Raw genomic sequence first — 142,720 nt, 5'->3', positions numbered from 1 at the left:
AATCCGACCGATAGTCGAACCTCGGATTCAGGAGGAGCAATGCGGTTTTCGCCCTGGCCGTGGAACACTGGACCAGCTCTATACCCTCACTAGGGTGTTGGAGGGTTCGTGGGAGTTTGCCCAACCAGTCCATATGTGTTTTGTGGACCTGGAGAAGGCATTCGACCGTGTCCCTCGTGGCATCCTGTGGGGGGTGCTTCGGGATTATGGGGTTCGGGGCTCGTTGCTACGGGCTGTTCGTTCCCTGTATGACCGGAGCAGGAGCTTGGTTCGCATTGCCGGCAGTAAGTCAGACCTGTTCCCGGTGCATGTTGGACTCCGCCAGGGCTGCCCTTTGTCACCGATTCTGTTCATTATTTTTATGGACAGAATTTCTAGGCGCAGTCAGGGAACGGAGGGTGTCTGTTTTGGTGGCCGCGAGATCTCGTCTCTGCTTTTTGCGGACGATGTGGTCCTGTTGGCTTCATCAAGTCAAGACTTGCAGCGTGCACTGGGGAGGTTTGCAGCCGAGTGCGAAGCGGCGGGGATGAGAATCAGCACCTCCAAATCCGAGGCCATGGTTCTCAGTCGGAAAAAGGTGGATTGCTCCCTCCGGGTTAGGGGGGAGTTGCTCCCTCAAGTGGAGGAGTTTAAGTATCTTGGGGTCTTGTTCACGAGTGAGGGAAAAATGGAGCGGCAGGTCGACAGACGGATCGGTGCGGCGTCTGCAGTAATGCGGTCATTGTACCGGTCTGTTGTGGTGAAGAGGGAGCTGAGTCGTAAGGCGAAGCTCTCAATTTACCGGTCGATCTACGTTCCTACCCTCACCTATGGTCATGAACTCTGGATCATGACCGAAAGAATGAGATCGCGGATACAAGCGGCAGAAATGAGTTTCCTCTGCAGAGTGGCTGGGCGCACCCTTAGGGATAGGGTGAGGAGCTCAGTCACCCGGGAGGAGCTCGGAGTAGAGCCGCTGCTCCTCCGCATCGAGAGGAGCCAGTTGAGGTGGCTCGGGCATCTGTTCCGGATGCCTCCTGGATGCCTCCCTGGGGAGGTGCTCCGGGCTTGTCCCACTGGGAGGAGGCCTCGGGGCAGACCCAGGACACGTTGGAGAGACTATGTCTCCCGGCTGGCCTGGGAACGCCTTGGGGTTCCCCCAGAGGAACTGGAGGAGGTGTGCGGGGAGAGGGAGGTCTGGAGTACTCTGCTCGGACTGCTGCCCCCGCGACCCGGCCCCGGATAAAAGCGGAGGAAGATGGATGGATGGATGGACTCTAAATTAGTTCAGGTTTTAGTCGAATGATTCTTATCTGAACACGAATAACGTGTGAAATTAGCAGAAAACATATAATGAAGCCCTCAGCATTCATACATGTTAATGGTGTTTATATTCTTGTGGTTTATATACTATAATAGAGTATAAAGGGAGTACCGCCTTGTAACAAGGTTAGCTTAAGACAAGGCTGTCAGAACTGAACCCCATGATAAGTCGACAGCTACTCGTAATTGTAAGTAGCATGGTACAGTGTACATTGTAAGTTATCTTGGACAAAAGTGTCAGTTTAATAATAATAATAATCATCATCATCATCATCATTAAATAATGGCTGAGGGCAGCCCTGGGACTGTTCCTTTCCCTGTCACTCAAGGATTCCCTCTGCACCTCTTCCTGTGCAGGTCAAGCTGAGTGAGGTTGTGGGGACAGGGAATGATGGGCGTATCTTGAAGGAAGACATTCTCAACTTCCTCTCCAGCCAGACAGGCGCCATCCTGCCCCCTTGTTCTGACCACAAGGAGCAGACCCTGTCCTCTGAAGCGGCGGCGAGGGCGACGGCACCCGTTGCGCCTCTAGCTCGTCATCCATCGGTGCCCGTCGAAGGCAAAAATGGCACAGAGCGCCTCAAAGGTGAGCGAGCTCTTCCCACCATGCTCCAGTCCCTCAGCTGAACATCACTTCTTATTTTCTTTAGCATCCAAGCGTTGTGTAGTTAACAAGAACCAGCGCTTCGAATTGGTATACCAACTGCGATGTTTTATCCTACGCTATAGTGCAGATACGTTACTTTAATGCTCTGTCCCCTTCAAAGTAAACTGCCCCAGGTGATATATGAATGTCCCAGCGTTCCTGGAAGTTTTGGAAGCAACAGTTTCTGCCTTCACATGGTGCTGGTTGCTTGGGATATCATGAAATCTTCTTTTCAGCTTCACTTCGATTCTTGGAACAGGAATAAATCACTCGGGTCGAGGTTAGGTGAATATGAAGGATGTGGCACTGCAGAAGTAATTGTCCCTTAATTGTATGAAAATGTCTTTATAACAGGCCTGATTGACTGCTTGGCCTCTAGTCGCTGGCTCCTCATTGCCACCAGTAATAGTGGAGGTCTCAGAACCTTCTGATCACATCTCGTATGTAGAAATATGTCCGCTGTGGTGAGTGAGGTTGATGTGTTGGAGTCTGAGACCAATTGTTTATTTCAGTTTGCAGAAACTCACTGTTAAAATTCTTTATTGCTGCTGTTCTTTCCAAAAGTCGGCCCTGACGCTTTTTGTCCTGGAATCGATATTACTTCTCAACACACGTTTGGCACGTAGGTTTTCAAAAAGCCATGGCGAAGACGATGGCGGCCGCCTTGAAGATCCCTCACTTTGGTTATTGTGACGAGGTGGACCTGACGAAGCTGGTGCGCCTGCGCTCAGAGCTGAAGGATGCGGCGGAGATGCGTGGCGTGAAGCTCAGCTACATGCCTTTCTTCATCAAGGCGAGCTTTTTCAGCAGGCCTTCCCCCAAGACCTTGTAAAAAAAGGCTTTCTCTAGTTTGGTTCTTCTGTGGTGCTACACTAATGATCTGTGAATCTGTGTCTGGATAGGCAACTTCTTTGGGCCTGCTGCAGTTCCCGATTCTGAACGCATCCGTGGATGAGAGCTGCTCAAACATCACGTACAAGGTCTGGTCTCACTTTTGAGCTTATAAAATTGGTTTTTCTCCTTGTTCTGCCTTTATACGTAGTTTAAACTAAGTGGAGAACATCAGCTATGTCTTAGATTTTGGTATCCAGACATACACACACACACACACATTTTCAGAACCGCTTGTCCCATACGGGGTCACGGGGAACCGGAGCCTAACCCGGCAACTCAGGGCGTAAGGCTGGAGGGGGAGGGGACACACCCAGGACGGGACGCCAGTCCGTCGCAAGGCACCCCAAGCGGGACTCGAACCCCAGACCCACCGGAGAGCAGGACCGTGGTCCAACCCACTGCGCCACCGCACCCCTCCAGACATACAGTGCCATGAAAAAGTATTTGCCTGATTTCCTGTATTATTGCACATTTTCACACTGAATGTTTTCAGGTCTTCAGCCAAAATCTTATGTTAAATAAAGGGCACCTGAGTTGAACAAATAAGACATTTTTAACTCACACACACACATTTTCAGAACCGCTTGTCCCATATGGGGTCGCAGGGAACCGGAGCCTACCCGGCAACACAGGGCGTAAGGCCGGAGGGGCCACACCCAGGACGGGACGCGACGCCAGTCCATCGCAAGGCACCCCAAGCGGGACTTGAACCCCAGACCCACCGGAGAGCAGGACTGTGGTCCAACCCACTGTGCCACCGCACCTTAATTTATTTCATGAATTATCCAACACCAGATGGTACTGTGGGGAAGAAAGTGATTGCACCATCTTTAGCTGCAATGACTGCAACCACATGCTTCTTATAATTTTGTATCAGAACTTTACATCACTGTAGGGGAATTTTAGCCCACTCTTTTTAGCAGAAATGGTTTAATTTTGAAAAACTGGTAGGTTTTTTTAAACGGGAACTGTTGGTTTCAGGTCCTCCAACAATGTCAAAAATTTGCCCTCAGTCAAAGATTATTGCGACAGCATGTTCTTAGGCAGCCTTGCACCATCCAGTAAAAACACAGTTCTGCATTATGAAATGATGCTTTAAACTTGAAAAAATCAGCGTGAATATTTTTCAAATAGCTTCCATGTTTCGGCACAGCAGTCTGCTGTACAGGCAGTCCCGAGTTACGAACGTCCGACTTATGTACAACCCGTACTTACGAACCACCCCCTTACTGATCGGATGTTGATTTTTTTTTTCACCCCTACGTAACAATCAAATGAAAACTTCATAATTAAGCTATTATATTAAAAATTCAAGTTACTGTGTATGCAGTGGTTCGTAATAACAAACAGGTGCTACTTTGCGAAGCGCTTCAGAACATTGGACGTCTACAGTGGTTCGTCTGTTCGTTGGCGGGGCGCGTGAGTCCGAGGTAGGACAGACTTCCGTCTTTTCCCGTTAACAGTCAGTCTTGTGTTACTGTATTCGGCTTAAATTTTTTCGTTTTTACTCTCCTAACCATGGCACCAAAGCGTAAATCTGATGCAAGTGATGGTGATGCATCCAAGAAAAAGGAAACGATCACTATTGAAACTAAAGTGGAAATAATAAACCTAAAGGTGAAACGCCAACGAACAAACGCACACGCACACATGCACACACGCTGTCTCTCTCTCTCATGCGCTCGGCGACAAAAGACACTTCTTCTCAGTTGCGGAATCTCACTCCAGACAAGAACCGCCCCACCCCCCCTGCGTTTTCAAACCTCCTTGCTTTCCTCTGCACTTCCATTTCAAGTCTTGTCCCTCATCGTTCCTCAGTCCCGTTCCATGTCTCTTTGATAACGACCGCCCACCTTGTTCCTCGACCGTGATTTCAGATCCTCGCCTCTGTTCAATTCGCCAATCGACCGACCATTCGCCCATCCCCGACTACGCGAACACGTCTAGTCCTTTGCTCTGAATAAACAATCCTGCACTTGGGTCCAGCCTCCTCCGTGTCCTGTGTTTATCGTGACAGTAGTAACATTTATTATTATCTTTCTCTCTCTATTATAAATACCGTAGTTACATTTATTTATTACATTATACTATTATTACTGTATTGTTATATTAAACATGTTTTAGTGTGTCCGGAAGTGTTTCTTTAATGTTTTTTATGCATAGAAAGGTAGACGAGATACGATGTACTAAGACAAACAGTTGATAAACTGATGTTAAATACCCACCATACCTAACTGTTCCGACTTAACGTCAAAATCCGATTTAAAGACAGACTGAGGGCACGGAACTAGTTCGTAATTCGGGGACTGCCTGTAATGATGAATGTACATGATAATTTTGACAATGTGAAGAGGGACAGAAAACATTTGAAAGATTATTCATTTGGTCAAACAATGTTGTTACCTGCTAGGATTCAGTATTTTCTCAGAAATTTAAAACCCATGTTAGACCATCACTGCCTGGAGCTCCAGGATCTGGAAAGTGCTGCTGAGCCACATGGAGTGAAACCCTGAAACCTTTAGTGCAGGTGGGCCGAGCAGCTGGAGTTGTCATCCTTTTAGGTTCAGCTCTTACCCTGGTTCTTCCCCCCCTGCATGGACTGATTCAGGCTGCCCACAACATAGGCCTTGCCATGGACACTCCGCAGGGCCTTCTGGTGCCCAACGTGAAGAATGTGCAGGCGCTGAGCATCTTCGAGATCGCCGCAGAGCTTAACCGGTTGCAGGCGTTGGGTGCCATGGGGCAGCTAGGCACTGCTGACCTCACCGGGGGCACCTTCACTATCTCCAACATCGGCTCGGTGAGCGCAGGCCGCGTGCGACTCTGCTCTTCCTGCCGCCAGTGTTGTTTGTTCTCACGGAAAATGGAGTATGGTGCTTCTCTTCAATGTGCCCAGATCGGAGGGACGTACACCAAACCGGTGATTCTCCCCCCAGAAGTGGCCATTGGAGCACTGGGGAAAATCCAGGTTAGTAGTGCAGATCTTTATGTACATTTATACTTTTATCTGATGCTTTTTGCTCCAAAGTAACTTATACTTTTAAGCTACATAGTTATTTACCTATTTATACAGCTGGGTAATTTTACTGGAGCAATTTAGGATAAGTACCTTACTCAATGGTACTCTAGCTGGAGGTGGGATTGGAACCTACAATCTTTGGGTAGAAAGCCAGGAGCTCAAACCACAGTGCTATGCTGCCCCATAATTAAGAGTGAAGTGTAAGTGAAAAAAACTTACACGAGATTATGGTTACAAGGACACCTGTCTTCACCATTCCGTCTGTGCAGTGTTTTGTTCGTTGGGTAACTGCTGGCATATTTGGACATTCCTGTTGTTGTAAATCGACGATGTCAGTGCTGAGTGGTGTGATTGAATGGGTTGTAACTGTACCTATACAATGCAATGTCACTTGGTAAAAAAAGGTCCCTTCATCCTCCTCTCTCCCTCAGAGCTGCTGAATCATCACAGCACACACACACACACACACACACACACATCTTCTGAACCGCTTGTCCCACACGGGGTCGCGGGGAGCCGGAGCCAACCCGGCAACACAGGGCGCAGGGCCGGAGGGGGAGGGGCCACACCCAGGACGGGACGCCAAGGCACCCCAAGCGGGACTCAAACCCCAGACCCACCGGAGAGCAGGACCTGGTCCAACCCACTACGCCACCGCACCCCCATCATCACAGCATTCAAGATCTTTTCAGACCCACTTTTCCCCAGATCTCCATCAGTTTGTGCTGACATCAGCGGTGTATTTATCTCATTCTTATAGGCAGCAATCAACATGTGCTACAAAACAAGTGGTGTCAGAATAAACAAGATGTGCTTTGATAATTATGTTTGTATCGAAGGCCTTTGTTTGTTGTTGAATGGGCTTTTGATTACTCAGTTTAAGCATCTTTACAATATAAAGTACATCCAAACTTAATGCTAGCTTCAAGTAAATGTATTCATTCATGAACACACATGGACTTCCTCTGCAGGTTCTGCCCAGGCTCAACCCCTGGGATGAGGTAGTTAAGGCCCACATTATGAAGGTCAGCTGGTCAGCAGACCACAGGATCATTGATGGAGCCACCATGTGCCGATTTTCCAACCTCTGGAGGTCGTACCTGGAGAACCCAGCTAGCATGGTGCTGGACCTCAAATGACCCCCAGTTCCACATTGATGTGATGTTGAATTACTTTTCTGGTTTGTATGCATATGCAGTAGTTTTTGCAATACCTTGTTGCTTCTTTCTATTGTGCTTTTCCAGGCCATTCCTGTTTGGCCACTGTATTCCTTTTTCCATTCATGTCTTGCTAAAAAGGGTTTGGTATGGAGCCTGACCTCCTTAAAGTGAGCAGGGAAAATACACACGGGCATCATGAACTCAGTCATGCTTTTAAAGACAAGTTGGTTAATTCACAAACGAAACCAGACTTGTTTGGGTGAAATGTTTTGCGAGTGGGATCAAATCATCAGTATTGCAACATAGTGTTACATACAGAGCCGCAAAAGCAACTATTTCTCATGAGTACAGTATGTCAAAATTCTGTTTTCATTTACTCATTACAGATGACTTTACATAATGACAGCTGTAAAATTCTGTAACAAAAACAATATTTATTACAAACTATTCCTCTACAGACTTGTTACCTGACATTTGAGCCATACTTTTAATTAAGTTAAAATGGTTGAACTTCCCAACTCAACCAAAATTAATGCCATGTACATGAAAAATATTTACTTTATTGAACCACTGCTTTTGCACTTATTTTCAACAAATAGGCGTACATCAGCAACACACTCCGTTTTCAAACAAAAGGCAGCAATAACCACAGTAACATGATTAATGAATTCTTCTAAACAAAATTAATTTACATTTCCTTTTTTGGCATCTGGTAGCTTAGCATGTTTGCAAATGATATTTTAGTGCATCCTCTCAGAAGAAGGCCACTGAAAATAAAAATAAGGAAAACAAAAAAAAAAAAAAAAAAAAAAAAAAAAAACGCATCTTCCTTATCCAGAGCTACAGAACTTGGTCTTTAGGTTCTTGATGTGGTTATAACATGGTTCAAAAAGGCAAAAGCATACTGTTAAATGTCAGCTCTGTAAACATCTTACTTTAAAACGCATCAAACAGTACATTACTTAGTCTTGTGTAATACACATTTACACAGAGGGGAAGGACTCCACAGTTTGGAGCCTGACGCTTCATGTCACGATGGCCTGAAATGCACCTCCTCACTGCAGGAGTTCAATAAAACAAAACCCATTAATACAAGTCAGACAGAGTTGCACCTTTCCATAGACACCCCCATACACCAGTCTGAAAAACAGCTATGACTGCAGCAAATAATTCCAAAATGGGGTTAACCGTTCAAAGGCATTGATATGAGCCAAGAGGAAAAAAAAAAAAAAAGTATTAATTCATTCGTCTTTGTTAGTTTCATTCGGGTGTTGAAATGGTGTTTAAGGCTGCTTGTACAGTCTTCAATATTCTCATTTATAATGCTAAAAAAGAGCTGAAAGCTGACACAGTTTGCTAGACTATCTTTTTTTATACTTTGCAGAAACCTTTTTTTCAGTTTTATGATTCATGAACACACTGTGTTCAGAAACAATCCTATACAAGGTTTTGCCTTGTAGAATTTCAACACGAAACACGCACACATACACACACATGTGCAGACACACAAAATCTAGAATGTAACCTGAAATTAATAAATACAAGCTATTGGAATAGTGCCTTTGGACAGATTTTTCTTAAAATATATATTCATTTATGTATAAATAAATTGGTACGCTTACATCCACTTAATGTTGGTACCCGACATCTCTGTAAATAGGATTTTTGAACCTGTCAAGCACTCATTATCCTTGTGCCCATTGACCAGTCTTTCAGTGCAGAGCCTGGGAATGTCACACGTTGCTGTCCTGAAGTAGTGGTTCCTTGGCCTCTCCAGAGGGTGGGTGCCCATGGGGGTGCCCATGGGGAGCGGCGTGCTTCTTCCAGCTGCCCGCCCGAGCCACCTGGTTGGTGTGCTCAGGAATGAAGAGTGCCACCAGCAGGGCGAGCAGCACCGAGCAGGCCCCAAACAGGAAAGGGGGACCCGGGATGATTGAGCTCTGGAGGAGAGAAAAGAGAAGTGTTTAACCCAAGAGTGTCATATTCCCAAGTCACAAGTATTTATAATGTTCAGCTTTCTTAAGCTGCAAGTACAGTAATACACCTGAGCACCCTGGGCAACACTTCCATGGGATGAACTGGACAGGAGGGTGAAAAAGCAACACACAAGTGTCCTACATCTCTGGGCACTGCTGCAGAAGAGCTGGGAGGGCATAGCACCTCATTTCCTGCTCAGATTGTGTAATCAAATGTTTTCTAACAAAAGTACTTATCAGAAAGTGTATTCCCACATTTGATTTTTACAGTAACAACACCTTTTTGACACCAGAGTTAATATCACGTGTCACTTGGGGTGATGGGGGGGAAATTTAAAAAAAAAAAAAATAAAAAATTGGGGTACAGGAATTTGGAAGATAATGCATCTTAGATGTTAACTAACACTGACGCAATGGGGAGACAGGCTGTAATACACACCTGCTGGTTGAATCGAGTCCCGTGCAAAATTTCCAGGCTTGACCCTTGACCTGTATCGGGGGCTGACGGCTCGTTCAGTTCTACATGGAAGATGTAGAAGATGAAGCCGTAGAATGCTGGCCCGAGACCGTTACAAAGACCCCGGATACCTGTAATCATGCCCTGCCCAACTCCTGCCAGGAAACAAAAACAAAAAAAAAAAAAAAAAACCCAATTTAACACCAAATCAAGGTTAGTTTACAAAACTTTTCAAATATGTCATGAGAATTGTGAGAGAACTAAATGTCTGGATCCACACAACTGTCTGGCTGAACCAACATTTTTATCCATATTAAAATGTAAATATTTACACAGCGGGATGTATTTACAAAGGTAACTCAGGTTAACCAGAAGGATGGACTCAATCGGAACCACAATGAATGTACCCATTCCAAGTCTAAGGAAACATTTAGATGACAGAACATTCTGGAGACACTACTATGTGGTTGCTAAGATTTCCCTTGACTCAACAGCAAGTAACCACCCCAGTTGACCATCTTGGTCAAGGGAACTAGAACGAGGTCCTTTCCAGGACTTGAACCACTGAGCTGCAGATGACAATTGGTGTCTGTATATCTGTACCTAACAGTCTTCCTGCTGCCCCGTTTACCTTGCTGGTCTGGGTCGGCAGTGCGGGACACCAGCGCGCTCACGGCAGGGAAGGTAATGCTGGACATAGCCGCGACAGCTCCGGCCGCCCACATCATCCTGTGGACAGATCAACGTGAAATTTGGGACATGCATTTCTTCATGGCATCACCACCAAGCTCGCTGCTAACACAGAGACACCTACCATGGTTCCGACCCAAAACCGTACCAAGCCAGCTGCAGGATCTGAAACCCCAGGCCCAGAAGGATGGTATTCTTGTTTCCAATGGAACGCATGAGGAAACTCAGCACCACCGTCTGCACAGCAGAACAGTTTTTTGGTTTTTGAGGTGAAAAAAAAAATAAAACTTTGAGAAACTAAAAGAAAGCAAAACTGTGAGTATGGCCTGTTTTATAAAAATCTAGATCAGTTGGTCTAGTCACTTTTAGAGATGATCATCTTTTTAGCTCTTGACTATTCGGAACACAGCAGAAACTGTAGGTCTCATCCAGAGCATTTACAATTTTGCAGTTGCTATGTAGTAAGACAGCAAAGCAAACATCATATGTATGAAACGGAAGCAGACAGAACTAACCTGTGCAACAATAGACAGCAATCCTAAAACAGCAATAAAGGCAGCAACACTTTCGGGGGAAAACTTCATTATCTGCAGAGAACACATCGAGGTAGAGGAAGGGATTACAAAATTAATCATGGCAGGTATGTTACAGATTAGGGATCAAAAGCATTCAACATCTTGGGCTTTTTCGTGAACTTGTGCATTAGAAATTATCAGCTGAGCTCAGTTATTAAAGCCCCTCATTTAAAGGTAAAATTGTGAAAAGGTGGCATCCCATCACAAGCCAATACCAACTACAAGAACTGCCAACTCTTTCACTCATGGCAGCAGGGGACACAACAGACAGGATCTGTTGACAGGGACACACCTGCTTCAGGTAGAGGAAGAAGCTGGAGTACTGGCCCGCCTCCGGGAGATACGAGAGGAACACAGTTATGCAGATGAGCAGGACAGTCGAGTCTTGGCCCACTTTCTTCAGCGACTGCAGAGGGTGACACGGAGAATGCCTGTCAGTCCACTTAAACATTATCCTTACATTACTTATTTATTATCTAGCCCCTCCATTCCAAGGTCTCACATTTTAGACACAGAGCAAATAAAGCAAGACGTTCTAGCTAATGGATTCTGTCATATGGTGCTGACCGTTCAAACTTCCAGCATTCAGACAAAAAAACTTGTCTTTAACTGAAATATTGCTTTACAGTCCAGGGATGCTGACCATAAGTATACAAGTAATTAAATGTAATGTGGAAGGAAGGGTGGGTGGGTACTCTGCCCAGTACACACTGTGACAACATGAGAACTACCCTTCATCAATTCTGCAAATGCCATTACCTATGATCCAGTAGCAGATGAAAATGTATATTTTCAGTTACTACACCATGAAATAACCGTCACTCTCCACAATGACCAAAAAATGTCAGAGATCACCTCAAACGCATTTACATTTATTCATTTAGCAGACGCTTTTCTCCAACGCGACAAACATCTCAGAGGAAAACGCAACGAGTGCATTCCATCAGCAGAAGACATTTAAACACCGCTCAAAATATGAAAGTAAACCAAGGTTGTGACCAGTTACATGCCGAAATACACCCATTCAAGTTACGAGAATGTGACTTCGATAGCCCTACCGTGACTTTGAAGGTGTTTCTTTGCATTTAAGAAAGGATGGAACTTGGATTTCACCTCCAGACACCTGAGCCGCACGAGATGTTTATATTCATTACTTCAGCAAATGCTTTTCCCCAAATCCTCAAACTCAGTTGGGAGTTTTTTTGTTCCTTTCCTCCGTGGAGAGTTGGCTTACTTAAAGCTTTAATAATTACATAGGTACTGCAATAATTTAATGCATGGCCAACCTTTTATTTGTATTACGTTTTTGATCCTTTGTTTAGCGCTCTGTACCATTGTAGAAGAATGCTCTATAAAAATAAATTGAACTGAAATTCTCGACATTCTCAGTTATTCACCGTTAATATTTAAAGTAAGCGAATCGCTGTTGCTGTATGGTGTTTACAAACTACATGGGTACATTGATGGTTAAACTGAACCACACTTCAGAGCATTTACTGTACATGAAATGATGTGCTAAAGAGAACTAATATTAAGGTCAGGAGAGAGGGAACCAATTAGAAAGCAAAAGAGGGTTTATATTTTTAGGGTTCAACTATTTCATCATCTGGGTTAACTATTTTTAAAAAAGCCTTTCAAGAGCCATTAAAATGAGTCAAAGAAGGCATCCGAATGGCAGCTGCGACACAACCCACAAAAGTGACCTGAAAAGCCGTACGAACATCTGCGACGGCAGCTTCCTCTCAACAACGTGTTGCGGTAGCAACGCTTGTGTCACTTAAAAAAGAAGAAACAAAGAAGAAACTCGTTTTGAAAGGGGAAGAAGCACCTGACTGAAATCTGACCGCAGCCGAGTGGACGCGCATGTGTGTGGTGTGTGTCAGCACGAGAGCAGGTGTGATAATGCCTCCCTTGGGGAAATGGTGGCGAGCGGAGCGACCGCCACTGTGTCACATACCACCGCCGATGGATCCTATTGTATGCTAAGCCTTCATTGAAACATACGGTTCCCTCTTCATTGTACCGTAAACAATACATTTCCCCCAAAATTCGGAGCGCAGGCACCCGTTAGGGTCCCCTGGACTGACACTGGCCTCTGCATCCAAGCTCACATTTTCCTTCCTAGAGTGAATTCCCTCCATATCATCACCTCTTTAGGCAAATTAGTACTGCAATGAAGTCAAATTACCTTTATTTATCTTATGGGGGGGGAAAAAAAAAAAGCACCCAAACAAAAAAAAAAATGATTTATAATTTGTGGTAAACATTTTTTCTTTTCAATTTTTCTTTCTTCCCTTACACTCTTTCCTAAGGCCTTTTGCAGATTTCCATCAGCCTGCAATAATTAGCTCAAAGATGTTTATGATCACTGCTTATGTCTGAAGCTTCAAAAAACACCAATGTTATGCTGTTATATCCTCTTGTATAAATAGGTAAATCGCAGCTTAACACTAAGCTAAAAGCAAGTAGCGTAATGTTTTAAGTCCCTTTGTAGAGAAGCCCCAGCAAAATGAATTAATAATGTTGAATCTACTTCAGTTGTGATATTATAGTTACCTTACTCTGTGACAGAGGAAGTAGGAAGTATATACAGCAGCTTATTTGGATTTATTCATTTAGTTGACACCTTTCTCCAAAGTGACTTAATATTATTTACCCATTTAAACAGCTGGGCAATTTTACTGGAGCAATTTAGGGTAAGTACCTTGCTCAAGAGTTCTACAGCTGCAGGTGAGATTCAAACCTGCAACCTTCGAATACAAATGCAACAGCTCTAACCACTACACTACCAGCTGCCCCCAGTGGAAGAAGTGCCTTGAGTGCTTTGCAGTGTGACAGATACAGAAGGAAAATAAAATACCCATTGTGAAGTAAAATGAACGCATAACTAGGCAAGAACTGTACTGAAGTACTGAATAACACGCCCCTTTTGTGAAAAAAGAGGTATATATTTTCGTAAGCCACCATCTCAGTTTTTCCACTGCACAGAACACAGTTATAAATAAGGGATGGGTGTACATACAATTGTCTACATTTACATTTATTTAGCAGACACTTTTCTCCAAAGCAACTTCCAACAAACTATGTTAGGTTATCAGCCCACACACCTTTTTCCACCAAGGAGACTATCTATCCATTATCAGTAACACCTTGTCTATTGTGGAAACAGAGGGAATGAGGTACGAAGAGTGCAATCACACACTCATTCATTCACATATACACACTACAGATCATTTGAATGAATGAATGAATGAATGAATGAATGAATGAATGAGCGAGCTTTATTGCCAAGTATGTTTACACATACAAGGAATTCCTTTTGGTGACAGGAACTTCCACAGCACAGACAGAATGACAGTGACAAGACACATAATAAAAGTAGAGTGGGCTAATAAAAGATTTAAAAAAAAAAAAGAATCATCAATTACCCTGGAACACATGCCTTTGGACTGTAGGTAAAAGCTCATTTCGACACTAACTGAACACGCGAACACTGCACAGACCTTCCCGAATTCAAACCTGTATCTAAATCCACAGCTACGAACAAGCACTACCTGCTGCACCAGCATTCCTAACAGGGCCACTCAGCATAAACTACTGAGCTGATCACCATCAAGGTCAATTACTGTAGTTAAACTGTTCTCATGTAAGTGACTGACCATTGTCATACGAGTACTCAAAACTGGCCACGAAAGTCTGATCCACTCACAGCAAAGGGGTCTGCTTGTTCCCAGGAGATAGGTGCCCCCCAGGATGCCGGCCTCATCTTCTCAGGGAGCGACTCGGGCACAGCCACCAAGATGAAGCAGATGTCCAGCATGGCGATGGCCGAAGCCAGCACGACCACCAGGCCATCACCGTACTCGCGGGCCAGGTAGGCCCCAATGGCCGGGCTGGTCACCAGACTGCCTGCGAAGGTGGCTGACACCTGACAAGGAAACAAAAGGATTCCAGTCAGTGCCAGCACTAGATCAGATAGGACTATCGTTTCAACCATTATTGTAAGTAACTGTAGCAAGCAGCAGAGCTAGTTAAGTGGTCAAGTTGGATTCTTTTAAAAAGAATGACTTTTTTGGTCCCAAGGAATTCTTCATTGCTCCAGAACTCTGCAGTGAACAACAATACTGGTTTGTCTATTGTGTAATTAAATCCTCCTGGAAATAGACAAGAAAAACAGGATGAACACAGGCTGTGTTCAGCTCAGAAATGTGAGGAGGGTGATGCAGGTACCTACCAGTCCATAGGCTGTGCTGCGCTCATGCTCCTGAGTTATATCAGCTACGTAGGCAAACACCACCGAGAAGGTCACCGCAAACACTCCAGACACAGAGATAACTGCGAAGTACCACCTAGGACACAAAAAGAACAATGCCGGGTCTCCGTAGCTACAAGTGGCTGCAGGTCAGGTAAATTACACAGCAGTAACAACAAGCCTCCATTAAACATCTGTTGAGCAGCAATGACTGCATGCCACTTTCAAACGCTGATTCGGAGGCAACTAGTAATACAAGTACAAGTGATTTAACTCAACCAGGAGGACAAAAACGAGAAAGTTATCCAAGCTCTTTTGCTAGCACAAAAGAATGTCCAGTTTGGAAAATTAATTTCACTTCGTTTCATTTTATTTCGTCCAGAAAAATTGCATCGATTTAAAATCGATCTTAAATATTAGCACATCTGCCCATAAGACAGATCTCAGATAAACCGAATGTAGATTCAAAGAAACCCATTCATCCTGACACCTGTACACAAAAAGGGAAAAAAAAAAAAACAACAAGCAGAAAAGTTCTCTCAGGAATACGGATTCAAAGGCAGAAGAGCACATCAGACTTTTAGAACACCTGACAGTTGAGACACGAAGGTGTATAACATACCAGGGGCTGATTTTCATCAGCGGGATGGGGACGCAAGTGAAGAACACCGTGAGTAAGAGGAAGGACTTCCGACCCCACACGTCTGACAGGGCACCGATCAAAGGGGCACTAAGGAAAGACAGCAGGCCCTGGCGATGGAAGGAAAAACAACTGCGTATCACAGAAGGAGGAACATCCAGTCCATTTAAGAGTAAGAGACGCTTAGTAAAAGTTACTTCGTGCTACCTTAACTCCCTGGATAAGTCCATTCATCAGAAACGTGTGCTTCGGAAACGTTGCGCGTAAAACCTTGAAAGAGGGAGGGTGCGGTGGGCGAAGAGGACAGTATCACTGACAAGCCTATAACCATCATTTTGGATTCCCCAACAACATTCAGCTGCAGACATGACAATTAGCATAACTTCAGCCTTGGACAGTATAGGTTGCACGATCACACGTCTACATAAATGAGCATCTTCAGCAAACAAGCTGAAACACGCCTGCCATTACACATACTACTCAATGACACAACAATGATATTCCTGATCTACTGTTCCAATGCGCTCCATCTGCGAAAACAGCACGAAGACACGAAACAACTCATGTTTCCGTTATACTACTTGAGATCAATCTGTATGTGAAAAGTCCCAAAGAAAGAGCTGCAGGTCTAGACCAGACCTGACAGCCAACCCAGCCAGCGTAAGCCTCACGGTAAGGGCTCACCACTAAAGTCGGCGCCGTTAGGAGACCCCAGGCGAAGAACTCCAAGAAGATGATGATGAGAGCGTGGTAGACGCTGGGACTGCCGATCCCCTGCGGCTGAGGAGGAAAAAACACAGGGAAACGGGTGAGGAACAGGCACAGGGTGAGAATCACATGAGGAAACCTAGTTACTGAGAAAGAACCATACCCACACATGTTGACAAGACGAGATATTTCAATTTCACGCGTTTCTAAAGTCCAGCTCAGAATACAAGTACAGAGTTAGAGTATAGGATTAGTGCTTTTTTTTTTTAAAAAAATCAGCACACCTGCTGAGACCACTGTGAAACGAGCAGAACGAACCTGCCTGGTTTAATGGACATGCGCGGTCGCTTGCAAATGAACACCTGCTCACCGCAGTACTAGTCTAAGGGTGCAGTTCACAAGGCTTATCACACAAAGTGATTCCTTTTCGCCAGTCTACACACACTTATACACACACACTTAGAGCAGAGCGCTACTCACGGCCCCTCCATCCTTAATGATCATTTTTTTCGCCAGCATCAGACTGCGATTCGGCCGTTTCTTCTTTTTCCCTTGTGTCATATTACCATTCTACTGTTTTGTGTATTTAGTAAACGAATGAAAGCGATTAAAATAATAACGAAAACCAGAAATGAAACGGAATGGAGGGAAAAAAAGGAGAGAGAAAAGCCACCACCGCCGACGGGCTGTTAAACGCTCATAATTGTCGCTCTACCACCGCCATCTTTGATTGTGACGTCACATCGCGCGATGCTCCTCCGTAGGAGAGACACGTCATAGTCCCCGCCTGCACGAGCCCCCGTGACGTAACACATCCCACAAACCTTCACCTCTAAAGGCAAAGGAGGAAACCGCCGGTCACAGCATTACTACGAGTTCATTCCTCATTTTCCAGTGTTCTCGGATCAGTTTATTTTTCATCTTGGAAAGAAAGTTTAATCAGGTGCCACTTAAAAATAAAAATACACACACACAGTCTGAAACCACCTGTCCCATGCTTGGTTGCGGGGAGCCGGAGCCTCACCTGGCAGCACAGGGCACAAGGCTGGAGGGAGAGAGAACAGACACAGGACAGTATGCCAGTCCATCACAAGACACCCCAAGTGGGACTCGAATGCCAGACCCACCAGGGAGCAGGGCCCAGTGAAACCCACTGTGCCACAATGCCACCCCACTTAAACACTCAAGTTGCATTACTCTGTCTTTCATGACCTCTCTGTTGTAAACTAAACTAAATTGTTGTTCGTTAACTTTAATTTGACTTTAAGGTGGGTTTGGCCGGTGCCCGCTGTGTGGCAGGTCTGGGGTTCGAGCCCTGCTTGGGGTGCCTTGGCAATGCACTGGTGTCCCGTTCAAGGTTTTTTCCCTCAGCCTTGCGCCCTGTGTTTCCAGGATAAGCCCTGGCTTGCCGCAACCCCACTTGGGTCAAGCGGTTGTTGACATTGATTGGTCAGTTGACTTTAATTGCTGCACCTACTCCTGCATGTTTGTAATCTGTTTTCGTTGCGATACAGTGTACTGTATCTGACAAAGAGTTTGTCTTAAGCAAACAGTCCTAAAGAAGAGGACACATAACCACTTAAACAAAAGCGACAGTGAAAGAGTTCAAGATAAAATAAACAAAAGGACAAACGAGATAGTTTGCTAGTAATCAAACACAGGCCAAAAAAAAACAAATGAAAACTTGAAAACAAAAAAACTTGCATGCCAAACAACTGGGAGAAAGACTAACTTCCATGGGGTCCTGAAATTACATAAATTACAGGATGTCATAAAACATCTCAATAAGAGATAATCAAACAATCACTAAAACTTCACTTTAAAACTAAAATTTGGTGAAAAATTTAATTTTACATCAAAGTCAGAAATAGATTCAGTTCTCTGTATAATCAACAGAAAAATTACAGATATTTGGTTAGTTTAAGCATTTGTCCAAGACTTACAATGTTAGATAATCAACTTCACAGTGATTTACCCATTAAATACAGCAGAGTATTCTTACAGTATCAGTTCAGGGTAAATACCTTGAGTAGGAATACTACAAGAGGAGCAGGATTTGAACAGGGAAACTTTAGACAGCGGGGATGCGGTGGCGCAGTGGGTTGGACCGCGGTTCTGCTCTCTGGTGCGTCTGGGGTTCGAGTCCCGCTGGGGGTGCCTTGTGACGGACTGGCGTCCCGTCCTGGGTGTGTCCCCTCCCCTTACGCCCTGTGTTGCCGGGTAGGCTCTGGTTCCCCGTGACCCTGTATGGGACAAGCGGTTCTGTAAATGGTGCACTTTAGACAGCCTTTCTTATAATTTCAGCTTTGTTCAGTTGTATTCACAAGTGTTATAGATAATTTCAACAAAACAAGAGCGTAAAGGCTGGTCAGCTGCTCCACTGTGATTTTAAATTTCTCCTGGTGTTTAGAAACCCCTTGGAGCGCCTGTGTGTCATGGAAGGAAGCACTAGAGGTTGGGGATGGGCTGAGGGGGCAAGGTTTCTTCTGCTTCTTTACAGTCCTGTGTCTGGGGCCACTAGAAACATGACAGCTACTAAGCAGGGGGCCACTAGAGACATGAAAGCTACTAAACAGTCTTTTACCCATGATAATTCACAAGCAGGAAAAATATTACAATTTTGCAGGACATGTCATGGATGATCCCAAGCAAAAACTCCATGTACAATTTCGAAGTATTTCACACCAAAGCCTGAAAGTCACAAACACACTCTCTGAAGCCGTTTGTCCCAAGCGGGGTGGTAGCAAGCCGGAGCCTAACCCGGCAACACAGGGTGCAAGGGACACATCCAGGACAGGACGCCAGTCCGTCACAAGACAGCCTAAGCAGGACTCGAACCCCAGACCCACCAGAGAGCGGGACCCAGCCAAACCCACTGCACCACCGTGGCCCCTCGTGCTATATAGTCTAATATAATTCTCATTTGAGGATTTATTTTGGTTTCACCACTTTCACTACAAGACTGTTCTAAGGTGGTTGTTCTGGTAAAACATCAGGGTGACACAGCTGAGTTCCATTTACTCACTGAGGTATAAGACTTTCAATATCTCCTTTAACTGGTGGGCCAACTACTGAGAATGTAACCTCAATCGTCTACTGAAGGTGACGATGGTTATAGTGGAATACTTGTCATTGGCTGGTACACATATTGTAGCTTGTTTCCAGTGCCCTGTATCTTGCTGGAAATGTACTCTTGCACCAGTTGGAAAAACTGACAATGGTCAAGCAGTCCAGTTCCACTTCTGCTGTTGCTAGCATTGCTCTTTCCTGACATAGCACTCTTACCAGACATGCTACCTTTGGTCGTCTTGTAGATGGAAGAATGGAGTGCACCCTGCAACTCATTCCATCCATCCATCCATCCATCCATCTTCCTCCGCTTTATCCGGGGCCGGGTCGCGGGGGCAGCAGTCCGAGCAGAGTCCTCCAGACTTCCCTCTCCCCGCACACCTCCTCCAGTTCCTCTGGGGGAACCCCAAGGCGTTCCCAGGCCAGCCGGGAGACATAGTCTCTCCAACGTGTCCTGGGTCTGCCCCGAGGCCTCCTCCCAGTGGGACAAGCCCGGAACACCTCCCCAGGGAGGCGTCCAGGAGGCATCCGGAACAGATGCCCGAGCCACCTCAACTGGCTCCTCTCGATGCGGAGGAGCAGCGGCTCTACTCCGAGCTCCTCCCGGGTGACTGAGCTCCTCACCCTATCCCTAAGGGTGCGCCCAGCCACTCTGCGGAGGAAACTCATTTCTGCCGCTTGTATCCGCGATCTCATTCTTTCGGTCATGATCCAGAGTTCATGACCATAGGTGAGGGTAGGAACGTAGATCGACCGGTAAATTGAGAGCTTCGCCTTACGACTCAGCTCCCTCTTCACCACAACAGACCGGTACAATGACCGCATTACTGCGGACGCCGCACCGATCTGCCTGTCAACCTGCCGCTCCATTTTTCCCTCACTCGTGAACAAGACCCCGAGATACTTAAACTCCTCCACTTGAGGGAGCAACTCCCCCCTAACCCGGAGGGAGCAATCCACCTTTTTCCGACTGAGAACCATGGCCTCGGATTTGGAGGTGCTGATTCTCATCCCCGCCGCTTCGCACTCGGCTGCAAACCTCCCCAGTGCACGCTGCAAGTCTTGATTCGATGAAGCCAACAGGACCACATCGTCCGCAAAAAGCAGAGACGAGATCTCGCGGCCACCAAAGCAGACACCCTCCGTTCCCTGACTGCGCCTAGAAATTCTGTCCATAAAGATAATGAACAGAATCGGTGACAAAGGGCAGCCCTGGCGGAGTCCAACATGCACCGGGAAAAGGTCTGACTTACTGCCGGCAATGCGAACCAAGCTCCTGCTCCGGTCATACAGGGAACGAACAGCCCGTAGCAACGAGCCCTGAACCCCATAATCCCGAAGTACCTCCCACAGGATGCCACGAGGGACACGGTCGAATGCCTTCTCCAGGTCCACAAAACACATATGGACTGGTTGGGCAAACTCCCATGAACCCTCCAGCACCCTAGTGAGGGTATAGAGCTGGTCCAGTGTTCCACGGCCAGGACGAAAACCGCATTGCTCCTCCTGGATCCGAGGTTCGACTATCAGTCGGATTCTCCTTTCCAGTACCCTGGCATAGACTTTCCCAGGGAGGCTAAGGAGTGTGATCCCCCTGTAGTTGGAACACAATCTCCGGTCCCCCTTCTTAAAAAGAGGGACCACCACCCCGGTCTGCCAGTCCAGAGGCACCGTTCCCGAACTCCACGCGATGCTGCAGAGGCGTGTCAGCCAAGACAGCCCCACAACATCCAGAGACTTGAGAAACTCGGGGCGGATCTCATCCACCCCCGGAGCCTTGCCACCGAGGAGTTTTTTGACTACCTCAGCAACTTCAGCCAGGGTAATGGACGAGTCCCCCTCCGAGTCCCCAGCCTCAGCTTCCTCTACGGAAGGCGTGTCGGAGGGATTGAGGAGATCCTCAAAGTACTCCTTCCACCGCCCGAGAACATCCTCAGCTGAGGTCAGCAGCGCACCACTTCCACTGTAAACAGTGTTCGTGGAACACCGCTTCCCCCCTCTGAGTCGCCGGACGGTTTGCCAGAATCTCTTTGAGGCCGACCGAAAGTCTTCCTCCATGGCCTCACCGAACTCCTCCCAAGCCCGAGTTTTTGCCGCGGCGACTGCCAGAGCCGCGCTCCGTTTGGCCCGTCGGTACCTGTCAGCTGCTTCAGGAGTCCCATGAGCCAGCCAGGCCCGATAGAACTCCTTCTTCAGCTTGACGGCATCCCTTACTTCCGGTGTCCACCACCGTGTTCGGGGATTGCCGCCGCGACAGGCACCAGAGACCTTATGGCCGCAGCTCCGAACCGCCGCACCGACAATGGAGGAGCGGAACATAGTCCATTCGGACTCAATGTCCCCCACCTCCCTCGGGACCTGGTTGAAGCTCTGTCGGAGGTGGGAGTTGAAGACCTCTCTGACAGGGGCCTCCGCCAAACGTTCCCAACAGACCCTCACTATGCGTTTGGGCCTGCCAGGTCTATCCAGCTTTTTCCCCCGCCATCGAATCCAACTCACCACCAGGTGGTGATCAGTTGACAGCTCAGCCCCTCTCTTCACCCGAGTGTCCAAGACATATGGCCGAAGGTCAGAAGAAACGACTACAAAGTCGATCATCGACCTCCGACCTAGGGTGTCCTGGTGCCAAGTGCACTGGTGGACACCCTTATGCATGAACATGGTGTTCGTTATGGATAAACCGCGACTAGCACAGAAATCCAATAACAACTCACCGCTCGGGTTCAGATCAGGGAGGCCGTTCCTCCCAATCACGCCCCTCCAGGTATCACTGTCGCTGCCCACGTGGGCGTTAAAGTCCCCCAGTAGAACGACAGAGTCCCCAGTGGGAGCGCTTTCCAGCACACCCCCCAGGGACTCTAAAAAGGCCGGGTACTCTACACTGCCGCTAGGCGCATAAGCACAAACGACAGTGAGAGACCGTTCCCTGACCCGAAGGCGTAGGGACATGACCCTCTCATTCACCGGGGTAGACTCCAACACATGGCGGCTGAACTGGGGGGCTATTAATAAGCCCACACCAGCCCGCCGCCTCTCACCTTGGGCAACGCCAGAATAGTGGAGAGTCCACCCTCGATCGAGTAGAGTGGTTCCAGAACCCAAGCTGTGAGTGGAAGTGAGCCCGACTATATCTAGACGGTATCTCTCAACTTCCCGCACCAGCTCAGGCTCCTTCCCCGCCAGTGAGGTGACATTCCAAGTCCCAAAAACCAGAGTTGGCGCCCGAGGTTTGGGTCGGCCGGGCACTCGGCCCCGACCACCGCCCAACTCACAATGCACCGGCCCCTTACGGTTTCTCCGGCAGGTGGTGAGCCCACCGAAGAGCGGCTCCACGTTATGGCTTCGGGCTGAGCCCGGCCAGGCCCCGTGGGCATAGACCTGGCCACCAGGCGCTCGCATGCGAGCCCCCCCCCCAGGCCTGGCTCCAGGGTGGGGCCCCGGTGACCCCATACCGGGCGGGGTAAACGGACGCCTTGCTTTTTCCTTCATAAGGGGTTTTTGAACCGCGCTTTGTCTCATCTGTCATCGTCTGTGACAGACGAGACAAAGCGCAACTCATTCCATTTATGCTTTTGGCAGATGCTTCTTTCTAAAGGGACACAGAACTCAAAATGAACAAAAGTGCATTTCAGAAGAGACAGGGCTCTTGAAACTCATCAGAAGCTTTCGACACATTAGTTCTGCTGGTGACCACATACCGTTGACTGGTGTATTCCGATACTCCAGCAAACTTAAGTATGGGTCCTTGCCTTTAGTTTTTGCCTTGCCTATAATGGATTTGACTGTTTGGACAGTTCTCTCTGTTGGACTATTACTCTACGGGCAATGAGGACTTAAGTTTCTGTATAATAGTTCAATTCTTTCAAACTTTAACAAAGACATTATGATTAAGAGTCTCAGTAAAGCCATGCTGTACAAACATGGCTTTTAGCTTCTGGATGACTATGGCTGTTTTAGTATGCAGTCTTTCAATCTGTAGATATCTCTTTGAGTAATCAAACAATTATTTCCCTGCAAGAAATGTGCTATCTGCTATCAGGAATAGGATGTCAAATCATTGACTCATCAGGATCTTAACTGTAGCAACATGGGCGATTCCTCTCTTAGGCCTACGGTCCTGTAATAAGACTTGCAAAAAATCATTAAACCTCTCAACTCCAGTCAGCTTTGTGTTAACATTGTCTAACAGGAGTAAGTAATGTGCAAGCTGGATTGCTTTGTTTAGACTGTAGGATTCTAGTCATGCTCTTGGCTTCCAAATATGAGCCTTTCCTACCACAACTATTGCATTTTCCATTCTGTAAACTCTGTTACTTTCTTAATGATCCCGGCCTTTTCCATGTGTCCATAAATGGTAATGTTCATTACTAGGGTCATGCTGGAGTGAATTCGTAAACTGCATTGTTGGGAATTACCCAGTGCCTCAAAAGACAGCAGCAGGCTCTTCTATAATATTACTGCTTTCTGCCTTTGATGTATCGACTGCCAGTACAAGTTTTTTTAAAACCAAGTCCAAACATGACTTTGCACCATGAACAGTGGAGCTTGGGAACTCCCAATGCGGAATGCTAAAGAGAACTGAGATGTTCTTGCGCTTTCATTGCAAACTGCATTGTTTTTTTATATCAACGTTTGCTGCCATAAGGTTCTTGTACTGAATTTTCAAACGATTGTTTCAAGCCATTTGTTGGTATTGCGTTGCTCTTGGCTCTGGTATCTAAATAAAATCTGACTTTATGCTTTTCTTGACCAATTGCAATTTGAATAAAAGTCTGCCCATACTTGGGAACTGCATTTGGCCTATTGAACGGTTCACTTATTTGCTTGGTGCTTGTCTTCTCCAAGTCGAACGGCCATCCGCTTTGACAACAGCAGTCCAGCTGTGGCTGGTGAACAGCGATCTATTGCAAAGCGATTAACGGATCGTGGATCATTACATCATCCTCCTTTTGCTGGACATTTTTAAAGATCTGCTGAGTACACAAGTTCCACATGTTGTTCTGTGTCTGGGAGGCTCACAGTTCTTGTAGGATCACCCTGCTTAGAAGACAGCGTGCGCTGCATGCATTTGTGGTCTTCGTCTGGGCCCGCACAACTTAAGCATGCACAGGTGCTATTTGTTCTTATTTGCACTGAGCCTTGACTGCACTTTTTCCACTCACTTACAACAAGCATTTGGCAAACCCAGTTTTGCCTCTATTTTGTCACCATTTGGATTATTCATTAAATTGATATCAAGCAAAATGGGGTTCATTTTCTGTTAGCAGTCTTATCATAAGTTTTTTGTTGTCTTGGTTGCCTCATCAGAGAATATAAATTGTAAACATTCCAAATTCTTCTTCCTGATCCAAGAAGGAAGTAGCTACAAATTTCGACTTTGCTCGTCTCCCTCAGGGACATGAGCAGAATCCTACGCTTTTGAAATCTGCACCATGCAGCTGGCAAACTTGACGAATAGTACTTCTTCCTTGGTGTCGTCACATTCATTACTGTGGCACGTAATCAAATTACCAGCCTGACACCACTTTTTTTACCAACATCGAATGGAGTTTAAACACATGCGCTTTTATAGATCATGTGACCGGAAATGGCCAACAAGCCCCACCCACCTAATTGCATCATGTGAATGCGTAATACTATTGGGTTATTTGAATATTACAGTAACGGCGCTACTGCACTGCAGTATCCACAACAAGACAAGCCGTAATTTTACTACAGGAAACTCGCATTTGTACCAGCCATCCAAGATGGGCTCTATTCTCACGGTGGGAAAGAAAAAGGTATTTTCTCGTTTAAATCTCCACGGAAAAAAAAAACGTGCATAATTGACTCTCGACTCTGTTTTATATTTTGGTTGTACTAGTAAGTTACCTAGCCTAGTAGGTAACTTATGTATATCCAGCAAAATATCTAATAAAAAACGGGGAAATGTGTGTGTTCTAGTTTTAGTAGTTCTGCAGTAGTAGAGATGGTTTGTCACTGAGTAAATTGATCCTCGAGTCTAGTAGTTCAAAAATACTAGTGAGTGAACCGATTCCGCCTTCACACTTCTCGTTTTTCTTCTTCTTCTTCTTCATGTGGCGGTTTGTTGGGCTGTTTTTATTCTTGTACGCTGTTCTCCCGCTATACACAGACTAAACTAGAACACAACAAATCCCGCACTGCTGAGTAAATGTAGCTCCGTCCGTCCCCCGTTATCCGGCGTTTCGGTCCCTCCTACCCGTTACCTCAGGTCACAGTGAGTAACTAGTCCTATTAGCGGATGAACACACACAGAAGAAGGGCGTTCTTCGCCCCACGATGGCGGAACGGACGCCATCATGAGCTGAGCTGGAGACCGTATTAACCGATGATTGTCGTGTTACTTCTTTGTGCATTTTTTCCAATTTTCAATTTTTCAGTTCAATTTCAGTCAGTGTTGAAAGACAAGGGTGAACACAGTTGTGACGATGGGTATACGACTAGTCTATAATAGTGTTGTAGAAGCCGTCTTCGTTCGTTTTCCCAACTTTGTTTTACGTCATACTCGGAGTGCTCCCTAACCAGCCCCCCAGTCAGTGAGTGCCCACCGATCGCTCGCATGATTTTTTTTTTGGATCGTCTGTGTGAATTATGTTTACTAAGCGCATAATTCACCAGATAGCAAGAAAATAAACATTTAAACAAGTTTTACGTTGGTGCTTTGCTGTAAATGTGAACATTGTCGTGAAAGTTTTACTGGTAGATCGACAACTCGCTGCATTCCCATCGTGTACCGGCGGTAGACGTGAGGAGTCAACACATTTATAATATAAGGAAGAGCTTCTTTATAGCAGAGTAATGTAAAAATAATAATCTCCAAAAATGCAGTGAAGCCTTTTTAATGTGTGTTTTGGATCATTATGGAGTGAACGTGTCGGTCTTCTAACGCATTCTATTTTTTTCCATGAGAAATAACGCAAACAGCTTCTTGAAACGTTCAAATTACACACAGATTTTCACCCTACTAATTAAGTTCGGATGAGATGGGAGGATATAGTAACTTTATTTTCGGAATACGTGCATGAAATGTTACGTTTAATTCATTGTGACGTATAATTCTCCTAGACGTGACGTCACAAGGAAAGAAGTCTAGAATTGTTGACGTAACAGCACCGCGGTGTCCATAACGAGACAAACGCGGAGTTCATTCATATCATTAGTCAGACGCATGATTCAACAGTTGTGTAATTCTGCCCTGTTTTGGAGTAAATGAAAATTTTACTTTCTTATTTTCTTTTGGAGAATACTATAGTTAGCGTTGTGTTTAACTGTACAGATGCCCCTTGACTTACGATGGTTCGACTTACAATTTTTTGACTTTACGTTGGTGAGCTGACGATCGACATCCAGTAGAAACCGTACTTTGAATTTTGATTTTTTTTTTTTATTTTTTTTTTATACCTGGGCAAGCAACATGAGGTGCGACACTCCCTCGCGATGCTGGGAAGCAGCAGGATTCCGCATCTCCCAGTCTCACATGGTTGTGTTTTGTGCATCCATGATGTCACAGAAACACCCGTCTGAGTCTACTGTTACTGGTGGGAAGAAGAAGAGGGGGGCCATTACTCTTGAGGAGAAACTCAAGATAATTGCCCAGCATGAAGGCGGCAAGTCCGTAATGACCATCGCACCTATGATAGGCTATGATGTTCGGTAGGTTAGGTGTATTAAATGCATTTTCAAGTTTATTGTCATAGATACAAGTACCATGTACATGTATCATGAAAATCTTCCTGAATGCTTCTCCACAGACTATGGGCAAGGACAATAGGAATACTGCACAACCAAAACAGTGTCAATGACAGTAAATAACAATAGTAGCAGCGACAGCAATAACAATAAATGATGGTAACAGTCAGAGAACTCAGAACGAGAGAATAAGAATGCTTGAAGTCACAGTGTAATTTACCAATACGCTTGGGTGGAGCAGTCCAACTCTATTTACTAAAGGTGGCACATTGGTTAGTGTTGTATAGTCTTACAGCAGTGGGGTAAAAGCTGTTCCTGTACCTAACTGTGCGGGTTCGAATAGACCTAAGCCGTTTTGCAGATGGCAGGGAAGAGAAAAGTGCCCGTGCGGGGTGAGTATGATCTTTCACGATGCGCATCGTCTTCCTATGTCAGCGTGTGGTATAGGTGTCCTCGACTGCTGGCAGCTGTGTGCCAATGATTTCCTGAGCTGTTTTGACCACCCTTTGTAGACCACCCTTTGTAGGCCACCCCAGGATATAATACACCCTGTGAGGACGGACTCCACAGCACCACCTGTAGAAAGTGGCGAGGACTGTAGTGGGCATCCTGGCTTTCTTCAGATGCCTGAGGAAGTGGAGACGTTGATGGGCCTTTTTGATGGTCGATGCTGTGCGCTCAGTCCATGTGAGTTTTGCAGTGAGGGTGACCCCGAGGAATTTGAAGCTGTTGACCCTCTCTACCATGTCCCCTCCTACGTAGATGGGTGCCTGAAACGCATCCTGTTTCCTGAAGTCAATCACCAGCTCCTTAGTTTTACTGACATTTAGAGACAGGTTGTTGTCCTGGCACCACTCTGCCAGGAGCCTCACCTCCTCTCTGTAGTTGTTGGTGATCAGACCCACAACGGTGGTATCGTCAGCAAACTTTATGATGGTGTTGGAGCTGTGACTGGCCACACAGTCATGTGTGAACAGGGAGTATAGCACTGGGCTCAGGATGCCTCCCTGTGGAGTGCCAGTGTTGAGGATCAGTGGGGAGAAGGCATCACTGCCAGTCCGCACACGCTGGGGTCTGTTGGTGAGGAAATCTAGGATCCAACTGCACAATGCAGCACTCAGTCGCAGCCCTAGTAGTTTCTGGATCAGCTTGGTTGGGATGACAGTGTTAAATGCTGAGCTATAGTCCACAAATAATAGCCTTGCATAGCAGTTTTTGTTATCCAGGTGAGACAGAATGTGTGATATCGCGTCTTCGGTGGATCTCTTGCGGCGGTAGGCAAACTTCAGTGAGTCCAGAGTGTCTGGGTGGGTGTCATTAATGTGTCCCAGCACCAGCCTCTCAAAGCATTTCATTGCAGTGGGGGTCAGTGCCACTGGGCGATAGTCATTAAGGCAGCTCACTTTGTTCTTCTTAGGAACGGGGATGATGGTGGTGTTTTTGAAACAAGTGGGTACAGCTGAGTTTTTTAAGGAGCTGTTAAATATGTCCGTGAAGACAGCAGCCAGTTGCTCGCTGCATGTTTTTAAAACTCGCCCTGAAATTCCGTCCGGTCCAGCAGCTTTGCGGATGTTGACTCGGCTAAAAGTTCTTCTCACCTGCGTCACCTGAGTTACGACGGATTTCGCGGAACGTAGCGCCATTGTAAGTCAGGGACCACCTGTAGTGGGAAAATGTGGTCATCGTTTTAATAGTTTTGCAGCTTATCTGTGAACGCTGTTTCACCAAGTCCTTCTGTTAAGGGTTTCAAATAAACTTAATTTAAAGTGAACTCTTTCTGCCTTCACAATTTTTTTTTTCTTCGAATTTCCATGTAGATCATTAAGATAATTTCATGCTGTCGTGCAACTCGAATCGTGAAAGTGAGGGTGCCGAGACAGTTGTTACATTTGTTCATTATGATTGCTATAGTGTTTCCTTAAAGGGTGCAGTTTTTACATCTGATTCACCTTTAATGATGAAATAAAGCTGAGAATTTTTATTTTTGAAATACAAATAAAGAATATAAACTAGGTGAAATTTAAATGAATGAATTTCCTCTAGGTCTTTTCAACCTAGGAATTTTAAATCAGCAGTTTTAACTTTATTAACATTATTCTAATGATATTTAAAATGTGTCTAGGATTAGTGTTCAAATATGCTCAAAAGGATCTTCGAACGCATTTTGGATGTGTAGACACTCCTCCACTTACGTAAATCTGAATTACGTAAATCCGGATTTCCGTAAAAATATTCTCGACATACACATTATTTACGTATAGCGCTTTTATTTTATGCAAAACATTTGAAATATGTTACGCACAAGTCGGCGTGGCCAGAGAAGGCAGGAAACTGCATCTTCCCAGTTCCTACTTGTTTTGAGTCATAAATGCATCCCCTCTTGTTAGTGCAGTGCTTTTTTGTCATATTTTTTTAACCTATTTCATAACTCACGATACCTTGTGGTAAACGTGCACTCGAAGGAATACGAGCACTGTCTCACAAGCGTACAGCAGTTGATTTGGAGATGAAATTGAAAATAATAAGGAAGTATAAAGGTGGACAAAGATTATCGTCTATAGCATGGGAACCGGGTTTAGCCATATCGACTGTGGATACGATGTGAAAGTGGCACAGCGAGTAGCACTGCTGTCTTACAGCACCTGGGTGGTGTGAGAGGACATGGGTTTGATCTCTGCTCAGTCTGTGTGGAGTTTGCATGTTCTCCCCCTGTCTACATGGATTTCTTCCAGGTGCTCTGGTTTCCTCCCACAGTCCAAAGACATGCTCTTCCTGTTCCCAAATAGTGACAGAGAGAGTGTGTTCCACTGATGTATGGATGAGTGACCCACTGTAAGTAGTGTATCTAGCAGTGTAAGTCACCGCGGTGAATAAGGTGTGTGGGCTCATAACGCTACATACAGTTCATTGTAAGTCGCTTTGGAGAAAAGTGTCTGCTAGATAAATAAATAAATGTATGAATGAGCATGCGATGATGTTGAATGATGGGGGAAGAGGGGGAATCTGACATGTGAACTGTTGACTTGCGTAAGGGGTTGAAGAACAGTCTTATTTGTGTAAGTCGAGGGATGTCCGTACACCAGTCTGTATGAAGAACTCGGTCTCTGCTGCTGGAATTGTATTTGGTGAAAGGAAAACTGACTTCTGTGTTTATGCCTGTGGTTTTTTTCCAGTTTGCTAACAATCAGCTTAATTTTCCATTTGAGTCTTTGTAGGGAGGCTGCGTAGTACCTCGGTTCAGCTGCGGTTTTACCATGCTGCACTTCTGGCCCTTTAACCTGTGGTTGGATAAGGTCAGCTTTTTCTGACCAGTGAATTTCCCCAGCAGGGTTTAGCTGGGATTTGGCCACTTTGCATTCTGTGATATGTCCCAAGAAGAGCTGTTTTTGGATGGTGCTCAGAGATAACATTTTCAAACATATTGGAGCTCACGTCCCAGGAGTGTTATGCCACACTTGCCAGAACCTGAGATGTCTCCATATCCCAATGAGCCTGAATCTTTTCTTCAGCTACCTCTTCCTTACCTCCTCATACTGCAGGAATCCGGTGTGAACTCGCTGTCTTGACCTTTCCCCTCACAGCGATTCTCCCCACAGCTTCCCCTGCTGCGTGTAATCGCAGTGGGAGCCTGTTCATGTTGAACGGTCCAGGGTAAAACACAGCGGAGACCCATCGTAAAGAAAAATGCTCTCGTTTCTGCTCTTCCAGAAGGACAGGAGCAAAAGAAGAGAGCAGGTGGCATCTTCTGGGAAGAGCTCCATGCAGGATGGAAGCAGTGAGTAGTTTCCTTTGCTGTTAGTGATAGTTTCACACTGAGGTTTCTGCATGCAATCTGATCCAGAATATGTTGGCAGTTTTTCTTCCACTAGTCTGTGCCACTCGAGCTATTTTATCATCCTCTTAAATGTATACTTTAGGTTTAATGTGTAAATCAGTGTGGCGTTAACTCAACTGGTCTAATTCCTTCAAGTTACAGGGAGGGAAAGTTTCTCACATGCAGAATTTTAATCTTTTTTTTTCATTTGAATTTGTGTTCTTATTTTGTATTTAGTGCATTTTGTGTTGTTACCTCAAAGAGGCCTGTCACTGCTGTAATGTCTGTGAGCCAGTGAGGTCCTGCAGTGGTATTCTTCTGTCTAACCCAGTTAGGATCTTGCTGGAAAACCTCCAGCAGCAACAGCAGGAGCACGTCAAGATCCTGTGGGAGACTCTGAAAGTGGTCAACAGCATACACCTGGAGCTCCAAGGTTCCCAGAATGAGCCCCTCAAGGTGCTCCAGGACCTGGTTGAGAAGGTATTCTTCACCTCCTCACGCACATCGCCTCTCTCCGGTCTGTCAGGTCTGGTGCCGGTCCACTGACCTGGTTCACCTCGGTGCTCCAGGACAAACGGAATTATTTCCACAACTGCACAACTCCCTGCAGCCACAGTTTGCGTTGGAGAACCTTTTACAAGAGCAGGCAACATCATTCATCTTCTACAAATCAGCACCTGTGTGTGAGCTGACATTGGCAGGGTGTGTGGTCACTAGGTGTGCTCTGTCTTCAGGAGAGAACACATACAGGAGGGGTGTATGACGAACAGGCCAGAGCCCCCATCCAAGAAAACTGGGCCAAAATGGAAGGCAAGAGGCATTTCACCATCTGTGCACAATCCTTCGGTGTAGTCTCTTCCAACAGTTCACAAGTGGCTTTTCAGTGCAAATGTGCGTTAAATTTGAGGAATATCATAAACCTCCTGACCTACAGAACTGCAGAGGAAGAATAAACCTGAGAATTTGTCTCTGATGGAGCCTGCCCAGGCTGCTGATGCTGTGCTCCAGGTAAGACAGGTGCTCCATGCTGACCTTTTGTTGCTGTTGGCTCAGTGTAACACATAACTGTAACTTTGCTGACCTGTACTGTAGCTGTGACCATGAACTTTGGCTTCTGTATGGTTGGGTTTGAGAAGCTGTCAGGTCAGCGCCGACTGTTCAGAGACCTGCATAGGACAGTGGAGGAGTCCATGATGAAGAGAATTCTGAATGCGAATATCCAGGTAGGGGACAAAACTGGTGGCTGTTACCATGCAGTGAGAATATGAGAGAAGTGAAATGGGAAGAATTTAATGTTTGCATTTTTACACCCCACCCGAATGACTGGAATGTGAAAACCACCCACAATAAAACATAACCATCAGCTACTTGAAGCTGCCGTAGCTGTTGAGGTCACTGCCTCCTTGCTTTGTGCTTCCTCCTTGCAGGCACATGGCAGCCCTGGCGAATTCTGGGAGCAGGAGCTGGAAAGTATGCTCTTTGTTATAGAAATGAAAAACAAACATTTGCAAGAGCAAGAGAGGAAGCTTGTGCAGATGGAGAACCTGGTAGCTATCACACTGTACCCTACTGTCCTCTCCATCCATCTCACTGGCTCTAAAAATCAATTTACCGCATTAACTGATAAAGAACAACTAACAGTTGACAGTGTTCAGCACCCAAAATACACATCTACAGAGTTGCTGTCACTTGATCTGATGATCAAATCAACAGAACTCTGATTGTGGGGAGACAACTCAGTGATCTTTAAGTGCTGTTGCTGCCTGTGTTCATGTCTTGATATTCTACCATTAATTTCAGATGGAGAGGAACAAATTACTAGAGGACCAGCTGGCGCATGCTGTCTTTCAGAATGAGCAGTTAGAGGCCCGCCTGGAGAAATCCCAGCGATGTGATTTAAAGTACAGTCTTCCCTCACATAACCATTGTTTGAGTCACACCTGCAAGAAATTACAGCAACTGAAATTTGAGTTCAAAATTGAAGCCTTTTGGTCATGTGACTGCTCACAAGCCTATGTAAGAAATATTATATGTATTTATCAAGGTGTAAAATCATCATATATCATAATATTTAGTTTTAAGTTTCACAGAAAGTGCTAAAAGTTGAAAGGACAATGGTAAGCCTTACAATTCAATTTAAAAACTGAAATATGAAAAATGCATAGCATTCGCTTGTAATGCAGCATCTTTAATTTTTGCAAATTATACTTAACAATAGGGGGGGTGCGGTGGCGCAGTGGGTTGGACCGCAGTCCTCCTCTCCAGTGGGTCTGGGGTTCGAATCCTGCTTGGGGTGCCTTGCGACGGACTGGCGTCCCGTCCTGGGTGTGTCCCCTCCCCCTCCGGCCTTACGCCCTGTGTTACCGGGTAGGCTCCGGTTCCCCGTGACCCCGTGTGGGACAAGCGGTTCTGAAAATGTGTGTGTGTGTGTGTGTGTGTGTGTGTGTGTGTGTACTTTACAACAGAGGTTATGAGTAATTATAGTAATTACGAGAATTATCTTGTTATGTAGTGTTTTGATACCCTGGACTTAGTTTTGAATTAGATCTTTTTCCTGTGAATAACATAAGGCAGGAAATGTCTTTTTAGTGGAAAAAAAACAGGTGAATGTTTAGTAGCTCAGGAAAACATAATCCTGTAATCTCATAATTTTTATAATAATAAAGTTACCATTAAAAGGTAAATAAGAATTACTATTTTTTTTTTTATTACAAGTCAGTTTACAAGCAGCTTGCCAGGAACACACTACTTGTTATGCGAAGGAAGCCTGTAATATAAAGCATACCTCTAATTGTACCACTTAAGGAAATGAGTGTAATGAATCCTCCTTGTTTCTGTTGCTGTTCCTTTTTTCATTAGTGTAGTTAGTGGATCCTTTGTGGAAAACCTTTAAACAGACAGTTTTATTATCGGACAGGATGGTAGAATTATGTAGACAGCCATGAAAGACAAATGACAGTAACTGTAAGAGCAGAGATGAAGTTCCTTTTTGATTAACAAGCGTCAACTGGCTGTCCGGCAGACGAGTGAAGAAAGTGGACCTGGAGAAGATGCCGGAGGAGGAGATCCCGGTGAGCTGTAAGACACAGCAGTTTCAGTTTAAAGTGCTTCGTAGGAAAGTTGGACCCCCCTCACCTGCAGACTGACACCATTGAAGTGTCTTCCAGCTCAGGACACCCTCAGGATACCTTCACTCTATTTCTTATAAATTGTTATATGTTTTACATTAAAACATTTTGACGTCTGCTTTGTACGAGTTTATGATGAGTATAAGTTTACCTTGTTTTATGTTGAGGGCAGTTCCACCCCAAAGTGTGACTGCAGTGTTACTTTTCTCACCTCTAGCCTTGGGGGCTGTTCTGTACACTGAACTTAATGCCTGGATCTCTCTTTTCACACTTTCTCATGTCTTAATTGTTAGTAATACTGAGTGTCTCAAGCCTCAGACACCCTTCTCCATACCTGCCCGCTTTGTTTTTGATCTAAGAGAAGGTGGTGAGTGGCGGGGGGGGGGGTTGGGAGGACATGGTCCTCTATGTAACATTTTTAATAACAATGTGACAACTTAGCTGATAATTAATGCCGCTTTCATGCTGACTCAGGCATATTCTAATACTCAGCACAAAATTGTGGTTATTACTTGGATCTGCTGAAAAAAGGTGTCAGCCCCTGAAAATCTGACCAAAGATGAACCTCACACCTGACGAGCGTGTGCACACACTACAACAATCCCTCTCACAGCTCTGCCACCAGACAGATAAATTAATACTAAGTATTCCACTGAGATTATGTGAATGAGATGTATTTTCATTAGAAGGTGCTGGGCTGCACACATGCACACGCACAAGTTACAGATTGCCCAGCAGGCGCTACAGTATCTTAAAGAAAATGTTCAAAAGGTTTCAGAATTTGTCTAAAATACTCTGGTATGTGCCTCTTGTCATAATAAAACTCATAAATGACATCATTACAACTCATTTATTCTTAAAGATCCAGAAATCATGCAGGACTAGTTTGGGATGGAATTAGTATGCAATGTTATTCTTGGCTTCACTCTGTTGTACTTCAGGCTGCACTGCAGAAGGGGTCTTAAAGGACATTTGTGGATACAGGTTATTTCTGTGAACCAGTTTGCTTAGTTTATTTTGCCTCTGTGACCTCATGTGACCCCAAGCCCATGTTTCTATTTTTTTTTACCCTTATGGAAAAATCATGGCAGAAATGAGTTATAATCTATAATAATGTAAAAGCAGATTTTAATAGCTTCATGAGGCAGCTACATCATTTCATACTGTATGTATGAACACACTTTCAACACATTTCAGGTTGTATATTTCTCAGCTTTCTGCAGGCTGCACACATACAAACACACACAGCTATATAGATTTCACTGTTAATTTCAAAAAAATCTACCTTAAAATGAATCAAATGCAGGTTGCTGAGGTAATGTCTACATTTCTATATTAATAAACTATTGAAAATCCCATTCCAATCATCACACCTCAAACTGAAATGTGAAAAATATTTTGGCACTGCAATGCTGAGAAAATGGATGAGCAGGTGCTTCAAAATTAAGTCTTCAAAAGCTCTTTTACAGATGAGAAAGTATTGCCAGTGGATCTTTGGTACACGTCCAACAGTCCTAGCACAAGATTCCACCTCTACATACCTGTAGTCATGTTCAGTTTCACTGGTGTTCCTGCTTTTAAAAACCATAGCCAATTTCCTAGAAGAAGGCCAATAAAATAATGGGTAAGGAGGTGAACTTGTGACAAAAAGGTCGTAGGTTCAAGTCTTAGGATGGGCTGTGATACTGTTCTAAATGCATTAATAAATTACCAGCTTTATTGCAGAGAGGAAAGAACCATTACTTTGGACAGAAAGCCAACAACTAATAGTATTAAGATTACCAAATACACTTGTTCCACAAGTAAAAAAGCTCTACTCTTAATTGATATATGTACAACATAAACATTTAAACATGATTTCTGGGGGAAATGTGTTTCATTTTAACTGCATTAAAATTTTTTATGTAATATATTAACACTTGAGTATGATCACAACTAAGATAAATTCTTAACACAGCCTCAATTTCACTTTTAGTAAAAGTCTTAAGTATACACGTCCATAGACTCGCATAAGCACGCGCTCCTCGTGTAAGCATGCAGCAAGCGCATTAGATTTCTTCAGTTTTGAGAAGATACAGTTATTTCAAGTTTGTTGACGGGAAGAAGAACCGTACTAAATGGGAAGCTGTTATTAAAATGCGCGCGACTGCAGCCATACACTACTAGTGAGTTTCAGTTACAGGATGCTCCAGGTACATGTACAGCCTATTGGAAGCCACACGTTTCTTTCTTGATTGCAAGGACCTCATTAATGAAGCCGGAACTTTAGTTCTCAAATTATGACTATTATGACTAAATTTTAACAAACAATGCATAATCTAGCACATAGTTGATGGAGTGCTACGATGAACAAAAATAAAACATTTGATGTCATGTTTATGTCTGATGCGCAACGATAGATCTTCTAATTATGTAAATTAACGCTTGAGTTCTTGATAACACTGATAAATAGATTATAATAGACCCTGCAAAACACTGTAGTGAATCATTTCCTTCTTTTCACAGATAAATTAAAGGACAAATACAAACAGAGAAAAATCCTAAATGAGTATCAGTGTAATACTGATGTCCTATGCTCGTCCTATACTGTCTACATTTAAAATATTTAAGAACTATTACTTGTAGCTGACTGATTTGTGGTGGAACATAGTAGCAGTTGGAGGGACAGGATTTTCCTTTCGTCCGGGTGCAGCAATGTTGCGCTTCTGCTGGAGATGATCTGTGCCAGCTCTCCCTGGGCATCCGCTCTCGCTGTACAGAGTTACGGGTGGGTCGAACTCTGCCTCTTCTATTTATCAATCAGCTTGACCATGCTTTGCCGTAAGTCATTCAGATCAAAGATCTTGACGTCCAATATCTCAATTAACCTTTGGATCTCGTTCTCAGTCCGGTCCCGGTCCTCAAGAGACGATGCCAGAGTCTGCTCTGCATTCTGCACCCGTCGCTCCAACTCCACGTTTCGAATCTCCAGCTCCTGGAAACAAAAAGTGAAGTCACAAACAGCATTTACTAGCTGCTCAAAGAGATTTTTGGATATATTTCCAGGATTTCTAGGAAGTTGTCCAAGCTCCACCTATAAACATATGGCATAACATAAAAGCACACAGCGACCTCAACATGATGCATCAGGACTCAGCTCTGTAGCATATGCAGTTTCCGAGATACACAACATTATGTCCTCTAGAGTGGACAAAAGCAAATGTCTGGGTCTTAGGAGGATGTCACAAAACTGAAAACAGGCAAATTTAGACAAGTAGCCCACACAGCAGGACATTACTAGTGGTTTTCTGTAAAATTCTACTGGTGCTACATGACAGCCCGGGGAACTTGTCCCCAAAAAGGCAAACATCTTCCAGTAAGAGAGAGCACTTAAGCCTTATGCGGCACTGGAAGAAGTTGTGGAGCCAGCGTGACCTTCTTCAGCCAGTGAACTATATCAGAAACCGCAAGGGCACCATTACATTGGGGAGGAACATGCTGAGAGCAGCTAAGGAATATCTGAACCTGGGCCAACCTGGGGGGGTACCAAAGAACTGAATAACTCAACTAAAATTAATCCAAAAATCCCAAGTTGCTTGTGCCTACATGCCATGAAGGCAAGCTAATGAGGCTGTGGTTTTCATAGGAAATGGAAGATGGTGCAGGAGCCAGTGAGATGTGACAGAGGAACAAAGATATAGGTGTGCCTTTAGGCTAAGACACTGACATCTGAAGGACCAATCTGTTCTGACAGTCTATGGATGTTGCGAGAAGATATAAAACAGCTAAAATGTTGATGTTTTATACAGGCCTCTGAATTCTAATCCTGGGTTTTACGTTGCTTTAGCTAAAGAGACCATGAAGATTTCCAGATCAAGTGAAGTGGTTACAATGGGAAATTTCAATTTACCTGGGAGGTTGCAATAGGAAATACACACACACTGTCTGAAACCACCTATCCCAAGCAGGGTTGCGGCAAGCTGGAGCCTAACTCGGCAACACAGGGCACAGGGCTGAAGGAGAGACACCCAGGACAGGACGCAATTCCATTACAAGGCACCCCAAGCAGGGCTCGAACCCCAGACCCACCAGAGTGCAGGCACAGGCCAAACCTGCTGCATCACCACAGCCCCCAAGAGGAAATAGATTATACCAAATGGAAATAATGGAAATTAACAATGGCATATTCCTTAAAACATAATTCCCTAAATCAGGGCAGCTGGTAGCCTAGTGGTTATAGCTGCTGCTTTTGAACCCAAAGACTACAGGTTCAAATCCTACATCTAGTTGTAGTACCCTTGAGCAAGGTACTTACCCTAAATTGCTCCAGTAATATTACCCAGCTGTATAAATGGGTGAAAAATTGTAAGTAGATTAACATCTACTTTGTAAGTCACTTTGGCAAGAAGCATCAGCTAAATGAATAAATCTAGTTCTGCTATGAGAACAGGTGACTTTATAAGCTGTTTTTTAATAAGCAGGACAGAACAGATGAGTTGGCAAACCCAGTGGTGGACCATTATTGCAGCATGGTGATCCATCCATCCATCCATCTTCCTCCGCTTTATCCGGGGCCGGGTCGCGGGGGCAGCAGTCCGAGCAGAGTCCTCCAGACTTCCCTCTCCCCGCACACCTCCTCCAGTTCCTCTGGGGGAACCCCAAGGCGTTCCCAGGCCAGCCGGGAGACATAGTCTCTCCAACGTGTCCTGGGTCTGCCCCGAGGCCTCCTCCCAGTGGGACAAGCCCGGAACACCTCCCCAGGGAGGCGTCCAGGAGGCATCCGGAACAGATGCCCGAGCCACCTCAACTGGCTCCTCTCGATGCGGAGGAGCAGCGGCTCTACTCCGAGCTCCTCCTGGGTGACTGAGCTCCTCACCCTATCCCTAAGGGTGCGCCCAGCCACTCTGCGGAGGAAACTCATTTCTGCCGCTTGTATCCGCGATCTCATTCTTTCGGTCATGATCCAGAGTTCATGACCATAGGTGAGGGTAGGAATGTAGATCGACCGGTAAATTGAGAGCTTCGCCTTACGACTCAGCTCCCTCTTCACCACAACAGACCGGTACAATGACCGCATTACTGCGGACGCCGCACCGATCCGTCTGTCGACCTGCCGCTCCATTTTTCGTGATGCTTCACATATATTATCATTCAGTTCTGGAAAAAATGAACTACAAAATGAGGCAAAGCTCATTAACTGTACATCAGAAAACATACACCCTGTGAAAAACTGGTGACGCAAAAACTATTCAGTTGCTAGTACTTTAGGAAATAAAGTTATGGAAGCAGTAGTATGTCCGATTTCCTGTCAAATAACATTTTAAGAAGCAGCCAACATGAATTTAAAAAGCACATCTCGAGCACAGCTAGCATTAAAAAAGTTCCCATGACTTTATAAAGGTATTTAATAAATTTCCACATACTATAACAACAAACACGGCAGGGTGCGGTGGTAGGGTGGAATTGGCCAGGACCCGGTGGGTCTGGGGTTCGAGTCCCGCTTCGGGTGCCTTGCGATGGACTGGCGTCCTGTCCTGAGTGTGTCCCCTCCCCCTCCAGACTTACGCCCTGTGTTGGCAGGTTAGGCTCTGGTTTGCTGTGACCCCGCTTGGGACAAGTGGTTTCAGACAGTGTGTGTAACAACAAATGAAATACCTTAGAAAATTGGATTTACAAGCAGATAAAGAATTGGCTGTTTTGCAGGAAAAAACTTTAAATTTAATATTTAGAATCTCCAGCGGAGTGAGAGCAGTTTTCCACAGGGTCTGTAGTTTGTGTAAAGTAATTTATTGAAATGTGCATTATGGTACATTTCATACCTGCAAATGACACTAAGATGAAGTAGTGCAGCACACATTGACCAGAATATCAACATTTTACAAGACCTCAGACAAATGAGTGTGGCCATTCACTTTGCGTTTGTCTTCAGTGAATTTCATTTGCCAAGTCATTCACTTGGGAACTTGGGACCGTACACTGGAGGTACTATATTGGGTACCATTATCGCAAAAGGATTTAGCTGATCACTTCGGTAGCCAAATGACAACACAGCAATATAGTAATTAAATAAAACAAGAGTTCTTAAGTCATCCACTCGATTAGTTACTCTTCATGTGTCATTTTTTTCATGAAAACATCAGGACAGAACTGTTAATTACTTCACTTCTACCTGCAGTCTGTGAAGGGTCTCCTCTCTTTCCTGCTCCAGTTCCTGAAAACTGGACTTTTTGCTCTGCAGAATGCGGATTTCCTGGAACATAGAACACAACACCTGAAGAGGGTTATAGGGTGGACAGAGCATTCTGGGAGCAGAAAAAACAGATTCACCTGTACTAACTGTTTTTAAAAGTTTCCTATGTTTCAAATGTTTCAGGTACTCAATTTCTTTATAGCTATACACAAATTGGACACTGTCACTTTCATTAATAATGCCCTCATGGACAGATGGTCCAATACTATGCAACGGATGAAACTAATGAAATCCAAAAAACCCAAAAGGTTTTGAAACAGACCTGACTATTTTACCAAATTTTACCTATGGTCCCCCATGCTAAAGTACCACACGGCTTTACCTCGTCTTTTGCCTTCAGTAGAGCTTCTAATTCCTCCAGAGACTGCGTCAGCTCATCTTTTAACAAGTCACTGGGACCATGGCCTCCTCCATGGCTTTCTAAATCTGCCACCTAAAAAATTATAACAATAAAGAAACAGATACCTGCATGTTAAAGCAAGTGCTGCCCTGGGAAAAGTTCTACAAGGCCAGAAATAGGGGCACATTTTTACTCTTCTGTAATGAGAATTCATTACAGGCTCATTTGAAAACACTGAATTTAATAAAATAGAACTGTAAATGTAACAGATCAGGGGGCTCTGCCCATACATAGAGTAACAAAGGCAGCATTTTCTCTGAGATGTACGTTGTCTTCAAACCCCCAGAAGCCGCTTTTCCCAGGTTCAGGAAGTTGTCAACATCCTAAAGGGTATTCCAAATGCAACATGAGGAAGTGACACAAATTTAAAAGCTTCCTCTATCAAATGAAACACACCAAGATGTATACATATACTGTATACAAACATACACACATACATACATTCACAAATACAAATACAGGTGATATCTTGCATTAAACATCTTTCCTTCTATTTATTAGACACCTGAGAAATTTTTTTAATGTGCCTGGCCTTCCAGCACTTTTTAAGATCCAGTGTCGCTCAAGACACATTTACACAGTTTAGTCTGTACACTGTACTCTGACTTTATGTGTATCTCACTGTACCCTTTCCTATAGTTTATATCTTTGTATCAGTCTGACTTTGTTTTGTTTTGATAAAGTCATCAGTGAAGAAATAATAATAAAATATTTACATGTATTTATTTAGCAGACACTTTTCTCCAAAGCAACTTCCAATGAACTCTATGTAGTGTCATCAGCCCACACACCTTATTCACCATGGTGACTTACACTGCTAGATACACTACTTACAATGGGTCACTCATCCATACACCAGTGGAACACACTCTCTCTGTCACTCACACACTAGGGGTGAACCTGAACAGCCTGTCTTTGGACTGTGGGAGGAAACTAGAGCACCCAGAGGAAAGCCAGGGAGAAGATCCAAACTTCACACAGACTGAGCGGGGATCAAACCCACGTCCTCTTGCACTACCCAGACATTATGAGACAGCAACTTGATGTGCCACCATGCCACCTAAAAATGAATGAATAATAATGACAATAGTAGTAGTAGTAGCAGTAGTAGTAGTGGTTCTTCTGAGGATCCAGTAGGACTTTTACAACTTTACAAGCAGCTAACATTTTTAAAAAATTAAACGGAATTACACACATAGTCTAAAATCGCTTGTACCAAGTAGGATCGCAAAAAACCAGAGCCTAACCCGGCAACACAGAGCGTAAAGCCAGAGGGGAAGGGGACACACCCACGACAGGACGCCAGTCCGCCACAAGGCACCCTAAGCGGGACTCTGATCCCAGACCCACCAGAGAGCAGGACCCATTCAAACCTGCTGCACCACCAGGCCACCTTCTATTAATTCTAATTACTTTTGTATAAATACTGAAATAAAAGAATATGAGATATACAGTATGTTAAAATTATTTCACCAGATTTCATTCAATTTTAAATAACTGTGCTACTTTTATCTGGTCCTGTAAGATCCTGTCAGCCAAAGATCTCAGCCCTCCTTAAAGCCATGCTTGGCAACAATGTTCTCCCTCAAGACAGCTGTGCTACTTTGGTCTGCACTAGTCCCTCTTTCCTCCCTTCGCTTCATTATCGTTTTTTCCTTCTAATGACAGCTGGAACATCAACGGTAGCAAAACTTCCAAGTCTAAAAAAGTCTTATTTTCTGACCATGAAATCCTTTCATTTATGGCCCATAAAAGTTGGCTTTAAGCACCTCATGCTTAGATTCCGATAGAGTAGAAAAAAATTCCTGGAAAAAACTAACCTGAAAAATGTTCAGGTTAACTCAGTTAAAGCCCTTTACAGGAACTTTACTGGCCTTATTGCAGCCCTCTACCATCCATAGGACTTCTAAAAATTTACATTCAGGAAGTGTCATAATATACCACGGGCCATAAAATTAAAAGAAATCTTGCACTTTCCCATGTGTAAATTCTGTTATTGTAGCCTGGTGGTGTAGCAGGTAGTGCCGGCTTCTGGTATGCGTTTGAATCTTGCTAAGTCTTTGCTGAGTTTGCATGTTCCTCACGTGTTTGTGTGTGTGTGTCTTTTGGGTGCTCTCGTTTCCTCCCATAGTCCAAAGATGTGTGTTTCTGGTGAACTGGTGACTTAAAATTGCCTGTAGTGCGTGCGTGCGTGCGTGCGTGCGTGCGTGCGTGCGTGCGTGCGTTCGTCACCTTGAAATGCTCCCACTCTTGTTGTGGTTCCCATGAGCAACAATACATAGCCTGAATTGAAGTAATAATTTCTGTTTTGTATAAATGGGTTAGCATACAGTGTAAGCTGCTTTGCAGAAAGCTGAATTAATTAATATTAATGTATTTTAATCAACTTCTAACTACATTCAATTTAAAATTAATTTAAAATTAAAATAAATTCTCTCTGCAAACACCACTATGTTGATTGTTGACTGTAAACATAATCAATGCTTGTAATCATTGACACTCAAACACCAGATGTGAGCTGTAAAGGCTGTAGTGATTAAACTAAAGCAGTTCCACTCCTCTCTGTTTGGGTGCATTTTACCACCAACTATTGGCTGGTCCTGTAAATACAGGTTGTCAGCCTAAACCTTCAGCAAACAGAAATTTAAGAAAACTGATAAGCATAGACAATTCACTTATAAATAATATGCACAAACTATCTTCAGAAATATGTAACTTGGGGGGGTGCGGTGGTGCGCGGTGGCGCAGTGGGTTGAACCACAGTCCTGTTCTCCGGTGGGTCTGGGGTTCGAGTCCCGCTTGGGGTGCCTTGCGACGGACTGGCGTCCCGTCCTGGGTGTGTCCCCTCCCCCTCTGGCCTTACGCCCTGTGTTACCAGGTAGGCTCCGGTTCCCCGTGACCCCGTATGGGACAAGCGGTTCTGAAAATGTGTGTGTGTGTGTGTGTGTGTGTGTATGTAACTTGACCATTCCTAACACAAGGATCAGTGTATCTGTATCACACGATGTCTGCAAACAAATTTCTATGGCTAGTAGATTCTGAAGCACTAGAAAAAAAAAAAACCTTTTTAACCTAGTGGATACACCTTTTATTCTAGCGTACAAAAAAACTTCTGAGACTTTGTGAACCTTGATAGAAAATTATTATTTTTAACTGTGTAGGGGACAAAATGAAATAAATAGCTGCCATCTCCCTTTGGTAATTTTTCATTCCCCCAAAGTAGGGCAGTGGAAATAGGATATAGCTGTCCTACAAACCTCTCTCTTTCACCCCCAGGAGACATGAACCACTTCCAACCACCTGGCTGCCCGTTTCTTTTCAAATTTTCCGTAAGCTGTGGACCTTCCACTGACCTTTTTAGGTTGAAGAAAGTAAAAATCAAGGAAAAAGTATTTTGAAATGAATTTTTCTATCTAAACATCTGATGGTCATATTAACCAAAGTACACAAAATTAGATATTTCACTCATTCATTTAATCAGCCTGTGTTCCACACCCAAGTTGACCTTCTGCTGTCTCACAGAATCCAATCATGAATATCGAGTGGCAGACTCTGTGACACTGAAACATAACAAAATCTGGAACACCTTTTTTAAGTTTCTGTAAAACATTTATGCACGAAAACACTATTAGGCCATCATTAGACCAAAATGAAGAAGAAAATTCTCACAATTGGTTTTGACAGCTCGCAATAGATCAGACCATCTTCCAAGAGATGTTAATATCCTCCAGACAGGACACCTTGTCTAGCCTTTTCCTAAACTCTAGTTTGCACCACATTTTTTGACAGTTTCCAAATTTATTATTAAGGGCAGCCAGTGGTATAGGGTTAATAGCTGTGGTTTTACAATTAAACGACTCAAGATGAAATCCCAACTTCTACTGTAATAACCCTTAGTAAGGTACTTATCATGAATTGCTCCCATAAAAGTTGTCCAGCTGTATGTGGATAATAATTGTAAGTAGCTTAAAATTTAAACCGATCATTGTAAATTGCTTTGGAAAAAATGAATTAATAATAAAAAATCACAGGCTTTTGTTTCAGCCCGCCAATTAATCATTGGATTAAAATATTAGAACTATTATAGAGCTGATATGAACACAATTTTCACGTGAAATGAAGTCTACAGAAAGCTGGAAATAGGGGCACCCTTGTAGATTCCACAAGTCCTGCTTTTGAAGAGATTCAGGAGAATAATGCAGAAACATTTCAGTGAGAAATGAGAAAATCTGAAGAAGCCTCATTTTGTCTTTCCTACAGAACTGACACCCCTACTTCCCACACCCCCCGGGGCCTAGGTGACAGAGCAAGGAAGTACATGAAGATGGAGGCGCACCACACCTGCTCCCGCAGTCTCTCTGTCTCCTCCTGGTAGGCTGCCAGCTGTTTCTTCCACTGCTCCACATTGGCATTGGCTTCATGCAGCGCAGCTATCAGCTTGGCATTGCTGTCCTGCAGGGTGAATAGCTCCGCCTCCAAGTTCATCTCACAGATGGACCTGAGAACACGTTCATAGGGGGTCCACTTCAGAGGTGAGACCTTTCCAACAAGTTCCAATGAGCAAAGACTGCAGATAAATCCCTCAGTTGTTCCAACCAGAGACAGTACCTAACAACAATTTTCACTACATTTTCACTCTTACAAATGCAGTCATGGAGTATTGGATATAAAAATTACAAAAGTTACAAATTTAATTTTTTTAAAGACAATCACAAGTTAATACTTTAATCTATAACCACAGAATCAATTTGATCCTGAAAAAAACACCAGATATATCTCCTTCAGCTATCATATGTAAACAATGTACTACCATTTGTAGGATGACACTGCAATTTTTACATATACCTATTTTACTTTTATCAAAAGCAAGTTTCACAGCTGTGAGCATTTAAGTTGTACAACTGGGTATTTATCAAAGCCATTTTTTTGGAAACTAAGCATGCAGTTTAAAGGCAAAACAGTAGTTCCCCCTACAAAGATTTTAATCTGAACCCGGGTTTGAGCACCTGCTCTCCTATAATTCTTTGTCCATCTTTCATTTTCCACACTACAATTATGCATCACATAGTGTTGAGTCATATTTGTAGTAAAGTAATATGGGGGAAACACACTATAACAGTTATACAATAAAAGTTCCATTAAGTACAATTATCGTGACCTACACTACCATTGGTACTAATGTATGGGTGTGTATGAGTGTGTGTTATATGGCTCAGATGAGCCCTTCTCCCCCCCTTGTTCTTCCAAATGGCAGCATATGCTCATTTTTGTTCCAACCTTCATCAATGAATCAACTGCACTTAATTAAGCAAATAGGGGGAAAATTTCTGAAAGAAATTAACATTTCAAGCTTCAATTCCTGTGCAAGGCTCAGTAGGATCATTATCATTACAAAACAAGGTCAGTACATTTTTGCTTAAAAGTAACAAAAATGCCTGTAATTTATGACTTTATGACTAAGAATTAAAAGAAGACAAACCAAAAGCAGAAGTTACTGTGCTCCTTTAAACCAGGCAGTTAAAAAAAAAAGAAATCACACACATACAAGCACGTACTGAAATAGCAATGAACCAAACTAGAAGGGACAACCAATGTATCATTTATCCAAAAAGTTACTGGAGGGCTTACTTCTTAGGTTCTTGGGGAATACTCATGTATTTACTTATTTAAATTACTTAAGTGTTTATTATAAAGAGAATATTATAAGAATTGCAGACAATATCACATTCTTGATTTTCATTATACAGGTACTGATTAGCAAAAAGTTCTTTACAATTTTATAGGAAGCATATAGAAATTATTAAATTAATATGTGACTTTTAATTTATATTTAAACTCGACAAAAACCTGTGTAAAAAAGAGTAAGTTAATTTTTTTTTACTCCTTTTGCAGATTTAGCACTTACAAATGCTATGAAATGAATATGTAAGCTGTAACTGCAATCCACTTAAGTGATGCAAATCCTGACTCATTTCCCTTTATGTCAATTGCATCATCGCTGTCCCCAGAAAATAAATCTAACGCTAGCAAACAATTAAACACAGTAAAGTTATTTTCAGAGTTTGTTCACTGTAAAAATAAAGATTTTTCCTAAGAACAGAGGTTTCCACACAATGGCTATGAAAGCATTACCCTTCTGAGAGCATCTTCTTAATGCGCTCCTTTTCAGAAGACAAGGTAATATCTGCACTCTGGCTGCGAAACAGCTTGTCCTCTCCAGGGCCATTAATACACATCGGAGGAGATTGAAGATCCTCAGACATGTCCTGCAGGAAGTAGACGACACAACTTCAGGCAAAGAACGCCACTATATGGCCTCAGTGGTTCAAACTTGTGTTATTTAGACCGCCGGCACTGAACCTGAGCCTCACAGGTGTGCAGGGGATATAATTTATGACATATGACAGTGAGTCCCAAATCTCTCCTTGTGGGACTCTCAATTCTACCCTAAGGGCACCTGGTCATTCTATATATTTGTCTCTTCCACCACCAGCACAATAGATTCAGGTAATTAATCAATCACCAATTTGAATGAGTCTGTAGGTGAAATAAAACAAATCTACGGGACAGCTGAAGGTCAGTCCCCAAGGAGAGGTTTGGGGTTCACTGACAGGAGGACAGTCAAAGTACGAATTCTGATCTCTTAGTCAGAGACATCAGGGTCACCCAATGCAAAAAATACAATCACTGACCTCCACAGGTAAACCTTATAATGGCCTTCGCTTTTCCCCAATTTATCTGCTGCCATATATATTTTCGTAAACCATGAACACTTTTCATTACGTAAAACCACATTATTGACATTTTGCAGTCTGATAATTCTTTTACTGAATTATACACAAGGGTAGTGAACTAAGTGAAGCACCATGTTCAGTTAGTAAAAGCTGTTGTTTCAGTTCTATTACTGCATGTGTAAAATGCCTTTAGAGATCCATTCTGCACTCCTGATGGCTTTCAGGACACACCAGGTAGTACATTTATGGGAACTATGAGTGGCTGCCTTGGATAAATCACAGAATTTAAAATTCACACAATATAAAAAACAATATGAAGCAATATCCTTTAGTCCTTAAATTTGATTTAAAAAAAAAAAAATCAGCCCTGATTTGAAATTTAATTATCCACATACATATTCTAATGGATCAAAGTACCACATTGCATTCATGGTATAGTGGTACTTGTCTGAAATATGAAACAAGGGCAGCTCAGCAAACATCTCTTCTGAAATAGATTCACAAAATTTGCCCTACTAACTTGTATTTTAAGGACTCCCTATAGTCTTCCACTCCAGGAAACATCTTCAACATCCTGCACAAAACACCCTCTGTCCTATCAAGTTTCAAGGATGTCCCTTTTATTCTAGCAGAAAATCAAAGAAAACTAGTTTAAGAAAACTTAACCTAGACCTAAAAAAAACTTAACCTGTTTAGACCTTAATGATGATCTACCGATTTACAAACTGAAATGTGCACCAGAAAAAAATCCTAGGATATACACTCTCGGGCTACTTGATTGGGAACAACTTGTGATGGTACAGTTGGGAGACTGTCGTGTGTGTGGGGGTGAAGTGCACATAAGCAAATGGGGAGATGAGGAAGAAGAAGTTGAAGCATGAAGGAATGCAAGGTAGATGTCTGAATATGCCTGAACTCCCCCAATGAAGTGCTGGTTCTTCTGAGACCCACTGTGTCACATCTGGCCTTCCTACCACATATAACTTTGACAGACAAAGGTGGACAGAGGTGAATGAGAGGAGGTAAAGCCAAAGCTCTTACCTCCACACACCTTTGTAGTTCATCACAAACTGCTGCTTAATACAAACAGTCAGCTGCTTGGAACAGTTATTACTGTGGCTGCACCTCAGTATATATAAAACATGCAGCCACAGATGAAAGGTGAAGTTACTGTTGGGCTAAGCATATGAATAAACACAACACACGGTCAAGGATTTTCAAAATGGTTTGGTTGTCGGTGTTAGATGTTGTGGCTCCAGCATCTTGGAAACAGTCACAGTCCTGAAATTATGTCATACTACAGTGTGTAGAGTTGTCAGAGAATGGTGAATAAAAACAAAAAAAAAAAAACATCTACTCAATGGTACTTCTGTGGTCAAAAACAACTTGTTTAAAGCAGAGGCCAGAGGAGAATGGCTAGACCATCAAAGCTAACAGGAAGGCAGCTCAGTACAGCAGTGGTGTGCAGAAAGTCATCTCTGAATGCACATCTCATTAAATATTGAAGTGCATGGGCTACAGCAGCAGAAGACCATGCTGGTTTCATCACAAGAAGATGAGGTTCCAGTGGACACACAGTCACCAAAACTGGGCAACTGAAGAGGGGAAAAATGGTGCATGGTCTGTTAGTGTACTAGTGCTATATTTGATATAATGATGGAAAAGTCAGAAATTTATGTAAAAAGAATAAATCCATGGACCCATCCTGCCAGATCACTACCACTGACTGGTGGTGGTGGTATCATGTGTGGGGGATGTTTCCCTGGAACACATTACGTTTTTTCGTATCAACTGAGCATCTTTTGAATGTCACTAAGGACTGAAACATTGTTGCTGACTAGGTGAATCCCTTCATGGCTACTGTATCCCTTCTTAAATTGACACTTTGAAAAGGAGAATGTGATATGTCACAAAGCACACACCATCTTAGGATAGTTCCACAAACATGACAGTGTCTCTGTGTGCAGCACCTTGTTACGAATTCATGCTGTTCTGCAGGCAAAAGTGGGTCTCACTCAGTCACAGCTACCTAATACAGTGGCCAGTGAGTGTATAAATAGGATTAACACAAAAATAGCTGCAGCATAAACTTAACAGAGCTATAAAGAGTGATTTACTTACATACTTTAAGTACTTGTCATCAATAGGATTTTTTGGATTAAGTAATACCACACTGAATGACAAAAAAATATTTAGTTGCATTTTATGTGGTAAATAAGCTGAACACATTCTCTCTGCTAAGCTTACAGCTTTCAAGACATGAACTTTATAGTTTATGTTATGCTGCTGCAATGATGTCAGTGCTGCATTGATACCATGCAGCCATGGAATAAGTGTGTTATGTCTAATTCTGTGCATTTGTCTTCTACATTCAGCCCAACGTTACTACAAATAAAGGCTATATTGCATGAAGGAACATCTCACTTTACCTTCAATTGCAGTGTTTTCAAATTCTACCCATACACTTGACAATTTCATTATTTCATCTTGACTTCATGAAAACTTCTGAATAAAGCACTACTTCTGAAACAGAAGCTCAGGGACCTCTAACTGACACATAACAGCAATATCGATTCTTCATGGAAATTATTAACCTTTTCCAATCAATAAATTACAGATTCCCCATCAGTATGACATTACACACAGGAAACATATCAAGGGCAACATGCTCACCTGGGAGAACTGGGAGACAAGAAATCCCAAAAATTTGCAGCAATGGAGGGAAATAAGAAGAAATCTAGTCAATATTGTATACTCCAACAGAAATCCGGACTACTGCTTGAAAGGACAATAGAGAGTGGTCAGCGAATGTAGAGTAATTCTATTACTCAAGGATTTTTTGTTCATGAGAAATCCATGGGGAAGCTCTTTAAAATTAAATTAAGAAAGGTTCAGTCATAAAACTCATGGGTTGTTTACATGATTTTGAGTTAACATAGCTAAGTAAGTCCAATTCACGTAAAGCAGAAGACTTTAAGAAGTTAATAAATAGGCTGTACCACAAGTTTGAGTGTTGAATTCCTTGTTTGTATTTCTGGATCACAGACCCTCTTCATTACTTCATATTTAATTTAAGTACAGATTTAGCGTGACAGTTACAACAAAAGCAGGTTTCATGAATGTAACTGAGCACTGAGAGTGTAGACACAACCTGACATGGGGCTTCATTCAAACCCAGAGGCCTGAAATTGTGGGGCAACAGTGCTGTTTGCTAAGGCGTTTATATACAATCTGAACAATAAGGTGCAAATGCAGGATGATCCTGATCTCCTGGAAGAACCACACATAAATAAATATCAATGAACAACAGATAAAGGTACACAAGTACTACTAAAATGTCCGACGTGCTCTCTGTCAGTGAGGTAGCCTGAAAAGACCCAGTTTCCGTCAGGTAATCTCCACAGTGCAGGGACTTAGGAATGGGGGATGCAAGAGTCTATGAGATAATTTTATCCATGCCCTAGATTCCCTTTAACTTCCCTCTGAGATACACTGACCCACCTCATCCATCTCCTGGCTTTTTAGGTGCCTCCTTTTTTAAAAATCTCTTATGAAGTGCTTTAGGGACTAGTACACATAACTCACTGCCTGTGTCGAACAAGCGCAGGACCTCCTGCTTAACTCAGTACAACACCATACTTCCCAGCCTCTACAAGGTTTTTTTATTATTACATAATTGTGAAGAGTCTAGATGACATTAACTAACTAAACTACCAGTAAAACGCTCCTCAGGTCTCCAACAGAAGAACACAAAACTAACATTTAAATGAAATTTTCAAAACCAGCAGATCTTCACTTCTCCCTTAAACACTGTGTATCTTAACGGGATATTTCTGGGGATATTTCCACAACCCAAATTCTGCTATTGATAAAGATATGTGGAATAGTGGTTTACTATTTCTACTTATCTGGCAAGAAAATTTATTTCACTGCTGAAGTCCCTGATAAACATTGTAATCTTGTGCCCTTGTGCTGTATTTACTTGCACATCTGTATGTATTTGCATATTCTCTGTGTACTTGTGACCCACTTCTGTTCTGTTATGTCTGTATGTTGCTAATTACACACTGAACACCTCTGTGACCATAACCAGTTTTAGGTACAAGGCTTCTTTGCTTGTAGGACACTGACTGAGGAACTAACCTGTGGCGCTGCGATGCCCAGAGCGGGATTGGCCATATCAATTTTGTCCTGAGATTTTTCCCGAGCAAGACGTGCAGCCTCCTTTATCTCCTTGAATCGTTCAGCAAACTGCAGAGATACAGTCAGAGAACTGTATAAATATACACATTTTCAGCCTGAGTTTCACACTGATGCACTACACACTACAGTCATGAGCACTTTCAATGGATTATGATCCTCTATATATATATGTACACACACACACACACATACACATGCAGACCATAGTGGTTAGTACTGCTGCCTTTGGACTCAAAGGCTGCAGGTTCAATTCCCATTTTTGCTCTGATTTACCCTAAAGTGTTTCAGTAACATTACCTAGCTGTATAAATGGGTAAGTAGTTGTAAATAGTTTAAGATTGTAAGTTGCTTTGGAGAAAAGTGTCAGCTGAACAAATAAATGTAACTTCTAACTGTGCTTATCAGTATATTACTATACTGATACCTTATTGTCTTTACCCGAAAAATAAGACATACACCTGACAAGTCTAACCCCATCGACGTAATGCCATCACTGAAAAAATGGTGGCCACAAGTCACATCTATGAATTAATCTGTTATTGCAGCATGGCCGCGCCCACCTACGGGATCATCGACAGCACCTGGTCAATGAAGGTCAGGTGCAATGATATTATTGAAATTGATATATAGATGACTGTAGCTCAAATCTGGTGTGGATGCAGATGCCACCCAATGCTTGCTGCATTTTGTTTTGTTTGTTTCACTGCTGGTTTTACATTTACATTTATTCATTTAGCAGATGCTTTTCTCCAAAGCGACGTACATCTCATAGACAATACAATTTGTGCATTGGTTTTATGTTTTAATATAAAAGCCATAAGTTCACCCCATACCTCCTCACTTATTGTCACTCCCTAGAACTAGGCACCCATGGTGTTCCACAAAGACAAACAAATAGCAATGCATATTAACACCTCCTATACACGTGAAGTAATTTTGAATTCATACACAGGATGTCAATGTAACAGTGAAGGAGCAGACAAGGAATACATTGTTTTCCACGTCCTATATCAACAAAACTTGTTGTGTCTGGATGTGCTGAAATCTGTCATTTGTTGCTGTTATGGCAATATTTTGTGCAAAATTTAACTGAGTGAAACAGTTTGTCAGAATAAACAAATAAAGCACCTTTGGCAAAGACTGACAATCTGCTACCTGTACAAAACTGTACAATGTTTGGGATCATAAAGTCTTTCTCAGCCAAGTAGAAGTTATTAATATCTTAGTAATAGATATTTCAGTATTTTATCTTAAATATTAATCTCGTAATAGCCATTAATATCTAAATTAAATCATGATCTTGTGAATTAAAAAGGACAAATACTGAAGCCTTGTGTATGTATAATGTTGTAATAAACAAGGACACAACAGGTTTGAAATTATTTATGTTTACAAGTGTGAAGAATCAGGAGTCCTTCAAATTAAAATCCCTAATGGTAAGCTAAAGAGTTGTACCTGGTGAAGCTGCTGTTCTGAAGAGAAACCCAAGCCATACACTGTGTTGGCCCTGCTGTCGGCCCACTGCCCGAACTTCTGGGACGTCTTGGTGAAGGTCATGTTGGGTGAGACGATGCAATTGATGATGGCCTGAAATGTGAAGCATATATGAATCGCTGACCATGTGACGATCAGCGGGTAGCTAAATTTCTGAAATCAGACTGTAACGGCATACATTAATTTAAGACTGCTTCAGTCTTGCCTCTTTTGATGCTTTGCACACCATCCTTGGAGAAGTCACAATAGATTTAATATTGTGTCACCTTGTACAAGTTCCTCTGAATTAAAAGTCTTCATGACTTGGGCTTGCAAAATAATGAAGAAACTATTAGTGCTTGCCATGTCTTTGTGATGCTATTATTAGGTATTTTAAATAGAAGAGGTGGCATCAGCAGCGTTAAAACTATGCCAACAAATTTTTATTAGGCAGACATTACGTTGCTAATTTCCACTAATAGAAATTTCAATAAGAAGCTCAAGTCTTCAGGCTAAACCAAGTTTAACCAAAAAGGACATCGATTTATCTTGCAGCAGCTTAGAAACACAATTCTCAACTACTGGTCCTCTTTACAAATGATTTACATGTTGTGGTACAAAAGGATTAACAGATTTCCAGACCAAATACTGGAAAAACTGGGGTACTGACCTCAAATCCAGCTGGGATTAACAATGTAGGTCAGAAACAAGGTGTAAAATATTGTCAGCCACCTTCCCAAGTGTTTATTTCTCCAAAATAACACTAATAACAATATCACACTTATATTCTATACCCATTTCATGTATTTCATATTCATCTTTTTCTCTCATTATTGAATAAGTTTTATTGTCCTCATTCAAACTGATTCTACTGTAAATCCTGTAATGATAATCTGTGGAACTACAAAAATAATTTTAAAAGGCTGTGGAAAAGATGTATTAAAATCATAATACATAGCTTGAGTCAGGATTTAAATAGGACAAAGAACAGCCACATTGGTCAAAAATTTCATAAACTTGATGAATATCAGACTATCTATTGCAAGGCTCAGTAACAGTTATTCATAAAGAGTGTGATGTGTACAAAGCCTCATTCATTTATCTATTCATCCATTATCAATAACAACTTGTCCTAATGCAGGGTCGTGGTGCTCCAGAGCCTATTCCAGAAGTAAAAGATGTGTTACAGCTCTGTCACAGGCCACAGGCACAGTGGTGCCCCACACAGCCTCATAAAAAGCTTTTTTTTTTTTTTTTTTTTAAAGAAAGAAGTTTGGAAAAAGCTAAAACAAGATGTTGTAAAACCCAAGATGTTCATGAATTCTAAAAAAACCCTTTCTAATGCACCGGTCCAGTTCAATGCTATGAAACATTAAGCAAGTTCTCACCTTGGTGCCCCCCACACTGATAATACGATACACATTCCTGTTGGCATCGTAGAAGAAGGAGACCGTGACTGCATGCTTGCTGGCAGGGATCCAGTTCCGCTTGGTTGTTGGATCGATTTGGAAGACATGTGCCCTGGCACTAAAGATCGGCTGCTCCCTAAGGAAATATTGGACAGTGTTAAATAGCAAACCCGATGATACGTGAGAAGGAAATCATGAGCAGGTCAGCAAATGACCCACAGAATTATTGGCACTGGCTGCCAAACTTTTGTCAGTTAATATCCAGAAAACAAGAGTCATAAAGACAGTAAAAATTAAAGGGAGGGTTAGCAACATTGATTAAGTGGAATGAAAATAATCAGTGAATAAAACGATATAACATCACATGTGAAATTAACCATTATCCTTCAGAAGTAGTAAATAAATGTTTGAGTATAATTAATTTGTTAATGTTTTACTGTGTAACATTATAATTTACCTTTAATTGTTTAAAAATTACTTTTATTGTATTATTCATTCTATGGTACTAATTTAGGTTCTTCATTAGGTCCACCCCCTTATACCTTACTTGCATGTCTTCCCTTGTCCTTAGTGTTCTCCCTAAACCTTGGTCTAGGAGTATAAAATGGTTTGTGAGAAGTGTGACCATGTAGAATGATGGGCAACACCTGGAGTGATTCCAGAGAACTGTGATAAACTATTTTTAAGATGAGCTGTGACTCATTATTGAGACTCCAAAGAACCCTGAATTAACTAAAAACCATGTGCTCCAACATAAAATTAAGTAGTACTTACTCCCAAATCCTACAAACTGTCAGAAGTTTATCACTAATAGTAATTATAAATCAGTATAAAAAATCAGTAATAAAAAACTTAAAAATAAAGTGCAAAAGTATACCTTGACTGAAACCCATAGAAGACTCTTTTCTCTTGTTCCTAAGACCATACAATGTAAAGAAAAAACACGCATGCACGCACAATGTCTACAACTGCTTGTTCTGAGTGGGATCGTGGAAAGCAGGAGCCTGACCTGATAACACAGGGTGCAAGGGACAAACCCAGGATGGGACGCTAGTCCACTGCAAGGAACCCCAAGCAGGACTCAAACCCCAGACCTACCATAGAGCAGGCCCTGGCCAAACCCGCTGCGCCACCGCACCCACCGCCAAAGAAAAATCAGAACAGCATAATGGTTGAGGATTCTGGAAAGACCACTACTAATAGCTATCTGGACACTGAGGAAACGAAAATAAAAACTAAAACTCCCAGGCCAAGGAATTGAAGAATATGGTCATAATGGTTCATGGGATGTTTCAATAGTTCTGAGTTAAAAAATCTAAAGAGATAAAGCTGAGACTTTTTTTTATTAGTCAATTATCTTCCGTCAAAAGCAATTTTTATCCTTCTATAAAGTCTGACCACAGTTTTCAGAATATAATAATAAAACAACTTCATTTTCAAAACCATTCACTGGCAACAATCTTTGGAGTTCCCATCCCTCTCTTTTCCCTTGGTCTGATTGGGAAACCTCATGTCACAGTGGAGTCAAAGTACAGTGGTGCAGCAATGGTTCTTATGACCTGAGAAGCAGGTCAAGAGATTTCATATCTGCGCCAGGTTGATGGTGGGGAAACCGTGGCCAATGCATACAGATTAACCTAGATTACGGCAGCTTTGTTTCAGCAGCTCACAGATCTCGGGAATGCTTTGTATTGGAAGCCAGCTCATACCTCACCTCAAAATCATACGTCAAGTCTAGACGACAGATGTCAGAGAAACAGTTCATCTTAATATCGTCACAGTTTTTTCAAAACTTTTATGCACACATATCATACAGTCCATTCTTCCTTATTTGATATTTCACAGTTTTACACCTTCCTTTGTATAACTATGTAAGTAAATATTTCAATCTGCTCTGGAAGAAATAAAAACATGAGTGAATAATAATATGAGGTTCACTAGGCTTTCTCACATGAGCTCATAACAAAGCTTGTGCTAAAATACCTCCATACATTTACATTTAGTATTCATTTAGCAGACACTTTTCTCCAAAGCGATGTACATCTCATAGAAGATACAATGTGTGCATTACATCAACAGAAAGAGAGACTTCGATGCAGACAGTAAAACATTTAAAGCACAATTTGTTACTTTTCAACATATGAACCAATGTACATCATATAAGCAGCTGCATAAAACTTTATCCAAATAATCAACCATTCCTAGTCACAATTTTTTAAAAACATTTACATCACACGAGTAGCTGCATGAAATTTTGTCCATTATTCAACAGTTATGATCTCAAAGTTATAGAGCATGAACATTTACATATTAACATGTACTTAAGAGATCATGGGAGAAGTGGGTTCGGAAGAGGTGAGTTTTAAGACCCTTCTTAAATGTAGCGAGGGATTCAGCAGCTGTGAATGAAAGAGGGAGGCCATTCCACCACATTGGAGCCAGAACCGAAAACCTTTGTGCTTTTGATTTTGGCCCTTTTGTATGCGGGACCACCAAGCGGGCAGAGGTGGAGGAGCAAAGCAGTCTATTCAGGGTGTAGTGGATGATCAGGTCTTGTAGATATCTGGGAATAGTTCCAATGATGCAGTAAAAGAAACTCCTCTAGTCTGACACATCACCTGTACCCTTCTGGGCCTCTTGATCTCACAGTCCAACAAGGATCATGTGAGCTCCTGTAACACCACACAGCGCTGGATACTATTATATTCAAATAGAAGTTCAGTGATTTAACTCTTTACTTTTTAATATTCATAAGCAAAAATAATGCTTATTATCCAACTAAGGTTAATCAAAAAAAGCCATTTCTTCTATTAGCTATTACATGGGAAATACTTGAGACCCCACTGTAGGAGTACAGTGGCCAAAAAAGTACACTTATTCAAGGCATTGTTTATATATAACCTAATTACATAGTTGTTGGAATGGAGGTAGTGTTCAGTTTAATAAATAATTTTGTATTTGCTTATTTTGGGTATCAGTGAGATATCGACGAGGCCACAAGAGGTTTTTCCAACATGATATGGGTGGACCTTGGACTATCCAGCATGGTGGATACTTGGGTTCTTTCATAATACTTAAAATCATAATACTACTCATCTATCTATCTATCTATCTATCTATCTATCTATCTATCTATCTACTGTATTAACATGGCAAGATAAGTATGGCAGTGGTATGTGAAGACATGGTGAAGAATGCAGTGTTGGTGTGGAATTTCAGACAAATCTTCACCCAGATGTCCACACAAGCTGGTTTGTTGAAAGATGCAGATTGAAATTAAATGGAAATGCAGCAAGATCAAATTAAATTACAAGGTCTGTACCTTTCTCTGTGTAGGGGATACATTCTTACAGGTGGCTGAGAGACTCCTTTCCTATAGAGGATAAAAAAGTGCACAATAAATTACATAAAAGATACATTACTCTGTTTTTTTTAATGAACTAATAGTTTTACTTTACAAAAGGAAGCAGCACTTACATTCATTGAAACATTAAGAGGAAAAAAAAAAAAAATCAATGGAACATCACTGCAAGCAAAGGCTGGAGGTTTTAGCCCAAGCTGTCAGTGTCTGTGCCCTACAAAAGATGTGGCTTCCGAAATGGCCATTGTGCGTATTGTCCTACTTCAAATATCCCATACATACGAATAATAAATGTACACTAATAAAAATAAGCACAATGGCCAATGACCATGACGGAAGCCACATCTGTACAATTTCATGATCAGTACAAATACAGCGGAAGACAAATTTTTGTAACAGGCTGACTGACACACTTACTTTTGTTTCAACACAATGAATAACGTAAAAAATAATCAAACAAATGTCGTGTGAGGGGGCGCCGCTGCAACGTGTGTTGTGTGTGGTGTCCGAGTGTGACATGATGATATAATCATGATATATAAAATTAAAGCACATTTCGAAACATTTCCCCAGTTTCAAGTGTAACCCTACCGAGTGCCCCTCACAAGAGCGGAGTTCTGAAGTGTGAACAGTTCCTGGAGCTCCATGATTCAGAGTCTCCTTTTCGTCCTTCTTTCGGTGGAAATCGCCTCAGTTGTAGTAGTGCACGTGAACGCGCGGGAAAAGCACCGCCACGCGCTCGCCGTGTCCAGCAACAGCCCCAGTCGTCAGTCACGTTCGGACACAAACTAAGCCCAACAGAACTCTCTCCCGCAGGCTGCTGTCTGGTGTCTGTCGTCAGTTAGGATTCGAACCCACGTCCTACCGCTGCTTACCTTTCTCTGTCCTGGAACTTCTCGGCTTTATGCTGCCGGTCTACATTAAAGGGGCATCAGCTGGGACCCCTCCCCCCCACGGCCGCTCCAGGTTGGAAGCCCTCCTTCGCAGAGAGGAGCCCTTAGCGATCCGGCAACCAGGCGCTTCCGCACGTTGCACGGGCGCGCGCTACGCTCCTTCCTCCCGCATTCCGCCTCCTCCGGCTTCGCGTTTCGGCTCGTGTGCAGCGGAGGCAGCGAAGCCCCGGGCAGATGTGCGCAGCTGGCTCCGTGCGAGTGTGCGCGTGTGTGTGCGCGCGCGTCTGATGAGCGGGACACTGAAGTGCTGCGCAGCCCAGCATCCCCCCCGCGCGGACCGCGCTGCTTGCGCCTCTCTCCCCTCCGCCAGCTGATGATGAGCACGGTGGTGAGGATGCTCCACTTTGGTTTAAAACCCCTCACACCGCACCTGCTGGATACACACACATACACACACCACCGCTTTAAAGACACAAGAGACCCCCACCTTTACTATGATTTACCCATTCACACACCAGCCAGGGTATTCTCACTGTATCAGTTCAGGGTGAGTACCTTAAGGTTTCCGGAGGAGTGGGATTTGAACCAACATCCTTCAGCCCTAACCACTATACCACCTGCTGGAGCCTGTAGGTATCTACACGTGTGAGTATGTGCTCAATGTGTGCATTCTGGCAGATCATGCAGGTTCCGCTGTTCATACTCTTCGAGTCGCAGCCTGTGCTGTAAAAATACATTTTACAGTGCCAGAACTAATTATTGCAAATAGGACATATATACACACACCACAAACCCCAACATATTCCATGTTGAGAATATAAAATAACTCATACACTGACTGTTGAAAAGTAAGCCAGAATAAATATTTTGCATTTACCATCTCATTGACAAAAAAGGAAAGCTAGACCTCTCCAAATAAGAGCTGCTTAATGAAAACACACTACAACTTACATTCATCTCCAGTAGCTGGAAAGTCCAACTTGATAGTGTTTAAGAAAGTTGTTACACAGAACAGGATCATTTCCATTTACTTCATTTAGCGTGACACCGAAAAAGGTGATTTTCAATTCATCGCGTTTATTTTCAGTTTGTACACAAAGTCTTTGAAGGCGGATGGACAACACACTTGTTACACTCAAAGTGGAGGGTTAAGTCGAGATCTGACCGAAGACCTTGAGGAACTTTGGTAGCCTAGAAGAACACGACAGTTCCTTCGCCTAAGCAGCTTAAGACAGATCCTGGAACCTTACGAAATGACTCAAGTGTAACTAGGAAGCAATAAGTGACCTGAGTGTGAGTTTAAGTGGAGCACATACAGCCTACTTGGAAAATATTCTTTCCCCTTGGTCTTTTCAGACTATCAGTAGGATCTCAAAAATAAACTCTGAGGGTAGGGCATTGCTCTTGTACCTTATATTACATTATGTTTCCAGTCTGAAAAGTGAGCTGAATATACAGTATATAAGTAGGACACAATTCACAGCTCTATATGCAGATCACCCAGCAAGTAAGGAAACTTATTAGTAGGACAAACAGAATAAATTCAAGGGTCAAACAGCACTTTTGACAAAAAAATGCACAGGACCACAATGACTCTGGGGTTTTAACTTAAGAACGTAACAAATTAAATTTCAAAGCAGCGATTGAGTGAACCTGACAAAACTCATAGTAACAGGAACACAGAGGAATTTCAGATATAGAAAATTTTACCATATAATGGCTTTAATTGTTAATAATGGTGTCATATTTTTCACAAATAAACCTTCAAGGCACTGGTGTAGCAATCAAGTTAATACATGAAAAAGGAAATTGAAGTGAACCCCCCTTGGATTTAGTGCAAGGTATGAACAGCTGATAGTCATCCTTTCCTCTTGCACTTCACTCCGCATGCAAGGACTGTGGCACAGCATCCTGAAAATGTTGCGGTTCGTCATCAATGCCTTAATTTCACTCACTCACTCACACACACAGACTGAAGCCACTTGTTCCGAGCAGGGTCATGGCGAGCCGGAGCCTAGCCCGGCAATGCAGGGTGCAGGGCCGGAGAGGGAGGGGACACACTCAGGATGGGATGCCAGTCTGTTACAAGGCACCCTAAGCGGGACTCGAACCCCAAACCCACCAGAGAGCAGGCAAAGGCCAAACCTGCTGCACCACTGCACCCCTCTTTAATTTCCCAGTGACGGTAAAATGTGTTTCTCTTAACATTTGCTGAGCGTCTTGCTTTCGACATGGTGAAAGGTAATTAAAAGTATGTTTCAACAAAGAGATGAAAATATGTTTACCTTCACCTAGAAAAGTAAGTAAAGAAGCAATACAACTGCAGCACAGCTGTCTGAACAAGGTGTCTCGTACACTGCCAGTCTGACAAGGGTACTTAATGACGGAAAGTGACATTTACATTGCTGTACTCGATGTCTGAATAGACGGTGAACTTGCTGACAGCCAGACTAAAGCTATTTAGCGTACACAAATCATAAGATATTATGATATGTGTACACAGATTAACACAAAACCCAAGGACTTGTTTTCCAAACTCAGTAATTTTCATAATAAGTTCATCCTGCAGAGAATGGAACACGACATGTAAAATATTCTTCTTTTCTATGCATGCCTACATATCAAACAATAATCACATGATCTGTGCAACATTTCAGATTAAATTTCACTTGTTCGGCCATGCTCATTAAAACAGAGTGGATGTGGCAAGTCCTGTACACGACGGGCAGTTCCAACACTTGCTTACAGCAGGAATGAGCTGTTCCATTCATCCTTCTCAGAAGCTTCAAGACGTGATCCAAGAGTAATAATGCTACATATTTGCCACTGACAATCATGGCTGGTTGAACAAAGCACAAATTAGGATTTACCTAGTAGTTAGTAAGGCTGTCAAAACAGAACAAGGCCTTGCAAAACTTCTAATAATGCCCTTAAAAAAAATTTACCTGAACATGTACCACCTGAAGCAATGCTTAATAGAGAATGTTTATATGAAAGATTGATACTGAACATTTTTATATTAAATCACAGTGTCAGTTTAGTTATATTAAATGATTGTTGTAGTGACATCAAATATCAGAATTGAGACTCCAACACACCTCATGCTTTTTGAACAGAAACATCACAAATTAATTTTTAGAACACATCCAACTCTTTGGACTGTAAATGAAGTCTCTCACAAACAGATGGAAGAAGCAACATAGAAATGTATTGATTTTAAGGATTCTTGGAAAAAAAAAAAAAACATTAGTGAAACTGTAATGTTAGGGATCAGATGAAAGCTACTTTCACGGAATCCCGCTGGCAAGCGAAGCCATATAATGTGTATGACAAAATGTATATTCATGGCTGGATCACGTTGCATTTAAATTAATAAAAACATCTGTTTTTTTCAAAATGAATACAAGACATAAAAAAATAAAATTAAAAAGGATCAGCCAAACAGTGCATAAAACTGTAATTCATTACACACAGCTATTTATCCATGAATCCTTCCCAACTTAGAACTTTACGATATGTACATCCGCCTGCTATATTGTCTCTAAATTACACAATACTTTAAAATCAATTTTAAACTGTTTTCTAGCACTGCAGTGAAGAAAATACATGTATAAACTGCAAATATATGCACTCATTACCATATTTAAGCACTTGTCCCAATGCACAGAGTTACAATTTGTCCTCTACTTGACAGTTTTTTTTTTAAATCTTTATACAAGACCAATACTAGACCACAGATGTGCACAATTTCAGAGCAGACCTTCCATGAAAGACTTGAAAATGGGCAAATGACCAACTGCAGTGATTGTGAGCCCACCAGGTGGCGTTACTGGAAACAGCGCTGTCAGCAGCTGCTGTTCTTAAACTCCCCGTTCTCAGTAATGGACAGTTTGGTGGGGCTGGTGGGTGAAATGCCATTGCGTAAATTGTGCAAGCTGTAGCGCTCCTTCACTTGGGTGAGGGCACTCATCAGCCGGCAGTTGGCAGCATCCAGTGAGCTGATTCTCTTCTCCTGAGAATGTAGTCCAAAAAAAAAAAAAAAAAAAAAAAAAAATCATGCAGCTACCTGTAATGCAGCTCTTTGGATCAAAATGTACAGGTGATCACACAGCACAATCACAATCTCAGATGGAAATATGATCAAACACTGATTCAAAGGCTACTGAGGCTTAGCACCAAATTAATGTGCTGTGTATATACACGTTAATTTTTACATGTCCCCATTATTCAGTCTAGTAACTATACCTGTGCGTCAATAATCTTCTGCTTAGCATCTATTACTGCTTGCATCTCTGCATGGTCCCTCTTCAGTTCTTCCTCCACTGCCATTAATCTGTGACAAAAGGAGCAGATGAACCAAAGATGAACAAAGTACTCAGACCAATTTAACAGTATTTCTGGACTTAAACACTTTATGCTCAGAAGATCTAAGTTTCGATGGCAGTGGGGGCAAAATCTCCACCATCTGGTGGATGCAGGCTGAAAGGAGATGATTTGCGGATGTTAATCTATTTTTCTGGCAAAGTGACAAAGGATACCTGCAGATGATGCTCTTCATCTGGGCATCCTTCTCCTCCTGCTGCCGCCGCAGCCTCTCCTCGCTGTCCTCCAAGCGCATTTTGTACTCTTGTAGGAGCTTCTGCATCTGCTGCTCCTGGGCCAGCAGGCGGCGCTCATACTCTCCTAGTCGGCGACTGGATGCTCGCAGGCGGTCCTTCAGTTTGGCGATCTCAAGCTCATACTGCAGGGGCACAGGGGCCATACAACTTCTTAATCAATCACTTCACTAATGTTACTCCAGTAATATAGTGAACCAAATATAGTCTGGAATAGTGCAACAAAGGTATTTGAATTCACTACTACGACGTTTAAAGCTTTACATCTTTTTTTCCTGCAGAATTACAATATTATACGTTCACTTACTCCTCATTATTACGATACACCTCTTTACCTTTTCTACATATTTGTTGCAGTCCTGGCTCTGCTCCTCTTCCTCCTCATCTTCATATTGTCCGTTATTCAGCACCCACGCAGCTGTCCTCTCCACTGGGGACATGGTGACGGATTCCACGGGCGACTGCACCTGTCACCAAGACAACCCGCCCAGTGTCACAACTCTTCAAGTTGACACTAATCCCCTTTGCCCGGTTTTGCTTTGCTCTATGTGCGAATGTAATCATTTGTATGCGTGCATTTCTGAAAAGGAAATACCTTCAGGGCAATCTGCTGCTTCAACACCCCCTTGACTTCAGGCATGGGACTGCCTCTGGATGATGATGACTGCTGGCGGGAAAAGCCGTCTTGTTGGGCTGCTTCATTGTTACTGCTGTTACTCTGAAAGGAGGTGCTGTGGGGTAAGGAGCGGGGAGTCTGCATCCCCCTGACGATAGGGCTGGTATCTGGGGCGCTTGGTTGAGGTGTGGAGGCTGGCTGGGGCTGTGTGTTGTGGCACGGTGCTGGGCCCTCCTCACTTTGTGCAGTGCGCCCACCACGTTCTTCAACACTACTGTTGGAGGGCCCACTTGCCTTGTTCACCCGCTCCCCTTGACACAGCTCTTCCACGTGGCTGTGGCTGGGTGAGCTCTCTGTGCTCAGGTTCTCAGAGCTTGAAGCCAGCTGAAGGGATGGCGTGAGCCGTGGTGGTGGGTTGATCAGATGGTAGACAGGATTCTGGAAGGACAGTGGCTGGAGGCCTCCATGCTGGCTGACAGCAGGGTGCAGGGGCCTCCGCACCTGGGGGGCACTTTGGGGCAAGTTTTCCCGCACTGGGGGCTTGGAGTTGAAGGACTGAAGAGGGGCATGCGGGAGGGGCAAGTCACCAACAGAAAGCTGTGAGCCCATGCGACCGAGTCTGGAATGGACTTCGTGTCGAGTGACCCGCTCGTCCTGGACCAGGTGAGAATCCTGCAAGTCCATGAGGGAGATGCTACGGCCATTGTGAAGCGAGTTCTCGCGCTCCTCCCTTTCAGAGAAGCTCATGCTCTGTGTGGACGACTGCTGGACCAAGAGGGGTCGCTTCGCACGACAGTAGTTGTCCGTGTACTCCTGGGCTGGGGGCTTGATGCGTGTCTCACTGTAGAATGAATGTGAAAAGCAAACAACTCTTTACAATTCCATCTCTGCTACTCCAACCAAACCTTGCTTATTTACCCTTATAAATGCTACCATTATGTGTACAAACCATTTTTATTTGTGCATTATTAAAGTTTGTGTCATTGAAAACAGATGCAAGCTTGCATGTTCTTGTACTAAGTTTAAGAAAAAAAAAAAGAAAAATGTTTCATGGTGAAGGCAGAATAATGTTGGAATGCAGTGCAGTTTAAAAGTAATATTAACAAGGTGTAAGGGGCCCTACCTGGAGGCTGGCTCTTCAAATATCCTTTGGAGACTGGAGGAGATACTGGCGCTGATGTTCTGTGACGAACTGTGCTCCTGGAATCGATGTAACTGCTGCAGAAGGGGAGTAGGGCTGGACAGCAAGCGAGCGATGTCACCCAGTATGCGGGGCAGAGGGCCCAGCTTGGCCACTGTTGCCTGCAGGAAGGAATTTTCACCCTGGGTTGCACATTACCACGGCAGGCAGCAGTCACGTCCCCCAGGCACGTTCGATTGGGATTGCAGAGGGTTGGTCGGTCGCAAGGGTACCATAATGCATTGGTGGCAGGGCAGCGCAACCATGGAAACACATGACGGGTGGCAGGGGTGGTAGATTTGGAAAGGAAAACAGTGATAGAACAAGGCAGAACATAAGGAGGAAAGGAAAAACAAAGGAGAACGAAATTAGGAATAAAAAAAATAAGAAAAACAACAATACATGCCTCTAACTTATGACAGCCATTCCAAAATCATACGCATGACATGCAACAGAAGAAAAATCAAACAGGAGCTGGTGAGTCCAGGTGGAGTAGTTAAAATAAAATAAAATAAAATAATAATAAAAAAAAACACTAAATTAAAAAAACAACTGGGCAGAGGTTATTTGGTCAAAAGAAACATGCTTCAAATTAGGAGAATTTGGGGACAGGAATTACTGTGTATAGTAGCCGGTTATTTAAATACCAACAGATTTAGTTAATAAATTAATAAAGTACGTTTGGTTTTTGTAACTTAATACTTCTTAACGAGATAAAGTAATTTGACTAAGTTTACTACAACAGCAGTACATCATTTCAAAATATAAAAATTAGTCATTAGGTATACAGGTTGGCTAAATGTCTCCCTGCTCACTACTTCCTCAGTTCAGTTTGCTTTGGTTTTAAGTTTAAAAGCAGGAACAAGAAAAGCACACAGTGATCCATGCCTATGCAAGCGTGTAACATGTATGCAAACGGGACACAGTCTTGGTTGGCTTGTGACCTTAGAGCTGCTCTGCTGGACTGTCCTGCACAAGGGAAAGATAGGTTACCGGCAGTACCTTGTCCAGCTGAGAGACAACCTCCCAGAGGAGGGAGTGCAGGACAGAGAGCTCCCGGCCCAAATCGATGTAGCCCTCAAACACTGGAGTGTTGGAGATGGTGTCTGGATTGGAGATCTCAAGCAGGAATCGTTTCATGCCTGCCCATTCATGCTCCAAGAAGTCATTCATGAAGGCCATGTACTCCTCTTTGTTGCCAAATCTGTGAGACCAATGATTACAGAGAGGAAAATGTTGAGCATGTAGTCCAGTTGTTTAAAAGTCAGTTATAACAGTTACTGAAAAAGGTCTCAGGAAATGTTTATCTTACGCTTAAGACTTTTTAAACATTTTTTGCTCATTGTGGCAAATATTTAGCTCTTAATTTGTGGAAGGGAAAACTGCTGCGGTAACAAGACATAAACTTGGGTTTTAGTCAAACAACATTACATACATGAACCACCCAGTGCACAATGGCCTCCTCAAGGTGGTGTTGTTCCATCTCTAATAGAAGCAGCAATAACAGCACTAACAAAATACAGCACAATATTTTGGATTTGCTGTATGTTGTATGAAAACAAAGTGTGTATGACAAAGCACACATCAGCAAAGAATTCCCGGAAACAATGTCTGAAAATTCTGCAATTTACAAGGCCACCCCATGCTGAAAAACATACTTGGTGAAATTGGCCAGGTTCTGTATAACTTTAGCAATCAATGTGAGGGTCCTGGAGGTCCGGTCATCGGGGTACTCTTGCATGAGGTTGAACAACGAGGGGGACATGATGGCAGGGCAGAGGAAGCGCAGGAAGAGAGAAGCGCTTATGAGACGCTTGCTGATGTCCTGCTTTCCGCGAGAGGCACACTGCTGTTTCCATGCTGCAAAGACCTCCTTCAGTTCCCGTGGAAATACACTGAGAGTAGAGAGCATGCACAACATCAGCCATGAGCACAGATACCGACAGAGAAGAGGAAAGGCCTGTTTAAACTGGCTCAGGAAGTGCCAGTGCTGTGTGGACAGCAGGTATTGTACTGGTTAGAGCTCCTGCCTTTGGACCCAAAGGTTGCAGGTTTGAATCTCGCCTCTGGCTGTAGTACCCGTGAGCAAAGTACTTACCCTAAATTGCTCAAGTAAAATTACCTAGCTGTATAAAAGGATAAACAACTAAGTATCTTAACACTGTAAGTTGCTTTGGAGAAAAGTTTCAGCTAATAAATGTAATGTAAATATTATGTGTGGAGGGACCCTGGGCAAAGCTGGTCTCACCAGTAGGAGTTGATAATCTTGCAGAAAGCCAACTCGCAGCACATTTTCAAGTTGCTCTGGTGCTCTAGGAGGTCGCTGCCGGAGCACTTGCTAGGATCCACCTCACAGTTTTCGTCAGACTCATACAGTGCCTTGATAAACTCTCCTGCAAAATTGAGACCACAGTTTACAGTATAAGGTCACATACATTGTTATAGATGGTGCATCAGTTATGCATCGATAAATGAAGCAACCAGTTATGGTACCTAAACACTACAGAATATATTTTTGGACTCACCCAGTGCATCATGCAGGTATTTCTGTCCCACCAGTTTGAGGTATTCCTCGATTGCTTTGGTGGCTAGTGTGTTCTCCCTGAAGATCAGCACATCATGTTCTGCACAGCGGTCTACCTCAGACATCACCAGATCAGTGAGGAAGTCCTACTGAGACAAGGAAACCTGATCAGTGGCCTGGAAACAACTCTGAGTTTTTGCTAGCAAACTAGCCACAAGCCAAGAGAAAACCATGGATGTGACTTTGCATCATTTGACAGTGAGTACAAGAAGCTGGTCTTATAAAAGACAAGGAGATGAAAGACCTGCATTTGAAGCGACAAGAGCAAGGTCAGCAAAGGGTAGGGCTGGAATCAGCTACTAAAATGAAGTAGGATGCTGTACCTTGGCTCTTCCTGTGCTCTGCAGAATGTGCACCAGTGCTGAGGCCATTTCCTCCTTGTTCTTCACACTAATCACTGGCTCCAACACAGAGCACAGCATACTGTAGTTGGTGGTAATGAACTCTGCAAACTCTTTGTACTGCTCCATTGGCAGGATGGAGATGGTCTGGAAACGTGACTTAATGCGGATAGAAGGCCCCCCCACCTTCCCCTTGCTGGTGGTAGGGGTGCTCACTGGATACCATTTCTCTATAAACTGTCTGCCTGATATGCTTGCAACTGGGATGTTGACCAGGCCCACATAGTTATTTTTGTCCTTCTTCTTCTTTTTGTCCATGTCCTTGTAGATGTGGACAGTGACACTGCGTATTGGAGGTAAGCTGTAAAACTCAAAGTGCTCTCCCCAGAAGAGACTGTCAGCTCTGGTCTTGCTGGTGGTCCGGGCATAAAGCACGTCGTCCAGGCACAACTCGCAAAAGTACTTCTTTTTGGGAGGTAAATCCTTGGCCTCGATAATCCAAAGGCGAAGCAGGTTCTCAGCCCGTCTGCAATTGTCCTAAGTCAGAAATCCATTTTTAGCATTTGTAACCATGACATATACCAAGGACAATGAGATTCTGCAGTCATTTTGAAGAAGGCAGTTTTGGGCCAGGAGTTTGCCCACATTCTTTTACCATCGGCTCTCACCTTGTTGGGTTGGACGGTTCTTTTTAGGTTCTCCATCCACTTGTCTCGCTCAGCTGCTGAGGAGCAGCTGAAAAACTTGCTGCCACCAGAGTACGTTACCTACAGGGAAAAAAGAACAAAAAATGTCTAGTCAATGGTCATGAAGCCATTTCATTGTACCACCTAAGGTGTGTGAGAACAGCTTACAGAAAAAGCCACAGTATTTGTTAGCAGCTATGTTTTAGCAATTATAATTATACGACATCTGAACTACGTCTCCCATAACTATGACCTTCAGAATATATGTGAAAATTATACAACAAACAAAGTAGTAGTTATATTTTGTCACATATTTTTAGACAGTTTCCTGGCACTGATCTAAATGATCAAAGATAAAATTTAGCTTCTTTACATATATTTTGTTAAAAGGAATGCTAGCACAAGAACTTAGTCATTTCAAAAGAAATACTACTGGGAAAATGTACTTGGAAAAAGGACAAATAGTGTATTTTTGACGATTCTGCAGACAGGATTAGTTTATCCATTTTCTTGCAAAAACTCCTTTCTTTAAAGGGGTATCAACAAAATCCCAGAACAGGACTTAACAGATACACCATTAGCCATTAACCACTGAACTTTTGCTGAGATATACATCGCTTGGGCAAAAGTATCTGCTAAATGAATACATGTAAATGTAACCAGTACGTAGTAAATTTTCTGTTACACCCTTACAATGAAATGACTCCCCTGGGTGACCTGCTGCAGAAGATGCTTAATGCACTGCCCTGCAACACTGGACAGCAACAGCCCAGTCTCCTGTGTGCTTTAGTGTATTTTTCTGGAGGCTATGTCTCACTTGAGTCCATGGCAAGAATAACAACTTTTATACCCAAAGAGGTGTCAGGCACACACTACCATCAAGGGAGACAAGGATAAAAACCTACTGAAGATCAAAGAAAATAAAGAAGGACAAAAGAAATGTTCTTAAACTTTTAAGAAGTTTGGCCTTTATTTAATGCAGTTGCTTATCAAGGTTTCATGTGAAGAAAAGCTGACAAATGTACATTACAGATGGATATTTGATAAAGCAATATTGTTTAGGTACTTTTTCCAGACCTCTTCTGAGATGTGCGCTGAAAATCTATCAGTTACAGCCACACATTAATCACTACAGTGGGGGTAGTATTGAAAATATAAGGGGGGGGAAAAAAAGGCACAAAAACAACACATCGACTGCCGTGATGATACATAAAGTGTTCAAAGTGTTAAAAGGGCCCACGGTGTTCTACAGTCTATCATATTTTGTGCAGTACGAATTGCACTATAGGTTGCTGAGTGATGTTTACCTCAAAGCAGAACTCCTGACCCAGGATGCTGCTGTGCAGAGGCTTGATTAGCACGTTTTCTTCCATGCTCAAGTCCAGTGTCTCCACTGCACCGGCTGGACTCAGCAGAGACTCATGTGAATGCGATTCCTTGAGTTTTGACAAACCCCGAGACCTGGATGTCAAACACCACAGATTAAATGTCAGAAACGAAAAGAAAAAAAAAGTATCAAAATTCTCTACATCTATAGACTACCGTAAAACACAGCTGCTAAAACAAAACAAAAAAAGCTGTTCCTGTTGGTCATACCATGACACACTCAAATATCATGAGTGCAAGCAAGAGTCTCTCAAAATTTCCAGGAAACCTCTTTCAGTTGACAATTTAACAACTGGATCCAATTTCAAAAAATTATTTCAAGATATACACGGTATCGCTATCAAATCCCAAGAAAAAAGAAAAATGCACATATACCTACGAGAAACAACTAAACAGCCACTTGACAGAAGAATCCCAGAGCATAGCAATACGTATCTTGCCCGTCCACGTAACAAAAACAGCTCCACCGAGTTAGCTCAGATATCCTTTGCAAACCCTGACTGAGACTACCGAGTCATTTTTTGTCACTGCTACACCACTGAAAACGAATGTATGAGAGCGAGGTGCTCCGACTCTCCTGTTAACGTTGCTCATTTATTTCACAAGTAATAAACAAGGGCCTGGTCTGGCAACCCCTGTGCCACCAGGGTCCGTTTCCATGGGAGTGTGCCTACAAGGAGGCTCTGCTTCAGATAGGAGGAGTGTGACGGAAACAGACTGAACAGGACAACAGTACACTCAGTAGCTTGTGAGAATACAACAGCGAAAACTGGTTATCAGAAGAAAAACACACCCAGAGCTTGTGTACAGATGGCCTGGACAGACAGGGAGTCAGCACTTTATTATACCAAAAATACAAAGTGTTCAAAAACAAGTTAAAGGGATTAGCCACATTTTTTAACGTATAAGGGACATGTCATTTTGGTATGTTTTTCTGTGTTCAGGACAGATTTATACCAGTATTATAAGGTGAACAGACACCTGCTTACAAAATGTGCCCATATCAAACTATAGATTGGACAGGGAGATGAAAGGCAGAGTGACATCTAACAAACACAAGAGCAGGGCCAGCATTGTGCAACTGATATGCAAAAAAAAAAGGAAAAAAAAAAAAAGGTATGTAAATTCACGCGAATAACAAAATCAGTACGTTTGGCACGTGCAAGTAGACATACTTAGATGATAGCAAAAACTGCCATGTCATCTAAGACAATTTATAACAGTAATGGCAGCAGATATATGGGTAAAAATGTTGAAGTAGTTGCTGTGGTAATATGCTTTTCAAAAGATGGCCAAAACAGCTAGGTCATCCTGGTGTAAAAAACAAAAAGGTACACCGGTAACAGGTGAAAAGTTCAAATAGTTACTGCAGTAAAAAGCCTTGCTTGTTGTTACCAGCTTCCTGAAGTACAAGAATGTAATTTTATGTACACTCATCTTACATAAAATGCCTGCTTTTTTCTGATATCATAATACAAATGTATTTAGAGTTGGTTTATGAAGGGAACTCTGCAAGGACTTCACACTTGCTCTTACTTTCTCCCATTAGCAGCAATCCCTTAAACATGTACGTGTGTGAAAACCCTTTGTTTTCGTAATTTCAGTCTTGATCAGACAACGTTAGGACTGGGTTACAACTCCTCAAAGACCTGCTCTTTAAACTAGTGAAATCAACTAATCGGAGCAATTGTGGGAACAATGTTTCAGAATAAATTTCTTTTTGAAGGATAAAATTCTAACTTTGAACACTGAAAGCCTGTAAAGGTGACATTTCGAGAATAAAATCAATATATTTAAAATATCAATTACACATTTCTGCACATGCCTCAGCAGAATCTGAACAGGACATAGCGTGACATCTTGAGTTTAAGAGATTGCTTTCATTCACAGCACAATGTGTGTTAATTTCTTATAACAAGAATTGTTCTTCTGAATTATTTTCACAGCAGCACTTGTTAGAGTTCATGTGCCTTATTCTTAAGCCAAATATAACAGCGTTAACAGATCAATGAGGTGACAATCAGCACAAACAGCCTGCCCTGCAGCAAACAATTTTGTGTCATCCTTACTACGCTTGCCAGTGCAACGTGTTTACCTGTCATTGTCCGTAATTCTCAACGAAGGTAGGCGAAAGCTTGCGTTACGATCCAGTTTGGTCTGACTTCTTGTTCTCTTGATAGAACCTTTTAAACGCTTGCTGAAAAATCCCTGCAAAGTGCCAAAAATGTGTCACAGAGCAGTACTACTGGATAATGTACAAAACAGTAGAGCAATCTTGTTAGTCATTTTTGAAATGTAAAGGAGACTCAAAGTGAGTGTAAATCCCACAAAAATCTGGGTAAATGTAGGAAATCCACATAGATGGACTTGCAGTAAATCTGGAGCTTTGAGAACACAGTTAGCACAATGTTTTGCTAAGTGTCAGTCATTTAAACCTACCAAGAACACACACAAAGGCTTCCCTGGGGAGAAAAAAATTTGAAAAATATTTATATCATAGGGGGCGCGGTGCTACAGTGGGTTGGACTGGCTCCTGCTCTCCAGTGGGTCTGGGGTTCGAGTCCCGCTTGGGGTGCCTTGCGACGGACTGCCGTCCCGTCCTGGGTGTGTCCCCTCCCCCTCCAGCCTCATGCCCTGAATTGCTGGGTTAGGCTCCGGTTCCCCGCGACCCCATATGGGACAAGCGGTTCAGAAAGTGTGTGTGTGTGTGTGTGTGTGTGTGTGTGTGTGTGTGTGTGTGTGTGTGTGTGTGTGTATTTATATCACAGATGAAAGTCATATCACTGGCCAACAATGAATAGTATTTTTTCCCATATAACTCCACACAATTCTTTACATGTTTAATATTCTCTGCATTAGAGAACATACAAGCTAATTTGATTTCTTTCTACCCAAAAATTCTGGAATGAAGAAGTTTTGCAAGATGTGGTACTTCAACTGATGATACAGCTTAAGCATGATGTCATCCCTCGCATTGTACATAACATACCTGTACAAACATATGTCTAGTGTCTATTTTGTATATTGTGTACTTTATACTCTATATATATATTTTTAATCTTTTATTAGCACACTCTACTTTTTATTATCTATGTCTTGTCACTGTCATTCTGTCTGTGCTGTGGAAGTTACTGTCACCGAGACTAATTCCTTGTATGGGTAAACATACTTGGCAATAAAGCTCATTCATTCATTTGTTCATTTTTTTATATATTAAATCATGCTAACCTTATACAGAGCTGTTCATTCTCAGTGTTTACATTAATAGCTGAGATTCCAAAGTGTGCGGCAATAAGAGAATGACTGGCATTTGGGAGGAACCTGCTTTACCGGAACTACAGCCACAGACTTGCAGAGCACTATAGCCTGGGTGAATGACTGCCGAAACCCGAAACCTGACAAGCACATAGTGAACGATAGCCAGTGCAAATCTGCAAACCACACCAGAAAACGGCACGATAACTGCCTGGGACGCTTTTCGCTTATTATAATTGTATTCAACGTTGCTTAATGTCGACTTTTTTTGGCTCGATTAGTTACTGGGAAAAATACACACACATAATATGATCGGAATGGACACTAGATCCAGTAAAATTACCCAGCTGTATAATAAGACTGTAAGCCGCTTTGAAGAAAAGTGTCAGCTAAATGAATAAATGTAAATGTAGATGCATCACAGACTCTTGCTTTTAAAACTTGCAGCTACAGAGCTTCTTAACAGCACACGTGATGTGACAATCAGGCCAACACAGACCGGGTTCAAGCAGAGGTAAAACATTATTTGCTCAGCAAATACATGAAGAAATCGTGATGTACTTCACTGAAGAAAATCACATGAGCTTCAACTGAATTACATTATGCATGTTATTAAGATAATGCGTATAAACATTAGCTGTACACGCCTCACAACTGGACAGCCAAAAGCCTGCTGTGGTTGTGATGGAGCCCTCTCAATTTTCCCAAGGCAAGCTCATGAGAACTGTGATATGGTGCTTTCTGGATTGATAAAAAGTAAATGAAACAGCTATCATAAAGATCACTAGTGTCATTTCCTGATGATGCCCACTTGTCTGCGTGGCATTAAGAACAATGGAGGCCTTTAAGAGAAGTATAATCATCACTGAGGGCACCATGGTGACTCAGCAGGTAGTGCTGCTGCTTCACAGCCTCAGATCCAGCCACAGCTTTGTCCTTTGTGGAGATTGTGCAGGTTACCCACAATATTCTGGTTGCATGCCAGATTTCAGAGTATCTGTGACACTAAACTGCCCCCGAGCATGACTGTGGGTGCATGTGACTGTTACAATGGGCCAGCTGTCTATCCAGGGTGTGTCCAGACTATACTTCCTGACATTGGCTCCAGATTATTTTCACTATAATTGAATAAGTGGTTACAGAAGATGAGTGGAAAGATGGCCATTATTAATGTATTGGGGGAAAGCCCTTAACATCATTTGCCCATGAAAAGGACTGACGGTACACAAAGCAGCAATTACAAGCCACTTCTCTACTACCTCACAGTTACAGTACATTTTTATCTTTTCATCACTATCATGTCAGAAATGATGCCAAAAATACAACACTTATAAACATTTTGACTGCGTTTCGCTTACCCTCAATAAAATTAAATTCCAGTAACTGCAATATGTGGTATTTTAGCTCATGATTGCGACACAAACTACCGGTATCTATTAAATATACCTCTGCAAGTCTGAAGGTTTCAAAATGAAGTGAGGCATTACATAGTACCAACCATTTCCTGAAATGTGTAAACTGCACATCATTCATAGCCATGTAAAGTATACGGTATTAATTAAATTAATGAAAAAAAGAGTCTGCATTTCTTTAGATTAATTGGTTAATCTGCTATGAGCCTGAGGGTGTGAGGGTGGTTTGATTGATGGAAATCTCCTTACTGCCCACTCCAGTCTCGCTTCAAGGCCATAATAAAGACCAGCTGCCATCACTAAAGAAGCAAGCGACTAGGACATTAAAAGCAGCTGGTCTGAGAACTCCCGGGAGAGCTTGGGAAGTCATGGGTGGGAGTGGGAAGGATCTGTACACCAGACCCTAGGTCTTACTCTGTAGGCCATTTTTCTGTTATCTTTTGGTATGCTTTTTTGTGCCTGTTTTAGTTGTAGTGGATGTTTTCTCCCTGAAAGGGTTATGTTCTCTGATATGGTTTTGTCTTGATCAGTGAAGCCCATTTTGTGTCGATGAAACCCGGTGTCCTGTTCCTTTATCCCACCCCTGTGGCTCCCTCCACCACACAACTGGCCACACTGCATTACTTATATATGATATTCTTCTGTCAGTACTGTATTGCCAAATTCTCTCACACACAATTACACATGCACAGGAAAGAAAGCTACAGAGAAAATTACAAAAATATGCTCAACATTTCATACCAAAGCAACAATTTTCAATAAAACTGAAGTGTCTTTTGTACTCTTCTGACAGATCAAGCACAAGACAGATCTATTCACAGTGATTCAGCCACCTAAGTAGCTGATGGGTGGTACTTACTGGGACTTTGAACGGAGAAGTATTGGGTCCGTCCACACAGATGTTCTTTTCCGTGCTCCCCAAGCCTGATATGCTCCTTCTCCTGGGGGACCTCTCTGCTGATATCTCTGAAATGACATGAAAGTGCATTGAATGCAGCAATACTGGCATGCTAAAATGACAAAAACATGTTTTTAATCACAGGCAATACAAAAACATTGAAATTAATAAATAAAAAATATATATAAAGATGTGTTCTGAGCTGAATATGAAACCATAGCCACAGCATAGCTCGACTTGGACTGTGCTGAATACCAGCTGTCTCATGGACAATCAAGGCTAGGGCAACTGTTCTGATCAGACGACAGACAAGACGTCAAAGGGGCAAGCTGACAGCTCTCAATCCTCAGTGAAAAGTTTTTTGTGAGTGTTGTGCATTTTCTTGTTAACCTCTGCCCAGTTTACAGCTGCACTTATTTCAGTGGACATTGACAAAAGGGACTTGTCTCCACTTTTGTCATTCAGGTTTTTGTTCTGCATCCATGCCCAGTTCTACCTTGAGACTGGCCATGGTATTAAAAAAATAAACTTTAGTTCATTTATTTACTTCTGACTTGAGTCATCATTTTATTGTTAGATAGATCTGTCCTTTGTTGCACAGTCACATGCATTTGAAAATGAAATCCCAAAATGTGCAACATTACAAAAAGTGATGCAGGAAATGCTTTTTAAGATGCAGAAAATGCATCCATTTAAAATCGCTGGACAGCTCGTCACCATCAGATTGCAAGTGCCTGGTACCTGCTGCTGTCTACTCTCCACCTCTACCTTTGCATTTTTCATTGTGAAGCGTCTTGGCTCATGAATGTCACAATGTTTGCTGTGCTGTGTAACGGAAGAAGGAACAGCACAAAAGCCACTTTTACAAAAACAGAACAACTGCGCCAGCAAAAAGAGATCGGTGCACCGGTATCTTTGGTAACTTAAAGGCTCTGAAATCAGTATGAATACCAGTTTTAGATTTAAAGTCCAATCAAATCTGCACTGCACAGCCTATTTGTGAAATAGTGTCCTGCCTGACATTTGATTCAGCTGGGGCAAAGTGCTGAAAACCCATATAACTGCACTCAGTTCATTCATTTTCAGGATAAAATGTGGGATAGAATGCACTTCAAAAGAAACATTACTTTTTTTTTTTGCATCACATTATTTTGTTGGTGGGGGGGGTCCTGTCCTGTGAAAGAAAACAGTTCCCACCCCCCCCCGACAAGTTACAACAACAGCAGTTATAGCCAATCTGACTTGAACCAATAGGCCCAGTAAGCTAGTCTACTGGAAGCATTCCCAGACTAAAGCTACTTCTGCCCCTTCCCTTAAAAGCTTTTGAATTCATCCCCTTCTGTGCATACAAATTACTTCACCCTGAAATGCAACCAGAAGCGCACGACAAAGCTGAATTATTTTTTCCTCAAATTATAAAACATTCATCGCACTTCAAAACCATATCTGGGGCATTACTGGTGTGCATCTAAATTTAGCAGCTGGTCTCATGACTTTGGATATTCTCAGCAATTAAATAATAAAAAAAGCATCAGCTAGACTCCACCAAGTAAAAAGGGGAAAAGAGCTCCAATGTTCTGACGAGAGAAAACCCACGTGTTACATTGCCCCTGATTCTCTGGCAGTTCAGCACTTTTCCTGCATTCAAAAGCAGCGTGAGGAAGTGAAAGTGCAGGTCCATCTGTCATCCAAAGGCTACTCTGAGATGTAGGGACCATGAACACCCCAACGCCTTGTACTGACAAGAACATGCATGATTTAAAACACTCCTTTGGCAAACAAACCCCTGTGTAGATTTTGAAGGGGGGGGGAAAAAAAATAAAAAATTCACGTGTGAATGGTGATTGAGGCATGGAGCGAGAATGACATTAAAAACAAAATTAAATGCAAACATTAAAACAAAGATATTCTGATTAAAACAGACTATTCCAAGGCTGGGAGCGTTCAAAAATCTAACATTCACACAAGCCAGTGAATTACACTTAAACACACATTTCAAAACCATAAAACGGGGGGGGGGGGAAAAAAAAAAAAAAAAAAAAAAAAAAAAAAAATCACTAACAGAGCAACTTTCTATTTATCTGCTGAGCTTCACAGTAAACCTTGTCCCTGAATCTTCGGGTTCTATTCACGTTACCATCTACCTACGTTCAGATGCAACAAACAAAGTTAAAAGAGCAGAGATGAAAATTGTTCCGAAACAAGGGGTTACATAAATGTGGTACCTCGGTCGCAGCTGTTCCCCATCACTGTGGAGAGCCGCAGAGGATTACCGTCACATTGGCTCAAGCGGGAGCACTGCAGTCAGCCAATCGGTGTCACCATCTCCTCCTTCATCACCATGTTTTGAGCAGAGTGGTATCCCAGTGATTAGTTAGCCGCGCTGTTTCTGCGACCCTTTTCCTCCCTCTCAGGCATCCAGCGCTCCTGCCACCGCAGTATCAGCATCATCTGCTTCTGCATCGCTCCCCCTCTAGCCTTTACTTGTAATCTTTACCCCAGCAATCGCAGGTTTTTGGTTTGCCCGCAGAAGAGGTTTTACTGCAGATGTTCAATCAGCTGCAGTGAGGGCTCTTTTTTCCATCACTCTCAGCACAATCGCCAGCGCATCTCTCTCCTTTCTGCTTCCTCACACTCCGTTCGTTACCAATAAGCCACGTCTGCCAGCCTGGTGGCTGCATCACAGATGCAGCTCTGCGCAGGCCCTGCAGCAGGCGATTGCCACTATTTATCTGGATGACTTTCCATTTGTACTTTGTTAAGGTCACATCTCCCGGCACCAGTTAAGTATGAAATAAACATGTATATGAATATAAAAAATAAAACCTATGAAAATAAAGTGTTCCTTAACTTTTTCAGTTTGTTCATTCATTTGTAAGCATTCTGTTTGCACAGCAACATTGAAGTCAATATTTCAGCACTTTCCCTCCTTTATACATATTTTTGAGTGTGTGTTAGCAAAGGCAAAATGAAAAACTTCTGGTTTTCATTTTTTTTTTTTTTTAATAAACTTTCCACTACATATTAGACAGATGCCTAAAATTTCAAAGCATTACTAGACATTTTATAATGAATCCTACAGAACTGAATGTCACAGTGGAAGTCCATGACAACTATCTCAGGAGGCAGTGCAATAATTTCAGTGTAATACAAATTAACACACATTTAGAAAATCAGAGGAGGAAGTTTTGCCAGATTACAAAGGTTTGTTACAAATGTTAACACAAATATAATTTCATCCTGTCCCCACAAAGATATTAGAGCAACAATTGATATAAATATAGTAGTATGGTTTATGAATATGAAACTCGTCACCTCCACCAACCTAATACATACTCATACATATAAGATAAATGGACAGACATGCTCTTATGTTCAATTCTGTTCATGAAAGTCTCTGAGCATGCTGCACTCTAGTAGAGGTAGCACATAAATAATTTAAACAACATCATAGTATCAAATATCTCCATTATGAGCAGCAGGAAAGGGCTCATGGTAAAATTCACTTCCCCTTAAAAGAAGTCAACCATATTAGCAAATTAAACCTTGACTGCTGTAGCAATTTACAACTAAATTGCACAAAAAACCTACTGTTCATTTCTGGTATGTTTGGGGGGGGGGGGGTGTTAAAAAAAACAAAGACATGCTGTAGAGAATGCAGGTGCCTCATAGTGTCTGGGTGGTGTGATGGGATGTCGGTTTGACCACCCTTAGTCAGCTGGGGTGTGCATGTTCTCCCTGTAGTTGTGTGGGTTTCCTCCCAATGGCCAAAGACATGTGTTTCAGGTGAATTGTCGAACACAAATTTCCCTCAGCATGTAAATAACAGGCCTGACAAAAATGTCCAGCAGTGTCTCCTAAGTGAAAAACCACCATCAACGTCAACATTTTAAAACTAAACTTTTTAAATTGAAATGCACACACAAAGATGGTTTGTACAGACCGCTTTCCAGCTTTCATATCACAGTCAGGTCACCATTCTGATTTCAGCATCCCTGACTCATGGTCAGAAGGAAATGTCTCTGGACCCGTATGGCTGTGCGAAATGCCTGACTGGCTTATTAGTCATGCTGCTGTATGCTATTGTGCTCTTTTACTGTTGAGCATAATATCATCTTTGTAACATGGTTTTCCACAGCAGCTCAGGACCTGAACGCCTAGGGATGCAATGTCAGAGAAAAAGCTGTATCCCCTCTCTAATTGTCCAAGTGAATCAGCACTTGATTCAGGTGAACATGGTAGGACAACAGGAAACCATCTTTTCCTCATCTCTGGAGTGCTTTTCTCACACATTTCATCATACCCATGAAAGTAAGTTTTGTTAAAGGCAATGTGTACATTCTATTCTCAGCTGATGAAACGGATAACAAAAATTATTCATGTCACAAGACCTTTTTTCCCTCCCAGGCATTACCAGTACTGCCATGTTTACAGGGTAAATTAAAAACCATCTCAGTGCCGCTGCCAAAATGGGGATGTCAACGCCAGAGAACTGAAACCAGTGGCCCTGTCCTCCAGTGATTTGAACTCCAACACATATCTCCACGTTGCTGTGACTCAGTTGTGTTCAAGCAGTTATGAAGTGCATCACCACTGCATCAAAGCCCTAGTAAATACTGTTTAGGAAGCTTTTATATATATATATATATATATGAGACTAAATTGCATACACTGGCAATATGGGAAAGGGTAAATACATTACATAAATGGTAATTTTATTTATCGGGGTCTGAAGTAGTACCTTTCTCTCTGGAAAAGATGTTCAAATAAAAAAATCATATCCTGAAAAGAGTATTATAATTATTATTTACTTTGTCAAGGCAATTTAGAGGGTTAGTCACACAAGTCTTGCTTTCCTTCAAGGGTAGTCATTTGCACTAACATGCATCACGTTACTCAGTAATTCAGTGAGCACTGAATGTGTTAGTCAGTAGGAAGGAGCTGACAGGAATCCGCATATGTGAAGTCATGTGTTTATAGCAATGATTGGTAACACATTTTTCCCTCACCACCCTCTGGCAAAAGTCTAAATTACTTTCGTACTTTTATGAAAGTGGGAAGGCTTAAATGTGCCCAGCTGTTTTCACGGTAAATACTCTAAAAGTAAACTAACAGCGTGACTTCATGAGTCATGTACCATGGTTATACTAGATGTATACTCTGCCCCAGAATAAAAATAATTACTATCATGTATTCATCTCACATAGATGAACATTTCTCAATGATCCTTACTGAAAACAGGCATTGTTATACAGTTGTACCAAGGATCCAAGAATACAGAAATCTGAAAACACAAAACTAAATGCTGAAAGAGCTGGGAATTCAGGTATAAAGAAGTTGTTCTTTCCTTACCTAGTATATCCATAGCTAAATGGCAGGTTCACATTTATTCCACACAAAGAGCATAGCGAGAGTGAAGAGAGTGTTGTGTCGCTGTTACACTTTGCGCAGCTTCCCAGCTCGCATGCCTCGTTCGCTTCTTCTTCTGAGACATTGGAATGCAGAAAAGCCTGAGCCGTAGCCAGTCAAACCCACTCTTTTCTGGTGAAAGGAGCACAACAATGGTCCTTCTACACACCCCCTTCCCCCCACCAAACATAATAACAAACACTTCTCAGACATCCTAACTTCTGTGATGTCAACAATCTGTGCTTTCAGACGCCTTCAGACATTAAGATCATGCTGTACTTATTGTTATGTGTCAAATCAGACAACCTTATTTGCTCTGTTAGTTCATGTAATGTTCAGAAACTTATGTGAGGTGCAATATTATGTGCTGTTTGTATAAATACGGGGGCTCGGTGGCGCAGCGGGTTTGGCCGGGTCCTGCTCTCTGGTAGGTCTGGGGTTCGAGTCCTGCTTGGGGTGCCTTGTGATGGACTGGAGTCCTGTCCAGGGTGTGTCCTCTCCCCCCTCCAGCCTTATCCCCTGTGTTGCCGGGTTAGGCTCCGGCTCGCTGCGGTCCCGCTTGGGACAAGCACCTTCAGCAAGTGTGTGTGTAAATATGGCTGGAAAGTCTGTCAAAGTTGCTATACTGAATATCTCATATAGAATGTGCAAAATAGCATTTAAATGCCTAATTTGAAACCATTAATATAAAGCAATGTTAGATATAAAGCACACAATAGCAAACCGTGTTATTCCCCAACATGAGAAATCTTGCAATGAGCCTTAAAGCTGAACAACAATCACATCAATTGATTTTTCAAATATAATTTTCAAATGCCCATCTTCAACCATGGCAATTACCCAGCATCTCAGTATGAAAGGTCAATACGGGACCTCATTATCTGCTGACTGAACTGAAATCAAAATGGAAACGTTGAAATGCCACACACACACACACACACACACACACACACACACACACCATTGGAAATTCTCGTGGGTGTCATCATGACGACAAAAACAAAACAAAAAATGGTACACCAAAAACTATTTTGTTTGTGCCTGTAAACTAAAAACAGTTCTGCTTCCTGAACACCTATTCAAGTCACAGACCACAGGCAGAGCTAATAACTCGGATGCTCTCTATTGCTGCATACATTCTGTCCAATAAAAGTACCCCAGGGACAGTTACTGTTTAATGTCTTTTGACTCAGACCATTTTTTTCAATTAGATGCAGATTAAAATATTGTAACATGTTTTAAGGACTGAACACTAAGAGTTATGTCAGCTCAGTACAATAATCTGCTGAATTGTTATATGCCGTATATAGTCTTCGTTTTCGCTGTAAACATTTCTCAATTCATTTCATTGTCATCAAAAAATGCTTGGGCTCAGAAAGGTTCAAGCTATGCTTCTTCCTATAGCTTTCCTGAGTCTTGAAGACTCAAAAACACTCATGTGCCTTAGACATTAGAAAGGTGTACATCCTTTGCATACAATACATACATACATACACACACATTTTTATATATAGAAAATATTCATATAAATAAATATATATTCATTTAGTGGATGCTTTTCTCCTAAGTGACTCACAATGTTAAGATACTAATAATTATTTAACCATTTATACAGCTGGTTAATTTTTTCTTTCGGTAATTTTGGGTAAGTTCTTGGGTAAGAGGTTGAATTCAAATCCCACAGTGTGAGCAGTTTTTTTTCCCCCACCAACAGATGTATACTGACGAGAAACTGTGCTGTACCTTGAATCAGTAGGGATAATACACTCTAAGATAAAACAGACAGGAAATGTTTATCACAGTGCACTGCAACCCTGTACGTTACAGATTCGATTATCAAAACATCTCAAATGGCAGAGGAAGTAATTATACAACCACAATATGCCAGTAGCCAAATAAAGACATCAGATTAACAGGCAATCAACATTGAGTGATCAAGTCCTTGCACATTTCTGAACAGAGGTAAAGGTATACTTGTTTACATTCAGAGTTGGTGACAGGGACAAGGGTAAATTAGCAACAAAATTCAAAACCATTTCAACGATACTTTAATCAAATGTTAGGTCCGGCCGAGAACATCGAATCAACATTTCTATGTATAAATACTTGGGAAGGAGGCCATGAAAGACCTTCATTTTCTGTCACACAACAACAGTTAAAGATCCCAGCTGTATTCCTGAGGTCTCATCATGAAAGACTCCTACACAGACAGCACACTGGGTTTCTGCATATATGGCTGGCATACAGCCCTGACAGATTCATGTCATTACCCCTGGGGTCAAACCTGCAGGAGGGCCTAAAAGGCAGATTAACAGCCCTGTTTTGTCTATGACTTGACATTCTTAAAAACACCCACTCATCCAAGCATCTGTATTAGAGTGAGGTTTGGGCTACAGATTTGTGACTGAGCCGCACATGTACTCAAAAAAAAGGTTTTGCAATTTTCAGATTCACCTCAACACCCAAGAAGGTCTATAATGTTGCATCGACTATGATGAGTAATCAAGAGCACAGCTTAAGCTAGATGGCTGTTCGGCAACATAACACAAAGCACACATTGCCACCACCAGAATGTAAATCCATTCTCATATCCAGCCCAACCTGACCTGGGCTGGTAAAAGCAGAAGTTTGGCCTGACCTGATCCAAGCTGTATGGGTCCCATTGAGTCATGCCGGGCTTAGGTCAGACATCTACTGCCTAATGTGTTGTTCCAACAGTTTCTTACAGCCCACTCATTCTGGCGGTTAGATGATTCACAATACAGCAAGGGTTAAAACCTTCTTCAGGTCAAAACTTGATGAAATTTAAGTGAAAAAGAGGTTGACAAACAGGGTGGCGGTTAAGAGTACACTTTGTAAACATTATGGCTTCATTGAAATAGAACCTTCCTGAGACTAGAGAGCAGCATTATGTGGTACCATTCTCAACAAGGTCTGTCCACAGTGCTTAGCGATTACGTACAGACTGCTTTCCACACCCAGTGCAGAGCTCAGAGCAGTATGATGAAGCCCTACCCAACTTGGAGGCACCGTCCGGCTGGAAGTCTGGGAATTGCCCTTCCGATGGCACACTGACAGTTCGCCTCAAACTCCTGCCTTTGGACTCTTTGGGACTCCCGTGAATGGCTTCCATTGGTACCTGTGGACAGGGCTGGGAAAAGAGTTGAGGCAGAACTGGAGTTACTTGTCCAAGTAACACATACCTCTCACTGTTCAAACTTGCTCAGGATAAAAAAAAAAAGGAGTTTCATCCCAAGTGCTTCAAAATAATACAATTAAGCTTCTTTCTGCAGTTTCAAAGTTCAACATGCTGTTCCTGAAGTGCTTGAAGGATAATGGGATTATTACAGTCAAAAATTAAAGCTGTAACCATGCAAACAGCCAGAAAATAGCCTTATTCTTCAGCATAAGTGTTTACCCTTCACAGACGCCACTTAGTCATAAGACACAAAGTGACACCATGGACGTGAAACATCAAGGCCTGGACTGGTTCTCACATATGTTGTGGTTCAAAACCAGAACATGAAAGGCTTAAACCATTTTGCAAGAAGCCTATAGAACATACAGAGACCATGGAGATTAATCTACCGCAATGAAATGGTAATTCATACCTGTTAACTGTTGGGAACAACTAACATGAATGAATTCCATCATTTTGTAGACATGTTGAAATACATGAACAGGTTGTATTCTTTAGGTGTGAGCCTTTTAATCAGAACTGCTTGCTCAAGTTTTAATATGCAGTGAGGAACACAGTTAACGTTTTCTTTTACCTATTTTAGAAACCTTGCGATGAACCTATGACCCTTGAGGTGAGTCACAGCCCCTCCCTGATTTACCTCTTCCTCTTTGTTGAGCAGGATAAGTCGGCTGTCAGTCAGGAGACAGTACTTCCTCTCCCATAGGTGGGGGTCTGAGTAGGAGGACTGGCCACAGGACAGTCGATGGGTAGGAGGGCCTTTCACACCTGGACCAAAAGAACAAGTACAAATGACTGGATAATTTTTCAGATGCCTATGACTACAAGAAATGGTTTATTTAAAAAAAAAAAGATAAATGTATTTAAATAACACTTTTCAACCATTCAACCACATTAAATTTATTAATGCTTTATTAAGGTAATTTAAGATTAATAGAGGATTTAGCAGCCTCAAAAATAGTCTGACCAAATCGACATGAGGTCTGCAAGAATGTAAAAACTGAATTTGAAAAATATTATTCTGACTATCTTAATTTTAAAATCACATCATTTGTATCATTTGAGGTTTATCTAAGCCATAGGTTGTAGTGTTATATATTCATAATTTTCCTGCCACGTAATGATTCAAACAAACACAGCAAAATGAAGCAGTGACCAAAGCAGGACATTAGAGAATAAACAAAGGCTTCCCAGACCAAATATAAAAACATCTATAACTGGTCTCCCTTCTAGAGCATGACACACACGCAAAAGAAGAAAATTTTCCAGACATCTAAGTGCTGACTGGGTTAAATATGCTCAGTGATAAATGAATGCCCTGCATACAGCGAAATGTGGGGTCCACCAAGGCCAATTAAGTAATTACATAAAATCCACTGGCTCCTGTCCTGCACAGTACATTTCTACAACACAACTGGCATACTTTGTAGAAAACACTTAATGCGTCACATCTGAACTGCATATCTATAATGCATGCCTTGTTGGTCATTTGTTTATAAAAATGTATGGGGGAAAAGCCAAGGCCTTGATTGGAATATAATTAAAATTCTTGTGAGAGGGCAGTCTATACAATTAAAAAGCCCCTCATCCCCTATTAAATTTAACAGGTATGCCATACAATTAAAATGTAAAATCTTCAATGCGTCAAGTTGTTGTGATATGTATGTAATGAAATGTAAACGTAGGGTCTCTAGGAGAAGTCCACACCCTTCCAGGATTGAGAATTTGTAATAGTCCTGCATGGCACCTGTAAAATGAGTCCAACATACATGTGGACTCTTGCACTCTCCTCTGGCCTAGGAAGGGAGAAACTAGTCTTTTTAAAATACATTATAAAACCACTGGAGAACCCTGGCATAATGCCCACTTGCATAAAAATAGTTGAATCTCCTCCCTTAATATCAACCATCATCAACTTCCAGTTATTGTCAACCCTACCAAAAAAGCCACTGACAAACCAAATACCAGAAATAATTCCACAGAAGAACCTTCACAAATCATACAAATAAAATGGGATGATGGTGTTCAAAAGTGTGAGATGTGAGTGCTGCTACAGTTGCTTAGGAAACTCTGAGGAGCAAGACCCAAAATTTAACTTCAGCACGGTGGCTCTTCAAACGACACTGCTCTCATTGCCAGTACTGTCCTGGCAAGCCTTTGCAACCATGCTGCACATGCACTAAAAATTCTGAAGCTATGATGGCAATGGCAGGAGGTAAAGCTATGTGGAGCTCCTCACTTCGGTTTGATGCCACTACTCTATTGCTACACAAAGCTCCTTGGGGCTACAAGCAGAACCCCTGAGCATCACTAGCACACAGGAAGGATATCAACAGCAATGTATATGGTCAGTTCTTTTTGTAGTCAAAGCAAATTCCAAGCTGCCTGGCCTGCTCTTTAAATTGGAAGGCTGGTTTCATTGTTGCTATTAAACAATAATTATACAATAATTTTATTAAAATAGTCAATTAAAATTAGGTTTACAAAAAGCCACATTCAGCATGCAGTTTACCATTAGTTTTATTTATTTTAAAAGGCTCAAACATTAACTAACTAGTTTTGGAAACCAGGGCTCAGTTGTTTTAAAGAATTTACATACATATCATGATTATAAAATGTAAGTTATGCCAAGAAAATGTTCATTATGGTACCAGCATGATATTGACTCTACTACACTGACACTACCTGGACATGCCAGCAAAGCCATGCGACCACAGAGAGAAGAGGCAAGTTACACACAGACAAAGCCAGATTCAAACCCACGCCCGAGTGCACACCCCTGGTGCTGCAAAGTACCAGTGCTACCTGCGAAACCACCATGATAATAGTATAATTTCATATTTGTTTAATTGCTTTACATGTCTGCCTGACAAAACATTCAGCTATGCAGTAACAATATTTGTTGGATTATAAGGGGTGTGGATGGTCCAATTAAAATCGATATAAAGAAGTGTGAGTGGGCATAGGACCTCTCAATCCTGCCTCTGAATACTTCTGCCCAGCTGTGACCACCAGGCTGTGTGGAAAACTATGCCCAAGGTCGAGAGCCTGGGTGAGGTCCCAGCACCTGTCTCTGGTTTGCAGCCAAACCTCAGACTGGTGAACACGTGCTACAGTTGACTGCCAGTAACCTCCCCAGGCATCTGTAATCTACACCTCTCAAAGTTCATTCACAGCCCTCACTCAGATGCTCCTCCACACAGAAGGGAAATGTGGCGGTTGACCCATTTCAGAAGGCATGGTGTTTGTAGTTTTGAACTTTCTACCAAAGCGATTTGCTTCCACAAAAATCTTGATTGACATTGTGTGTAACCTGTATCATTCAATAATTATAGAAAGACACTTCATCTCAATTTGTCCACCAAGAATAATTCTGCCCAAAAATGCTAATTGTAAATAGAAATTTGGGATTAGAGGTACGACCCAAACCGGCCAAACCTCATGCATGCATGCGCGCGCGCGCGCACACACACACACACACACACACACACACACAAAAGCTGAACTGCAGACAATGCCTCCGTTTCCATGGTGTCTGGCAAACACACAGGGCTGAGGGCCTGATGTCATTGTGTTTACCCTGTCATGCTGGCTAATAAGTGCTGGCTTCTCACTGGGGATTATATAAAGCAGGTACACAAACAGTAACAGACAGAAGATGGGTGCGGCACCGATACTGCGCTACTGACTGTTGAGCTCACTGAAGAGCATCCCTTAACACTTTATCGGTGCCTGAAATGTTTAAAGAAAAGTGGATATCTCATAATCTTGTCTTGCTCAAATTAACTTCAAAAGAACTTGGGGGTGAACAGTAAAAAAAAAAAAAAGAGAGAATTCACAAAGAATCAGTCAATTGTTAAGGCTTGAATAGGGGAAGGTTCACCAAGCTAGCAGTGAAGGAAACAAGGCCCAATTCAGAAAGACAAAAATATTTCTTACACTGATGGTTATTTTAGACATATGGAGGCAGAAGGAACTCAGACATGCAACAAAAAACAGACATTACAGATGATATGATGAGGTCCATCACGATTCCACCGCCACAGCAAAGCGGCCAACACATGCAAATGACCAGGAGGCAGCTGGGGATGTGTTAGGAGAGGAGAGGGGCTTTGGGAATGCACTGGTGTGTGGAGAAAGCCACTTAAATCCACTGGCTGGTTTTCAAGTTGAACTATATTAGCCTCTTTAAAAAAAGACCACGGGTTTTTAAACAAGCTGCCATAAGCAGGAGAGATCACTAATCTCCATGACCTTTTTGTGTAACACTCCAAGCTGTCTAATTCCACAGGGCTACTGTACTTCATCTGCTGTAACCACGTTCTATTAGACCCTTGAAACACGCTCTGCTACTGCGTTTGGTGCTGAGAGGGCAGCAGGAAGCGTGGCGCTTTGAGCCACTGCCTGGCACTCAAAGGATCAACATTTCAATCCTGCTACCACTGTAACACCATTGAGCAAAATACAAATTCTGAGTTGCTACAGTAAAATTACCCTGCTGCATAACTGTAAGATACTTAACACTGTATCTAGCTTTGGAGAAAAGGTGTATGCCAAATTAAAAATTATCATCACTACTTGTTAGTGGATGTTCTGGAAATGTATTTTTGTTTTTGTTTTTTTTTTTTTACTTTAGAAAGTTTTGGGATACTGGTAACAGTTGGTAAAGTTCAAATGTGGCACATAAAAGAATATCCTCAGCTTTAAGTGTGTACTTTGAACAAGAAAATACAGATTTTAAATTCCTCAGGAAAAGTTACTCCATTTTTGTTTCTGAATTGCTGAAACGCAACCAAAACATAGACCCAGGAGAACTCGCCACCCCATTTTTAATGACACCGATCTCTTAATACTGGTTACTAGTAGAACAAAGGAAAGAAACTCACAGCATAATGGAAGCCCAGAAGAAAGGAAGGTAGCAGAAAAAAATACAAGAACCTGAAAGTGATGTGTCTTCAAAAATGAAAAACTTGTTTGTTCATTTAAATAACGCATGTGTGTGCACACAAACACATTTCAGCTAGAGGCCAAAATTTTTGTTATTAATATGGCACCCCATGGTGTAGTGTTTAGAGCTGTCACCCTGCACTCAAAGAACCTAGATTCAAACCCTGCACCTACTGCAGCGCTTCTAAGTAAGGTGTTTATGCCAAATGGATTCAGAAGAAAATTTTTAAAAAATGACCCAACTTTATACAGAGGGAAATGATCTTACATACATCTTTAAGCTGTCTTGGAAAAAGAATCAACAAAATGAATAAACAACAACAACAGGTCCATTTGTTGTCATCTGTCAAATGAGTACATTACCAAAGCGCACAGCTGGTAGCGTAGTGGTTAGGGCTGCTGCTTTTGGACCTAAAGGTCGCAGGTTCAATCCCCACCACTGGCTATAGAACCCTTGAGCAAGTTACTTACCCTAAATTTTTCCAGTAACATTACCCAGGTGTAAAAAGGGGTTAACAATTGTGACCTTAACATTGTAAGTCGCTTTGGAGAAAAGCATCAGCTAAAAAAAAAAAATAAAAAAAAAAATGAATGTACAGGCTTTAAACATGACTGCATTTCTACCTTACAGAAACAGAAAATGTAAACAAAGTTTCAACATGTAGTATTTTGTCACATCTTGCATTTCTTATGTTTGTTACTTAAACACCTGAAAATTCTCCAAATAAAAACCACCCACCATGAAATGTGATAAAATGTTTTGCTTATATTCCAATGAAAACTGGAGTTTCACAGCATGAGTTACTAAATCCAGGCATTCGAGTATCACAACTCTAGGGTATAGTTTTTTCTTTTAAAGCATGAACAGGAAACGCTACCTGGGACAGAACACGCACATACATGCACACACATTCTCTTCTGTGACCAACATTTTAAGCTCTGCAAGTTATTTCATTAAGTTAAACTGGAAATTACTGTTTACAGTCACTATTTGTATGCGATACTGTTAGAGAACATTTATGGATGCACTTGCAAGTAGCAGAGAAGAGAAAATGCTCAGTGAAATATTTAAAATACTCTTACGAAATATCATTATTAACCTCTCCTCTAAGTCAGGGTTGCAGTGGTCGGGGGCCTATCCTGAAAGCACAGGGAGCTAGGTTAGTCAGAGTACACCCTGAACGGGGCGCCAGTCTATCGTAGGATGGCAACACACACTTACGGGGAAATTTAACGTCACTGATCAATCTGAAATGAACGTCTGGACTGTTGAGGAAATCAAAGCACGCACAAGAAACCCGTACGAAGAAGAGGGGGACATGCAGAACACCGCACAGACTGAGCCAGATTCTAACCCATTCTCAAACAGCTCAGGGAGTGGGCTGTGAGGCAGCAGCACTACCCACTGTGCCACTATGTTGCTCATTTTAGAATTTAGTCCTGTTGATTTTACAGGCCTGTTTTCTTTTTCCAGTCCTCTTCCCTATGCTTGGCTGAAAATGTTCTAGCATCACACAATGCAGAATTAACAAACTACATTTAGCAAGGTTAAAAAATGAGTCAGTTGCTAAGTAACTCTGTCAGAAGTTTCCTGTGACCATTTTAGATGCAGTCTTGAGCACTGAAACATGAGAACTTAGAGAGAGTAAGAGTTTCACAGCTGAAGAATGCAATCAATATAAAACGAACTGGCACACCACTGTCTCACGACACTGAAAGAGGGCCTACGTACACTATGGGTCTTGGAGATAAAATGACCACAATAAAGCCAATTGTTCTTAGCTCTTGATTTGTAAGAATGCTGTTATACAGCTGTAATGAAGCATGTCAGAGTTCCTTTTTTAAAGTAAAAGCACACGCAATATTTACACTTCCCTTTAAGGTAGGGATGCATGAACCATGCTGAATTTACGTCCTTACTGTGAGCAGAAGCAAAACATAGCAAAGAGAGTAATTGTGTAACAGAGACCATGAAAACCAGGGACAGTGACGGCAACCTTTCACAAAAAGCACAAGTTCCTAAAACTTTAAATCCAACAACTGCTGCTTTTGTTCAGATATACTCAGTAGTATAACTTATTGGAGTTAATTTATCACTTACAAAAATAAAAACAACACTTTCACACACTTTCTAATTTACTGATGTACAATTTCTGCATTATGCAGTTGTAACCACACAGTAGAGAATAGTTAAGAATGACTAACAAAAGTATTCTCAGTTGCAGCAAATGCTACAATCCTGTCTTTAAACATGACAATTCTGCTTTTATAGAACTCAATCTAGGAAAAGCACAATCATACCATCGTCTGCAGCGTCAGGGCCAATATCCTCCTTGGGTTTTAGAATCCTGCTCACTCTCCTGGACATGGAGGAGAAGAGGTCATGGAAGGAGAGACTGCCCTGTTCTGCATCTGACATTACCTGCCTCAGTACAGGCTTTTCACTGTAGGCAGTAGCCCTGGGTTCAGAAAAGGAACGGTAGAATGGGATACGGTTCCGAAGTGGAGGAGTCCCACCCTGTCCAGTTTGCTTTAATTGCCCGGAAAATGACTGCTGAGTTCTTGAGGCCCTGCAGCCCTCCATGGAATGGTCCCCATAGTCTCCCAGTTTAAGTACCCTCAGCTTGGAGATGGTTGTCCACTTGTAGTTGTCCAACAGCTGTCCAGGAACCAACTGAGAGGAATGGTACAGCTTGGGCCTGACGGGCTGTTGCCATTGGTAGGCATTTAGACAATCTTGGTTCAGTAAGCACTGGGGTGATCCATGATCCTTCTGCTTCCTTCGCAGACTCATCGTGATAAGAAACAGAATCCGATGGAAAACAGTAACTATTTAAAGGTCACCCTGGTTTCTTGACTGAAGAATGGTTCGTCCCGAATACATGAAGTGATAAGGTCATCCCTCGAAAACGGAGCGATTTAAAATCTAAGACTGACAAGGTTCAGCTATTACAGATGCAGCAACTGTCTTAAGTTTCTCTGCTTTCGGTAATGCTGAATAAAAGTCAGCTTAAAGATTCAGTTACAACTTCCTCCTTTCTGGCAGATGCAGGCCTTCCTGGGAGGAAGCGGTCTGCAGGTTTGCGTCACAAGAAACAGCAGTCTGTTAGCCAATAAGATTGCAAATTTTCTTTTACTCTGTGGTTTTGCAGTCTGCACCCAAGAAACCCCCCCCCCAAAAAAAAAAAATAAAAAGTTTTTTTTTTTTTTTATTTTTTTATTTTGAAGCTTTGATGAAAGCGCCAAGACCGGTATCGTGAGCAGGTTATGTACATGACGACTTCCTATTAGAGAGCTGGAAGTACAGTGAAGTACAAAAAAGACCTTTAGATAAGCTGGTAGAATGAACCATTCATATGCCTTACACACACTGATCCGAAACCCCTTGGAATCAAAGTGTTTTTTTTTTTTTATTTATTACATGTGCCATTCTAGGGGAACAAAGTTAATTGAGGACATTTTTGAAGATGAAAACACCAATGTCTTTTCAATACATACTGTAATTCAGAATGCTTCAAAAGCTTTTTTTTGCATTTTCAAAATATGGCATTTTATTCAAACAGAATTACATTTTTTGCCTATTTAAAGAGCAAAAAGCAACCTTCTTTCAAATTAAAAGTTCACATTTATGTCCTATTTACATGAAGGTAATACACTCCAAACCTAGCCAACTGGAAAAAAAACAATAGGTGAGCACACTGATAGGCTGCAGTAAATCCCAGAAGACCTCTAATCACTACTATATATTGCATCCCATCACTCCATCATCATGCTGTACTTTTTCTTGAATTACCCTTTAAATTGACAATGCTTTGAAAAAGTACTTTAAATGTTGTATACTTTCGCATACTGAGTGGTAACAGGATCAAGTACACCAATACCCTCCCATGGACATGAAGTATTTATGCATTTTTACCCTTAGGTCACACTGATAAACTGCACTGTGCCTTCACTGAAGGTCCACCTCTCACTGATACAATTACTAGGCCACCCACAGTACATACAAAGCAGCACAGCCAGACAGAGCTTTTTTTATCCGGGAAGATGATTAGCCAGTTGTCATTCAGTTCCTCTGGGTTTCCTGAAGGATCTCAGGTTATACCTGAGATTCAATTCAAGGCATGTTATGGTGATATGGTAACTCTAACCCAACTAAATCTGTGCGAGTCAATATCTGAGGATATTTCAACTCCCTGCAACAGGCTGCTGTCCTCTCCACAGTGTGCAGTACCTTACGTTCTGTCGTTCCAGGAACAGACTCATTGTGTGACCTGAAGTGGCTTGATAGACGAAATTCATTCAGAACAATTAATTTCAAGAACAGCTTCGTGCTGCAGTTGGTTCTGGTGCCTGAGCACCCGGGCTATGGGTTTGGGCTTTGACTTGAATCTGACTTAGTCTGTGTAGACTTTGCATTTTCTCCCTGTGTTCGTGTGGGATGATCTGGGTTCCCTGGTTTCCCACTACATTCCAAAGACATGTTTTAGGTAAATTGGTGACTAAATTTCCCCTGGTTTGTGTATGTATCGGTAAATGTGTGTGATGGGTCTGTGATGGACTGAGGTTCTATCTACGGTGTAGTCTGCCTCACACTCTATGCTCCTTGAATAGGTTCCACACTACTGAAACTCTGCAGTGGACAAGCAATTATTGATAACAGACAGAAAATGACTCTGATAGTTAATCTCTAAGAGTCAGTTCAGACTGGTCTCCATAGTCCAAAAAAAAAAAAAAAAAAAAAAAAACCTCAAGCATTCTGACCAAACCTACAATTTCATTCCATGTCATTGCTTTAATATTTTCACTCGAAAGTATAATTACAGCAGCAGTGATAGAAAGAAGCACATTTAGAGATCTAGATCATGGGCAAGGAGCCTTAATTTAGGAGCACATGTCCATCATGTGTCTCTATACTGGGAAAATCAGAGGGGAAACAGATTAGAGGAGAATGGACATCTCTCAGCCCTCCATTGCAGACACTTGTACCCATTGTGTCCTTCCACTCTGAAATAGATTCCTTGCCTGTTTATGCACCAAGAAGATTGTTTCCTTGACTTGGTTGCTGAAGAAGGACATCCTCACTCTCCCATCACAAAAGCGCTAGGATGAGGAGGGGTAACAAAGACAGAGGGAACTTTCCACTTCCTGTCCCATCCTGCTTCGCCATTGTTACCTGAAAGTGCAGGAAGCTCTAATACAGACTAGAAAAGCAGCCTCCTGCATGTTCATATACACAGGATTGGTTTACAATATCTAAAAGAAAGAGCTCAAGACTGCAACTTAAACTGTCACAAGTGTAATAAATATAAAAACGTTGGTGTGTTTTTTATGCTATTCAAGTGGAAACTGACAGCATAAATTAAGTTTTTGGGGCTTATGAAGTCAACTTGCACTGCCTCCCAAAACAGACTTGTTGATGGTAGTGTAATAACTGGTTTCACCCCTTAAAACCATACAGTTTATTTTGCACTGCATATACTGAAGCCAAAACAACATTAACAAGATGTTTACCCAGCATATGTTGCCTTTAAAGATTTTTGTAAATAGTGTCAAACCAGTTAGAAAACTGTAAAATTAAAGTCTGATGGAAAAGCATGAAACAAATAATAGTTTTCACTTCCTGGAAATTACTAAAATTATTTGCCAAAACACAGGCTGAACATATGAAAAAGTGGCATGTCCCAAAAACAGCTTATTTTTCATTAGAGAAAAATGGGGATTCAATCACAAATGTTTAGCTTTGTGACAGCAGGGCACAGCTTTACCAACATCCGACTCATAAAAACTAAGTCTCCACCTACACACACAGAGGTTATTACTCCAAGAAAAATTCCACTTTTAAGACTGATATTTTCAGTTCTAAGGCAAAAGCAACCCCAGAGGTTATGCAGAGTCTTAAACTAAAAGCTGCAGCAATATGCAGGCTAGAAACTGCACTTCAATACACTAAGAAGAGCAATTTATATTGCCATTTAAAACAACCATTCTACAGTTAAATTAACTTTACAATTGCATTCTGTCTGAACCAACTGCTTCTATGTCCAGGCTGTCAGACAGCCCAAAAGGCTTATGATGTATTTTTATATGTTTAACACTCAGGCAGAATAGCGTAATCATACTGATGTACTGCCAACTAAAGAGTTCTAAGAACATAATGTTAGTTTTGGTTTAATCTTTTATAAATTTTTATTTTAAAGCCTTTTATGTCAATTGTATTAATTTCTGACCAACTTAAATTTCAGTAAGTGGCTACTTCTTAGTTAAACACCGCCATTTCCCCTGAACAGAATCACATGTTCACATAGCCTGCTGCTGATGAAGTGGATCAAGGCTGATAAGATGTGCAGAGCAGGACATGCTAGGCAGATGTGTGCAACAGTGGTGCCAAAAGATCTGTGCGCAAATGCTGATGTATGGGTGCAGAGATGGGGTAAACCACAGCAGAAATCAAAGTCTCACTCCTGTCAGGAAAAAAAGAAGCTGAAGTGCAGTTAAAGGACAAGGAAGTCAAAGCTGAAAACTGATTCACTTTTAGACACTGATGGAAGTAGAAAAACATGGATTTATAGATTCATCTTGCAAATTAGCAAAGCAAGCTCTGGCTGGTGGTGTAATGGCATGGGGTTTAATCTTGTAGCACGCACTTGAAATGAGTGAAGCAATGTTTAAATACCACAGGACACCTGAACCAGTGCATTCCTTTATGGAAGCAATGTATCTGTGAATGGGGCTCTTTCAACAGGATAATGCTCCATGCGCAGAAATGGTGCCTAAAACATGGCAATGAATTTGGCTTACTGCAGTGGCCTGTTCAATCACCTGATCTCTATCCAATCAAAAAGAATCAGTGTGAAGAAGCAGAAAGAGCCATTCAGAGTGAAAATTCTTCACTAGTCAGTCTGCAGTGACTTCAGGAAACAATGCAGTTGGCTTGGACATGCATTTCTGTGGAGGTCTTTTTGACAACTTGATTGAATGTCCATTCAATTTGTACCTGTCCTGGAGCCAAAATGGAGCACTACATCATTCTTAAATATGCTTATTAAAGTGGCCACTATTGTGTTTATCAGTTGAAATTTCCAGTTAGTTTTAATGAACTTCCCTCATTGCTCCTTCCTCCAGACACTGAACCAACCAAAATATTTATTTTAACTGGCAGAGCTCTACAGCTAACTTCCCATATTAAACTTCCTATCTCAATTTAAAGAAGGGGAAAAAAGGGTAGTATCTGGTCATGTTAAACCAAACCAAAACAAAAGAAAAAAAATTCTCACAATCAGTTCTTTTCCCAGAGCAGAGAGATTTATATTAATTCATAATAATAATGACAACTGCGATCAAAAGATTCACAAAGCATTCCCATCTTCTCTCCTTGGCTCTCTTTACTAGCTTCTTGTATGTGCCCATATCAAGTTCAAGATAGCCTAAAAGACAATCGGTGCCTCTGCTTCCCAGTACCTGTAGGATCTGATCACTCACTGCACCCCAACCAGACTGCTACACTCCTGCACCTCTTGCCTCTTAGTGGTCCCACACACATCAGATCCAAAAATCAAAAACCCAAAGAATCTTTGTTCTGGCATCAATGTGGTGGAATGAGCTCCCTTTCTCATTCAAAACTGCTGAATCACTCAATATTCAAGAAGTCTCAAATCTTTCATGTCTACTTTTCCAGATTATCTCCTCCATAAACTTTTACTGAATTATCGGTGAAAAAAGACCCCAATTTTATATACAGGTATTCGTAATCTTGGAAAAGATGGTAGAACTAAATTAACTATATTCTATGAATCATGTGACTGTATCATTCTGTGGGTCAAATGCACTTTTGTTAACTCCGAGTTGGACGTTGGTTTGGAGGAAAGCATCTGCTAAATTAATAGATGTAATTTATTTCACTAAATATAGCATGTTGCGACATTTCATACAGCTGAACCATTTTCATCTCTTTAGCACTTTAACTCTTTAGTCGCTTGTGACTAATCCGAAATAAGCATGTCCATTTAGAGGACAGAGAAGTATGATCATAAGCATACACACACAAACACAGACAAGCAGGTATTGAATGTACCTCAGGGGGCCATTTTTCTTAATTTCAATGTTTCAAGGATTACTTGATTTGAAGACAAGGGGAAAAAAAAAAAAGTTTCCGTACATGGAACAAGGATCGGGCCCAAAACAGGAAGGGGACTTCCTGTGTTTTCAGGTAACGCCTGGAATCCTAGCAAGCTGTACTCCTACTCCTTGTTGAGGAAGCAGTTGTTTCCAGATTCAACTATGCATCAAGATGTTGTTGCATTTACTTTTGTGTCAGTGTCAAAGCTGACGCACACATTACTGCATTATGTAATAAAAGGGATACAGTGGAAAAAACAAATTATGAAGTCAAACTATGTTAAGGTAGAGGGTGGTGAGGAGGCTATCAAAAAGTGGTGGAAGCAGAAGCGCTGAATACTAAGCAGTTATTAATGTATTTTTTCCATTACTACATTTATGTCACGTGCTTTGTAGGATTGTATATAATAATCTTTTAGGCTGCACTTTGCAAACCCCCCTGGTGTAAAGATTAATTTTTTAATCCAAAAATATATGCCAATACATAAACACAGTGCATATTTAAGAAAGTCTCTCCCATGTGATGCCAAATAACAGATTTGAGTCTTATTTTATGCCACATTTTTAGATTAAACAGATGCATATAAAACCCCTAACATTACCTTACACCTTTTCAATATACTAAAAAGAAAAAAAAAAAAAAACTGTGGTATGCATAATCGCATTACACTAAATAATTGGGTAACTTGAATAAGATTCTAGCTACTTGCTAGAACAATGACAAATCAAAATGACCATAATTAGGCCTTTGTAAAAATGTCTTAAGTTTAAAAAATAAAATGCATTTTCATGTTCATTTTGTCCATGGGACAGCAATGTTTTGAACTACTTGATATTTAGAAGCCATGGTCACATACAATCAGGAGTATATATGGCAGGATATACTGAATATGTTAGAGTCCTTCCCACTGACTGCCTTTGTTATTATAATTAAGTGAGAACAAGCGGAGCTGAGCCTACTGCTGTTGGCATGCTCCGATCACAGCCCCAGCCAAGGAATCGACGGTTGCTCACCAGACCGCAATCAGAGACTGTGGGATGGGGGTAGGAATGGAACGATGGCAAAGCAGAGAGCCAAAGGTCAGCAAAAGCACAAGACAAAGAGGGGCGGGCAAAAGCAGATGGGAGAGGGAGGATAAAGAAGACTGCAGAGAGAAAAAAAGTATGCTTTGAATGAATGAGTCAGAGACTAAAGAAATCCACAAAGCAGGAAGAAAAAAAACTGGGACCAACTGATATCAAATGAACTTTCAGTTAGTTTCAGATTAAAGTAGTAAAAATAAATGTAATTTTAGTATTTCACAATACAATGAAAAGTGTTTTATTACAACATCTGCAGTCTCTTGTCAAATTCTTCAGATGCAAAAATTTTAAGCAATGACAATCATTTACATTATTCATTTAGCAGACTCTGCAAACTGGCATACATCTCAGAGAAAAATACAATGAGTATTCTTGAATTTAGAATGCTTTAAAAAAAACCAAGGACAAACACTACAATGTGACAACATTAGACTTCACTTTTTAAAGAAGTGCGCAAAAAAAAAAAAAGTTAGAGATAAGCCAGAAGTTACCATCTGACACGGTTGTCCCTAAGTTAAGGAATATTGCGGTAATTATCAATTCAGGTTAATTGCTCAAGAGTATAGCAGCCTGGCCCCTTCCTGGGGCTTAAAACAGCTATCTTCACCTCATTCAGTAACCTCAATCTACTGGCACAGTTTTATTTACTTTCTATTTTGTATTTTGTCATCGGTCTTTCTCGGTGTTTGGATTTCTTAGTTGATGATCTTAGTTTTACACATTTTAACAAGTGACACACACACACACACACACACACACACACACACACACACACACACACAGTCTGAAACCGCTTGTCGCGAGTGGGGTCGCGGCAAACCGGAGCCTAACCTGGCAACACAGGGCGCAAGGCTGGAGGAGAAGGGGACACAGCCAGGATGGGACACCAGTCTGCCGTAAGGCACCCCAAGCAGGGCTCAAACCCCAGACCCACCAGAGAGCAGGCCCCAGCCAAGCCTCTTGTGCCACCATGCCCCCCTATTTGAATCTATGCTTTTGCATTCTGAAAGTCAGGTTCTCTCATGTAAGTGGTGTTTGCCTTAGCTCTGTTAATACTGACACTGACCCAGTATTGTCACAGAGACCTGGGACTTCAGTAACAATTCTGGCAGAGGTGGTCAATTTTACACTCACTTGCTCACAGCAGGAGCACCTCACACAAACTAACCATTTAAATATCTTCCTCGTCTGAGCTGATTCTTAGTAAGCTTAAATTCACTCTTTTCTGTAGCCACTGTGCACCCACTGCCCAGAGAGATTTAATACATGCTATAGGTGGAAAGTTAGCCACTCATGCTGCTACATGCTAGAATGTTAAAACCACATACACATCATTACTTCTACACGATATGTGCCACCAGTAAAGAGCTACCAAAACAAAGACCAAAAATGAAAACAAATGGATATTAGAGACTTTCATATATTTCACTGAATTAAACACCTGACAGATGAAGCATGAAGACGAGATTTCTTTTTGTTTGCCAACGCAAAATAATATTTGAAAACGTTCATATTTAGTGCTGTGAGTGAAACAAAATTTTGTGTTCTGTAAAATACGAGAACAAGGCACTGAAGACTACCACAGTTTTCGGGGGGGGGGCAGTCAGTGAGGAAGTCTAAACATATGCGCAGTTACAACCCACCTCAAAGTAAGTGGTTAGTCTGCTAGAAAACCTGCTTTTTGGATGGCATTTCCAGAATAAAACCTTAGCATTTTTAGGCTAATAAATTATAATTCAAAAACTGCTCCACTATGCCAGTACACACCAAAGCTTTATGTAAAATAAAATGGATTTGCATTGCATTATTTGACTTATTGTGTTGCTCACTTTAGTTTAAAGTTAAGTAGCTGTATGGGGGGGTTCTGGAATTGGTATGCTGTAACCAAGGAATCTTATAAATTCCACAGATGTATGATGGTTCACCTCTTTGAAATATGCTTTGTAATGGTAAAGTATATAGGAAGAATAAACACCATGGGGATCTCTTTTAAAAGGTAGAACAATAACTGAGGAGGACAGCTGGGGATCCATCTTAAAGTATTTCAGCAGAGGAATGCAGTGACGAACACTGGTGCCGGTCATCATGAAATCCTGGCCACTGAAGTCATTCACAGATTAACATTTTCTGACGTCATAGGTCCAATGAATCAGGGGAGAGGGACGCAGAACCTTTCTTTTCAGTCTTTAGCATGGCACAGCACTCCTTGGCTGCTCAAAACAAAACTCCCTGTTCACCAATTATCTAACCCTGGATCTGAGTTTTGTGCATTAGAAGACACTAATATGTTCAAAAAACAACATGTAGGCCAATGTGTGCAGCATGTGATGTTTGACAACCATTTGTATAACTTATTTTCTTGTAGAAAGTTTGCCCTTGTCCATTTTACATATGTCATGAGCTTTATGTAAATTTAGGGCAAGAACCTTTTTTGCAAAGGAAATGATCAGACAGACAAATCAGAAAAATTTTGGCTTTAGCAGCTTGTAGACTGGCTGATCAGCAATACTCATGTACAGCAATGGTCATGTCAAGGGGCCTTGCAATTTCTGGGAAGGAAGGAGACAATGGGTAGGGGGCTCATTCACAGACTGCTCATCAAGGCTGAGACACCACATTTCCCATTTTCCCATGTACTATAAATGGTCATCGACAGCATCTGTGCTTCCCCCATCCCCCCATTGGACTGTCCACTTTGCTGTGTGACAACACCCTTTTAAAAATAGCTGGCCATGAAAAAGTGGAAGGGTGCACAAGACAACACGAGAGCAAACACTTAAAATCAGCATGCACTCAATCACATCTCCCTCAACCTGGGTTTATGGTTCAACAGAGAGAATTCATAATTACAAATACCAAAACATGCAGAGAATGTGTTTACAGTAGGAGAAAACAGAACCATAAAAACTCATGGTAAGCTTAAAGGAACTCAAACCAGATTTAAGTACTGTAAATTATACATATGAAAACTAGACAGTGCAAACAGTGCAAAAAAGACCAGAGGAATATAATTTCGATTAGTGTTTCAAGTGTATAGCTCTGAATTTACAAGACAGCAGTTAAAGTAATTTCCAAGTCACTGAACAGTTTATTAAAAGGATAAACTACAGAAATTAAGTACACTTTTTCTGGGTAACTTGTGTCACAAACAAGTAAAAAGTAAGGTTCTCTAGCTATAACAAGATCAAGGGTCACCATCTACATACCCTAAAAAAAACCTTGTTTGGCATTGGTCCTTGTTGCAGTGGACAAAATATCAGTATGGGGCTGCTGGTTTTAAAGTTTGTAAGATACAAAAGATGAAATACAGAACAAAAGATGAAAATTGTATTTAGCTCTAGAAAGTCAGTATGGTTCATCAAAAACAACTGGTCATATTCATACCTGGATGTTTCATTAGAGCAACTGAGAATAGGAACAGCTGAGGCCCTTGGGGTACTTGAACCAGACAGCATTATGGATTCAGGATTGGTAACCTGAAGTTATCTACTGCTATTCCTGTCAAAATATTAAATAAACCACACTAAAACTTCACTTTTCATTAATACACCTAGGCACCAACTAGACTACTCAGGTACACATGAAAGAGAGCAGTTTTAGTCTGGCTCTTTTTAGGGTGTCTGCGAACTAAACATTTAAATAGGCTATGGAGAGCTCATATCAAATAACCATGAATACACCAAGAACAGTTGTTTAGATTAATTCTAAATTAATGAAGCTTTAAGAAGAGGGACAAAGAACAAACAGAAAAGGCAGGATATTTCTGTATCATATAACAGTTAAGTGCTTATTAAATGGCTGGCAATATTTTGTTGTGTGATAAGAAAACAAAGCTCAAATACACTTTAAAAATATTCATTAAAGCTTATGGCAATAACTGAAGTTGTAATATATATGAAATTTAAAAAAAAATGTTTTCAAATAACAGAATATACCGAGATCTGACACTGTATTGCCAATTCACAAAGTCTCCCCAAACACACACACACACACATTTTCAGAACCGCTTGTCCCACACGGGGTCGATTCACTGTAATTAATGGGTGGATGCGATAATCCTTGCAAAGTATACCGTACTTCTGCAGGCTCAGAGAAATAATCTAAAGACGTGAATGAAAATGGGTCAAAAGACTAGAACCACGAACATATAGCCTGCACGGAATAACAACATGAAACTACAATACAGAGAACCTGGTTTCATCCTTAAAACGAAGTAAATTCAGAATTGGAACAAAGTTAAAACACTGTTCTTCAGTTGTATAGCAGAGCAGCTCGAGAGATTTCAACCAGAAATTACTATAAAACCATTAAAGTTTAGCCAGGGAACCATGTCATTTTAATTTCTTGATATCATCATCACCTTCCACCCCTCCTGGGGCATAGGCCACCAACAAGGTCTCTCCAGGCATCTCCGAGTTGAGATGCCTTGAAGTTTCCAAAACACATTTTACTGATTCTTGTACGTGTCCTCTGGTTTGCTAAAATCTTTTAATACACCTCTATTCATTTCAAGCTGAAAGCGAAGAGTCTGCAAATGATAGACAATTACAAAAATAAGGTAACAAATCTAGTTTAAAGCATCTTCACAGCCCACAGTATGTGGCACTTTTCAACATTTCAGTTATTGTTAGTGTTTGATTTACAAGTACGCCAAAGTTGAAGGGTTCTCAACTTTAGCACCACAGCAGAACCAGAGGTTCCAGAGGTCTGAAGCTGGACATAAAATACCGGATGGGCTCCGCTGCAGTACTCCTGTGTGACATCTTGCAACGAGAACCCCTCTCATCCGCACTGTTAAGTGACAGATTTGTTTAAATTAATCTTTAAAAACTGACATTAGAAAAAAGAAAAAAAAAAAAAGCAGCATGAAAAACATTTGATAATTACCTCTTCATTTATAAGATTTCATTTTGCATATTTGTCATTCATCCATTGCACAAAGATAAGCACCGGAAATACAATTAAGTGCCTTATAAACAGAAAATACAAATTTATAGGAAGAAATAACTACACCCCAGTGTATGAAAAAATCAGGAGACATAAAAGTAAACTTTACATTGTAGAATCACACCAATCCATGAAAATACAACATGTCATGTTCAGATATTTTACTGACCATGGCATCAGGCAGCTTCGCCACAGCATAAAAAAAAGTTAGGGGCTCAATCAATGAGTCAATTTCTAATATACACACACACGGACGGACGGACGGGTAGAGTAGAGGGGCGGACAGTCACAGACAGAGTTGCGCTCGTCTTCATCATCTATCACCACACACACAGCCATCATCGCATAGTCCGTTCGGACTTGAGAACAGAAGCGGTTTAACCGGCGTCTCCGTTAACAGACGTGACGAACGCAGCGAGATTAGCCGGATTATTTCCACTCACAGCTCAGCTCTCACGCGACGCAACAAACAAATCAACTCTCCGCGAGGTGACACACGTCTTTAGCGCAGGGAGTTGTGCACTTAGTTAAAGAAATGAAATACCTGCCTGCCCGAGCTCGAATGACACCACATACACTCAGGAACACGTATTCTGATGTAACAAAAACGACTAGCAGGAGGATGGAAAGATAATGCCGCGTAAAATTAACACGTGACGTGTAACTGAATGGAAGGAGCAGGGAAATTTTGCGGGCGATTCTCACCGAAAACTCGCAGCCATCCTTGCTGGTGACACACAGAGTCCGCCAGGAGTCCTCCGACCACCGGCTCCAGCGACACCGACAGCAGCCCGCCGCCAGAGCTCTCCCCTTCCCCGGCCATGGAGCCAGAGTCGAGGGCAGTCACACTCCCGTTGTAGATCCCAGCAGCAGCGGACATGGACTCCATCCCGAGCGCTCCCACCAAGCTGCGTCGCCTCGGGCTCTGCGAGGTGTCGGGTCGGGGGTGAAGCCAGGTGCGAAGGAAGCCGGGTGTGTGCGCGGCTGCCTGCACGCAGCGGAGCGGGGCAGCACCGTCGTCGTGCCGCGCGATACCGAGCCCTCCTCGCGACCCACTAGCCTAGCTTAGCTCAGCTCGCGCCTCACTCTTTCACACTCTCACTCAGTTTAATACAATTACCTCACATTCTCCCCTTCTCTGCCCTACTTCTGCATTCCGTCCACCGTAGTATTAGGTCCCATTCTCTTTTCCGCGTTCAATTCCCGTTAATTAATGCGCTTAAACGTTAATGCGACTTCCATTAATGGGATTAGAAACGTGGGTGAACTCAAGTACTCAGAGAGTGACAAAAACTGCGCGTTTCGCGTTACTTTAACTAAGTTAAGACCCTTTCTTCATACTGCTGGCCACACGTCAAAGTGACTGGGATGTGTCTGTACAAAAAAATGTTTCCGTAATCCTCTCGATTTTTCCTTTTTCTTTTCTAACTGACAAGAATTATTCGAAAACTATCATTCCCAATTAAAACACAAGCAAGAGTAGAGTGTGTTATCATTAAATTTGATTTGAACAGACAAGAATCTGGAGCGATATGGTCCCGTAAATGGGATTCTATCAGCCGGCAAGACTGACTCAGACTGTCTACTCACTACTGGAGTGTGAGGAGAGTTTTACTGGGATAGAGTAGACGAGCCCACCTACCGTTGCTTTATTAAAAACCTATACCAACGTGAATATCTACATACACAGACAGTGTCCTCGCCACAGACACAATTGTCCGCATCACTTCCTCCCATTACGGCAACTCATAAAAGTTAATGGTAAAACAGGACAGTCAGTGCTCTTAGAGCAGCGTACTCTGACCATTCCTAATATTAAAAAAAGACAAAAATAAAAAGAAGTTATCAGACTCGTCACTTCTGACCGTTTTCTCCCAGACGTTCCAATTCAACGGGAAAGAAACAAAAAGAAAACACCCTGCCTCGCATTTTCTTTTCTTTTTTTTTTTTTGTTTTTTTCAAAGAAATCCGGAGCAACCCTTTTCTGTACTTCAATCACGTCTGGCTACGGCGAAGAGCTCCACAGAGCCAGGGCAGAGCAGTCGATGCCGGACAAAGTCCTCTTCACAACGGAACGTCCACGCGCCGCAGCCTGCCCGCGGAGGCGGAGCAATCGATTTCCGCACAGCGCTGCCTTCTTTCCGAGCGGCTCCGTAGTGGCCACCGTCTCAAGTTGATCATATTCATTCTGCTTGGTACAATACCTGGCCGGCAGTGCAAATGCTGGTCAAACGACCATTATTTAATTTAATGTACACGTAGAGTTTAATGGTTTGCGCGGGATTTCCATGAGATGTGTTTTTTTTTTGTCTATAGCCTGCTTGGAAACAAGACTGAGTTCATATGGCCCTCTGCAGGAATTCTAGGATATTTCCGTTTTAAATCAGTCGCGAGCGCGTCCAACCATACCAAGTAGTACTATAATAAACACATCTAAAATAACCATCCATAATTTGCGAATGCATATTTGTTTAAATAGTGATTGCAAAAAGAATAAAAATCGTTAACTAGCCTTAATTTCTATACATTGGTGTTCATTCTTGTCTCCTGTTCTTCCCTCCTTTTCTTTGTCGTGCAGATATTTACCCGTAGAATCCACCTTGTATCCATTTAAACTTCTTGATCAGTTGACCTGTGATTAAGATGTTTTGCTTTTTGGAAACTAAAAGTCAGTAAGGGTATAGTCATAGCTATTACAGACATTTGGAATTGCATTCAAGTTCCTAACAGCAGCTCACTAGTGAAAAAAGAATGTTTTCAGGCATCAGTGGAACTGGACTGACCATTTTAAAAGAAACGTACAAACGAAACAATAAAATTTATATTAAAAACATAATAGCACTTAGAATGGCAAATGTGATCCAGATGCACTACAATAATCACGTGTAAGTGAAAAAACAAATTACAAATGGTTTGAGTTGAAATTACAATTAGAAAAATATTATACCAATATCAATAATATCTGACGCTTACATTGGGGTGTGAAGTTGAAGACTTTCTGAGAATATTTTTCTCCAAAAGCAAAAACTAAAACAACTGTTTCTGTGTTAATGTTATTGTTGTTTTGGATAGACAGCACAATTCACATTCATTTTTACTGTTGACTTTATATTTCAAAATTTTCTTAATACATCTTTTATTCTACTCTTATAGGCTGCAAAATGGCCTATCTACAAACATACTCACCATAAAATGCATAAAAACTTGAAAATGCTAATTTTCTGCACTTTTATAACCTTTAAACTCTCTTGACATGTTGCAGTACAAACTAGTAGAGTTCTGCCCACTTCATTTCAAAGGTTTTATTACAAGTGGAAAACAGCATCATCTGAACTATAAATAATTACCAAAGAAACACATGGAAATTAAGTTACCACCACATCACTAAGGTCATGTTCACATCATATATAATGAATTTTCAATATCAAACGACAAACACACAATTCTATGGCTTTGAACCATTTTTGTTGTTTGTGTCACAAGCTTTCCAGCTTGTCTTTATGGTAATTAGGAATTCAGGCTGTGCTATCATAAGACTGCATAATTCGATTTTGTATTGTGGAAGTACAAACGATCTTCAGCTTCAAGTCCATCTAGATTTAAAAAAATAACTAGTTCATGTTTTGCAGTGTAATTATTTTAGTATGAACGCAAGGAGGAAGCGTGTTGGAAAGCGAGGGCAGAAAAATGTTCAAGAATAATTCTACATATTGGTAATGACAGCTAGCGCTAAGTGTAATCTCCAACTGTTAAATATAACGTAATAGAACTTTTTAATAAACACAGGGCGAATAAGTTATTTGATACTATGTTTTATTACCGTGGGAAATATTATAAGCGGAACCATAAATGTTATAGTTTGTCGGCGGACCGTTTTAAATTCTGGATGGTCAGTTGTTAAACTTCCGGTAGCCTCTTCAATACCGACAGAAATGTCTTTGACTGAATGTGGACGTGATATTGTGAGACCAGGCGTCCCCAGCATCGCACAGCTAAAGGCGAACGATAGGCCTACAGCTTTAATACAGACTTATTTTATGACTAGCTGTTCGCTATTTATGATGTTTTTTTTTTTTTGTCAACGCAAATCGTGTCAAGGGACCGGCTCTGAGAGCAGGATGGAAATAGCAAACGGCTCGGTCGACAAGGCTTCGATTCCAGCAGTTCTACTTCTGGAGAATTAAAAAACGTCTCATTTCCACTGAACTTTGAAGACTCCCCAAAAAAGTGGAGATATCATATAATCTTGTTCAATAACTAATTCCTGACCACATAGATACATGCGTAAAATAAGGTAATTTTAGGGCCAGATCCAGTTTAGCCACTTTTGCAGTAACTTAACTTGCGCACACACAGTCTGAAACCGCTCGTCCCGAGCGGGGTCACGGTGAGCCGTAGCCTAACCCGGCAACACAGGGCACAGGCCTGGAGGGAGAGGGGACACACCCAGGATGGGACGCCAGTCTGTCGCAAGACACCTCAGGCAGGACTCGAACCCCAGTCCCCCGTGAACAGGACCCAGCCAAATCCGCTACGCCACCACGCCCCCCTCTCGCAAAGCGTTCGTCTTTTAACATCATGTATACCGGAAGTGGAAGCTTGCTTCAGCGGAAGTGCGTAACATCGTCTCGTGCGCTATCCCTCCTGTCGGGATGTACGTTATGTCTTTGTATTTAATTTTTGTGGTTACAGATAGTTATTGAATCTCTGCTTTTCATATATTTCAATGGAAGCATAAGGTAAGATGGAGTGTTGAACACAGCCGAGTCGGTCGCTGTGTGATGATGCGGTTTATGGTTACGAACTTGTGCCAGGCAGGCAGGGGTCGGGAGCGAGTGACACGAGCTTTTCGACATGAAAATAAAAGATTAAATGAATTGCTGTTACATGGTCGGGTGGTGGGTGTTTGGTAGGCTTGTTACTGTTTCTCACAAGTTGATGTGTCACTCAGTGGCTTAAATGTAAATGACGGCTTTTTTGTTTTGTTTTGGTTGAGAGTCCTGCGTGGTGGTGTGCTAGCTCACTGACAGTTAGTCCAGAGAACGTGTGATCGTTATTATTACTATCTTTTATTTAGCTCACAGGTCTGTCCCAAGGTGTCTTGAACCGTTAGGTTTGTCCATTGCTTCCAGAAACCAGTTAACCCAGTGAATATACAGGGAATTCTTACTCAGTTACTCTGTATCGATTCAGGGAGAATATGGTCAAAGGGTCCAACAGCAGAGACTCTTCCAGTCCCTTGATGGTGGACATGTGATCATTTCCTCTTTGTGCTTGTTGACTCATAACTTTTTGATATTCTTCACTAGCTCACATTTGAACAAGTAATACTGAATAATAGTTTATTCTTAATAATCATCTTGAACTCCCTGGTCTGTAATGTAATTTCAGCTTTTTCAGGGGAACTTAATTTAAGGATTATATCTGAATATAGGTTGCATTAGATCTTGTGCATTCTGCTGTGATAGTGACAATGTACAGTGTTTTTGTATATGATAGTGAGAAAAAGTAATGGTTTATTTTGTCTTTTTGGCTTCTGTATCGGTGTAAAAGTGTGGAAAGAGTTTCAGAGATGTTTTCTGGGTCAGATTGTAGTGTTTAAGGTTGTTGGTTGAAATCCCCACTCTTGCTGCAGTACCCTCCATCAAGGTACTTACCGTGAATTGATATAGCAAGAATTCCCTGCTGTGTAAATGACTGTCATTGTGAAGTTGTTTACCTAATGTTGTAAGTCTTCTAAGTCACCTTGGACGAAAGAGGAAACTGAAAAAAAGTTATACATTTTGGGAGTTTGTTTAATTGTGTTGTTTGTAATAACATTTGGTTTTATAGCTCTTGTCCTAATCTCATTGCATTATAACAATTGCAGTGTTTTCATGAGCAAACCCTTGTCTGAGCTCTTTGTTTTCTTCCAGGATAGGTGACACGTGAGGGACCCAAGGTTGTATTTTCTGTGCATGGACGGAAAGCCAATGCGCAGGTAGGATATGCAGTGTGTTTGTTTTGTTTGCTTCAAAGCTGTCTGTGGGCTGTCTTTCTTCTCTGTGGTTATTAGAGTTAAAGCATTAATTTCTTTGGTAGTTTTTAACATTTGTAATTGCACAGGTCACTTGTTTTTGGCAGTATACTTCTGTTACACATTTTTGAGCAGAATATTGTTGACTTTGCTTTAATGCAGCTGAAGATACACTGGTATCACAGCTAGCTTACATCAGCAGTGCTTCTTAAACGCCTGTTTGGTGGTTGGTAGCAATGAGAGATTCATTGATTAGACTGAGTATTGGCAGATAAATACCATGTGTTGAGCCACACAGGTCAATTGAACATCCGGCCCAAATTCAATATTGGACGTAACAGAAATAAATTGGGTAGAAGTCAGAAAACAATTTATTGGTGTCTTTCAAGTTTCATCTTTTCTGTACAGATTTGTGTGACCATGTCTTGACTTGCAGGGGTACTAGCACACGGCCAGACACCACCGGAATGGACATCACCAGTCGCTGCACACTGGGAGACCCCAACAAGCTCCCCGAGGGTGTGCCTCAGCCTGCCCGGATGCCTTATGTGTCAGACAAACACCCCCGTCAGACACTGGAGGTCATAAACCTCCTCCGCAAGCACAGAGAGCTTTGCGATGTGGTGCTGGTGGTTGGCGCCAAGAAGATTTATGCTCACCGAGTCATCCTGTCTGCCTGCAGTCCCTATTTCCGAGCGATGTTCACCGGCGAGCTTGCCGAGAGTCGGCAGACAGAGGTGGTCATCCGCGACATTGACGAGCGGGCCATGGAGCTGCTCATTGACTTTGCCTACACTTCACAAGTCACAGTGGAGGAGGGGAACGTGCAGACTCTGTTGCCAGCTGCCTGCTTGCTGCAGCTGGCTGAGATCCAGGAAGCTTGTTGCGAGTTCCTTAAACGCCAGTTGGATCCTTCTAACTGCCTGGGAATCCGCGCCTTTGCTGACACGCACTCTTGCCGAGAACTGTTACGCATTGCAGACAAGTTCACACAGCACAACTTCCAGGAAGTAAGAAATGGTGGCTGATGTGTGGTGCCTAAAACTGTTCTAGAGCTTCTTTACTGTGTTCCTTAGTATCTTTAATGGCTAGTTTTAATTTTATTTAATCAGTTACTGCTTTGTTTGTTTCTCAGTCCACCTCAGCATTTCCAAACATCACTAAAAGTACACCCTAAGAGGGATGCCGGTTTGTCTTTTTCTCATACACGACTTAGAGCAATCAGTTCAACGATGTGTGGTTTAGATGTATGGTGTGAGAGAACTTAACGCAAACATGGAGAGAATATACATATTTCGCAGACAGTTGCGGCTGGATTAGGACTCCTGCTGTTCTGCCCTGTGGCCTTAAACATATTTGATAATTTATCCATAATGCTCTTATTGGCTGTTCCTTGGAAGATGTTATGCTTTCAGTGTTTGAATAGTTAATTTGCCCTTGACCATGGGCTTTTTCTCTATCTAGTTTCATGGCTACAGTTTTATTCATTTTTATTTATTCTGCTCAAATATCCTTGGGCTGCACTCCTTGTATGGCTGTGTAGTTCTGCAAAGTTTTTTTTTTTTTTTTTTTTTTTTTTTTTTAAAACAAAATTTGTGAAGAAAGTCCTCATATGCATATTACATTAGGTGTATGTTATAGAGAATATTTATATGCAGACATTTTTTGGATGCTCGAACTGTTCACCTGTTCAGCTGTTCACTAGCCAAATGTGTCTTTGCTGTGAAATATAAAAAATCTCTATGCTGCGTTTAGGTGATGGAAAGTGAGGAGTTCATGCTACTCCCAGCCAACCAGCTGATTGATATTATCTCAAGTGATGAGCTGAATGTACGCAGTGAGGAGCAAGTGTTCAATGCAGTTATGGCCTGGGTAAAATACAGCATTCAAGAGCGTCGACCACAGCTGCCACAGGTAACTTGCCACATCCGGTTGTGTTAAGAGCCCTTTGCAGCAGTTACACGGATGGCAATCTGAGAGACAAAGGCAAATAAAAATGTTATTTGAAAGTTAGGTGAAGTAGTGAATAGGAAATAATCACTAAATTAAAATGCAGGTTTATAGTGAAAAGACTTTTGTCTCCTACTAACTATTGGGACTTGATTAGCAGTATAAATGGCTGCTCTGAAAGATAAAGATCTTATTTTTTGTCTGAACATTGACTGGGAAAATTCAGTGTGAAAACAGCAGCTATAAAAATTATGCAGAAAGCAAGCTTTCAAAGCACACAGTTATCATTAACTGAAGTTATAGAGTTAAAGGACTAATGCAAATGAATATGCACATTTAATCATGAACATAGATATGGCTGTGAGAAAAATATTGTGAACCTTTTGAAATTGTTTTGATTTCTGCATGAATGACTCCTAAAATGTCATCCAACCTTCGTCTAAGCCAGAATCATAAAAACAATCTTGCTTAAAAAAGACAGACATCCCTTTACCTTGCTACATCTTTATTGAGGAAATAACATAAACAATCAAGGAAAAAGTGTGAACCCTTATATTTAATAACTAGTGGAAGCTCATTCTTTGGCAGTAATCTGAACCAAACACTTTCTGTTGCTGCTGAACAGACCTGCACAGTGGTTAAGAGATACTCTGAGGTGTAAGTCACTTTGGAGAAAAGCGTCTGCTAAATGAATAAATGTAAATGTAATTTTGGCCCATTTCTCTTCATGTACATTTTTGGGATGTCTTTCTTGAATGGCCTGCTTCAGCGGAAGAAAGAACGGATTATATGGTAGAATTTGCCTCCGTTGTGTTACACAAACCTTTTGTAGAAAAATGTTAATTGCAGCTTTAGGGATAAATGGATCCAGGAGACTTTGAGGAAACCAGTTTCATCTGAAAGGCTGTAATTTCATTTTTAAACATGACTATTACAGAAGTGTCTAACTTAGAGTTTTAGCTTCTGTGACAGACTTTGTCTAAGTACCCAGTGTATTGAGGTGTTAGGTACTTCTGTATTGTTTCCTTGCTACATTGCAGCAAATTATTCACCATAGCTGTACTGGTTAAATTCCACTTTTTAATGCTAAATCACACACACTTTCTGTGTAGTGTCGTGAGAGTTCAGTTGGTTCTTCAGCAGATTTTTCTCTGAATTCCAGGTTCTCCAGCATGTCCGACTGCCGCTGCTGAGCCCCAAATTCCTGGTGGGCACCGTGGGCTCTGACCCGCTCATCAAAAGTGATGAGGAGTGCAGGCAAGTTCCCTGACAGTAAAGAGGATTTTGGAATTTGAAAAACCTCACATACTACGTATGGATCTCATGAGTCTCAGATCAGTTTGCTGACTTCATGTCATGTTTGCAGTCATTTTCGTTTATTAAAATTGTGTATCTTACCAGAAACTTGTGTGTCGCATCTAGCCGGGATCGATATTTTGACAGAAAAGTCCCTGGCTTGAGTGTTACACCTATAACATTCAGTGTATTTACTTTGATAAAGTGCTAAGAATGCATGGCTGTTGAGGCCAGTGTTTTCTTTGTTCTGTTTCTTTTTCTAACCGAGTTACATTGAATTGAATCTCTTGTTTCCCTCTACATGATAGAGATCTGGTCGATGAGGCAAAGAACTACCTTCTTTTGCCCCAGGAACGACCCCTAATGCAAGGTCCACGGACACGGCCTCGGAAGCCCATTCGATGTGGAGAGGTCTTGTTTGCAGGTGAGGGTTTCAGAATTGTTTTAATCTGATTTACTGAAAATGAAACAATGTGAGCATGACAGTAATTGGTTATCTGAAAAAAGTATTTAAATGGTGTATAGTCTTGGCACTTTTGCTAACCACCTGTTATTGTACAAATGGAATTTTAAAGCTTGTAATCTTTCAGTTCTGCTATGGTAGGTCTGTATTTGTTGTCTAAAGTGAGACTGTTAAAAAAGGCAGTAAAAAAACAAGTGGTGCTCGTTGCGTGTGAGACACCACAGTGCTTTAGTGAATCCGCTCCGTGTTGTTACACTGTCACGGTGGTAGTGTAGGAGCAGTGAAGGACAGCTGGCAGTGGTCACTCTGTACACTGATTTAGTGTTGTATCTCAGTGGGAGGTTGGTGCAGTGGCGACGCAATCTCCAGTGTGGAACGCTACGACCCCCAGACCAATGAGTGGCGCATGGTGGCTTCCATGAGCAAACGCCGATGTGGTGTAGGAGTGAGTGTCTTGGATGATCTTCTGTATGCAGTTGGGGGCCATGATGGATCTTCTTACCTCAACAGTGTAGAGAGGTAAGTTCTAATCTCCCATTTATTTAGATAAGTTGTTTACATTTATTACTTTTATTCATTTAGCTAATGTTTTTCTTTTTTTCCTCCTCTCCAAACTGACACTGAGTGCATTTGGTAATAGATGAGGAGCTTTACATAAAGCCGCACAAAATATTAAAGCATAGCTTATTTGATTTTTGCAGTTTTGCCTCTATACTTTACTCAGATAGCTGTGTACAGGAGAGTTTTATAAATAGCAAAGATGTAGATAAAAGAGACATGGTGATGGACTGATTTACAGAGCTGTCAGGAGCTCTGGAGGGAACTGGATCTGAAAGAGATGTTTTCAGATTTTTCATGAAAACTTGAAGGGATTAAATAGTTTCGAGGGCGTTTGCTCCACCCCACTGGGGGAAAAAAACTGAGACCCTATGGGCTTTTGATTTTGAACCCCTCATGAGAAGAAAAAGTAGGTGACTGGAGACAGTGAAGTGTAGTGCTCTTGCTGAAGTGTAGGAAATGATCAGGTCTTTCCTGTAGGTATTAGAGTGAAGATTCTTTGACTGTTTTGAACTTGAATTTGATATGCACAGTGACATACTGCCAGACTTGTTTTTACATCGCTGTTAACCAAATGAAAGGATATCAACGCAGAGTTTTAACCAAAATCTGGCACTTTTTTGAACAGCACAGTTAAAAATACAGGAGGGAGCGCTGTTATTGTGGTTTGTTTGTTTCTTTGTCTTGAAGTCACTATGGTGCCTACTCCACCAGGTATGACCCCAAGACAAATCAGTGGAGCAGTGACGTGGCTCCTACGAGTACATGTAGAACCAGTGTAGGGGTGGCTGTGTTAGGAGGCTACCTGTATGCTGTTGGGGGTCAGGATGGAGTCTCCTGCCTGAACATTGTGGAAAGGTGATGAACTCATTGTTTATAACGAATTACGTATAATAAATATATTTTAAGATCAAGCATTTTTATGTGCCCAGTTATTTAAGTTTACTTAATTTTTCTATGGGAGGAAAAAGGGTAATAGTTTGACTTCATTCCAGTGATGTTCGATGAATTTAGTATTAATGAACTCAGGACATAGGCTGTGATTTCTGTTTGCCCTATCCACTATTGAACTTGCAGATATGACCCAAAAGAGAACAAGTGGACACGAGTGGCTTCGATGAGCACCAGGCGACTGGGTGTGGCAGTGGCTGTTCTGGGAGGTTTTCTGTATGCTGTAGGGGGCTCGGATGGAACATCCCCCCTCAACACGGGTGAGGTTCCTTTGTGGAGATGCTGTGAGAAGATGCTGGACATGCATTTATGGGTTCAATTAGATGTCAAATTTAAGCTGTGTTTAATTGTACTAATTAGCCTGACAGAGGAGTATTTTTAGAAAAACATTTAATGCAGCAACAAAAAACAAAAGGATTTTGGTGACTTGGTCTCCCCTGACCCAGTATATTGATATTCTGATGTGCAGTGGAGAGGTACAACCCCCAGGAAAACCGGTGGCACACAGTGGCCCCCATGGGAACACGCAGAAAGCACCTGGGCTGTGCAGTCTACCAGGACATGATTTACTCTGTGGGTGGTCGGGATGATACCACAGAGCTCAGCAGCGCCGAGCGCTACAACCCTAGAACCAACCAATGGTCCCCTGTAGTTGCCATGACGTCGAGGCGCAGTGGAGTAAGTCAGGTCACTTTTCTGTGGTCCTTGAGAATGTTTGATTTGCATGGTCAGGCTGTACAGCTGAAGTGTGAATTGCAGTCCTGAGTTTTGGAGGATTGTAGGGGGCAGTTGATCCCAATACTACTTCTGTCATTAAGTATAATATGAGGTGTGATCAGAAGGTTCTAAGACCAGTAATTTATTTCATAGATAATTTACTTAGAACTGGAGAGCACATTTAATCTTCCTCAGTTGATATGTTTGCCTCAGCATTCCTGCTGCATTTGGAAGCAATGCTGGAAATCTTTAGCTGTGATGTGAAAAAGTTCTGCTTTCACATAATTATGAAATCTAGGGTGTCATCAAGTCTCCTTCCATTCAACATCGTTTTGATTTTTGGAAACAAAACACCAATCACATGGGTTCAGGTTCAGTGAAAAAGGGGTCGAATTACAGAATTATTTTTTCCCACTGCAACCTGTTGGAAAATGACCAATGGCATCATGACGGTGCTCCTTCGCACACTCCTGTTTCTGTTCAAGATTTTGTTGACAGAAAAGAATCAAAATGAAGCTGAAAGGAAGGAGATTTGATGACATTCCGAGCATTAATAATGTGGTAGAAAAGTTGGACTTCTCTGTGAAATGCAGACTGTACCAACAACAAAATATTTTTCCACCTGTATAAACCAGCCTGCAGGATTACTTGTTTGGATAGAAATTGACTTATGTATGTATATATTATATATATGTAGGTATGTATGTATGTATTGGGTGTTACAGCTTGTCTGTGAAAAGATTTTGCTTTTGCTGCTGAGGATTTAAAAACTTTGGTGCATTTACCGTGGCCTTCTCCCAGTGTATCAATTAGAAAATGCCTGAAAGTGTAAGGGGAATGCCATTCATGTTGAAAGATTAAGTGCCTTGACTGTTAAATAGGTGCATAGAGCATTGTGAAGACCAAATGTTTGTTTTTCTTACTGTTTCTATCATAGGTGGGTTTGGCAGTAGTAAATGGGCAGCTGATGGCTGTTGGAGGCTTTGACGGTACCACCTACCTCAAAACAATTGAGGTGTACGACCCTGATGCTAATACGTGGAGGTGAGTATAATATAAATACATTTTTAAGCGGTCTGTGAGAATATGACCCAAGGTCATTCTGTTTCTTTTTCCCCCTTGCTTTAGGCTCTATGGTGGCATGAACTATCGACGACTGGGTGGCGGCGTAGGTGTAATTAAAATGACACACTGTGAATCACATATATGGTAATTCCCAAGGTATTGCCCCAATAGTTTGTGCTTCCCTCAAAGACACTGTATGTCATACAAGCAACGACTGTATACTATAATCCATCTACCACGATTCAACTGAGGACAGGATCTGGGGTCTCCTTGGAGCAGCTCTTTGCTCTGCTTATTCTGCACAAGTGCACATCTGGGAATAACCTATCATCCCATCTATACTACCTTGGTCTGAAGGGAACATTCAGCTTCTAACCACTACATTGTCTTATGTTCCAGCCACACATACACAAAGGTTCACAGTTAGTCTCTTGGCCATGGTTACATTTTTTATGTAATAGATCTACATTTTTCGTGCGGGTTGGTTACAATTCAGCTGCATTGCAAAAGAATAGTGTGAGGGAAGGTTTTCCCCTGCTGTCCTGTGCTGCAGTGCTGAATGTCACTTGACACCTGTCTTTTTCACAATATCATCCATAGGGGATACTTTATTTAAACTCACTTACTTGGAACCTATTGGGTGCTCATTGATTCATTATTTTACTGAAAAATACATATATTTTTTGCCACTGTGCATAAGCTGGGGGGTCATTCTGGAAGTGAAGCTGTGAGCCACATTCAAAATTGGGCAAAATAGTGGTTGGGCCTTATGAATAACTACTTGGTGTAGTATTCTCATGTTATTTCAAGACAAGGGGCTCAGAAGAGTCTCAGTGAGTGCTATGTTGAAAGGGTGGGCATATTTATATGAACCTTCTGCCAAATTTTACCCTATGGTTTACATTTAGAAGGTATAGGACCTGAATTCTTAGCTTTTTTAAGTGTTACTCTTTTGTAAGAGTCAACTGGTGCACTTTAGCCCATTTGGATATTTGCTGAGACGAGTTGGCGCTGAAGGCGAGTTCATATTAATACGTCTCTAAAACAAAAGTTGGTAGATGTTCTCTGCAGATGCATGTTTATTGTGGGCATGCTAAATGCCAGCATTCTTGACATTCTGTGATATTAAATGTTAAGCATTCATGTTGCCATTTTTGAAAATTTAATTTTCACTTCTGATGCTTTATAGAGTGGACTGAAAACATTGTGTATATATGTCAAAAACTTTCACTTTTGCCAGGGATTGGAACATGGCAGATCTTTATTAAAGTGAAATATATACTAATGAAAAGCAAGTGCTATTATGAGAAGCTGCATGCATTGCCAGGTTTTTTTGCTTTAACAGGAGGCATGTGCACAGATGTTACTGTCAGTCACAAACCTGAAAGGTCACTAGTTTTGCCTAGACAACCTGTAAATTTATTTGGTGTTCATAGAAAACATTTGATGCACTATGATCTAATTGTGCATTGACTGGAAATAATGAATTGTAATTTTAAGAATATTAATTTATTTACTATATGGCCAAGCAGCATCCCCCCATGTACTGCTTTTTCAGCTGCTTGGTTAAGTTTGAGTTTATCCCACAGGAGAGCAATATTACAGTGTTTCTTTTAATTTATTAAAACATGGAAACATCTATAATCAATAAAAGCTGAGCAGTGACTACAGCACTTGTTTTGTAATAAAAGCAGACTTCACAGTATCTCAACTGTGCCAGCACCTAAATGATGTCTCTGTACTTCAACAAATGCTGTGCTGTTTATGTAGTACAAATGCTGAAATGATTACATAAATGTCTCGTACAGATTTTTGTGGAGCACTAAGGATACTATTGAAGTACTCAAAGTCCTTGCTTATACTTCAGACTGTCCCACTAGAGGACTAAATGCAGAAATTTTAAATATTAAAGCAGTATATATGCCACATTTCTGGTGGACAGTTCTACTTTAAATGAATTACCAAGATTAAAAAGAGATGCACAGAAGAAAATTAGGTGTACATTTACTCTTGCAAAGGATGTCTTTTCTGAATGTAGCAGGCAATATAAGCATGGCCCACAATTCTATACAGCGTACATGAGATCTGGTCAGCCACTAAGAGAAAGCTAAAGAATCGTTAACTATCTCCGCAGTTTACATTTAGGCTGCTTTCGAAGCCAGACAATTTAGTACAAATGTGTTATTTACAAAAGCACTCAGGAGTCTGCTCTTGGTCAGATGGGCATTTTCAGTAGAGCACATTCTGTCAGCAGAATCAATACATGGTTGATAAAGTCACTGCTTGTGATCTGTAAAAAAAGAAAAAAAAAAGAAAAAATTATTTTCATAACACTGATTTCATTCATTTTTTTCCCAGCAAGGTTTTCCACTGTGTAATGCAATCCAAGAGGCTGCAGAAGTTGGTTTAATGACCTGATCTCAAATGGGAAAACAAAAGTATCATTCACATGTACCATGGAATTTGTAGCAAAGTAGGAATTAATCTAAACACATTCAAATTTTAAATAAGGGTTTTAAGGCCAATTTGCATTAGGAATAAAAATGACAGCAATTCACCATGTTAGAAATAAGTACTATTATAGTTAACTTGTTTTTCAACTGTCTGGATATTTTGGCTTGTGAACAGCAATGTAGTTTACCCTAGTGTCATGCAGAATGAAAAAATAAGGACAATACAGGTCCCTGAACTTCAAAGACTACATTGATTTTTACAATTCATAAAATATACACACAAGCTCTTAATATTTTAGGTTGCTGGGGGGGCAGTTTAAACTTAGTGTGGAGAATCACATTTTTTTCAGCCATTCATAAATATGCAAAACCCTAATTTCTATTACCACATTTACATTCAAAAAGCTGATCACACTGGCTCTTCACTTTATGAACACACTTGGAACTAGAAATGTGTAAGTCACTGTTTAAATTAAACAAAATACTGTAACATTTCCATCCATCCATTATCAATAACAGTCAGTGCAGGGGCATGGAGGTCTGGAGGCTACCTGGGAACATATGGCACAAAGCACTGTATACTCTGTACAAGATGTTACTTCTTTGCAGCATAACTTTTTACTAAGTCCAAACTAATTGAAAGCTCATTTAAACTTATCTCCACAACCTAATGTTAATCACTGACTGCTGACTGATTCATCATATACGCATTTCCAATGTTCATCTTCTGACCATATTCAACTTCATCTACTCAGTCAACGGACACTTAATATGACAGTTGTCCTGTGATTTATGTACAGGGTAGGTTCTGCAAAAAAATCCACCCTGGTTCCACCCTGAAGAGGAACCTCGTTCTTGCCACCTGCACCTGTGATCTTCCTTTTTTGATAATACTGAAAGCAGTGACCATATTTGAGGTTGTGGGATGTAGACTGTGCAGTAAATGACTTGGCTCCTGCTTCACCACCACATTTATGGACTCTATGCAATACTACAGCTGCTGTTCCAAGACTCTACCTGATCTCACTAGCTCCCCTGCCATCATTTGTGAAAATGAACCTAATATACTTAAGTCTTCCCTTTCGGACACCTGCTCCTCCAGAACAACACAAGTTATCCCTTGTGAGAAGCAAGGTGCTTGTGTTCATCGTGACTGCACTCACTGAACTCAATCAATCACTAATAAATACAGAAGTTCATTTTCTTTGAGGCTAACAAGACCATATCATCTGCAAACAGCATCAATTGAAGTATCCAAAACAAAGACTGCAGCTTGACATTCTGTCCATGTTTACCATGTACAGGAGACAAAATATACCCCCTAGTGAAGTCCAGTACCTACACTGAAAGAATCTAACAATGTTGAAAATGCAAACACAAAACTTAACTCTTGCAAGGAACAAATTAAATGCAGATAAACAGAACATAACAGAAAACATTTCATCTTAACATGACATAGCAGTTTAAGACTGATGTGAAGGTTACTGGACTGAGATCCAAGAAGACATTTTTCCTTGATAAAGACATATAAACTAAACTGCTACTATGAAATACCAAGTTGGACTAATACCAAAAGTACAAGTAAATTAATGAATGACTGTCTCCAAGAATCTCCAAGTGGGGAAATAGATCACTGTCAAAGCTATCCATATTACATACACAATTATACACAGGTTTTGTTATTGCACTGATACTATACAACTTAAAACTGAACCATTTTTATTCTACAGGTATTGGTGGAAGCACTTGTGCCTCAGAGTGCCTGCATTGTATAGTTGGTTCAAATCTGGCTCACTCTCTGCAAAGTTTACATGTTCCTCCAACTTCCTGTGTACTTCTCCATGAGCACCAGTTTCCCCCCCACACAGTCCAAAAACATTTTACATAACTTAGTTTCAGATAAATTTGTGACTCTAAATTGCCTTTAGTGTGAAAGTGTGTGCACACGCAAGTGATCGCGTATGTATGATTTCTCTCTGATGGAATCGTGTCCCATCCAGGGTGTACCCTGCCACATACCCTCTTTCCAGGACAGGCTCGGGATCACCAAGGGGCTGCACTGAACAAATATTTACAGGTAATTATCTATTATAATGGATGGCAGAAACAGCACCTCACATATTTTAGTGATTAATTAAAACAAACTGGCAAAAGGCAAATTTCCCTGCAGGGATAAATGAAGCATTATCCTACCCTTTAAAATACATAAACAAACACATGTAATAGTGGCTAAATACTGAGGGGTACTGTAAACCTTTAATCACTCATAAAACAGTGCTACGAAATGTTAAAAATTCCTGGTTGGAGAAGTGTGCATACCTTAATCTTTCCATCACAGTGCGCAGAACCAAATGCAGTGGAAACCTTTGTTAACATCCCTGCAGACAGGTAAATCCTGAAGTGCCTGAAGAAATGTGACTCGAGTCCTTTCATGAAACGTTCAACTTCGTTAATACCAATGGTGTCTCCTGTGCTGTCCTGTTCCCGGACACTGTTCCACAAATCCCAGGCGTCTTGCGGGTGGACTGTATATGAAATGTCCAAAGGGGGCTGGGCAGGCAAGTTCCAGACCAGTTTCAGGTATCTAATGCTGGAGACATGATGACACCCAGTCCACATAGAAGCAAGCCATTGGAGATAAGTGGAATTTAAGTTTAGTGTGCCAAAGGAGCAGTCAAACGTCCTCTCAAACCATAACTTTACGAGCGATGTGAGCGACTCTGATCCACTGGCGCAAAACAAGGGCAAACAGACAAATCCGGAGGGCAGGGACCTAAGGTAATCTGGATTGCCACCGACACAAGTCAACCATCCACTCCAGATGATCTTGGGAACATCACCGTCTCCAGCAAATGGGGGTTTGGAATGGATCTGGAAAGAAAGCAATCACTGCGGTTACCAATCAGGGGGGGGCAAGGACCCTAAAACTAAATTTAAATCCTATTTGTCATCTTTTCAATTTGTCTTTTATCTGTATCTAAATCAATAAGCTTCAACTGACTTACAGAAGCAGGGTATTTATTATTCATTTGTAAGACTTTCTTTAAAGCAATGTGCAACTCAGAGTAAACACAAGTGCATCTCAAAACAGACAGATACACACACGATTATTAAAGCAGAACATGTCTGTTGGATACAGCTGTTGTCGGAGCACAAACTCATGTTGCTACCTACAGAAGTGACTTACGAAAATGAAGATAAGTAAACAAAAAGTAACAGGAGTTGAACTACTAACTTAAAGAAGGAAAACTGTCCAAAATATGAATTTAGAGACCCTTCAATGATGGAAGGGATCCAGCAGTTCTGCCAATACCTGATGACTTTATGAAGCTACCTTAAAATAAAATAAATAAATAATAATAATGTTTTTTTTTTTTTTTAAAAAAATCAGTCACCTGTATAAAGACAGTTTCTGCATCATCTTCGGTCTCCGCCAGGCCTAAGACGACTGAAAAGACCACCTTGAAGTTGGTCTCCAGTCCAATTTCCACCGCTATGCCCTGCTGCTTCTCTGATACGATGAAGGCTGACAGCTGCTTGGAGTAAGACTTGAGCTGCACGTGTCTGAACTGATACAGAGGAGTGACATATGAGAGCTTCCACTCATTCTTCACCAGAAGAGCTATCTGCTCAGGATCCACGTGTTCCTGGACAACACAAAAAAAAGACAGTTTCAGAGAGGGCAGCCTTAGCCCATGTGTAACACCACACGCCGCACCAGAAGGTGGCACAGCGCAAGTCATCTTGGACAAGGTGTCAGATAAAACAAGAAATTAAACTTAAATTTCAGAAACAATAAGTTACAGCGAGTATGGTACCGTGGCACAGAGTAGCCTAGGTATTGCTGGTACTTCAGTCAGAGCTTCTGTGTGTAGTGGATTTGAATCCAGCTCAGTCTGTGCTGAGTTAGCATGTTGTACCATGAGCTTCCTGTGTTCCTTGTGTTTACATTAAATCTACATTTATTCATTAGCTGATGCATAGCAGCTTAAGATACTTACTTACCCACTCATACAGGTTGGATTTTTTAACCGGAGCATTTAGGGTAAGTTAACTTAAGTAGCCTGAGAGTACGGCAGTTAGGTGAGATTTGAACCAGCAACCTTAACTTTAAGGTTGGAGTGTGACTGACATGATGTACTGCTGTTTCCTTCGGGGCCTAACGCCCTAGACAGTTCTCCAGACGTTGACCCAAGAGACTCAAGTGAACGATCATGAGAGAGAACTTGAGCACCGCACTCACGGTGATGTTTCGTGACTTGGGGAACCCACGGCTCGTCGGGGCCCTCAGGCCGGTCAGCTGGCCCGGGGTGATGCCGATGTTGGTGAGCTCCACACCGAGGCTCCGTCGCGAGCGGCCGGCGTAGCTCTTACCGCCGCCGGGAGCTCTGCCGCTTCGCGGGGTCGCGGGGGGAGGGCTGCATGCCATGATGAAGAAGAAGACAGCAGGGGAAGAAAACAGTTAAAAGAAACACCGCGAACAAGCCTCGCCCTTCAAATTAGCTTTTTTTAAACACTAAGTGAAATTTGAGGTGTAAAACCATTATCCTGCATACAACAATAATGGTCTTTTCGTCCCATTACTGCGGTGCCTTGTACCTCTCTTGATTCTCCATGGCTGGCAAAACAACGGCGGCGGCGAGAAACACAGGAAGTCGATTTGAACCCCGCGCCTTCCCATCGTGCAACGCCGCGGGAGACGCAGGCCAAAGCAAACAAGCAAAGCATCGATCTTATTTTCAGCACCGTTTTTGGAGTCGGTTGGCTGTCTGTCTAGTTATTTGATAAAATTATAGCAATGACAGGTCAATATATGGCTGTATATTTGGAAATAAAGAAATACAATACTAATCGTTGAAAAAAGAAAAAGGCGAAGAAACAAATCGATGAATTCTGAGTTTGACTATGTACGTGACTGTTGCCTCACATCCTTAGAGGGTCACAGGGATTCACGGCTCAGTTAAGGGACGATGGGAACAGGGTGGGGAATGAAAGGAAAAGTAATTACTTGTGGTGTGTATAGTTAACAGTCAGCGCTGGCTTATGCTCTAAGAGAAAACTAACATTTCTCACAATTTAGGCATACCTAACCGTACTGTACACCATTTCTCACCGAAGTAAGCCAGGACGGTGGAATTCCCGCTTATTATATCTTATTCTTACACTGACTGAAATTAAAAAAAAGGAATCACTAGTTGCGTGGAGTTTCGATTAGATGATTAGGTCCCAAACATGTGGTCAAACGTCGGAATTTTGGCGAGGGTGCTGTCGCGCGGCACGGCTTGGCACGTGCCGGTAGTAGTGCTGTCTCGAGGCTGGAAGAGGGTTCCGGGCGCGCGCCGCTTGCGCGTCGCACCCCGGACCTGCGTCCCGTGCAGAGCATCTCAGAGCACAGCAGGTAGGTGATGAGGGGCCACGTGGGTCACTTCATTACAGAGAAAGGTGATATACAGGCTAATTGTGACGTAATTGCAGGTAAACTCTCTTTTACCTTTACCTTCTTCGCGCAAGTTTACTTAACACTCTTAAGTAATCAGTGATGGGGAATCAATCAGTGGGTTTTGAACCGAAGCCTGGTGGGGAAAACAGTAACCACTACACCACCTGTTGCCCTTGCTGAGACTCAAATGAGAGAATTATGATTCATATGATGGTTTACTCCAGAATAGCCATAGGAAAAAAAGCACCATAAACAGGAGTTGTGAACACCCTCGAATGGGTACTGGGTACGAAGTGTATATTTCAAAGTACGTCTGTCTTTTCGTTTAAGATGTTTTGTTTTTATTAAATGTGCTGTTTTGTAGGTCATAACAGTTTCTCAGTGAGGAGTCACACATGTGGGGAGCTTCGCTCCACTCATGTTGGAGAAGTGGTTACACTTTGTGGATGGATTCAGTATCAAAGGTATATTGAAATGTCTTTCTCCAAAAATGATTAATAAGTAACAGTTGTAGTTTTTCTTTTTTTAAAAAGCATCCCGTCCGAGGTGGACCCATCCTCATCCTTGCACCCAATGATTCTGGAATGGCCTCCACATCACCGTGACCTGGTTCAGGAAAAATGGTTATTGAAACTGGGTGAATGGATGGATGTTGGTTATTAAAGTAGTGGAATATGAGTCCAAAGAAAGTTAGATGGTTCAAAAGAATTTTGTCACGTTCTCAAACCCCTGAGCTAATCTTGTTCCGGGAGGGGAACACCTCATGTTGGACCTGGATAAAGAAAAATGCTGTAGGTAACTTACAAAGTGAGCATTGCATTTATTCATTTTGACGATGCTTTTCTTCAAAGTGACTAACACATGATTTACTCATTAATAAAGCAGGGTAAATTTTTTTACTAGAGCAGTTTAGGGTAAGTACCTTACTCAAAGGTATGAAAGCCCTTGAGGGACAGCTGGTAGTATAGTGGTTAGAGCTACTGCCTTTTGATGAAAAGTTTGCAGGTTTAATCCCTACCTGTGGCTAAGGTACTTACCTTAAAATTTGTACACTGAGCCACAGCGATTCTACAAAGTACTGCAGCTACTTACTCATTTACAGAGTTGCGTAAATTTTCGAAGAAACAACAGAAATGGGGATTTGAACCCATCTGACAGCACAGTGATGTCTCCAAGCACTACGCCACCTGCTGAAATAAATAATCAAAATAGTGTTGCTGCAATGTGCTTGAAAGCATGCTGCTCATGTTAATAGAAATTCACTGTTGTTGACCCTGCCGAGCCCATGTAACACTGTATTCCTCCTGGCTGCCTTTTTCAGACATGGTATGTTTATTATCCTGAGAGACTTCAGTGGACTCATCCAAGTACTAATCCCTGAAGATGAGGTACAAAGCATTTCCGTATAAATGTTTTCCTTGATGACCTTAATAGAACAACACAGCCCTTGTGTGCAGTTGTTCCTACTTTCTTCCACATTTTAGTCACAATCATAGTTAAATGTAGGTTCGAACACATAACAGTTTGTGGCCGAAACATTTCAAATTCCATAGTACAACTGTGCCCCTTCTGTTAAAAGCTTTTCTCTAATTCACCATCTTTGCTTTACTGAATTTAGCCTGTTGATATTTGCTTTGAATTGTTTTTACTTTATTATTGCTATATTAAGAGAGATGGTGTGTCTTGGAACAAAGGGATTTTGGTGTTAAAAATAAGCATAATGTTGTGCTGCCCTGAGTGTTTTTTTTTTTTTTATTAATTTTTTTAAATAAAATAGCTGTATTAAAAGCTCATATTTGTTCCTCTCAGTCCAGAGCCAAACTGAAAGAATTTTGTGATGTTCCTGTGGAGTCCGTCGTCAAGGTGATGGGAAAAGTGAGACGTCGTCCAGCGGGCCAGGAGAATATGGTCAGTTTGAGTGACTGAAACAGATCAAATGTTGTTAGATTTGTACACACTGCTCTCAAAGTGTTATTTCTATTTAAACACACACACACTGTCCAAAACTGGTTGTCCCAGTGAGCCAGAGCCTAACCCAGCAACACAGGGTGCAAGGCTGGAAGGGGAGGGGACACACCAAGGACAGGAGGCCAGTCCGTCACAAGGCACCCCAAGCAGGACTCGAACCCCAGACCCACCTGAGGGCAGGCACAGGCCAAACCCGCTGTGCCACCACGCCCCTTCTTATTTCTATTTAGTACAAGCAAAAAATGTAAATATCAATTAAATCGATATTGAAATTTAATCAGTTAATTGATTAAATATCAATTTAAAAGTACAGTGACTTAAAGACATCTTAAAAGTTTGAATAAAAGTTTTAAAAAAAGGCTTTTCAATGATCACATCATCCTGCCTGTTTTTATCTCCTTAGCATTAACTTTAACGAATGAAGAAATAATGGATTTCCACCCTTAATGACGTTGTTGCTTGTCCACCAGAACATGCCCACCGGTGAAATTGAGGTTTGTGCTGAGACTGTGGAGGTGTTGAACGTCTGCCAAAAACTTCCTTTTGAAATTAAAGACTTTGTAAAGGTGAGCCTTTTTTATTCACTGTTTTAATTTAATTTCCAACAAAGAGAGAAGATATTTACCAGAATTTTGTATTAACCTGTATTTCTGAATCTGTAACTATATCAGTAATCATTAATTGCGACTCCAGCCTTACAGTATAGTGGTGGTTATATCACAGTTTTTATAATTCAGCACTTTCTGTTGAGATGTATTAGGAGTATTTAATTGTCTCCTCCTGGTGTGCAGAAGACAGAATCCCTCCGGATGCAGTACAGATACCTGGACCTCAGGTCTTCTCAAATGCAGTACAATCTGCGACTGAGGTCTCGGTTAGTTATGAAGATGAGGGATTACCTGTGCAATAAACACGGTATGTAATCAATCGTCTCACTGTCCATGGCTGTCATTCTCTCTTTTCATTCTGTGAAGAAAAGAACAGATTTGCATCTGGTAATTTTGAATGTCTTAATTTTAGGATTTGTAGATGTTGAAACACCAACCTTATTCAAAAGGACTCCAGGGGTAGGTTTTACCTTCTCTAACCTCACATATAGCCATTTGTACAGAATTAGTGCGTAAGTGTTTCAGGTGCAGCATTTAGAATTGTTGGTTGCTTCTCACAATTATTAGTATAGACGCACTGTAACTTTTTTTTCGTGGAGTTCTCTGTTATTGGATCATGCTTTTAGGCCTGAACTGGTGTCACCGTGTTTCCCAGGGTGCAAAGGAGTTTCTGGTACCTTCAAGAGATCCCGGTCGATTCTACTCCCTGCCCCAGAGCCCTCAGCAATTTAAACAACTGCTCATGGTGGCTGGCATCGACAGGTAAAATTAAACTTTGAAACTTCCTGTGCTGTTTCGCTGGGAACTTTTCTAAATATAAATATACAGGGCATTTTCTGTATTTTTAACTTTAAAAATGTAGCAGCAGTCAAAAAATGGAAACTAATTTTTTTAATGATGTGCCATATGGTCTCAGCAGTATTCTCCTGGGTTGCAATAACCCAGTACAAAGAGCCAAAAATCACACAGTGAAGAAAAACAAACTTTCTTTATGGCTTTACACTCACACACGTATACAAAATGCTTGAGTAAGTCCCAAAAATGGAAAGAATAGTCTGACTAATGTTCAGGCCTAAAAATAATCTTCCTTGACTGTCAAATGAAAAATGCTAAAGCAGCACTGATCTGGCACATTGAAACTTGAGAAATGGGCTGAGAGCATCATAAAACTTCCCTTGTTACTGTTACTACGTACAGTGACGTTGTTCCACACACCAAGGCGTGTACTCTTAATTATTACATTTGCTTCTTACCTGCTCTTGGAGAACAAGCAGGACGAGATAACTAGTAGAACAACACTTATACTTTTAAAAGTGGGCCATGGTATGGGTTTAACATATCTGACGTGTACTGATGGCAGTTGTAATGCACAGGTTACCAATAATATTCAATAGAAAGTGTCTTCTGTTTTATAATGTACACTGAATCATATCAGTATATTTCTATCCCACTGTCTTAACACTTGTAGATTTTAGTCGTTTCCAGTTTGATTAAAACTGGAAAAAAACACATATAATTTTATGTGACTATTTTCATCTTGTAATTATTATATTATATTTTCAGGTTATGTTTACATTTATTCACTTAGCAGATGCTTTTCTCCAAAGCAACTTCCAGTGGATACTATGTAGTGTTATGAGCCCACACACCTTATTCACCGTGGTGACTTACACTGCTAGATACACTATTTACACTGGTTAACTCATCCATACATCAGTGGAACACACACTCTCTCTGTCACTCACACACTGTGGGGGAATCTGAAGAGCATGTCTTTGGACTGGGGGAGGAAACCCAGGCAGACACGGAGAGAACATGCAAACTCCACGCAGACTGAGTGGGGATCGAACCCACGTTCTCTCGCACCACCCAGGCGCTGTGAGACAGCAGTGCTACTTGCTGTGCCACCATGCCGCCATATATATTACATGCTGGAACCGTGTCTGCCATCGTGCCGCCATATATATTACATGCTGGAAAGAAACAAATAAAATAGATAGACAAATGAAAGAAGATTACTTTGGATACATACTTACCCTCATGAATGCACATAACCAGACCATATAACGATATACACACACATACACACACGTCGGCTGAAGCCAACTGTCCCGAGCGGGGTCGCGGTGAACTGGAGCCTAACCCGGCAACACAGGGCATAAGGCTGCAGGGGGAGGGAACACACCTAGGATGTGACTCCAGGCCGTCACAAGGCACCCCAAGCAGGACTCGAACCCCAGTCCCGCCAGAGAGCAGGACCCAGCCAAACCCGCTGCGCCACCACGGCTCCCCCCAGATAATGAAATAAACTGAATTAAATACACATTTCAGATTTAATTAAAACAAATGCATGAACCCCAAAAGTGTGTCAGTGAACTATGACAGTATAGTTACTACTTATACAGTACCAGTCAAAAGTTTGAGTACACCTGGGCAATACTTGGATGGGATGAACTGAGCAGAAGAGGGGAAAACGAAGCAACACACAGGAGTTCTACATGTCTGCTACAGAAGAGCTGGGAAGACATTGTGCCTCATTTCCTAATCTTGGTAACCAAATGTCTTGTGAGAAAAACTAGTTTGTAGCAAGAGTGCTCCCACTTTTGACTGATACTTTATACGTACATTATAAAGAATATTTTTGAACATTAGATTTATTGGTGCATTTCACAGGTACTTTCAGATAGCCCGGTGCTACAGAGATGAAAGCTCCAAGCCTGACAGGCAGCCGGAATTCACACAAGTGAGCTACTTCTATGGGAAAGAGGGGCTGCTAGTCATGTTGATGCTGTTAAAGTTTGAAGAGTTTTAATGATGTTATTGCTTTGACTGTGTTAAGCCTCAGCTTTGTAATAGGATATGTGTATGTGCTTCTAATTTGTTCCAAAAAATAAACCCTGTAAACTACAATAGACATTCCTCTGTAATGGGCTCTACTTGTCTCCCTGTTTTCCTCAACCTCTCTATTGCCCTTGTCCTCCTGACAGGTCGATATAGAGATGTCTTTTGTGGACCAAGCTGGTATCCAGGCCCTGATTGAGGGCCTTGTTCAGCACATGTGGCCTGATGAGAAGGGGTCTGTCAGTACTCCATTCCCCTCCATGACCTACGAGGAAGCCATGCGGGACTTTGGAGTAGACAAACCAGACACTCGATTTGGGATGAAGGTCAGTGTCTGCCAGACTTTTTTCTCAACTTCTCATCGTTTGTCAGTCTGGAGAAAGCCTACTGCAGCTGTGATTTATTTTCATACACAGAAATGTTGTCATGAGCGATCATACAAAGAACTGGATTTACTAATAAAACTTTGGGGAAACAGTGGTGCAGGGGTAGTGCTGGTGTTGGTGTAGCTGGTGTCTGACGGTGCCTGGGCTGCGGTTCAGATGTAGGTTCGAATCCAGGTCAGTCTGTGCGGAGTTTGCATGTTCTCCCTGTGTTTGTGAGGGTTTCCTCTGGACGCTGTGGTCTCTTCCCACAGTCCAAAGACGTGATTCAGAAATAATTGGTGACTCTAAATTGCCAGTGGTGTGTGTCTGATACGCTGCTCCGTTGCAGTGATATCTCTTGGGTAGATAACTGTAATTAGCATAGCATTGTGTATCTGGCATTGTTCGTAGCCTTGGACGAAGGTGCTAATGTGAGTGATAGTTATGCTAATTACAACAGGGTTGGTGAACCAGACCAGCAAGTGGCACTTTTTATAGCAACTATTATTAGTTGCTTGTTCACATGCAGCATCTGTCAGCATTCAGCACCTTTGGGAGAAGGTGTCTTTTATTTAAAGTACTGTCCAGCAGCTGTCCGGGACGTTTAATCAAAGCCAATGTTTACTTCAAGTTGAAATGTTGGGTTCTGCTGAAGCTCTGAAAATGTTTCCCTGAAAACAGCTGGTGAATGTGAGTGAGGTGTTTGACAGCACAGATGTGCCGTTCCTGAGGGACACTTTTCGCCAGCCAGGAGGCTGTGTCCAAGCCATCTGCGTGGTGAACGGAGCAGTAAGTACAGGATGCATGAGCCCAAGGCTCACTTGCTCACAGGGTCAGTGTGGAACTTGATTATCTGGCTATCTGAATTTGACCGCTTAATTGCATTGATGGAGTTATGCATGTAAAAATATATTTGAATTTGTAGTGTTAAATAAAAGTAGAATTAGAATTAGTAGAAGTTGTCAGTGGACACATTGTCTGTCTGCTAATCCTTTTTTTTTTTCTTTGGTGCTTCTGATCATCAGAAACATTTGAAAAGCAAGGATTTGGAATCCATAAAACAAGTTGCCTTGGTCCATTTTCAGCAGGTTTGTGGAAATATGAACTACACAAAGAAAACACAATATGCTGAAGTCCTTTTACTTGAAGATGGTCTATTTGATTGCATACTAAGCTGCAGTGTTGACTTTCAACAGGAAGTCAGTGTGGTGGTGGTAAAAACAGATGGCACATGGAAGTCTCCCCTCGGCAAAATGCTTCCTGAATCTGTCAAGCAGAGTGTCCATCAGATGACCATGGCTCAGCCTGGGGACCTGTTGATACTGGCTGCTGGGCAACAGGATGTCGTGGTAGGTGAGATTCGTTCAGATCTTCTCTACACATCCAGGCGTCTCTAACATTTGACCTCCAAAATCCATTTCCTACATACAGACTCCAGGTGTGAAGTATCAAGAACAATAAAGCAGATGTAAAACATACATTTAACATTTAATAGTTATCAGCATTCAAAATATATAGTCTTTGGTATTTGTACTTAAAAAGTGAAAAATGAGGATTTTTATAACTGCTTTGAGCAGTTCAAGCTTAGTCAACATAAGGCTGGTATGCAGTAAATCTAATGAGTTAAATACAGGCACTGAGGGGGACTTTGATGAAAATATTTTCATCATCACTGTTTTAATAAAGCCTTTATAGCACAGTTATTGAATGTTTTGATTAGTCATATACCATTTGCCCCCTAATAGAGTATAATTTAATTATCGGAGTGCAAATGTTATAAGAATCCTGAGAGGTTTTTTGAAATACAATATTGACTTTTTTAAATGGCGAAATGACTTGTTAATGAAAATTAAATGGTACTTGTTAATGAAGTGTTTCAGCTCCTGTTTGAGACATCATATGAGGATTGTGCAAACATATATATATATATATATATATATATATATACTGCATATATATTATATAAAGTAACAATAGAATAGAACTGGCAGAACTGGGTCACAGCAGCATAGAGGCAGGAGCAGTGCACAGAGAAAATGCAAATACATACAGATACATAATACAACACAAGGGCAGGGTTGGTCATGTGGTACTATAAGAAGTTCCAAGAAGATGACCAAGTCTTACAGAATTCATTCTCACAGTTGTGCAGGTTGAATGCTAACTTTTCTAGTGGAAGAAAGTTAGACAGTTGAGTCAACAACATATTTCTGAAGGTAGTTTCTGGTACATATTATGGCGTGCACACACACACACACACATTGTCTGAACCGCTTGTCTTAAACGGGGTCGCGGCGAGCCGGACCCTCACCCAGCAACACAGGGTGCAAGGCTGGAGGGGACACACCCAGGACAGGAAGCCAGTCTATCACAAGGCACCCCAAGTGGGACTCGAACTCCAGACCTGCCAGAGAGCAGGACCTGGCCAAGCCCGCTGTGCTACCGCGCCTCCCCCATGATGAAAACATTGCTTTGTTAATCTGTTCCAAGATGAGTTTCTTCGCAAGCATTGCCTTGTGCTACTGACCATATCATTTCAACGCTGAGCTGCTCAATTATTAATAAGCAAATCTTTAGCCATTCTGGTTTGAATTAGCTGACGAGATTAGCAGTGAAATATTTTGCCTTCCCAGCAGAGGCTGTGTGGTTTGAGGTTTTTACACAGCATAATTCTTTCATTCCGGCAACAGTATTTTTGGTTTTTTTCTTTCTTGCACAATCCTTAAATTCTACTTATAAAGACTTCCATTCAAACTGTGCAGTTTTGACATGGTTTGATGTATAGCTAGACTTCTAAGTAATCTCATTGTGAAACATTTTACCAAGAAATCTAATTAAAACACATCTTTTTAAGGCAAGTCATTGTGAAACTGCATTATAAAGGTTTTCTGCTTTGAGAGTGGTTTCTCTTGTGCCACTATACATGAAGGGAGTTTTTGCCTCTTGCTGATGAATATGCTGCTGACGTGCACAAAGCCTTGTCCTTTCGACAGCGGCCCCTGCTCGGGAAACTGCGGCTATACTGTGCCGAGCTACTGGAAGAGAAGGGTGTTGCTTTGAGGGACCCCACTGCCTTCCACTTCCTTTGGGTCGTGGACTTCCCACTCTTTCTGCCCAAGAAAGAAGAGCCTGGTGAGCTAGAGTCGGCCCACCACCCGTTCACAGCTCCGCATCCTGAGGACGCTGACCGCCTCTTCTCTGAGCCGCACAAGGTAATGGCCTGAGCTACTGCAGAAATGTACGAGTATGTATTGCCTGTTGTATTGAACTTTAGCATTATGCAAGGATTTGACTGTTTATTACAAAATAAGATCTCCTACAGTTGGGTACCCAAATTTTTACTGGGCAATGGTGGTCCATCCATCCATCCATCCATCCATCCATCCATCCATTACTGCTTGTCCATGACAGGGCCATGGTGGTACAGAGCTTATTCTGTAAACTTACGGTGTGAGGCAGGTTACACCCTTGACACGATGCTAGTCCATCACAGTGCAGTCGTGCACAAACTCATTTGCTGACACATTCCGAAAACAAGGACAATTTAGAGTCACCAGTTCATCTGAAATGCATGTTTTTGGACTGGGAGGAAACCCACATGATCATGGGGAGAACATGCAAACTCCACACAGACTCTGTTGGATTTAAAAGCACAAATAGTGACCATGCATTAACAAAAATATTCCTGCCAGACAAACATTGTATCCAAATCTTTGAAATTGCTGGCTTTGAAGCTTTACCAGATCTCAGAGGATCTGAATCATCCACTTAGCCAAATGTATAAAATTTCAGACATCACAAAAATCAAACACTACAGTTGAAGTATTTATGATACCATTGTGTATGTGTAGAGCATTCATTTCAGCATGTTTTTATTAATCCTAGGAAAAGGGGCAGTAGCAAGATCGGTAGCAAGTAGTCCTCCTTGCTGATAACATGGCTAATCCTCTGGTTCTATATTCAGGTACGAAGTCAGCATTTTGACTTGGTCCTGAATGGTTGCGAGATCGGTGGGGGATCGGTTCGCATTCACAATGCTTCCGTTCAGAAGTTTGTTCTGGAGAAAGTCCTGAAGGTAATTCACACCTCTTCTACATCCCTCTTCTCTGACAGCTGGAGGAGTCAGTGGCTGGAAAAATGAGCTTTTGAATAAAGTTAGTTTTGTTGCATGCATGTCACTGCAGATCTATTTTATAACTGACAGCTCTTACTTTAAAGATGTTCTTCAAAGACTTATTAGGAAGCAGTGTAACGGGTCCACTTTTAAGTCTTACGGGTAGAGTTTCTTACGGAGTTTATTCATAAGTTGATTTCCTCCACGTGAGGTGGAAATGCAGCGGGAGCTCTCTGACAGGTCTGCTGACACTTGTTTCTTTTGAAAATGATGTGAGGAGCCCATTACATCAAAATTTGTATTTCTGTGGTTGTGTAGTATTATTATATTTACTCATTTAGCTGAAACTTCTCTCCAAAGGGACTAAGAATGTTGTTACTTGCAATGACTGAACCATTTTCACAACTGGGTGATTTTTACCGTATCAATTCAAGGTAAGTCTCTTGATCAAGGGTACTATAGCAGGAGGGGGGAGTTGAAGCTGCATCTTTTTGATTACAAGGGGGCAGCTGTGACTGCTGTGCCACTTGCTTGCCCCTATATCAACCTTTAAAATAGTTTTTTGATGAATGAGAATGAGCTTTTTTGTTTTTCGTGAACGACGTCTTTCCGATTTTCATCTTGCCTGTCGTTATTTCCTGTTTTTGTTGAAGTGCTTGTACACAGTGCCTTTATGACTACCAGAAGCCACACTGCTACTAATATGTGGTCCTCACGTTCACATAGTCATGTGGTTATGCTCAAACAGCACAGAACTTTACCGGCTAAACATCAAGTTTAGCTAATGCAGTTAAAAATATTTGAAGTGGTGTGTCAGATGATCTGCTCATTTACATTTATTCAGTTAGCTGACACTTTTCTCCAAAGCAACTTGTAATGTTAAGTTACTTACACTGATTCACCCATTTATAGAGCTAAGTAACTGTTACGGGAGCAATTCAGCTCAACAGAACTACAGCAAGAGCTGGGATTCAAACCTGGGTCCTTCAAATGTACGGGAGCAACTCTAAGCACTGTCCCACCTGCTGCTCTCTATATGAATAGCTCTGTAATTTGTAACAACTCATAATTATTGATGATAATTAGTCATTTGCAAACTTTTTGAAACTTTAGGCCCTTAAACATTGATGTTGCTGTATTGCATTACAGGAGGACTCGTCTCTCCTTTCTCACTTGTTGGAGGCGCTTGCCTCTGGGGCTCCACCTCATGGAGGAATCGCCTTGGGTGGGTAGCACTTGGTACCTGTTTCTTAGCAGCCCTAGGCCAGTACAGAACACTGTGTCTCATTCACACTGAAAAGCTCACGGCAGGTATAGTTTATTACGTGGAGTTTAAGTGGAACGTGTTGATTTGTCGCATTTTGCTCCTATTAAAGAGTATGCCAACAGTCCTGCATGCATTTTTCGGGTTTTAGCTTAGTTTGAGATGTGGGTTGACAACGAATACATTTCTACAGTGACAGTACTTAAGGGTCTCAGATACCCAGTCAGGTCTTGTTTTGTAGATTGTCACTACTAGCAAAAAATATTGCTGCGTTTTCACATTTTGAGAACAATGTGTGTTTAAACAAGTGTCACCGTGAACCCTAAGGGCTGCTTGACTGTCATCTGTCGTTTTCTTCTACATTTCCAGATAGGGCAGAGCTTATTCAAATAGGGATGTCTTCTGGACTAAAATGTCCATTGTCTTAACAGACCAGACATTGATCTTGACACAGTGTCGTCTTTTTGTGTCACCAGGGTTAGACAGATTGTTGTCCATAATTGTTGGGGCTTCCAGCATCAGGGATGTGATCGCCTTCCCCAAGTCCTTCCGTGGACACGACCTCATGAGCGGTGCTCCCAGCTTTGTCTCCAAGGAAGAACTTCGACCCTATCACATCGACGTGAAGTGGCCTGCGGCGGTTGAAGGGACCGAACAGTAGTATCCAGATGACTCAGAGGCTGCTCCAGGGCTCTGCTGCACTCCCAGCTGACCTTAGAACAAAAGCCCTCAAGCATATTTAATAAAGTGGGCTTCTTCCACATATCGGAACGAGTTAATGAAATTATAATTCCTGCTTGAAGCCCACAGAAGCAGGGTTCAAGCTGCACTACCAAAGTGCGCTTCAATATCTGATGTCAAAAATCTCTGCCACTGAGAATATAATTAGGAATAAACAGTAATAAAGAAGGATTTTACATCAACAGGGTAGATGTGAATATGTGTGTGAAAAGCATTGAACTTTCCACTAGATGGCAATGTCACACCTTCCACACCCCTTCAGCCTGTGTGTTCTTCTTGCAGGCAGGATTAAGTGTAACCATAACTGTCAGATACACGAAGTCTTGAATATATTATTGATTATGCTACCATTTTAAAGTATAGAAGTTGATGGAGACGGCCCCTGTGAGTTTTGTTCTTTTGGTTTTTTAGGAGCAGAAAAACTGAGCTGTAAAAAACATTTCTCAGGGACATCCTTCATTGTTTATAGAGACTGGTTTACTGTGTTATTGATGCATCTGCATAAGTTTTAACATTTAACATTGTGGGATGTAGGTTTTAAAAATTCATAACTTTGCTTAAGTACCACAAAATTGAATGAATGATTACATGCATAACTGTCTTAATACAGAACCCTAGGTTTCTCAAAGTTCCAGCCTCTTCTCTGCATACCAGTACTTTCCATCAAGGCTGCAGCTGCTTTTCAGATGAAATGACTTGTGTTTGGGGTGTTGAACTTGGCTCCTGGTAGGCTCTGTGTGTGTGTGTGTGTGTGTGTGTGTGTGTGTGTGTGTGTGTGTGTACAGGTTTTACAGTAAACATCCAGGCCAAGGAACTGGTGTATTGATCATGTTAACCAGCGTGTAAAGAGTTACAGGTCTGCTAATAAACACAGAGTTGCTTTGCTGCTGAGAACAGTTCCCAAGAAGCAGTGCCTTGCTACACTTCAGCTTCCGCTCCTCTCAGCTCACATCCTCTCTACAGAATGCTGGATTGATTCTACCAGTTACTTCAATAATGCAAATATTTAACACACAAGGTAAGACCGTGCTAACAGGAACAGATGGACCAGTCAAGGCAGAGCTAAAGCTGCGTGGCTGTCACCATGCATTGCTCACCGGTGTGTGTGTGTGTGTGTGTGTGTGTGTGTGTGTGTGGTTTTCTCAGCGTAGCTTTCTGTATTACAACAGAAAGGTTTGGCAAGCTGAATTAAATACAGAAACAACAATAGCGAAAAACATAACCACCCACTAAGCCTATCATAATACCTTTACTACACAAATAGTGGCGTTTTCTACATTTGAGATTGGCAGGAAAGTGGTGAAACAGGGTGAAGTAAACAAGGCTAGCAGTTTATCAACTATGTTAATTCTGAACTTGGCTACAGCTTTTTACAGCATTAGTGAACTGAGTTTGAAAGACTAATGAATAGACCGTATGAGTAAAATGGCTTCATAAACACACCGAGGCTTCCGACTCCATTGGGGCAACTGATAATTAAAACTTGGCCACATTTTTTAATCAATTAAACACGTAAGTTGTTTTCAGGTTTTTTATTTTCGTTAATTATGCACTGTAAGCACATTCTTTTCTTGCTGTGTCATAAGGATTAATGGAGCGAAACCTGTTTCACTCTGATAGGCCTGTTGTTTGAGAAAATTAATTGTGAGTAAGACCAATAATTTCCAGCGCCTGTCCCATGCTGCTCGGCACGTGGATGAGACTCCGACCTCACACGCCGGGTTTTCGTGATTTGCATAATTTCTTGTGGCTTGTAATTACAAGATGGTCTAATCCCCATACCTAATCCATTTGCTATTTTCCTTTGGAGGGCTGACCTTTATTAAAGATAGCGAGACCACTTCCTTCTAATCAACAGCAACGTTTCTGAGCACTATTGATAAACTACCTTTAGCAACATTTTCCCAGGCATCTGTGACAAGCTAGCTGATGTGGGCTTAGAAGCATCTATAGATGGCAGCATTAACCTGGGTTAAGTATCATCAGCACGGTCCTACAGGGCAGGCTTTGTCATCTTCTTTCCCATTCTTTAAGTGTGAAATAATGAGCTGCAGGTTTCTAGAGATGAATACATTTATTTGATAACTTCATCACAGTAAGCAGTCCATTGTTAGTAGTCCTGTCACAGAGCAGACCTTTCGATTCCTCCTCTGTCTGCGTTTGAGGCCCGGTGAGTCTGGAAGCAAGCAGCCGTCGTGCTGCTTTGACACCGTGCAAATGTGGCCGCCCCTGAATGGAGATGCAGGCAAGTGCTCGTAATCATGAAGTCATACGCCCAAACACGCCGTGAAGTGCGTGCGGAGTCCCGCTTCGCCATGATGGGTGCTTAAAAGTGCTCCTAGTGAAGTCGTGCCATCTGACTAATCCAGTTGTGAAAGCCCCATCATAGTTGCACCCGCCACTCACAGTCCCCCTCATTTTCACTTTTGCCCAGGTGTAAATGACTAGTTTCTTATTTAAATGTGTTTATAGAAGCGGGAAATTTCCTGTCACTTACAGCTGCGCTTGCCTGGGTTGGAGAAACACTGTGAAACACTGTGAACAAGTCCTCGTTCTACAGTCAACGCAAGCGCTAAACAATATTTACAACCACTCAACGTTTGCGACACGTGTGTAGTGAATTTGTTGGTTGTGTCCTTCCCGGGGACTCTGCATATGCTAATTAGCCAGTTAGCTAAGTCTGGTACCACTTGAGAGATGCTCATTTTCACAGCTCGATAAGCAAACAAATCAACAAACGGACACACGGTCTTCCATTCACCGAAGACACCGGGGCCTCGTTGCAGTCCTCGCACCTCTGAGGAAATGTATGCTCTTCAGCAGTCATTTGAGCCTTTGGGGAAAATGCAGAAGTAATGGAGTAACAGAGTAATAGTAGTAGTAGAGTAAAAGTTCTGAACTAGTCGGGACTTGCAAAAAGCTCTCAGTGAAATGGTGAGCAACCTCTCAGTGTGTACTGCAAAACAGGGCAGGATTACAGGATTGTGCCAGAAATGGTGCTCATCTCTTCACATCTGAGAGAAATGAACACTAGATTTTGGTGAACAGCCTGTGAAAATTCTTTGACGTATATTGATATAATAAGAATAAGGAGACTGAGAGTCATAATGCAGTTTATGTGTCATGTAATTTCAGAAGTCCACATGATCAGTAAAGAGATCTCAGTTCCACAGAATGGACTTCAAAATGTTTATGAAATAAGTCTTATTATATGGAAATGGAACAATAATATTGTCAACATCAATAGAATATGTGAATCGTAGTATGAGCTTGAGTCAAAGTGTCAGTAGAGTAACTTGTAAATGTAAATGGTTAAAAAATGAAGTTATGAAGGAATATTTTTTATCCTTGCTTCACTCTAGATCAGAGGCTCTTAACCTTTTCTTAGCCGCTGGCAACTTTAAGAATCTAAGGAAAGCTAAGGACCTCTCCCACGTTCAGAAATAAATCTAGAAAAAATATTACACTCAATTTATTGCATTGAAGCTCGTTGAACTCCACATAGAATTACAGCATAGATAGTAATGGTTTTGTAACATGTTTGTTTAGTTAGACAGTGTTGTTTTCAAAGTAAGCCTGTACTTCACAGACCCCCTGGAGCCTATCGACAGACCCAAGGTTAAGAAGCCCTCCAATAAAGAGAGCTTGAAGAACAATTTGAAAAAAAGAACAGCAGAAAAAGACAATAACATAACCTTATCTTCAGCAAATTACATTGTGGACTGCATGTTGAATATATGTTTACTTAAATATTTTCTTATTTATAATATGCAATAACTGTATTAAGATTTATTGTTGTTAACTTTTTCTATTAGCAAAAATATTGCTATTGCTGTCATACATATATCACAACGCAATATCAATTAGCTATATTCGATAGCCATGAACTGTATTTTATTAAGATGTTAAAATGACAAATTAGAGCTTTTAAAGTTTTACCTGAGATTTAACATTTCAAACGCAACATGACTTAAAGTCATGGTAACGCCTTACAGCTAAGCTGGGTTTAAAATGGGAGGCATGGCTGATGGTCAAATACAGATTCTTCCCGTTTTGTTCAATTCCTAGTTTACTAAATGGTTTTACAAAAGTCAGGATTTTCCTAAAAGATCCAATTTGTGGAAGAAAGCTTGAGGGTTGTGATTTGGCATAGTTACTAATTAGTTATACATTAGCACAGCAAAAAGATCAGTGAAATGTGTTTGAACTGAAAGACGGCAAGTCATAGCAAAACAGTGGTAAGTGGCGTGTGTCAGCATAATTCATTTGCAGAAACTTGAATTACTTGATTACCAGTGTCCATAAGAAACCACCTTCTTTTTATAGGCTGGCTATTGATTGTTACCATCTCCTATTAGTGGTGATTTGACCAACCCTGTGATTATGGTAATTACCAGCTTGCAGAGAAGTATTTTGTTTTCATAATATATACCAATAAAAAAGCCCTATAGAATTAAGTTCATATCAATTAATAATTAATAATATACACATCAACAATATATTAATTCTATAATTATACACCAATTAATAATATTTCACATTTTCAGAACCGCTTGTCCCATACGGGGTCACGGGGAACCGGAGCCTAACCCGGCAACTCAGGGCGCAAGGCTGGAGGGGGAGGGGACACACCCAGGACAGGACGCCAGTCCGTCGCAAGGCACCCCAAGCGGGACTCGAACCCCAGACCCACCGGAGAGCAGGACTGTGGTCCAACCCACTGCGCCACCGCACCCCCCCCAATTAATAATATATTAATACATAATATATCAATTAACAATAATATTTCAATAAAAAAGACCTATACAATTAATTGTACATACTGTATAATTGGCCATAATATATCATGGTAAAATGTATTATTTTAGGTTTCAGGCTTGTTGTAGCAGTCTTAATTGCAACTGTCAATCTTTACTGAACACATAGCTGTCACATGCAGTATACGGTCTCGTATGGTCAAAATGTATGGTCTGTAAAGCCTTGGTTTTTAGAAGGAAGATCCTGTAAACAGGATAGCTCAGGAAGAATGCCATGGCACAGTTTAGTCTGACCTTTCTCATCTCAGCACTTCCAAAATGTTGTGAGCATCGATCTAACGTAGCCTGCAATGGGAGGCCCACCTGCCACACATCAGCCACAGATGAGGAGTGATGCTATGGCAACAGATGTGCTCAACTGTGGGCCATTCTCCTGGGGTGTCAAGTCGACAACAAGTTTTTTTTTTTTTTTTTTTTTTTTCAGTTTTGGATGCATTTTTAAAAGATTTTATTGCATCCCAGATTGTTTCACTTTGGCTAACCCTGTACTCTAATGACCTGTCCAGCTACAGGCCTGTACCTTCAATTTCTTCAATTCCAAATCAAAATTTTTTTAAAAAAGTGTGTTCTCAGCAACTCACTGCCTTCCAGCAGTCAGTCTGGCTTTGGAAAACACTGGAGCACAGCAACAGCTTTTGTCAAAAAGTACTAAAGTACTGAATGTACTGAATGACTTAACTTCTCTCCTCAGTCAATAGTGGTGCCTCTGGTCTTGAGCTTCTAAACTGAAGTTCTGCCTTTAAGGGTACAGGCTACCATATTCTGTTGAATACAGTATGAAATCATATTTGTGTGTGGACAGGTGCTCCCCTGGATAAAGTCATACATGCTGGACTGATGTCAATTTGTTTTCATGAATGACGAGTTTTCAAGTTATCTAACAATAAGGTGCTGCAGGGCTCTGTGCTGGGTCCATTGTGTTTCTCTTGATTTGTGCTGTACTTTGGGGATATTATTAGTGATCATGATGTTAGCCTCTGCTGCTACGTGGACAACACTATGAATATGTCAGTCAAACATAACGAAAAGCGTACACTTGCAAAACCGAAAGCTTGTATCAAAGCTTTCAGCCTTTGGATGAAACTGAACTTTCTTATCCTGAACTCTATCGAAACAGAGATGCTTTTAGTAGAATCTAAGTCAATGAAACATACTGCTGAATAAAACTCCAAGCTGAATCTAGATGGCTGTTATTTTGCTGCTGATGCTGTAACAAAAGGTCTTTGCATTGCAGCTGGTCAGGGTCTAACCTATGGTACTCATGTAAGAAACATGTCTAATGTCTTTTTTCAGCTTGAGGATATAGACACTGTCAGAAAGATGCTGCCTCTGCATGATGCTGAAAACCTGGTCCATGCACTCAAGATTAGGTTATTGTGAAATACTCTATTATCTGGCTGTTTAAATGCTTCCCTGAAGAGTCTCCAACTGGAACAGAAAACAGCTGCAAGAGTTTTCACTGAGGCTGAGATGTGACCATATCAGTCATGTACGTGACTCCCTTCACTGGCTTTGTGTCAAGTGTAAAATACTGCTTTTCACCTTTAACTTTCTAAATGGAGTTTCTCCACTACATCTTAGTGATGCCATATTCTTCTCGGTGTTTTTATTTATAGGATTCCAGCCGTAATGTTGCTTCAGGAACTGTTAAGTTCTAGTAAAGCTTTTTATTTAGGG

At 41.8% G+C, this 142,720-nt stretch overlaps 8 protein-coding genes across 21 annotated transcripts in view; 4 read left to right on the top strand and 4 right to left on the bottom strand.

Moving 5' to 3' along the window:
- The window catches only part of LOC108935009 (lipoamide acyltransferase component of branched-chain alpha-keto acid dehydrogenase complex, mitochondrial-like), a 12,122-nt gene extending 4,814 nt beyond the window's left edge, over positions 1-7,308 (top strand). The window contains exons 6-11 of the mRNA XM_029250231.1: positions 1,660-1,888; positions 2,575-2,741; positions 2,851-2,928; positions 5,451-5,642; positions 5,739-5,810; positions 6,833-7,308. Of these exons, the coding sequence (XP_029106064.1) occupies positions 1,660-1,888; positions 2,575-2,741; positions 2,851-2,928; positions 5,451-5,642; positions 5,739-5,810; positions 6,833-7,000 (906 nt within the window). The 3' untranslated portion in view covers positions 7,001-7,308. The remainder of the gene's footprint in view (positions 1-1,659; positions 1,889-2,574; positions 2,742-2,850; positions 2,929-5,450; positions 5,643-5,738; positions 5,811-6,832) is intronic.
- Positions 7,309-7,565: 257 nt separating this feature from the next.
- On the bottom strand, positions 7,566-17,049 carry LOC108935271 (hippocampus abundant transcript 1 protein-like). 2 transcript variants are annotated; one of them, XM_018753761.2, is made up of 12 exons: positions 16,800-17,049; positions 16,296-16,391; positions 15,819-15,881; positions 15,594-15,721; positions 14,954-15,068; positions 14,429-14,647; positions 11,012-11,125; positions 10,660-10,731; positions 10,269-10,381; positions 10,086-10,183; positions 9,437-9,609; positions 7,566-8,961 (listed from the first exon to the last, which is right to left on the bottom strand). In XM_018753761.2, the coding sequence occupies exons 1-12, from the start codon at positions 16,878-16,880 to the stop codon at positions 8,755-8,757; spliced, it is 1,479 nt and encodes a 492-aa protein (XP_018609277.1). In that variant the 5' UTR covers positions 16,881-17,049; the 3' UTR covers positions 7,566-8,754. The 2 variants fall into 2 exon arrangements, with proteins under 2 accessions (XP_018609277.1, XP_018609276.1); XM_018753760.2 differs by lacking the exon at positions 16,800-17,049 and having other exon boundaries at positions 16,296-16,793.
- An 8,009-nt stretch (positions 17,050-25,058) lies between these two features.
- Positions 25,059-34,414, top strand: LOC108935095 (coiled-coil domain-containing protein 69-like). 6 transcript variants are annotated; one of them, XM_018753378.2, is made up of 9 exons: positions 25,059-25,168; positions 30,807-30,873; positions 31,244-31,392; positions 31,647-31,722; positions 31,847-31,920; positions 32,049-32,135; positions 32,340-32,459; positions 32,713-32,813; positions 33,935-34,412. In XM_018753378.2, exons 1-9 carry the CDS (start codon positions 25,136-25,138, stop codon positions 34,056-34,058), a joined length of 831 nt encoding a protein of 276 aa, XP_018608894.1. In that variant the 5' UTR covers positions 25,059-25,135; the 3' UTR covers positions 34,059-34,412. The 6 variants fall into 6 exon arrangements, with proteins under 6 accessions (XP_018608894.1, XP_018608898.1, XP_018608899.1 ...); XM_018753382.1 differs by having other exon boundaries at positions 32,340-32,382; positions 33,935-34,010; XM_018753383.1 differs by having other exon boundaries at positions 32,340-32,382; positions 32,713-32,803; positions 33,935-33,992.
- Positions 34,415-35,008: 594 nt separating this feature from the next.
- LOC108934969 (homer protein homolog 3-like) lies at positions 35,009-59,107 on the bottom strand. Of its 3 annotated transcripts, none has more exons than XM_018753214.1 (11): positions 58,441-58,622; positions 57,811-57,861; positions 54,468-54,624; positions 53,062-53,193; positions 51,547-51,654; positions 50,077-50,085; positions 46,802-46,935; positions 45,011-45,167; positions 40,592-40,702; positions 40,189-40,290; positions 35,009-37,014 (listed from the first exon to the last, which is right to left on the bottom strand). In XM_018753214.1, exons 1-11 carry the CDS (start codon positions 58,494-58,496, stop codon positions 36,829-36,831), a joined length of 1,203 nt encoding a protein of 400 aa, XP_018608730.1. In that variant the 5' UTR covers positions 58,497-58,622; the 3' UTR covers positions 35,009-36,828. The 3 variants fall into 3 exon arrangements, with proteins under 3 accessions (XP_018608730.1, XP_018608729.1, XP_018608728.1); XM_018753213.2 differs by lacking the exon at positions 58,441-58,622 and adding an exon at positions 58,725-59,107 and having other exon boundaries at positions 35,010-37,014; XM_018753212.1 differs by having other exon boundaries at positions 35,010-37,014; positions 40,189-40,269.
- A 1,774-nt stretch (positions 59,108-60,881) lies between these two features.
- rasal2 (RAS protein activator like 2) lies at positions 60,882-105,410 on the bottom strand. Of its 5 annotated transcripts, none has more exons than XM_018753679.2 (18): positions 104,122-105,410; positions 84,965-85,092; positions 84,141-84,276; positions 75,678-75,784; positions 72,247-72,359; positions 70,073-70,226; positions 68,748-68,846; positions 68,062-68,616; positions 67,680-67,824; positions 67,403-67,547; positions 66,813-67,049; positions 66,157-66,358; positions 65,098-65,297; positions 63,954-64,815; positions 63,694-63,825; positions 63,281-63,483; positions 62,988-63,075; positions 60,882-62,754 (listed from the first exon to the last, which is right to left on the bottom strand). In XM_018753679.2, the coding sequence occupies exons 1-18, from the start codon at positions 104,303-104,305 to the stop codon at positions 62,587-62,589; spliced, it is 3,858 nt and encodes a 1,285-aa protein (XP_018609195.1). In that variant the 5' UTR covers positions 104,306-105,410; the 3' UTR covers positions 60,882-62,586. The 5 variants fall into 5 exon arrangements, with proteins under 5 accessions (XP_018609195.1, XP_018609193.1, XP_018609194.1 ...); XM_018753677.2 differs by lacking the exon at positions 104,122-105,410 and adding an exon at positions 91,573-92,291; XM_018753678.2 differs by lacking the exon at positions 104,122-105,410 and adding an exon at positions 91,573-92,291 and having other exon boundaries at positions 65,098-65,276.
- Positions 105,411-108,028: 2,618 nt separating this feature from the next.
- On the top strand, positions 108,029-117,727 carry klhl20 (kelch-like family member 20). 2 transcript variants are annotated; one of them, XM_018753791.2, is made up of 12 exons: positions 108,029-108,155; positions 109,337-109,396; positions 109,869-110,442; positions 111,188-111,346; positions 112,545-112,639; positions 112,987-113,102; positions 113,477-113,660; positions 114,414-114,557; positions 114,777-114,910; positions 115,120-115,328; positions 116,305-116,411; positions 116,496-117,727. In XM_018753791.2, the coding sequence occupies exons 2-12, from the start codon at positions 109,374-109,376 to the stop codon at positions 116,578-116,580; spliced, it is 1,830 nt and encodes a 609-aa protein (XP_018609307.1). In that variant the 5' UTR covers positions 108,029-108,155; positions 109,337-109,373; the 3' UTR covers positions 116,581-117,727. The 2 variants fall into 2 exon arrangements, with proteins under 2 accessions (XP_018609307.1, XP_018609306.1); XM_018753790.2 differs by having other exon boundaries at positions 109,332-109,396.
- An 89-nt stretch (positions 117,728-117,816) lies between these two features.
- Positions 117,817-123,528, bottom strand: cenpl (centromere protein L). The gene is made up of 5 exons (XM_018753792.2): positions 123,485-123,528; positions 123,129-123,303; positions 122,281-122,532; positions 121,205-121,756; positions 117,817-118,722 (listed from the first exon to the last, which is right to left on the bottom strand). Exons 1-5 carry the CDS (start codon positions 123,499-123,501, stop codon positions 118,648-118,650), a joined length of 1,071 nt encoding a protein of 356 aa, XP_018609308.1. The 5' UTR covers positions 123,502-123,528; the 3' UTR covers positions 117,817-118,647.
- Positions 123,529-123,806: 278 nt separating this feature from the next.
- dars2 (aspartyl-tRNA synthetase 2, mitochondrial) lies at positions 123,807-136,900 on the top strand. The gene is made up of 17 exons (XM_018753179.2): positions 123,807-124,283; positions 124,690-124,789; positions 125,647-125,713; positions 126,135-126,233; positions 126,764-126,859; positions 127,085-127,208; positions 127,314-127,360; positions 127,557-127,663; positions 129,575-129,644; positions 129,889-130,068; positions 130,789-130,896; positions 131,133-131,195; positions 131,304-131,456; positions 133,101-133,319; positions 134,072-134,182; positions 135,371-135,446; positions 135,962-136,900. Exons 1-17 carry the CDS (start codon positions 124,118-124,120, stop codon positions 136,144-136,146), a joined length of 1,971 nt encoding a protein of 656 aa, XP_018608695.2. The 5' UTR covers positions 123,807-124,117; the 3' UTR covers positions 136,147-136,900.
- The last annotated feature ends 5,820 nt before the right edge of the window (positions 136,901-142,720 follow it).

The sequence above is a fragment of the Scleropages formosus genome, chromosome 3, assembly GCF_900964775.1.
Source record: "Scleropages formosus chromosome 3, fSclFor1.1, whole genome shotgun sequence".
Taxonomy (NCBI): Eukaryota; Metazoa; Chordata; class Actinopteri; order Osteoglossiformes; family Osteoglossidae; genus Scleropages; species Scleropages formosus.
The sequence above is the reverse complement of the archived record's forward strand: the minus strand, read 5'-3'. Positions and strand labels throughout refer to the sequence as shown.

Excerpts from the sequence above, each read along its gene's own strand:
- LOC108935271 (XM_018753760.2), bottom strand. The coding sequence starts at position 16,490 with ATGTGTGGGTATGGTTCTTTCTCAGTAACTAGGTTTCCTCATGTGATT. Across the intron at positions 15,882-16,295 it reads TAACGGCGCCGACTTTAGTG|GTTTTACGCGCAACGTTTCC; the intron begins GTGAGCCCTTAC and ends CCCTCTTTCAAG. Across the intron at positions 11,126-14,428 it reads AACAAGCAGACCCCTTTGCT|TCGCTGAAGAAAGTGGGCCA; the intron begins GTGAGTGGATCA and ends CACCCTCTGCAG.
- LOC108935095 (XM_018753378.2), top strand. The coding sequence starts at position 25,136 with ATGGGCTCTATTCTCACGGTGGGAAAGAAAAAG. Across the intron at positions 30,874-31,243 it reads CTCCATGCAGGATGGAAGCA|TTAGGATCTTGCTGGAAAAC; the intron begins GTGAGTAGTTTC and ends TGTCTAACCCAG. Across the intron at positions 32,460-32,712 it reads TTGTGCAGATGGAGAACCTG|ATGGAGAGGAACAAATTACT; the intron begins GTAGCTATCACA and ends CATTAATTTCAG.
- LOC108934969 (XM_018753214.1), bottom strand. The coding sequence starts at position 58,496 with ATGGAGCTCCAGGAACTGTTCACACTTCAGAACTCCGCTCTTGTGAGG. Across the intron at positions 53,194-54,467 it reads TCAGTGTGGGGGGCACCAAG|GCCATCATCAATTGCATCGT; the intron begins GTGAGAACTTGC and ends TTCACATTTCAG. Across the intron at positions 51,655-53,061 it reads CAGAACAGCAGCTTCACCAG|TTTGCTGAACGATTCAAGGA; the intron begins GTACAACTCTTT and ends GTATCTCTGCAG.
- rasal2 (XM_018753677.2), bottom strand. The coding sequence starts at position 92,065 with ATGAGTCTGCGAAGGAAGCAGAAGGATCATGGATCACCCCAGTGCTTA. Across the intron at positions 67,825-68,061 it reads AGAGCACAGGAAGAGCCAAG|GACTTCCTCACTGATCTGGT; the intron begins GTACAGCATCCT and ends TTGTCTCAGTAG. Across the intron at positions 64,816-65,097 it reads TTTGAAGAGCCAGCCTCCAG|TGAGACACGCATCAAGCCCC; the intron begins GTAGGGCCCCTT and ends TTCATTCTACAG.
- klhl20 (XM_018753791.2), top strand. The coding sequence starts at position 109,374 with ATGGACGGAAAGCCAATGCGCAG. Across the intron at positions 111,347-112,544 it reads GTCGACCACAGCTGCCACAG|GTTCTCCAGCATGTCCGACT; the intron begins GTAACTTGCCAC and ends TCTGAATTCCAG. Across the intron at positions 112,640-112,986 it reads AAAAGTGATGAGGAGTGCAG|AGATCTGGTCGATGAGGCAA; the intron begins GCAAGTTCCCTG and ends TCTACATGATAG.
- cenpl (XM_018753792.2), bottom strand. Across the intron at positions 122,533-123,128 it reads CCAAGTCACGAAACATCACC|GAACACGTGGATCCTGAGCA; the intron begins GTGAGTGCGGTG and ends TGTGTTGTCCAG. Across the intron at positions 118,723-121,204 it reads ACTGTGATGGAAAGATTAAG|ATCACAAGCAGTGACTTTAT; the intron begins GTATGCACACTT and ends CTTTTTTTACAG.
- dars2 (XM_018753179.2), top strand. The coding sequence starts at position 124,118 with ATGTGGTCAAACGTCGGAATTTTGGCGAGGGTGCTGTCGCGCGGCACG. Across the intron at positions 124,284-124,689 it reads AGCATCTCAGAGCACAGCAG|GTCATAACAGTTTCTCAGTG; the intron begins GTAGGTGATGAG and ends GCTGTTTTGTAG. Across the intron at positions 131,196-131,303 it reads CCTTGGTCCATTTTCAGCAG|GAAGTCAGTGTGGTGGTGGT; the intron begins GTTTGTGGAAAT and ends GACTTTCAACAG.